At 46.3% G+C, this 144,179-nt stretch overlaps 7 protein-coding genes across 10 annotated transcripts in view; 5 read left to right on the forward strand and 2 right to left on the reverse strand.

Moving 5' to 3' along the window:
- The window catches only part of LOC119466459 (uncharacterized), a 50,406-nt gene extending 40,009 nt beyond the window's left edge, over positions 1–10,397 (forward strand). The window contains exon 5 of the mRNA XM_037726972.2: positions 9,861–10,397. Within this exon, the coding sequence (XP_037582900.2) occupies positions 9,861–9,969 (109 nt within the window). The 3' untranslated portion in view covers positions 9,970–10,397. The remainder of the gene's footprint in view (positions 1–9,860) is intronic.
- A 26,854-nt stretch (positions 10,398–37,251) lies between these two features.
- Positions 37,252–41,903, forward strand: LOC119466468 (uncharacterized). Its single transcript, XM_037726981.2, has 3 exons — positions 37,252–37,462; positions 39,759–40,033; positions 40,655–41,903. The coding sequence occupies exons 1-3, from the start codon at positions 37,252–37,254 to the stop codon at positions 40,847–40,849; spliced, it is 681 nt and encodes a 226-aa protein (XP_037582909.1). The 3' UTR covers positions 40,850–41,903.
- A 349-nt stretch (positions 41,904–42,252) lies between these two features.
- Positions 42,253–59,583, reverse strand: LOC119466467 (XK-related protein 6). Its single transcript, XM_037726980.2, has 5 exons — positions 58,666–59,583; positions 57,265–57,473; positions 55,388–55,676; positions 54,248–54,479; positions 42,253–51,688 (listed from the first exon to the last, which is right to left on the reverse strand). The coding sequence occupies exons 1-5, from the start codon at positions 59,079–59,081 to the stop codon at positions 51,443–51,445; spliced, it is 1,392 nt and encodes a 463-aa protein (XP_037582908.1). The 5' UTR covers positions 59,082–59,583; the 3' UTR covers positions 42,253–51,442.
- Positions 59,584–59,780: 197 nt separating this feature from the next.
- Positions 59,781–79,206, forward strand: LOC119431480 (XK-related protein 7). Its single transcript, XM_049657733.1, is given in 6 exon segments — positions 59,781–60,432; positions 62,889–63,057; positions 63,059–63,095; positions 64,851–65,136; positions 65,702–65,933; positions 73,561–79,206. Coding segments are annotated over 6 exon segments (1,380 nt in total). The 5' UTR covers positions 59,781–60,022; the 3' UTR covers positions 73,807–79,206.
- A 3,440-nt stretch (positions 79,207–82,646) lies between these two features.
- LOC119466472 (uncharacterized) lies at positions 82,647–83,518 on the forward strand. The gene has a single exon (XM_037726984.2). The coding sequence runs from the start codon at positions 82,848–82,850 to the stop codon at positions 83,412–83,414; it is 567 nt and encodes a 188-aa protein (XP_037582912.1). The 5' UTR covers positions 82,647–82,847; the 3' UTR covers positions 83,415–83,518.
- Positions 83,519–84,287: 769 nt separating this feature from the next.
- On the reverse strand, positions 84,288–90,274 carry LOC119466473 (uncharacterized). 4 transcript variants are annotated; one of them, XM_037726985.2, is made up of 8 exons: positions 89,923–90,264; positions 89,767–89,837; positions 87,510–87,537; positions 87,365–87,426; positions 86,556–86,583; positions 86,411–86,472; positions 85,600–85,627; positions 84,288–84,570 (listed from the first exon to the last, which is right to left on the reverse strand). In XM_037726985.2, the coding sequence occupies exons 1-8, from the start codon at positions 89,963–89,965 to the stop codon at positions 84,377–84,379; spliced, it is 516 nt and encodes a 171-aa protein (XP_037582913.1). In that variant the 5' UTR covers positions 89,966–90,264; the 3' UTR covers positions 84,288–84,376. The 4 variants fall into 4 exon arrangements, with proteins under 4 accessions (XP_037582913.1, XP_037582914.1, XP_049513691.1 ...); XM_037726986.2 differs by lacking the exons at positions 86,411–86,472; positions 86,556–86,583 and having other exon boundaries at positions 89,923–90,274; XM_049657734.1 differs by lacking the exons at positions 87,365–87,426; positions 87,510–87,537 and having other exon boundaries at positions 89,923–90,272.
- A 211-nt stretch (positions 90,275–90,485) lies between these two features.
- Positions 90,486–101,729, forward strand: LOC119466470 (39S ribosomal protein L46, mitochondrial-like). The gene is made up of 6 exons (XM_037726983.2): positions 90,486–90,631; positions 95,223–95,418; positions 98,049–98,170; positions 99,046–99,188; positions 99,940–100,071; positions 101,406–101,729. The coding sequence occupies exons 1-6, from the start codon at positions 90,535–90,537 to the stop codon at positions 101,688–101,690; spliced, it is 975 nt and encodes a 324-aa protein (XP_037582911.1). The 5' UTR covers positions 90,486–90,534; the 3' UTR covers positions 101,691–101,729.
- Positions 101,730–144,179: the final 42,450 nt, after the last annotated feature.

Genomic DNA, 144,179 nt, shown 5'->3' on the forward strand with positions numbered 1-144,179 from the left:
TACGCAATGCCTCACAACTTCAAGTGTACCAGAGAGCTGGAAGAACGCCAACATTATACTTATCCATAAGAAAAGAGACGTTAAAGAATTGAAGAATTACAGACCCATTAGCTTGCTTTCAGTATTGTATAATATATTCACCAAGATAATTTCCAATAGAATCAGGACAACACTTGACTTCAGCCAACCAAGAGAACAGGCTGGCTTCAGGAAGGGATATTCTACGATGGACCATATCCATGCCATCAATCAGGTAATCGAGAAATCTGCGGAATACAATCAACTTCTCTATATGGCTTTCATAGATTATGAAAAGGCATTCGATTCAGTAGAGATACCAGCAGTCATAGAGGCATTGCGTAATCAAGGAGTAGAGGAGGCATACGTGAATATCTTAGCAAATATATACAAGGATTCCACAGCTACCTTGGTTCTCCACAAGAAAAGTAGAAAGATACCTATCAAGAAAGGGGTCAGGCAAGGAGACAATCTCTCCAATGCTATTCACTGCATGCTTAGAAGAAGTATTCAAGCTCTTAGACTGAGAAGGATTAGGAGTGAGGATCGACGGCGAATATCTCAGCAACCTTCGGTTTGCAGATGACATTGTCCTATTGAGCGACAATGGAGAGGAATTACAATAAATGATTGAGGACCTTAATCGAGTAAGTGCAAGAATTGGGTTGAACATGAATATGCAGAAGAGAAAGATAATGTTCAATAGCCTGGCAAGGGAACAAGAATTCAGGATCGCCAGTCAGCCTCTAGAGTCTGTAAAGGAATATGTTTATCTAGGTGAATTACTCACAGGGGACCCTGATCATTGGAAAGAAATTTACAGAAGAATAAAATTGGGTTGGAGTGCATACGGCAGGCATTGCCAAATCCTGACTGGGGGCTTACCACTGTCGTTGAAAAGAAAAGTGTACAATCATTGCATTCTACCCGGTGCTAACATATGGGGTAGAAACTTGGAGGTTAACAAAGAAGCTCGAGAACAAGTTAAGGACCGCACAAAGAGCGATGGAACGAAAAATCTTAGGAGTAACATTAAGAGACAGGAAGAGAGCGGTGTGGATCAGAGAACAAACGGGGATAGCCGATATTCTAGTTGACATTAGGCGGAAGAAATGGAGCTGAGCAGGCCATGTAATGCGTAGGATGGATAACTGGTGGACCATTAGGGTTACAGAATGGATACCAAGAAAAGGGAAGCGCAGTCGAGGACGGCAGAAAGTCAGGTGGGATGATGAGGTTAGGAAATTCGCAGGCGCAAGTTGGAATGCACTAGCGCAAGACAGAGGTAATTGGAGATCGCAGGGAGAGGCCTTCGTCCTGCAGTGGACATAAATATAGGCTGCTGCTGATGATGACACTTGTTTTATCTAGGGACCATAAGAGTGCCTCGATGTGCGCGCCCCCGCAAACGCAACTTAACGACGCGCGCTACTCTGGTGCCATTTCGTAGCCATCGTCGCTATATTCCGCCTTGCGTGGCACTACGCGTTTCTTCTCACGCTTTCGCCATACCCTCCTCCGCTTTCTGCCTCATGGTTCCGCTGCACCCACCTCCGCTTTCATCCTCGAGCTATCTTCGCTCTCGTCGTCTTTCATCGCGACGCTGTGCTCCGCGTTCACTCTCAGCTTTCGGTGTGCTCATTCGCTCTATTACGCTGAGGGACAACGCCGACGCTCACCGCAGAAACGGGCGACCTCTAAAAAAATAATCAGAAAGCTCGTCTTCTCGCATAGCGTTCGCTGCAAGCCTTTCCCAGTAAAGATTACGGTTGCATAAGCTGCAGTTGCCGGGAAGTGGCAACTCTGTGACCGGACTATATAGTATAACGCCGCGCGTCGCAGCTCAGCCAGTCAGTGCGGTGATCGGTGTGATGGCTCAAACTATCGCGAAAGGAAAACACGCATTGTTGAGTTGTGCTCCAATTTCGCATTAGGGAGTACCGTAATCGTCGGTGAACTTTTCAAGCAACTTGAAAATATATCTATATGTACCTAAATGCCCTGTAATCGACACCTAGGACCTGGGCATCCATTTATTGCCCCCCCCCCCCCCCCCCAAAGAAAAATATCATGTCAGTACTCTTTAATGAAACAATAATTTATTAATTTTCTTTATTCCACATAGCTTTAAAGGCCCCAAGGCGTTAAAGAAAGGAGTGAATGGGGTAAAATAAGAGAAAAAAATTCGCAGTTTCGCCCGACAGGCGAAGCATCGATTGCGCTAGCAAATTAATAGAGAGTTATACGAAGGAAGGATAGTAGTTTAATGGGCCGTATAAAGTTGTAAACGTTCGCTTACTAATTAACTAAATAGGCAAGCACGGTGTCACGCGCGCACAGGTAAACATGACCACGTCTCGCTCGATGAGCGCGGAAACTCGCTGTGAAAACGCCGGAGTGAAAAGCGCGCCAGCAGCAGCAGGCAAATTGACCTTCGCGCTGTCTCTCGTATCGCTTCAACGCGAACGTCGAAAGCACAGCGCATAGGAAGCTACCAGCACTCGGCGCATGCACTTTTATCCATCGCAGATCGCTTTGAGAGGCCCGCGCGGGCGCGCACATCGCCCACATCGCAGATCGCTTTTAAGATACGGGCGCGGCCGAGCTGTGAGCAGCAGCCGACGGAGCAGAACGCACTGTAAAACAAAGGAGTCTTCGCAGTAGAAGGGCGGGAAGGGGAAGTTTATTGCTCGAAGAACCGTAATAACGCGTCCATACTGGCCGTTCGAGTCAGTCCAGAAGCGCCAGATCACGAGCGAGCCGCTCGCGCCGAGCGCGCTAGTAGCCGTCCGTCGTCCTCTTCCTCTAATATTTAACACACTCCGGGGCCTGAGGTGGCGAGTTCTAAAGGGTACAATTTCTGCACAGGTCGGATCATCTGTGAGCCACTGGGTATTTTAACTTTACACGCACGGACGTTGCCATCTTTACTTCGGATGCAGTCACTTACTACCCCAGTCTTCCAGAACATTCTGGGAGCCTTGTCTTCGTGAATAATCACAACATCACCTTTACTGATGCTATAAGCTTTTGATGCTTTCCTCAAGTGAACGCTTCGAAGTGTCAGTAGATATTCACGAAGCCATCGCTTCCACAGTTGTTCCATTATTAGCTGCCTGTGGACCCACAAACTGAGCAGCTCAGTCTTTCTTTCTCCCGTTCATCCGACGTTTTAGGATTAGACAAGAGACGGCTGCCTAACAAAAAATGAGACGGGGTTAGAATGTCTGGCTCTTTAGGAGAAGAGTAAATGAAAGTTGTGGGTCTGGAATTCACAACGGCTTCTGTTTCAGTCAGCAAAGTGCTTAGTTGTTGTAGGTCAACAGACGCCCTTCCCAATGACTTGCGAAGGCACATCTTTACAATCCTAACTAACCACTCCCAAAAACCACCCCACCAAAAAGCTCTCTCTGCAATAAATTTCCAAGTTATGCCGTGGGTAGAACAATACTGGCTGACTTCCTCTTTCCTCAACAACTGGTGCATGGAAGCTAGCTCACGTGCAGCTTTATTAAATGTAGTAGCGTTGTATTAGTATACTATTCGCGGTGTTCCACGTCTTGCACAAAATCTTTGGAAGGCCATGAGGAAAGCATTTGTAGTAAGTCCAACCGCATGCTCAAGGTGAATTGCTCTAACTGCTGCACACGTGAATAGCACTATGTACACTTTAACGCCACTGCAATCTTTCACAAAAACTGGCCCTGCAAAGTCAACTCTCGTAACCTCAAAAGGGGCGAGAATTGCACACAGGATCACTGGGAAGAGGGGCTGCCGGTGCGCTCGCAGCCTTGAGTCGGAAACGAGCACAAATCACACATTTTCGGAGCACTCTCTTCACTGCTTGTCGCACTCTGGGCACCCAGAACCGGGCGCGAAGTTCATTTAATGTGTCACCGACACCGCCGTGGAGCACACTTTTGTGAGCTTGCAAAATGACGAGTCGCGTGACCGGGTGGTTGCACGGCAGCAGCACAGGCGTCTTTTCGTTGTATGTGACATCGGCGTTCTGAAGGCGAGTTCTAATCCTCATGACGCCCTTTTCGTCGATAAAGGGATGCAGGTCTCTTATGGGCGACGTCTTGTCGAGGTCTTGTCCCACTTCAAGTTGGGCTCTCTCTTTGGCATAGGTATCTGTCTGCATTTGCTTGAACCAGATGTTCTCAGCTTCTTGAACTTCAGTAGCTGTAAGTGATCCTTCTGTTTGCGACGTTGGCGATCTACAGTTGTCCACGAAGCGTTTTACCTATGCTGTCACTTTTACCATTCGTAACCAAGAACTAAATCGCTCGGCACTGAAAAGTGGTTCTCTTATCACGCTCACCAGTACAGGAACGTTTGTTTGTAACTCGGAAGAAACTTGTTCGTCTTCCGGTCCGAATCTTGAGCGTCAGATGTCGTTGGCCAACTATTTGCCGCACGTAGAAGCCAGTTAGGTCCTTTCCACCACAGCTGGCTATTTCGAAGGTTTGTGAGCGAAAGCCCACGCGTCAGCAGATCAGCCGGGTTTTGTGTTCCCGGACAGTGATGCCACTGGTCTGGATCTGTTACTTGACGTATCTCGTTAACTCTGTTATAAACAAATTGCTTCCACTTGGTTGCCGTGCTTTGTATCCAACAAAGCGCTACAGTTGAGTCCGTCCACAGGTGCTCTTCTATTTTCCATTGCCTCGACTCTAGAGCCTCCCACAAGAACTTTAGGACTCTAGAAGCCAGAACCGCTGCTATCAATTCCAAACGTGGTAACGTGATCCGTTTGATTGGAGCTACTCTACACTTCGAAAGTAGAAGCTGAACATAAACGTTACCGCATTGATCTTCCATTCTCAGATAAGCTACGGCACCGTAAGCAATAGAACTGGCATCAGCAAATACATGAAGCAGGGAGCTTGCAGGCTTGTCCAATAATAACTTCAGCTCACACCTGGGAAGTGAAAACACCGGAGAGCATTTCAGCTCATCGGACCAAGTTCCCCATTGATGTCTAAGTTGCTCACGCATAACTTCTTCCCACGCTGTGCCGTGCTCCCACAATCTCTGAAAGAGGACTTTCATCCTAACGACGAACGGTGATAGCCACCATAATAGACCGAAAATCCGTGCGGTCGTCTGAAGGACACATCTCTTGGTGTCGTTCTTTTTTTCCAAAATCTGCAACAGAGATTCCATGTTTAGAATAAGCTTGTCAGCAGCTGTGTCCCATAGCAAACCAAGAACTTTCGTAGGAGCCATTGCTGAGACAGAGTCCAATCTATCAGTGATGTACTTTCTTAGCTCATCATCATTGGTGGACCATTTTTGCAGCTTCATGCCCGCTTTGCTCCGGATGAGATTTGCTTCTTTATAAAGAGGGAAAGCTTCTTTTGAAGAAGGAACTCCTGTGACAAGATCATCAACGTATAAATTCTCGGCAAGTTGCATGGCAAGTGATCTCAGCGCAGGATCGACGTGCTTGAAATGATACTGGAGCGTCGTCGTTAAGAGGAATGGACTTGCTGTAGTTACAAATGGCACTCGTGTTATCCTATACTCCACTATTTTCTCCACATGTTCACTTGACATTGGCGTGCGGTCAAACCATGAAAACCGCAAGGCGTCGCGATCAGGCTCTTTAATGCCGATTTGAAGAAACGCCTTTTGTACATCTGCAGTAATTCCAACCTTGTGTAGCCTGAAATTCACAAGCATTTTAACCATGTTGTTGGTGATCTTTGGTCCTTTTTCTTATAATCCGTTCAGAGACGCTGCTCCATGTGTGTGTGACGAGACATCGAAGACCACCCTCAGCCGTGTCGTCGAGGATGATTCCCTGATAACAGCATGGTGCGGCATGAAGTAACATCTCTCTGCCGCGTCTTTTCCGTTGACTCTTTCCGCGTGATCATCCAGTTCATACTGCCTGACTGCCTTGTCGTACTGCTGAAGAAGCTCCTCGTTACTACCAAATCGCCGCAATAAACCGTGTAGGCGTCGAACCGCAACACTTCGGTTGTCTGCTAGGTATGTGTTGACGGATTTCCACGGTAGCGCTACTTCGTACCTCCCGTTCTTGAATGCTATGTTCTCCGTGAATTGCCGGACCACTTCATTTCCATGCTCGTCGTGGGTAGAAGGGTCAGAAATGCCTATGCTGTCTAGATCCCAGAAGTGCTGTAAGGTTTCAGACACTGTCAGTCTCTGTGCAACTCGTGCGAAGGACACAAACGTGCGCGCGGACTTCTTTAAAGATGCGACCGTCGCATGGTACAGGCCCTTGAAATGTCCAGCCAAGCTTGGTGTTGATAGAAGCAAGTCCTGTCACTTCGTCGTGCGACCAAACATCGTTTAGCATGAGCTTCCACATTTGGTAGGCTCCAATGAGCTAGCTCAGTATGCCAACTTCTGTTTTTAGGCCAGGAAGCGATACACAGTCAGCAATAAACTTCTTTTCATTAGCCAGCTTCTGCACAAATGACTGTGACTGTGGAGGTTAAGCAAGTGATCACAGATAAAGGGAACCTCCTAAAGCCTCGATTTCGTGTTTGGAGCTGTCATATTGGCTCATCAAAGTCACCTTAACCAAGTTGAGCTGCTCTTTTGGCGCACCGCTCGAACCACCGAACGCTTTCACTTCAACATCTACCTTCTTCAGTGTTGGCAGGCTTAGTTTTCTGGATATATCTTCTCTGATAAACGTTCTCTGGCTCCCGTTGTCCAGGACCCCTCTTATATAGCAAGAATTGCAGTCACTTAGAGCCCATACTCGGAACGTCTGCAGTAATACGTCATTTTCAAATAAATTGCTTGTAGGTGCCTGTGCGGCAGCATGCAAGCTCAGGGTTTGTCGTTCACTCGGTTTCTTCTTGCTAGCGTAGTTGGGGTCACAAACAGCTGTTGCGTGCTTGCCTTTACAGGTAGCGCAACGGGTATTGCGTCGGCAATCTTTCGAGCGGTGGCCTGATATCGTGCACTTGAAACATCTGCCCGACTTGGCCAAAAGGCTCTTCTTCTCCTGCAGGCTTATTGTAGAAGTGCACGTTTCCGTAACGTGGGTGGGTGAAAGGCAGAAAAAACAAGTACCGTTCGTCTTGCTGGATTCGTTGTGTAACACGGAGGCGGTAGGCGTGGCACAGGTCTTCCTGTCACGCCTTCCGTCGTGCGTGTCGCGAACGCAGGAATCCTGGTGACCACTTTTTTCACGGGCTTCGACCTCCAGTCGGAGAAAATCCAATAGCTGGCGCAGCTCCGTCTCTGACGACTGGATCTCATCGGGCTTTTGTAGTAAGCTCTGTCGCTTGTAGTGTTCCACCACGATGTCATTGGGGATCGCTTTCGTTAGAATCTCGACGAGCATCGCAGCGTATGAAAGCTCCGATCGTCCAAGAGCCTTGAGACCTCTCACGTTAATATGTACGGTATCCAGGAGATTCCTCATAGCGGTCACGTCAGTAGAAAACCTCACTGGTCTCAGCATTCGAAGATTCTCCAAGTACTTCTGCTCGATGATCCTCACGTTGCCGAAGCGGTTGGTTAGAATTTCGATGGCATCTGCATATGATGCGTCCGTCACTTGAATTCCCTCGATCGCTTTGGCCGCTGGTCCAGCCAAAAGGGTTTTCAAGTAGTGAAAGCGGTCGATGTTCGTTAAACTGGCATTTTCGTGGACGGCATGCTTGAACATGTCCCAGAAGGGCTGCCACTGTTGCACTGTTCCATTGAAGTGAACCAAGTCGAGCTTCGGAAGTCGAGAAGCACCGACAACTGGTGTTGAGGTATCACCGAGGGCACGATGTCCCGAGATCGTACCTGAAGCTGAGACGTCGTTAGGTGTCGGTAGGCCTCGATCCGCGGTCGTTTGAGACTGAAGTTGTTCGATGTGGTGACAGAGAAGGGACAAGGTTGCTGCCGCGTTGTCTTCATAATCCACGACCGAGATGTAGTCTTCGGATGCTTGCTCGTCCGTGAGGTAACCCTCCAACTGTTCGTTGAGCACCCGTAGTCCGTCGTTGCAGTTCTTCAGTCTGTCATGCAGCTTTCGAAGCGCCGGAGCGCTAAACTGACTCGATTCCATGAGTTGGCTTGCCTCGTTTCGGAGACGCATGTGCAAAGCTCGTTGGGTCGCTCGCTTGCCCTTGATCCGCTCCATCTTCGTTGCCGGCGAAGTCCGTTCGTTGTCGGGTCGCTTGGATCACAGAGTCCTGGGTTTCTTGGCACCAAAAATTGTAAAACAAAGGAGTCTTCGCAGTAGAAGGGCGGGAAGGGGAACTTTATTGCTCGAAGAACCGTAATAACGCGTCCATACTGGCCGTTCGAGTCAGTCCAGAAGCGCCAGATCACTAGCGAGCCGCTCGCGCCGAGCGCGCTAGTCGCCGTCGTCGTCCTCTTCCTCTAATATTTAACACCAACTAAGTGGTTGTAGGACTTCAAAGGTTGTCACATGGCCAGCTTTTCACCTGCACCGCCAGTTCCGTTTGCTCATTGTTCCGGATGCAAATCCAAAACCCACACTCGCATGCATTTGCCTGTTTTCCAGTTCTTCCTTACTTAAATGGGCACTGTATAAATTGCATTGCAAGCGCTGTCTTGAATGTTCGAACATAGCAGGCAGATGAATTGCCACACGCAGATTCATTCCCGAGTCCTTAAACGTTTCACCGTCGAGTTATGCAAAGTTGAAAGACCAAGCCATCCATCCGTTCACTTGCGGGATTTTTTTTTTTATTTTTTTTTTATTTCTCACCTTTCTTCTATGCATCCAGAAGCATCCTCTGCTTCTCTTTAATACATCATCTCAGCTACCGCCCTTTGTTTGTGCTTATCTCGTCAGATGGCATGACTCTGCGTCTTGCCACTTTTCGTTTTGATTTTGTTTGTATGACTCTGCGTCTTGCCACTTTTCGTTTTGATTTTGTTTGTACTTTTGCTTGCAATACTTTTCACAAGACACTTCCTCGCGACGTCCTTCGCAGCGGGGCCACGGCGCGCGCCTTCATCAGACAGCTTTTTCACTACCGCACGCACGTCCCGGTTATATTTTCGCCAGTAAGCTGGTCGCCAACAGATCATCCATCCATCACGATGAAGCCGGGGCTCTTCATCCTCGACAGCTTTGCACCAAGTCAAAACCCAACAACTGTTTGCCGCAACCGTTGTGGACGAAACCGCGGCTGCTATCGACGCAATCATGGACGGCGACCTTGCAGTTCTGAACCCACGCGGCCGACGCACGCACCAAGTCAAAACGAAACTACCATTTGCTGCAACAGCTGCAGACAAAATCTCGTTCGCTATCGACGTGATTATTGATGACGACTACGCAGTTTTGAAGGCACGCGGCCAACGCAATGTTATGTGCGGCGGTAAACGCAAGAATAAAGGCTTTAAAGGCACAGGTAGACGCGGAAGTGTTTCGGTGTTGTTGTCATTCGCATACATTTTCCGCTGATGACTATGGCGATGCAAACTCCACTGCTTCGTTTCGGTTGGACGCTGGTGCCGTTTTTGCTCTATTGCGTTGCACATGTACGCCGCTCCACCAGCTTCGAGCGTTGTCCGCACTAACGAGAGTTTGATTGCATTAAATAATGCATAAACCTGCCGGGAAGATGAGTCTGATTTTCCGAATTAATGAGGATCGAATTGACGCGGCTTTACTGTAGTACTTTCCAGCCATTTCGGTATTGGCACTGCCCATGGAACAAAAATAAAATGGTTAATGAGCTTGTGTGCCACATGCATATGCACATACATAGCTGCAGCATTGCTCTAACATATCTTCTGCTTTTTGTGGCAACAATATTTTCATTGGAGAGGGACAATATTTTTGCTCTTGTCTTTTCGTTTCTTTTTTTCTTAACGGGCAGGCTTCGGGACCAACTCAAGCAGCAGTACGAACAAGAAAATAGGGACAAGACTGGTGACCAACAGTCGGCCGAGGGCTCACATGCGGGAGATTCACCTGACAATCTGTGACCAAGGCCACAATTCAAAAGCTCCATTGTCTCCTTCATAGGCATTCATTGTGGTCACAGTGCAAGATTACCCAGCTCTCCACAAATTGGCTCATTGTGATGCCAGAACAAATTATTTTATCTGCGTCTGATATGAGCATCATCATTGTGCTGTTTTTAAATGGTTAATTCAAATGCAGCTTGCTGGCTTGTTGTTCCCCTTGGTAGCAACGTGTAATGAGCCTGCTCAGCTCAAATTAACTCCTGTTGTGCTAGTGCTAGTAAAGTGTATTTCAGTTGTTGATATTATTTTGCTATTATTTTACTATTTTATTTCATTGTTACTTCTACTTGAATGTTTCTCTACTTGGCTCTCCAAAAATGAATTTTGCTTTGTTGTAATAAAGAAGGGCACAGTACAACTCCAATTGCCCTGAGCATGATACCTAACTACAGTGTTTCTCAGATATTCTCCACAATTACAGTGTGCGACAGACCTGCTTTGTGCAAACCAGCGCGCCTAAGGGGCAGTAAAGGCAAATAATAAAATCAAGCCTCGGTGCGACGACATGTCCAAAGCATAATTTTACCAAGAGCAGAGCTTTCGTAATCAAGAAGCATTAACAAAGGACACTGCCACTGGTGCTGTAACAGTATGTAAAAGTATAGTGCCAGCTCCTATGCTGTAACACATCCTGTTTATAATGACGTCGCCACGTTCATACCACAGGTGTTGCTGTCACTTTCCTGCTGTAGTTGAGTTCACTGCACTATAGTGGGAAAGCGGTGTGATTAGGGAAATGCTATTGTGTATTTTTCCAGTTAAATTAAGTTGTGGCATGCCTCATCTTAACCCCGGTCCTATTGTAGGATCTTTCTTTTTTTTTTTTAAGCAAAGTTTTCTATGGCTAGGCAAAACGAAATAGCGTCTGTCCTTTGCCTGTCCACAGAAAACTATCACCATCAGCATTGCGTCGTCTTTTTCCGCAGCTGACTCATTGGCGGCACCCCTGGAGTTGCGCTCATGCTAGGCACACACTCGTGCCACAGCTTCCGCATTCGTCGTCGTCTTCTTCCACAGCTGGCTCCGTTGCCGCTCATCATTCCAGCGTAGACTTTCACTTCTCTTCTATCGTCGTAATGAGGAGGCAGCGTTTACGGGGGTATGAGCCATTCGTTGTCTTACATGATGGACAGATTTAACTTTGAAGCAATTTAATTTCGAAGAATCGCAAGCGGCAATGGCTGGCGAATGCTGCTAACCACGCCGCCGTGCAAACTCGAGGCATCGAATGCAAGCGACAACGGCAGACTGCGGGCATACCGTCAGTGACGTCGTTCTTTTCGTCGCAGCCGAACGTGTGGGTAACCTCATAATTGAGAAATGCTTTAATGAATCGTCGGGATTAACCGAGTGATAAACACCGAGGCTGCACGTTTCAGCTTCGCTGGTTAACCATCTGTACGGAGTGCTTGTGCGGTCTTTTGTATGTGTATGCCTTTCTAGCCGGCTAACTTTGATGGCTAAGTACAGGCATCATAAAAAACAATAATAATCAAAATAAAATGTGTGCTTTCTAATTGTAGTTGCCCATAGCCCCCTTAGGACTACAACTACCAGCATTCTTTGCAGCAGTGGTGAAACAATGCCCTTCAGGAGCTGTATGCACAACTGTGCGCACGAAGACAGTGCAATGAAAGCAAAACCACTGATGAAAATTGTATTTAAAACTTGCCATGTGCATCATTAAGCACTTCTCATTGGCCATGTGTGTTGGATATAGGTACTTCCAAGTTTAGTAGACATGAAATAGTTTTTCCATATCTGAGGTTTTTGTACAGAGTTGTCGAATGGAGTTCACATTCTGCAAACTTGGCATAATTCTCATAAGGATTCGAAATTCTAAATTTGTCCTGCTGCTGTATTCTTTCTACGATTTGTGAAACTAAAGTGTTCAGAGGGAGGCGTCCGCCAGGGGCGTGGATTTGAAAACCGCCTATTGTAGCCAACCGCCAGCAATGAGAGAAGTTAGTAATGGATTTCAAGATAAAACACAATGGTAGTTTGACCAGTTAGATTTTTTGCACCGAAAAAGAAATTAACGAACTGGTGTTGCCTCCTTGCACAGCTTGCATTTGGCGCACTTTACGAGTGGCGCCCTCTGTGTCTGTGCGGGCCTCTTAACTCAGTCGGGAGCACCTATGGTAGTGCCTGACCTGCGACATCACCGCCGCTGCTCTGTAAAGAAACCGCGTTCATCGCGGGCAACTTGAATTGTGCAAGGATGCGCCGGCCTTTGGCTCGCGGATCGGCTGGAGAGAGCAATACATCGGCCAACGGAAGCCCCGGACTAAAGCACCCGGCCACCGTGACATGTCAGTAAGAATCACTACACCAATAAAGCTTTTCTCTCTCTCTCTCTCACGCTCTCTCCTTTCTGTCGTTTTTCTGTGCTAACTAATGCTACTAATTTATATAGTGGCATAAAGCAAACGCTTCGGTGTTTCCATAGGGGCAGTTTAGTAATAGAAATTCATTAAATACTTTCCTTTAAAGGGTCCCTGAAACGGTTCGGACAAATTGTGTTCCTTTGGGAGCGTGACATTTAAGTCGAGACGCGCCTGGGCGGCCAATTTAGATTCAGGCCCGTACGCGCGTTAACTGTTGAGCACGCAAACTAGTCGGGCGATTCGGAGAAAAAGTGTCGCTGCGATTATGCGAAAGGTTATTCGATCGCTGCTGTGGCCGTACTAGATCCGCCGTGCACGCATTTTATATCAGTATGCGAATCTACCTACCACGCTTGAAAAGAAATCGTTATAGTTATTGGAGTTAGTTCGTTACTTTATCTCCGCCCAGTTGAGATTGCATTGTCGACCGCCATGATTGCGACATGAGCTTGCCCTGTGCTTTTTTTTTTTTTTTTTCCGTCTCTGCGTGATAACCAACAGCTGTTTTGCGCATGCGTTGGAAATGTATATTTTTCACGTTATTCAGTCCGGCAGTAAACAAAGTAAACATTCGTAAGGAAACTCCTTGTGTAAGGCCGCTTCGGTATATTTAGGTTTCGAATTGCCAAGCCACGTGATTCCGCTTCCGCAACCTTACAGTTCGTTCGTGCGCAGTGGCAGCCAGCGCAAAACGTACAGCTGAACGGGTAGGCTTTTCTGTGGCTTTTATTGGCGACCGCACTGTGCTGATGGTGGAACCGCTTGCTGCTGGGAAAACAAATTTACCGCTTCGCTATGTCGGTGCCGGCTCTAGGTATTGATGTGTTCCGCCGCTGTTATGTATACAACTCGGCGCGCGTTTGGGCGTTCATTTATTTTCTGCCTCGCAAGTCTTTCTCGGAGAAGAGTCGCAGCTGCTTTGCCCACCCTCAACGCCCCCACAACGCGAGGTCGCTGCACTCGGTGCTTCAGGTATTGAGAAGTGTTGGGATTCCGAGAAGATGGAAGCTAGGATTAACCGGTCAGCTGTCGAGATAAGTGAGAAGCGATTGTTGGTGGGGGGAAAAAAATCAGGGAAGAGATTGATAGAACCGGAGTCATTACAAGCTTAGGTAATGTGACAATAGGTTTTAAATACGAAAGTTAAGACCGAGACCACATAGGCAAAAGTTAGCGATACATGTAGTAAAACCTCATAAAATCAAGCAGGCTTGGTGAATGTCTCCTCCCTGCTTCAAAGGGGATGCAAATAAGTCACCCAATTCCTGAAAGCACGCACATGTATAGAAATTATTTCTTTTATTACAATTGTTTTGTTTTTTTTTTTTTTTTTGTCAGCGACGCATATTTCATGCGTCTGACGTCAAATATAGTACATTAATCACTGGTGAGGAATTGAAAACTCACTAATTAACGACTTATTATATATGGCACATACTGCAGTTAGTGGAATTAAACCAGTCACTGCTCAAGACATGACCGCCTGTTATAAATGGTTTTCATGACGTCATCATGGCCGTCATCGTGGGGCGCTAGCGTGTGTCGAGAAGCTGGGTAAGCGAGGAACGTGACCCGACAACAGGTGTGTCTTGCGCCGAATGACAAAGCGATATCAGTAATGATCCGGTAAAAAAAAAATGCTCATCGCGTTAAGAAAGTAAAGCAATAGCCGTCTGATGAGGTGCACTGAACGTCATCGCGGCCGCCATGTTTGGGTATCCCGAGATTTAGCGGTCACTGTGTACAATCGTACCTCACAGTCGGAGACGTCATTCCGCTAATTGCGACCATGCATGTGGCGTGGCGTTCGACGTAATAGTTTCCCACAAAGCCTTCTTTTCTTCTTCTTCTTCTTCTTCTTACTATGGTGGAAGGAAACGAGTTAGGAAGGAGTGTCACGGGATAAAACTGAAGCCAGAAAATGTCGGCCCAGCACGTGATCAAGTCACGCTACGTTTTAGTGTCTTTCGCGCTCAGGGCACGCAGTTACAGCCACGTGTGGCGCTCTGCAGCAAGTTGCATATAAAAGACCGTAAATGTACACGTGGCAATTAACGACTATAAAAGAACTCCCAGGTTCACAAATCCATTAACTCTGCTGAACCAGAAAGATTATGGATCGCAGTTCGGTAAACTGCATCTGTTAGAACAATATGCATGTAAAGCGGACAAATTTGATACGCGAGTGTACAGCTCGCAATTATCGACAATCCGCATGACGAGAGTCGGATGATGACGATGTAAAGATTACGACGGCATCATGACCATGATATGACGTGAATTCGGGGCCATTACTGTATGACGACGATGTGATGAGGACGGCTGCATGAACACGATTGACGATATCATAACTACGGTGGCGTATTGACGACTGCAAGCTTTAAAATAAATTTTTTAATCTTTTTTTTTTTCATTGAAAACCGGCATGTAGTACCTGCAACCATAATGCCACGAAAGCTCTATTATGTGCCCCTACAAGCTTCCCCCCTCCCAAAGAAACAAGGTAGGGCTCAAAAATCACTATTCGCACACCCCTAGTTATCATGTTTGCTACGCATTTCTCTACGACCCCTGAAGAAAGAACAAATCATACGACTTAGGACGTATGAGGCACATGTGAGCCGATTCTGAGGAAAGATCGTTACTCCGCATTGCCTGTTCGCAGTGAAAAAAATAAACGCCAGGGTCATGCCGCGCTTCTTCCTGGAAGTAAATGGAACAGCGTTGCCTGCTAAAAATACGTTGTGAACGGAGCGACGACTCCTCGGGTTGACCAGTGAACGGTACTTTTTTTTTCTCTCTCTCTCCCTCTCCTTTTTACAGCCGCTTTCTACAGAAAAGAAAGTCCACGCTGTCGTGTTTACACGTTGTATAAATTATTATCTGGGTTGCCATGACAGTGTCAAGAAACTCGCTCGGGACCGGCCTTTGCATTCTCCATTTTTGTGCACGTCTTCTTTTACCTCTTCGACCGCTTTCTATATGTATAGTCATTAGCCCCATCTACATGCCCCCCCCCCCCCCCCCCTCCCCGCCATCACACGAGCACATAAACGCACTCGCTCACCTTCGTCGCATTTGTCACGGAGCTACAAAAAAGCACCGGGAAAAAAAAAAAGGTCGATCAATACAGGCTCCGGTGCGGCATAAAATGCCGATTATGACGCGTGTACATGTTTCCCTATCTGTTGTCGATCACGACGCTGCCAGATACTGTCATATCGGCTCGCGATGTATCCGCGAGCTGGGTATTTCACACTACCCGTGGCCGATATTTTATATAGAGACACTAGAGGCAAATGTTGAATCGAACACTAATAGAACGGCGCTCCACGAGTTGTCCAATGTGTTATTTTTAACAAAAGCGGAAGCACATTTTTTTTTTTTTTTTTTTTTGTAAGCGATGAAATCAGGTACGTCGAATGTTCGATGCCGCGCCACAGTGAAAATATATATGGTAGTAGTTTTCGTTGCGTAGCATGTTGCAATCATATTTAGTAGGATTGTGGTCCACGACTCATGTAAAAAAATGTCGGTGACATTGCATCTCAACGTGAGGTAAAATAGTTTAGCCAATGTTTGTTGCCCCCTGCCCCTAGAATACGCTAACCAACGCTCTATACACATGCTGTTTGCTAAAGTCACAATGGATGGATACTAGATGGATATTATGAGCGTCTCCTTCGAAACGGGTTGGTGGCGGATGCCACCAAGCTCGTCACTTTTATCTCTTTTCTACCAAGCTCGTCACTTTTATCTCTTTTCTGCGCCCATTTTTTTCAGTCTTTATGACCCGCGGTTTGTGTTAACAAATCATTGATCCTGACGCAGATGAATTATATTGCGATAGCAATTATATGGACACTCCTGGCGCATTTCTGCCGTCTACGTCGCCGTGATGGCCCGTATAAAGTCCGAGCACGATAACATCATCACCGCGCGTCGTATGCTGTATGTGCCAGCGATAGCTTGCGAGGGTGAGCCGACGATCGTGGCTCAATCTCGCGCGCGCAGGGAGGAAAGCGGGGAGGAAGCGCGTGCCGTCTTCCGTCGCGCGCGAGTCACCGGGGGGAGGGCAGGGCGTTCTACTCCGGCTGCTGCTGTGTACGGCGCGGCCGTGCGGGCGCCGGTTCTTGAAATCGATCTGCGATGTGGGCAAAGTGCGCGGTCACGCGGGCCTTATCTTCAAAGCGATCTGCTATGTGGACAAAGTGCGCCGAGTGTTGGTAGCTTCGTATGCGTTGTGCTTTCGACGCTTAGTTCGCGTTGAAGCTAGAGGCAGCAAAAAAGTAAATAACCTCACTGCTGGTGCCGCGCTCCCTCACTCCAGCGTTTTCACGGCGAGTTTCCGCGGTCATCGAGTGAGATGTGTTCATGTTCACCTGTGCGCGTGTGACACCGTGCAATTGGTAATCTAGTTAGTAAGCGAATTTTCGCAAGATTATACGGCCGATAAAAATACTATCCTTAGTTCGTATAGCTGTCTACGAATTTGCTATCGCAATCGATGCTTCACCTTTCGGGTGAAACTGTGACTTTCTTCTGAGATATTTATGTTCCCTGCTTTTGTGCCACCAATGTAGTCGATCGTCTTTTGCTATTCTCCACGGCCGATTTATTAGGCTTTCCTTCACTGTCCCTGAAATCCATTTCCTTGGGCAGGGTCATTGACCCTGTATGGATACTCCGACGCGCTAATGAAATACGCCCTGTGGTTCCCGCTCTATCTTCACACGCTGCGCAAGTATCCTTGGCGTCGGCAAATTTTCTTCTGTAACACCTTATTCTTAGACATCCTAATATGTATTCAAAGAGTATCAGTGAGCCGCCATTTTAATTATCGTAAAACCTTTCTTTTCTGATTTAGTTATTCGCTGTTCAGTATTACAGCGAAGCTTTCTATGTCTCACTTATTCGTCCGTGAGCGCCGAAAACACACTGCAAGAAAGCCAACTTACTCAATGGAACTATCTACGCACACAATCGAACAACGGTGCACGACATACGTATCGTAGAACACTACAGTTTACATTCGCAGTTGTACCGATAAGAACAATGGGAACTCCAACGCCACGCTACGGAGACGAACTGTATATATCTGCATTGCATTACGCGCGTCACGCAATGCATTCCCGGCCGTCACCATGGGTAGGCTGCGGGTGCAGCGCACGGCAGAAGAGGCTGCCGTACGCGAACATAAGCGCGAGTGCGTTCGTGCCCGTAAGGCCGTTCCCGTGTATCGGCAATGGCAGGGCCTCTGACCGTCTACCACAGCGATCACAAGGGAATACTGTGCAATAGAGACGTCCGTGAAAGTGTGAGTGTGTGCATGTAACCAACGGCTATACATGATGTAAAATAAAGGCTACGCAACTTAACGAAATGTGTCTTCATTCAACGTCAACGTTCAGGAAATACAATCCTGAACAAGCAATCAAATCACATATGCATCGCATCGGGTCGCTCAGCGTTTCTAGTGTTCATTGCGTGGTCGTTGGCTTTGGACTTTGACTTTGTTTCAGTTTGCGTGGCCGAAAGCGTCGCGTTAAACCATCTTTCTTTAAGAAAGGGGCTTTGATTTTATTTCCTTCGTGTCTTCCAGTATAATCTTTACGCCTCTCCGTAAATATATGTTCTTCTGTTCGTTGCGTGGTCGTTGGCTATGGACTTTCACTTTGTTTCAGTTTGCATGGCCGAAAGCTTCGCGTTAAACCATCTTTCTTTAAGAAAGGAGCTTTGATTTTATTTGCTTCGTGTCTTCCAGTATAATCTTTACGCCTCTCCGTAAATGTCTGTGTGCCAGAAGCTTAATTTTGTTTTTGACTATCCGCGAACAAAACAGTGCCATAACTGCGTATACATCAAACCTGAAAGACCTTGTACTACTTCTACACTATCTTGTTTATACGATGCATTATATCCTAATTTACTTGAGTCTAGCCTCCTTTTCATGCCTATTATGTTCATCATAAAGAGCAGAGGTGATAAGCGGAAACCCTGGCTCAAAATATACAGTGTGTTTCAGCGAACACTTTCAAAATTTATTAAAGGTTGCCTGTGGCAGATAGCCGAATTCTAGTTAATGAGCTGGTCTACTCGAAGAGGCGGACAGTACTTGAACGAAAAATTGAAATGCATAATGGACTAATCAACAAAAAATCACTAATTAAGTTTTTAACTAATTACCTGATGGCCCATATTGCAATTTACAAATTGTAGCTGTGGAGTTCGCAAGGCGGATCCACTTGGAATTAATTCTCAGGATGGCACCAGTTTCGAGATATTAATTCCTGATCTTTACGGAGAATTGCATTGAATTATGGGGTTTTACGTGCCAAAACCACGATCTGATTATAAAGCACGCCGTAGTGGGGGACTCCGGAAATTTGGACCACCTGGGGTTCTTTAACGTGCACCTAAATCTAAGTACACGGGTGTTTTCGCATTTCGCCCCCATCGAAATGCGGCCGCCGTGGCCGGGATTCGATCCCGCGACCTCGTGCTCAGCAGCCCAACACCATAGCCACTGAGCAACCACGGCGGGTACGGAGAATTGCATTGGCGTTCCTGTTAATTTTGAGCTTCAGTGCATAAAGCGACGTTTTGTTAAGTAACTAACTGGAACGCCAATGCACTTCTCCGCAAAGTTCGGGAATTAATATCTCGAAACAGGTGTCATCCCGAGAATTCGTTCCAAGTGGCCTTGCGAACTCCACGGCTACAATTTGCAAATTGCAATATGAGCCATCAGATAATTAGTTAAAAACTGAATTAGTGAATTTTTATTAATTATTCGATTATGCATTTCAATTTCTTGTGCAAGTAATGTCCGCCTCTTCGAGTAGACCAGCCCATGAACTAGAATTGTGCTATCTGCCACAAGCAACCTTTAAGAATTTTTGAAAGTGTTCGCTGAAACACCCTGCATATATATATATATATATATATATATATATATATATATATATATATAATGTAAACCGTCTCATTGCTAGTTAGCCATTCTCATGCTAGCTACAGGTTTATTATTCTCGAACATTTCTTTTAGTATATTGCTCTAGGTTTTCTTCCCCTAGTACTTTGCTCCCAAGGATGTAAAGGTTTTTAACATTGTCATCATCATCATCAGCCTATTTTTAGGTCCACTGAAGGACGAAGGTCTCCATTGTCCTATGCACCTTTAATATTGACCGCGTGTACATTTTTTTTTTTTTTTCGCTGACCGCTCTTCATCGTCTAACCGCTGTTACAAAGTTATCGCTCGACGCAAAACGCGCCTTTCTGTATCGCATCTTTCTAGAATGTTGCCGCCGCTTCTGTAGTGAAAGAATCCTTGTCTTATCAGATTGCGTGCGCGAAGCGAAGAATGGTGATGCACATTCTAGAACTTGCGCGAGCACGAGCGATTAGCTTTTTAATTAATTATTTCATGGCACATCTTTCCATCTACGAATTATAGCCGCTGAGTTCGCAAGAAGTATCCACTTGGAACGAATTCTCAGGACTGAACCAGTTTCGAGATATTAATTTTCAACGTGTCCGAGTAAATGCATGGGCGTTCCAGTTAAATTCTGGGGGGAAACCGCTCTTTTATGCATTGAAGCACAAAGTTAACTGGAACGCCCGTGCGTTTCGTCGGACGCTTTGCAACGCCAAAGTGATCAGCGTCATCATGTGATTACGTCATCACATGACGTCTTCAGGGGACATCATCACTTGACGATGACGTCATCGCATGACGTAACGCTTGACGTGTAGGTGTCATCACGCGACCTTTGGTGTTATGATGTCATCACGCGATGTTTGAGGGTTTGACGGAATCATGTTTCGTCATCATGTTAAACGTGACGTCACCACTTGGTCACGTGGATTTTGGTACCGTCGGATGTTAACGCCGGATTTTTCGCTTCATGGGCCGTATAATTCTTTCGTATTCATAAAGAATACCCACCTCCCGCCCTCAGCAGTTGTAGTGCCGGCTTTCCATAGCTTTGTTGCATATCCACTTTCGCAAGGTCGAGATGGCGAGTCATGTTTTTTTTTTTTTTTTTTTTTTCAAATCTGATCGCCATACATTCCGCCACAGCTTACCGTCCGCATTACTCTTCTTAACATTGTTCCTGTTTCGTTCCATGTTTGCATGTTTCTCTTTTTTTATGTATTTGTGCTGCTCCTTTGTTCAATTCTGCAGTTCTTTGTTTATTTTCTGTCAGCATCTACTCATATTATTAAGAATTGTATAATGATGTTTCTTGCTTATGTTACCTTTGTTCCTGTGTTTATTTATTTGTTCGGTCAATTCGGTTCCTCGTATACTCTTATTTCGTTTTGTAACCCCCTTATTCAATACACCTCCCGGAGGCCTGTAAGGTCTAATAAATAAATAAATAAATAAATAAATAAATAAATAAATAAATAAATAAATAAATAAATAAATAAATAAATAAATAAATAAACGAAGTGTAAGTTTTGGGCGCATGAGCTCACGTGTGTTTTCTTTTTCATCAGTGGTGTCCCTGTAAGAGTACATATTTTCGAAAGATATACACGTAGGGTTCATCGTTGATTATAGTCCATTATTTTTTATTCTTCATACCTTTATCGCTGGTTATTCGTCTCTTTCTTTTCTCTTTTGGTGGTGGTATTTTTTGTAAAAGCTTGCCTGATCTTCTTTTACGGTTACAATTTCTCTTCCTTTTACGTGAGTGGCTTACCGAGTGCTTTCAGAGTTCATTCGTGTGAGATCGAGATTTGTTTTTTCAGCAATTTTAGGCATTATCTTTTGCAATGCATCACTCAGCTGTAACAAAAAAAAATTAACTGTTTCTAATGTTTATTTCGATCGCAACTAATTTCAACATGTAGTGACAACAGATACAGTTTGTACCCGTTACTTGTCTAAATGAGTTTCAGTTCTGCACTTTACACACACACACACACACACACACACACACACACACACACACACATATATATATATATATATATATATATATATATATATATATATATTATTTGACGAAGGCTGGTCCACCAGCCGAAACGTTAGCAAAATATACTGTGCAAATACAACTTACGTCGTCCTCTCTTTTCTTCATTCTATATATATATATATATATATATATATATATATATATATATATATATATATATATATATATATAGCCTACTTATGCGATATTACGAAACTCTCTGGAATAACCCACGGCCTCCATTTCCAAACTGCTCGGTGCATTGACGTTTCGAGGTTTAAAATCACATTTCCCGAAACTTGAGCCTTACCCAGGCCCGAGATGGCATTTAGAAAGCGAAAGCGCCAGGCACGGTTCCTACGAACGCCGAAAGATGGCGGTCGCGCCGAACTGCAGGCTCAAACGCCGGGGTTGCCCCTTATAACGAAGCGTGCGAGGTTCTTCGATTGCGACGCGTTCATCGCCGGGGTGACCGCGCGGCGTTATAAAAGAGGCAGGCCATTACTCGCGCTTTCTCTCGATTCATCTTCCTTTTCCTGCTCCTCACGTGTAGACGTCTTTCTTTCTTCCGTGGCTAGGAGTTCAAACTCGGCGCTCGCCGCGCCGGACAGCGGGTCGACAAAAAAAAAAAAAAGGGCGCGTATTATTGAGTGGGCGTGCGGAGCGGCAATCCACTCTCGGCTGCGCAGTTTCCAAACCCCGCGCGTCGGCGTCGGCTGTTCGCGCACAAAGGAGGCGCTTGACTGAGCGGTCAGCCACGGGCGCGGACCCGGGGCGCGCGCATTGTTTCTCGTGCGTGCCGGACCGCGCGCTTGCGCGCTCGCCGGACTTGGGACGTTTTTATCCCGCTCTGTGTGGAAACGCCACCTTGCTTCTCCTCAATACATCGCACACACGTCACGGCTGTTTTTACGGCTGCTGACCACATCGAGAGGAGTTGCGCCGACGAGTTCTTTTACGTAACCGGAAAGAAGGTGAGTTGGATAATTCTTACGAACTATATCTTTTTTGGGTGTTATTTTAGCTGCAAGAAAATTAATAGATAATACTTTCCCCCCGTGTGTTTGTAGTTACGCGAAAAGTTTTAAGTAATGATGTTTGACGTATACTTGGCCGGCGGACATCGCAAAAAATAAGGAGACACTGAAAGAAGATCACACGCATACTTTGTAATTGAATGATGTATTCCCGAGCCTGTCGAGTAAGCACTGGGGAAAATACGAAAATGAAATGCCAGATGTTAGACTGCTCGTGCGATATTATAGCTGTTGACGGGCTAGTGTGTTGTTGGACTCTTTACTCAGTTTTCCAGCACAAAATGAAGTTGGAACACAAACAGAAAGGATACCGCAGACGCTGTTAGTGTCTATCGCTAACGTTCGTGCTCTTTATGTCTCCTCTTTGCGCCCCCAATTATTTAGTTGTATTTTTGCGTTGAAAAAACGAATCAAGCCTCTAGCTCCGAAATGGTAAACGTACCACCAAGCAAGACGAATAAGTGGCACCGGGGGCTGCTTGATTTTCTGTTGTCAGTGACAACCGTAAGAAACTAATGTCATGTGGAATGTTGGGCGGTCTTGCAAATATTGGAATAGGAGATTAAGGGGCCACAACTGCATTATCGGCGGGACTGCTATATCCGGTAATCTTTGCGCTTAATTGCCACGAGTGTATGACTACGCTTTTTTTTAGCTTTCATGAATGTACGTTTGTTCACAAGCATTCGGATTAGCTGACAAGAGATATTAGAAGTTTTGAAGTAGAACGGTGCAAGGCTGATTGTGTCGGTAGCCCCTTAGTGAGTCTCTCTCAAAAAGGAATTGAGTATTTTTACCGCTATAGCTGTGTTGCACTTCGCGATAACATAGCCTTTGTCATATCCTTTGTATCTTCGAAAATAAATGTTGAAAGTCAGCGCTGTATACATATGTGCGTTTGTTTATCGCATTGTCTTGTTATCGTGCGCGGCAGGTTACTGATTTCACTAAACTCTGTTCGGCACTTGCTAAAACTAAACGTGGGCCCCGCGACTTCGATTACAAAATTAGTCACAGTGTTCTTTTATTATGTTTTTTTTTTTTTCACGAAACTTGTAGCCTCAGAGGCTGTTAGCGCTGGATCCGCATAAGAAAGCTTCAGAATCTACAGTGTGCTAATAGTAGAATACCTATTACTGGCGCAAAACATTTTCTGATCTATATTGCGACCTTTACAAAAAGCGTTCCGTTGCAGCCATATTTCAAAATAAAATACCACTTCTAAAAATCTGCTTGCAGACTCGTTCATAAATATTCCGTACAATGAGAACGCTGTGCCGTGATAATTGTGATAAATCATTCCCTTCGATGTCTCCCTTCTATCTTTTTTTTTTTTCTATACAGCCGTTATTGAACAACAAGACCTGTCCTACGTGATCCATATTTAAACAAACGTCTGTCTAACGGGATCATTCGTAATGGCTAGGTCAAACATTAGTGCTGATCGCTCGTGCCAAGACCGGAACATGCGTAATTACATGCTTTCTCGTGGTATGTGCTCACGATGGATGAACTCAACTGGCGCTCGACGATTACGGTTTCGATCGACAATGTCAGTTGGCTGCGTTCACGAGGGAATTCAATATCCGGGAGTTGTTGTCGCACTGGGAACCCCAGGCGCTACTACATATTTACTCAAGTCGCTTAATACAACATGCTTTTTCTAGCGACTTCGCCGTTGGACGAAGTAGTCGTTTCGCCAAGTTATCGGGTTGTCTTCGAGATGCGCTTTTGGTGGGTGATGATTTCTGGTTTTGACAAGGATTCAAGAGAAAGCCGCCGCTGTAGTTACTTATTTCTTCTTTTTATGTTTTTTTAGTTCTTTATTTTTACTCGTCGGGGCTATGGTACTGTGGTGTTGCACAGCTGACCTCGAGATCGAGGGTTCAAGCCCGGTCTCGGTGGCCGAAATTTTGATGGGAGCGAAATGAAAAAACAAAAAAACTCTCGTGCACGTTAACCAACCCCAGATGGTGAAAATTAACACGGGGTTCCCCACTATGACGTGCTTCATGATAATATCGTTGTATTGCGACGTAATTTATTCTTACTATGCCTAATTTTCATGTTTTGGTGAGCAACTCATTAAATGTAACCCCTGGACTGTGCGGGGTTGCATCCATTTATACAAGTTTTCGTTTGTTACTATGCTTTATTAAAGTAGGCCACCTCTAATAATGAAAAGCTATTCATTAAATGTAACCGTTCATTAAATGTAACCCCTGCACTATGCGGGGCTGCATCCATTTATACTAGTTTTCGTTTGTTACTATGCTTTATTAAAGTAGGCCACCTCTAATAATGAAAATAATAAAAAGACTACTTAAAGGATGATTGTCTCACGTAAGTAGGCAGCAAGCTAACCCGTCTATGTTAATTTGTAGCAGTTGCTTTCGTGCGTTGAGTAGTACTTTCTTTTTGTTCTATGGCGTCCTGCTGCGCAAGAAGTCGTGGATTCGAACCCGTGTTAGGACATCCCGGAAACTTTTGAGCCACCCCACGTCAACTTTTTCTTTCGTTCTTTTTTTTAATGCGTTGGGGTTATCCAGGGGTGTGAAAGTGGAAAAAAAGTGTAAATGTGTGAAGTGTGGGAAACCAATGACGTGATAGAGGTGTGTATATGTATATAGATATATTTTGCATTGAAACTGCCCTAACGATCAGAGTTCCACTCTCGACACTGTTGGCAGAAATACACTTGAAGAAATATATATATATATATATATATATATATATATATATATATATCTTTTCATCCACTTTCATTTCCCCCTCTCCATTATTTTCTACATATAATTTTCAACCACAGCTAATTTCCCCTATGCTCGGAAAATTCTTCACCTATATCTGTGGTATTCGAAACAAAGCTGGTTGGTTTGGCGTTGAATGACCCTGAGGGATTCTCACGGGAACTTTATAACACTGCACTTTACTGCACTTAATAGGGTGCAAAATATGAAAATATTCGCTATTAGAATGCTGTGTTTCTCAGATATTCCTAATAGATTCCATTAGGAAATTTCATTATTAGAACACACCTAAAATATTACAAGTAAAGCATACTGCATGAAAGGAATATTGGTAGTGCAAAGATAAACTTTATGTGCAGTTAATTGATTAGCTTTTGTAAGAAAAGGAGAATTGACGACTTTAAAATCGTCTCAATTTCTCGTGCGCTTGGTCCCGTCTATGATGATAGCAACTATGGCACGTACCCGCTTAAGTGGAGAGGCGAAGGATAGGGTGGCAAATGGGCAGGTGAGACAAGAGCGTGCTTTAATATAATGAGAAAAAGAAAATGTAAAAAAAAGAAAGATGCCAAAATGCAAGAATAGCACGTATTTGAGCAGCCGTACTAATTGCAAGAAAATTATAAAGACATACTAAATATTGTGAAATAAAAACGACTGCTGGAATAAGGCACTCGCTAAATCCTTTCCATTTCTCTTTGTCGTCCTTTATAGTTCACGTTCGCGTGTTCCTAGCTTTATTTTCTTTTCTCAATTTATTGATCATTTCACTGAACTTGATTCTGCAGTTTACTTATTAACGCGATCATTGCTCTCTTGTGCATTATTGTATGCTTTTTTTTTTTTTTTTTTTTTTTTAGTGTCTGACTGCTCAGTCGTTTTTTTTTTTTTTTTTTCCGTGTTCCAGTGTCGTTTCAGTGTTATTCCTGTCTTTCCTTTTGCATTTTTAAAGCGAAGCTTTATATGGCTAGGCGAAACGAAAAAGCGTCTGTCTGTCGCCCGTGTACAGAAAACTATCATCACCAGCATTGGCTCGAGCGTCGTCGTCTTCTTCCGCAGCTGGCTCGTTGGTGCCCCTCGAGTTTCGCTCGTGCTCGTGCTCGGCACGCGCTCGTGCCACTGCTCCCACGTTCGTCGTCGTCGTCTTCTGCCACAGCTGTCGCCGTTGCCGCTCATCATTCCAACGTTCACTTCTCTTCTGTCGTCGTAATGAAGACGCCGCGTTTACGGGGGTACGAGCCATTGCTTAATGGGGTATGAGCCATTCATTGTCTTACGTGACGGACCGATTTAATTTTGAAGCAATTTAATTTCGAAGAATCGCAAGCGGCAATGGGGCGGGCGACTGCTGCTCACCACGTCGCCGAGCGAACTGGAGACATCGAGCGCAAGCGACAACGGCGGACTGCGGGCATACCGTCAGTGACGTCGTTCTCTCCGTTGCAGCCGAGCGTGTGTGCAACCACTTAAGACGTAAATACTTTAATGAATCTTTAATGAATCGTCGGGATTAATCCAGTGATAAACAACGGGACCGCACGTTTCAGCTTCGCTAAGCATCTGCACGGAGTGCTTGGGCAGTGATTTTTTTTTTTCTCCTATCAGAATATTTTTCTTATATGCTTACTCCTGCCGCTCGATTCCCTACCTATCCGCCTTAACGGGTACGCGCCATAGATGAGGATCAGTAGCAGCTACTGCCCGACTACTGGCCAATCCCCGTGAGTGGGTATGTGCCAAAGATTAAGGTAATCATCAGCAGTAGCAGTATCAGCAGCGAACTACATTCACCGACTCAAATCGCGGACACCTAAAGGACTGATCGAGATTCACGGCTCGAGTCAGGCTACCATGTGAGGGGTTCTTTTAGCGCCCATAACAACTCCCAAAGTGCCCGCGACCTCGCCGGTCCCGAAGAACTTATGCCGTAACAACGAGCGTCACTACGAGTGCCATGCGGTAGGCTCCAGAGAACGATCGAGGCCTCGGTCACAGAAAGCTCGGGTTTCTGGTGTCTATACTCCTTCAAGATCAACTCTGTGGCGATCCAAGATCATCGCGCTCTTCGCAAAACCTTGCTTCGAGATATTTTCGTTGTCACATGACATGCTGCGACGAAGCGAGCTGCTGTCCTCGCTGAAGTAGCGCGCAATAGTCGCCGGATCCAGACGACCCCGTTAGGCTTAGCGAGCACCCGACAACCTGGGATCGTCAGACGACCGCGAGGAGTTGCGTGAAGACCTGCGCTGGTGGTGCCGTGACGTTGTTTATAGCACCGGTTTTATCTTCACTGCCTCGCACGTCCTCGAAACTCCTTATACACCCTCGTAATCCGAAAAGAAGGCGTCGATCCGTACACCCGAGACAGTGCAAATATAACTTGTCGTGACCAAACGTTGTGAATCCCAGACGCGCATCATGATTTTCAGTCAGGAAGTGAGCCGCTACAGTGTCACCCACCTCCTGCCGACCAGCGACAGTGAACTCTTGATGGAAGGCCGAGATGGCGGCCACTCGCACGCTGCTGGTAACGCCGGCGATCACGCCTCGCAGCAGCGGCAAGGCCCACCCCGTTTCGAGAAGAGACTGTCGGCGCTCACCACTCCTCTGTTCTACGTCACTGTGGCCGTGTTCGCCGTGTGCGGGATCGTTTTCGCCCTCTACGTGTTGTACGTTCGATCCAAAGGAATGAGCCTTTATGTGAACAACTGACGCTCGCGAAACGCTGCAGCCTTGCCCGCGCGCTGCCGTGAAGGACCTGCGGTTGTAGTCGGTGTTGAGAGATCACGTAATGCATTATTACGACGATTTTCATTCTTTTTCGGTGTTCCTTGAGAAAGACGCGTATATCCCGCAACAACGTTCGGGTATCTGCGCGACCAAAGGTTAGCCACGACTGTTTCTGGTGACCAAGTTTTGTGAGGCTGCGTGCAGAAAAGAGTTTAATTGTACGTGTACTTATAGCATATATTGCAGCCTTAGAATGACAAGAGAGGTTTAAGAATGCCGTGCGATGAGCTCCACGTTTCTGCACCAAGATGTGTGTCACTGTTCGAATTTTTGTCTGCGCTGATGTAAGGATTGTGATGTAAGGTTGTGAGGATTAGATTCAGAATCACATCTACACTGCTGTAGATGTGACATTGACACATGATCTCACCCATTGGTGAAGAGTGCTCTGGTCATTCATAGTACATTCATAGCAATTCATAGCAGTCATTCATAGCATGCCCGAGCAAGGTGGTGTTTTTTTTTTTTTTTTTTTTTTTTCCATTGAACATATGTCAATGCGTTTTGAGACGGGCCTGGCCAAGAGACAATGCTAAAGCGTGAGTGGACAGATCGTAATACCAGTGCACTAAATCGGGCCTTCGAAGGGTTTTAATGTCATAGCATCGTATCAAAACGGGCTTTGGTGATGAAGGGAGACATGTCCCCGGCGAGAATATCTGGCGGGGTTAGAGCAATACAGCGCATCGGTGTGACGTACCGAGACACGTGACAGATCGAGAGGGTTTATGTGGTTGCGCGGGCGTGCGGCTGGTTCTTTCAACGCAGTTTGTTGTTGGCGCACGCTGCTTTGTAAGCTAGAAATCACTATGCTGAAGCAACCAACATCCAGTGGCACACACTGTTTCAATTTTAAAGCAACCTGTTTATTCAAGGAACTCCATAATTTCGCGTTCACATCCATTTGCAGCGTACATAGAAGAGACGCGTGTGCTGTTTTCTTTCTGTCTTTCATCTTAGATGAACTCAGGTGAACTTTGCGAAAAACACAGGTATATGTTAATGTTAAATTGCACATTCATGTGTTGCTACAGTTTTTCACGAAGCTCCAACAGGCAGTAATGTAAATGTTTTGAAAATTCGAGGTAGTCTCCTTCATTATCGTTGTGGTTGTTGCTGGTTGTTGTGGTTGGTTGTTTCTTCGTTTGTTCTGTCGTTCGCGCGTCCGTTTGTTTCTTTGTTTTGTTTGTTTAAGCGCGGCACTTTTGAATCTAAACACCGCACTGAAATGTACCCGTGACACGGTCGCAGTATTTATCTTTCCTAATAGCACGTTTGGGAAACGGCACGGAAACGTTTGTTGTCAGCGGTAAGTGGAACTTGCACGTCGCGTTCTGCAATCGACATGAGTAGCGTATACGGTCGGCCATTCGTGGCAGGCAACGGGATATACATCCTTTTATGGCGATCGAATCGCGCTCAAATTTTGTGCTGCCGACCGTGGGGTATTGGAAGGGAAACATATTCACTCAAAAACCGCACGCTTTGCTGATCGAAAACGAACGTACGCAGCCTGTGAAGCCAGGAATTGCCAGTGACCTGGATATATATAAATAACTCCCACGGCACACAAAGGGAACGAGTGTTCTGTTTTTCTTTTTTTTTCTCTTTTCGCCACTATGTTACTTTCATTGCCATTGGTCGCTACTTTTTATTTCTTTTTTCTGATTTCGGACAGCGCAATGGTACAAGGAATAGTTTTCATTTCCCTGACGTCACATCTGGTGTATATACCACAATTTCTTTTCTCCCATGTTTCCCAGTCTCGAAACGCGGCATGTAGCGTGATTTCAAATAATTTCATACCGGGCTCCCTTTCCGTGTCACCGCCAGCCGTTCAATTGCGGGTCGCGATAAAGGGTACCGCGCCGGCGTGCTATTTATAGTCGCGCTGCTCATAAAAAAGGCGATACATTGCCACTGGACACGAACAGCGGTTCCGCTATATATAACCGACCGTGTTCCACTATGAGCACGGACTCCGGTTGAGAAAGGAGGCCGCGAGTGGCCGTTTGCTTTTGTTCAAACGAAGTCGCGGAATCGTGGCGTCGTCGAAGGCTGTGTCACGATCGCTTGCGTCCCACTTCGTCGGGGGAGGGGGGGGGGGGGGGGGGGGCTTATTTATAGCGACCCCACTGGCGGTGGAGCACGGCGATACGTCACTGTAGTCGATGACGTCTTCGTCGTAGTGATTACGTCACAGCTATAGCGGCGACCCGCAGCTCGGGTCATGTCGATGACCTGAAAATCGCGAGTTGGGTCGAGGTTGTTTTTTGCGAGACCGCCAGTGTTGATATGAAATCGCTATTGTAGTCGGCCCCCAACTCCATAGAGCGAACTTGAACGTGGGAGCGGGCTGTGATTTATTTATTTATTTATTTATTATTTATTATTATTTATTTATTTATTTATTTATTTATTATTATTTATTTATTTATTTATTTATTTATTTATTTATTGAGTGAGTGAGTGAGTGAGTGAGTGCTAACGCTGTCAGCCCGGCCAGGCAAAACATCATTATGATTCGGCGCTACTAAGTATGCCTTAGAACCCGGCCACATGGCGCACTTTCGATCGTGATTGATCCCGATCAGATTGATCGGGATCGAACTTGCCCGTGTGACACTGGTATCATTGCTGCCCAAGTTCTGATTACTCAGCAAGGTATATGCTGTGCGATACAATATAGCTCGTTATTGTATGCGTTAATGTGTGCTATGTACCACTCGATGGAGCAGTGTAGCAGGATGTGCTATACATGAGTCTGTCATGGCGTGGTTTGAAATGCCACAGCTCGTTTCTGCGTGTGATATGGCCATTATGGTATGGTATGGTATGGTATGATATGGTATGGTATGGTATGGTATGGTATGGTATGGTAGAATTTGGTACGGTACTGTACCTACAGCAAAAGCTACCAGGTGACACACACTGCGCATTGGCGTGGCTTTTTATCCCTTTTCCTCAGTGACGTCACAGAGCATGTGCACACGAGTGCTTGGTCAGATCCGAGATAACCGATAACACTACATGCTCTGCACGGTGCAGTACAGACTGCGTGCCAACATTTGGAACATCAACACAAGGCCGCACGCTAGCTTGGTTATCTATCGATCATCCCGCAAGGTCTAGTACGCCGTTGCTACTGGCAATGACGGAATATTGAATCGCAAAATAGTGGTGTTCTTTTCGCCACACTTCAGGAATGCATCCCAAGTTGCGAAGCAACTCAGTTTCGTATCACCTGCTCTGTGCACCACCTCTATGATTTTAGCACGCGCTAAAGATGGAAGGCGCAACCTACAATTTCCGCGCTCCCAGAGTGCCCCACCCCTTCCTTCCTATTGTGCGGAGAACAAAGCTTGCTATAAAAATATCGCGCACCTGGATTAGGCGGCGTTAGAGCCCCACACTTCGGAGCACGAACCTCGAGGTTGCCGCACCCAAGGACTGACCGCTCAAAAAACGTGATCCGGGTCATCGCTGTTTCGTCGCTTATCTTCGTGACCCCCTCGCCAACGTTTTTTTGAAAGACGTGTCTCTGTACATCGCGCTATACGCCTGCACTGTTTCTTCCCGCCCCTCCCTTCTTTCCTGTTCCGTAGTGACCTGGTTCTCGTGCACGAGAGACGTGCATGCCGGATAGTGCATGCATAGTTCTAGGTCATCTAGAAACCTGTAGAAACTTACCTGTAGAAAATGGTGTTATCGCGACGCCAGGTACGAGAACGGATACGCCGCGCACGCGCAGAGGTCTCCAAGAAATATTCGATTGTTGGTTTGCCTAGTTCGCTGCTAGAACAGCGGTGGAGTTAACTCACGGCAATCGGCCACCACTATAGAATGAACGCCATGCTACATTAGACGCGGGAACGTGTGCTATTACACACACGGGCTAACGTTAAAGAAACGCTCGACTCACTGTGGAGCTTCCATAGCGAGCTATAACTTAGCCTGGTTTCTTTTCTCCCTTCCTCAAAAAGGCCTCGAGCCATAATTTCTATCTATCTATCTATCTATCTATCTATCTATCTATCTATCTATCTATCTATCTATCTATCTATCTATCTATCTATCTATCTATCTATCTAAATTCAATATAGCTTCCTTTACTCGCTAGACCGTGTCGCAGCGGTACTGTGAGCGCGAATGGCTTCAGATAAGGATACCTAGAATTGCTGTATCACTTATTGTCGGTGCCGTGACGAAACGCTGGGGTGCGATCCGGTGACGAATGCTTCTTTCCGTTTGTTGTTCTCAGGAGACCCGCTGTACGCCTGAAACTGTAGTTGTGGGAGATACCCGAGCTTTTAGACGGGTGTTTCGAAACATGCCTTTAATTAAGACACACTGCCGCCGTAGCTTCTCGGCTCACCTAACTCTGGTGCAAAATATGTGTTGGCCCCGGCGCGCGCGCGCGCCACCCAGATAACGCGGCCGGTCCGATAACCCCGCGGTACTCTCTCTCTCTCTCTCTCTTCTCGCGCTGTCCGATTGGACCGGTTGCGCGCGACAACGGTGCCGCCTCGTGTGCAGATAGGAAAGTTAATTACTCTCGAGGGGCGTATACCGCTGTCGCCCTGGGCGCAGCCGTGCGGTTCGCGCCGCAGCTCCGTTTTGTATTGCTCAGAGCGCGTCGTATCGACGCCAAAGATCCCGCGGTCGCGAGAAGCCGTGCGGAAAGAGACGTACGTGAGTCCCAGGTCGTGTGTGGCAATAGTAAAGAATGACCCTGGACCAATTTCGCCAGACGGGTTAGGTCTAACGGTCATTTCCTTCGCGTCAGCTATGTGCAGTGCCGTGTGAGAGGGAGATGCAGTTAACGGCGCGATCTTTCAGAGGAGGAAAGGCAGCCTAGGAGACGCTAGAATACTGAAACGCCTTCCGAAAGCGTTCAGAACCGAGTTTCCACGTGTGTCCACCTTTATCTAAAAAAAAAAGACCTGCTTATCTGTCGCCATAAACTCTCTCATTCGGGTCGCGGAAAAGTTGATGACGAAAGAAAGCGTGAGAGAGCAATCAAATAAAGCCTCTCCCTGTATTTTTTTTTTTTTCACAACACCCAGGTTGTACCAGTGGGTTCGCTATTTCCCAACGACCTGGGCTATTTCGCGCCTTGCAGTGGCGCTGGCAATAGGTTACGTGGTTACGTGGGTTACAAGGTGTTCATTACGTTAATGTGCACTATACACTAAATAATTATAGAAAGGTGATTACGGTGCGCTAATATGCCGTATATCTTATCAGAATTAAGGTGTGTTGCGTACTAGTGCAATTCTGTGGCCTCATAACTGTGAGTAAGCTACAGCGGTCTAAGCAGCATTTACGCACGACTAATAGACCAACACTCTACACTTAATTAGTAAGGTTGCCTGGTGACTTTCAAGGTGTAATCTAGCCCCATCTCCTGCGTACTCACCCTACTGTCACCAACTACTGCGCATCAACTGCATTCCAAACGAGTGTAAAGCTGGTTGGGCTTTTTGGGGATGCATAATTAGAAGTGCGACGCATAAATGTGAGGACGGACACGAGCGTAACACGCACAACCGCATGTTCACCTTGTCATTCTTCGTCCCGTTCTTTGTTCTTTTTTTTTTTTTTTTTCGTCATCTGGCCGAGCAACTCCGAGTGTTTTCAGCTTCTGGCATTGACACGACACAAAAGTCGTCATGTCTAGGGTCCGCGCTGCGCTAGTTTCAGGCGGAGCTAAAAACGGCAACGGAACTCTGCGCTCTACGAGTTAATGTTTCTTACGAGCTACATTTACCAGAGTATGTTTCCTGTAAAAGACATCGCGTGTTGCGTGCTTCTCCTGCTCAACACACCGCTTGCGGTGAAGCACTCTTGCCGGTGTTGATTCTTGACGGGATGTGTGCGTGCGTATTTCCACCCCTTCCCCTCCATTACATTGTCGGCGCCAGTCTTGACGCGCCCAAGTTTGTGTGCTTCCCCTGCGTGACATTGCCGTTGCAGTGAAGCACCCTTGCCGGTGTCGGCGTGTGTATGTTTGTGTGCTTCACCTACACGACACTAAGCATGCAGTGAAGCACCCTTGCCAGTGTCAGTGCTCACATGATGGAATTTTATTTTAAGCGAATGGGTCTCTCTGCATGAGAGGTAAGTGGGAGGTAAGGCACCAAGGCATACTGTAGGGAAGCTATCCCAAGAAACAAAGGACCTAATAAAGAAACGACAAAACATGAAAGTGTCCAACGCAAGAGATCAGATAGAATTCGCTGAACTGTCAAAACTGATCAACAAAAAGAAAGTAAGGGATATTCGAAATTATAACGTAGGGAAGATTGAGGAAGCCGTAAAATATGGACGCAGCATGAAATCAGTAAGAAGAAAGCTTGGCATAGGACAAGGCAAGATGTATGCACTGAAAGATAAGCATGGTAATATCATCAGCAATTTAGATGGCATAGTAAAAGCAGCGGAAGAATTCTATACTGACCTGTACAGCTCCCAAAACAGCCAAGCTACTTTCATTCGAAATAGTGATGAACCGTATACAGAAGCTCCTTCTATAACTAGCGATGAAGTTAGAAGGGCCTTGAAAGACATGACCAGGGGAAAGGCGGCTGGAGAAGATAGAATAACAGTAGATTTAATCAAAGATGGAGGAGATATCATGCTTGAAAAGCTTGCGGCCCTTTATACGCAATGCCTCACAACTTCAAGTGTACCAGAGAGCTGGAAGAACGCCAACATTATACTTATCCATAAGAAGGGAGACGTTAAAGAATTGAAGAATTACAGACCCATTAGCTTGCTTTCAGTATTATATAAGATATTCACCAAGATAATTTCCAATAGAATCAGGGCAACACTTGACTTCAGCCAACCAAGAGAACAGGCTGGCTTCAGGAAGGGATATTCAACGATGGATCATATCCACGTCATCAATCAGGTAATCGAGAAATCTGCGGAGTACAATCAACCTCTCTACATGGCTTTCATAGATTATGAAAAGGCATTTGATTCAGTAGAGATACCTGCAGTCATAGAGGCATTGCGTAATCAAGGGGTACAGGAGGCATACGTGAATATCTTAGCAAATATCTACAAGGATGCCACAGCTACCTTGGTTCTCCACAAGAAAAGTAGAAAGTTACCTATCAAGAAAGGGGTCAGGCAGGGAGACACAATCTCCCCAATGCTATTCACTGCATGCTTAGAAGTATTCAAGCTCTTAGACTGGGAAGGCTTTGGAATGAGGATCGATGGTGAATATCTCAGCAACCTTCGGTTTGCAGATGACATTGTCCTATTCAGCAGCAATGGAGACGAATTACAACAAATGATTGAGGACCTTAATCGAGAAAGTGTAAGAATTGGGTTGAAGATGAATATGCAGAAGACAAAGATAATGTTCAATAGCCTGGCAAGGGAACAAGAATTCAGGATCGCCAGTCAGCCTCTAGAGTCTGTAAAGGAGTACGTTTATCTAGGTCAATTACTCACAGGGAACCCTGATCACGAGAAAGAAATTTACAGAAGAATAAAATTGGGTTGGAATGCATACGGCAGGCATTGCCAAATCCTGACAGGGAGCTTACCACTGTCGTTGAAAAGAAAAGTGTACAATCATTGCATTCTACCGGTGCTAACATATGGGGCAGAAACTTGGAGGTTAACAAAGAAGCTCGAGAACAAGTTAAGGACCGCACAAAGAGCGATGGAACGAAAAATCTTAGGACTAACGTTGAGAGACAGGAAGAGAGCGGTGTGGATCAGAGAACAAACGGGGATAGCCGATATTCTAGTTAAGATTAAGCGGAAGAAATGGAGCTGGGCAGGCCATGTAATGCGTAGGATGGATAACCGGTGGACCATTAGGGTTACAGAATGGATACCCAGAGAAGGGAAGCGCAGTCGAGGTCGGCAGAAAACCAGATGGGATGATGAAGTTAGGAAATTTGCAGGCGCAAGTTGGAATCAGCTAGCGCATGACAGGGGTAATTGGAGATCACAGGGAGAGGCCTTCATCCTGCAGTGGACATAAATACAGGCTGACGATGATGACGAGATGAACTAAAGCGAGTCATTGCTTTTTTTATGTAGTCATTTTTCAGCACTCGACGAAACAGTGGCGAAGATTGTCGCAGTCCATTTCCGGTGCCGTTTTTGTAAACCGATGGCGTTACGACAGACAGAAAAAGAAGAAAATGAATGGCTGCTGACAGCGGCATGTCGACCGGGTGTCTGTTGTGGTCCGCGTCGCGGTCAATGACATTTACCTGAGGGAGAGGAGGAGAAGGGAGCGGCAAGTTCTTAAGCGTTCGATATACCGACTGGCATTCTGCACGGCTTCCGCGTTTCCTCGTTGCCGCTCCACAACAGCGGCAACGCCGAACGGAGACACGGAAGCGGAAGTATTCCGGAAGTTTGTTACAGTATGCACTGAAACACAACGGTGTGTTGACTGGCTGTGTTCCCTCCATCTCTTCCTCTCCTTCCTTTTTTTTTTTTCCCGTGTCTAACGTGATGAACTTCAGTGAATCACACAGGTGTGCGGTCATTCATCCCATTCGGGTAGACGTGGAGAGGGAACTTTCGACTCAGAATCGATCGTTGCCTCCTCCTTCGTCTCTCTTTTTTTAACCTTCCACGCGCGTGTTTTCGCCTCTTGTAAACTCTCCCAAGCACTGGGGAGAAGGGGATGAAACGGCTGCCCATAGAGCCACGCCTTCTTGCTAAACGCAGACGATTTTGTCGTGTCGTCTGCTCCGTGTCGTCTGCTGTGTTGTGCCGTGCCGCTGTTCGTTTCGAGTTCTTCGAAAGCGAAGCACTGCACATATGTTGCGCTATGGCCGCTTTGCACGCGTTGTGTGATCTGCGACAGACGGAAATTTAGTTCCGCCGGCTCTTTGTGAGGATATTACGGCGTAAGTTTTCACAAGTTCGTTAAGTTCGTTCTAGAACGGATGTTTCGTGTACCGCACACTTGCAAAAGTACCCAATATCACGAGTTACGCACGTGGCCGTTTTATAGCTGGTGTTTCGCTGAGTGTAGTCGGTGAGAGCTAGCAGGCTCTCTGTATTTTATCTAACTCTGTGTTAACCGATGGCCAGTCATTCCATAGCTGTACTGACTGGCTGACTTGGGAGATGAAGGTTACGGTTAAAATGGTGTAATTAGACGAGTAACTTAACTAAATAGTTATAGACTGACCGGATGGTGATTGACGGAAGGAGACATAGATGCATCGGTAGATCAACAACCGGACCGATTGGCGGTTTATTCGTGAGAACACCGAGATCGACTTCACTGATCGATTGTCCTTCCGTCCCAGGTATGACTCCGCTAGAGACAGCGGCGATCCACGTAACGCCCGGAAGCCTAAGACCGAGCCCCATCATATTTTACAACGAGCCGCACGGCAACGGAATGACCACCTACCACAATCAGCACGGTCATGGGCCCGGAGCCGGAGGCTTACATCCGTCCGCAGAAGTCCACGGAGCTCATCCGACCAGTCATTTTCTTGGGAGTCAAATAGTTGTAGGTAAGTAATGTAGTTCCCTCCAAGAGAAGGGAAGCGCAGTCGAGGACGGCAGAAAACTAGGTGGGGTGATGAATGATAGGAAATTAGCAGGCGCAAGTTGAAATCAGCTAGCGCAAGACAGGAGTAATTGGAGATCACTGGGAGAGGCCTTCGTCCAGCAGTGGACATAAATATATAGGCTGATGATGATGATGAAAGTAGTTTCCGGGGAGGAGGGGGGGGGGGGGGGGGGCTGTTATTGGCAAGGGGCGAGATGGGCAGCGAGGATAACTCGCAGCTGTAAATGTATGCTAATGACTATGTCGGTGGATTACCGCCTTGAAGCTCTCTCGGAGTTTGTTTAAATAAATGCCTTATTTAAGCCGTGGAAATGACGACTGAACTCAATTTTCTTCAATTTTATGCCTAAAACTTGCAGCGTGTTATAAATGCGTGGCGTCACGCAATTCGGTCCTTGCGAAAACAAAGTTTACAAATGTCGCCAGGCAAAGTTTTTTTTTTTTTTTCTAAAATTGCAGCATAGTCCCTTCTTTAATGCGCAACCATTTGTATAATCGTGGGTTGGACGTCGCAGTGATTTGTGACGTCCAGCTTCGAAATTATAACAAGTGCTCTGACCTCGTTCGTTTCCTGTAATAAATTCCTCATTGCCCATTATCGTAGAAAATGACGATAGAAAGCCTTTTTTTTTTACTTCTGCGCCGATGAGTTTCCTTGTTTCTTTGAATGCAGGGTAATATTTTCGCCACTAAACCGGAAACCCTAGGCCGGATGTTTCGGTCACCTCAAAGAGATATCGCCGCTAGCGTTTCACTTTCGCGCCGTCTCGGACATACAAAGGCTGGTTAGTTTGTTTGTTCGCTTTTGTGTGTGTGTGTGTGTGTGTGTGTGTGTGTGTGTGTGTGTGTGTGTGTGTGCGTGCGTGCGTGCGTGCGTGCGTGCGTGCGTGCGTGCGTGTGTGCGTGCGTGCGTGTGTGTGTGTGTGTGTGTGTGTGTGTGTGTGTGTGTGTGTGTGTGTGTGTGTGTGTGTGTGTGTGTGTGTGTGTGTGTGTGTGTGTGTGTGTGTGTGTGTGTGTGTGTGTGTGTGTGTGTCGCCACCGAGGCGAGCCTCGATAGAGCGTGGCGTTGATGGTTTGTCGCTTTTGCAGCCAAACGCACTCCTCGTCTCTAGAGACCCTCTAAACCTCCACGTGCGAGCCCGCATGGACCGTCCGCGGGACAGCACGGCGACGGCGCGAATGTGCCTCGCCGCGCTGTCCCGCGTACGTTCGAAAATTTTTAAAACTTTTCTGTGGCAGATAGCGCAATTCTAGTCCATGAGCTGGTCTACTCGAAAAGACGGAGACTACTTCCACGAAAAATTGGAACGCATAATCGACTAATAAACAAAAATTCACAGTTAAGTTTTTAACTCATATCGCAATTTACAAATTCTAGCCGTGGAGGTCGCAAGGCGGATCCACTTGGAACGAATTCTCAGGATGACACCAGTTTCGAGATATTAATTCCCAAACGCCGCGGAGGAATGCATTGGCGTTCCAGTTACTTTCGTGCTTCAATGCATAAAAGCTACATTTTGTTAAGAAAGTAAGTGGAACGAACGACAGTTCATTTTTACAGAAGTTTGACGGTGCATATCTCGTGAATGGTGTCATCCACACAATTCTTTTCAAGTGGATATGCCTTGCAATCTCACCGCTAGTATTTGTAAATGGCAATATGTGCCACAAGGTAATTAATTAAAACTTAATCAGTTAATTTTTGTTAATTAGTCGATTATGCATTTCAAATTTTTGTGCGAGTAATGTCCGCCTCTTCGAGTAGACCAGCTCATGGACTAGAATTGTGCCATCTGCCACAGGCCATTGTAAAAAAAAAAGTATTTGCTGAGACACCCTGTAACTGCTGTCGCAATCAAATGCTGAGGGTTTCCCTCAAGCCCATTGTACCTTGCAAGGCGTCATCATCATCATCATCATCATCAGCCTATATTTATGTCCACTGCAGGACGAAGGCCTCTCCCGGCGATCTCCAATTACCCTTGTCTTACGCTAACTGATTCCAACTTGCGCCTGCAAATTTCCTAACTTCATCACCCCACCCCTAGTTTTCTGCCGTCCTCGACTGCGCTTCCCTTCTCTTGGCACCCATTCTGTAGCTCTAATGGTCCACCGGTTATCCATCCTACGCATTACATGGCCTGTCTAGCTCCATTTTTTTCTCTTAATGTCAACTACAATATCGGCTATTGCAAGGCGTACTCACTCTCTTTCTTCTCGCCGTATCGGCCTTGCAGGCGTCAGCCCCTCGGCTAACGGCTCCGGCCGCGTGACCGCCGGCAGCGCCACCAGCGGCGTCGGCAAGAAGCACGGCAAGAAGCACGGAGGCAAGCGCCTCTCGAACCGCATCATCGAGGCAAGCCTGTGCGTGTTTCTGAGCCTGTGCGTCTCCCTGGCGGGCCTCTTCTTGGGCCTCCTTTACCAGCCGCTGCTTCTCATCGTGTTCGCTTGTGGGCTTGTGGCGCTGCTAGCCTACCTCTGCTACGGTTTCGTCCACTACAAGCGTTCCTGGGTCAGTATGTAGTCCACCGCGGTGCGAGTTGGAAACAGTTGTTCAGTTTGTTCAGACAGCTTCTGAAAAGTATGTTCAGATAGAACATACTTTCCTTATTCTTTTGTTTTCATGCCTTGTCATGCGCTATCAACAAAAGCCAATTACATTCATTACTGGCTGCGAGCGAGCGTGTCGACTTCCGTACTACTACTACTAATAATAAAATAATAATTTTTCATTCAGCCGTCCCCTTTTTTTGTGCCCTTAGAATCAGGCTTCGCCTTGTGCATCCAAGCGCAAGGAGGTGCCCGCTTTACAGGAGTAGCATGGAAATTCGTGGGTGCGCGTCCTACTTGCCGTTGTGCTTGTACAATTGTATCGGACCTTGTGACCTACCGTGCTGTTATTAATACACTCATTTCGTTCTTCACTCGAGAAAGAAACTTGTGCTCGCACGTTTGTTCATTTAAAGTTCACAGCGAATGTTTACATGAAACACTTCCCTCGCACACGACTATCAGACTCTGTTAACTCGTTCGCGTTTGCGGTTAACGTCTAAAACACAGTTCGCTAGCGCAGTTAGTTCCACGTGGTTGTTTTTTCGCTCATTCATTCCGACGAAACACCATATCGTTGCAGCGGAGACGCAACTCGGGTCTGGCGTCCTACTGGGCGGGACACCGCAAGATCTCGGTGGTCTCCGTCGACCGCATGCCCACCATCAACGAGGTGCTCATCGAGGACAACGTCTCCATCACCAAGGGTCTCCCCGAGGAGACCTGGAGCGGCAAGACGTTCGTCGTGCAGAACGGGACCGCGTCTCCCGAAAGCTGAAAGCAGAGAGCGGCAGTGCGACTGGGCCCGTCATCGAATCCGTGCTGATGGGTTCACGTGTGACTTCGCGCCGAACGCCATGATGGCTGTTTCTGCGCGGCGCGATAAAATCGGGTCGCGTTCCCATGACAACAGGCGCTTTAGCAAATGACACGTATAATATCAGAGAGAGGTGGTGCACGGCTTTCGTAAACACCTGTCGCGAAGTTGTACAAAAAAAACCATGGCTCAAAAACGGTACGCCTACTGGCCCAGCTCATTGGGTCTTACAGATCTTTGCACCACCTGCTGGCAAAAAAAAAAGTCAATTAAGCCGTGCTTACGCGTGACGCTTGAAGATCTAGTCATTTCCTGCTGATATGGGGAGTACGTGTCTGCTATATACAGGAAATTTGCCGCAGTAGGAGAATGCAACTTGAAATGGGGTTTCGATGCTTGCACAGTTGCCAAGTGTGGGTGGTATGTGGCGATCCAACATACGACTGTAAGAACGTGTTTGATGTTTCGAACTAGTTGATAACAGTGTTTCGAAACATCCATAAAACCTAGACTTGCTCACTTTAATGTAGGAATATGGAACCTTAAGGCACAGGCCGCAGCTTAAAACTGAATGCCTAGCACCTGCTGTCATTTTACCAGGGAGATAAGACAATGAGAGGTGTGGACATCTTGGGTATAAACTCTTGATTTTTTTTTAGAGTTTGAAGTGTCTGCATGTTAAATAAGATCAAATGTGTCACAATTGTTTTTTTCTATGTGAGCAAACGTGATAATCAGAGAAAGCTATGCTATCATAAGTAGCCAGGTGTGTTGGCTTATTCTTTCTTATACGTAATAAAACACAAGCCATCATTCATTAAACAGGTTTATTAATTTCTCGGCACACAATACACATTATTCAAAATAACGCACATAAAAGTATCGCGACACAGTATAAGATACACAACAATCTTAGCACGGCAAGTGTAAAGATAGTAGGAACCCATGATGATAGGAAAACAGGAAACAAAAAAGTTCAGTTCAGTTGCAAATGTATGATCAAAATGCTGAAGAAGCACAGGATTCCATTCACACAAATGTTCATGATTCGTGAGAGATGTTAAAGTTGGCATGAAGATATTGAGTTCAACTCAAATACCAACCATACCCTGATGGTTCGCTGACCAATGTCACTGTCGACATGCTGACCCTTCTATGTAACACTCATTAACAGGCGTTCCCAATTAAAAAAAAGGGGGTGGGGAGTGTCAAGGAGAATGCTAAAATGTGTGTGACGCTAAGAATTAAAGAAGCAAATGGATCTATGATCAGTCTTCTACCACTGAATTTTGATTCATTGGGTAGTTAGTTAGTGCCCCCCCCCCCCCTTGAGTTTAATTTACAGAATGACTTGATGTTCTCCGCAGTCTTGCCTTCTCTCTTTAATTAAATCCAGCAGGAAACCACTGACATGTCTAGTTGGACATGCACTTTAAAACTATGCAGCTAAACAAAGCACCGTACTTCTCAATAACAAAAAGACACTGCCACTTCACTCTCAAGCAAGTACCCTGACTGGAATGTTGTGCATTATGACTACATGAGCGTGTGCCAGTGTATACCAGTGCTTCATGAACTGCCTCCGAAATGCAGAGATACGTCATACGCCGCTCGGATCAAACTTTTGCTCCAACACAGCAGCCAAACGCACCTTTCAAAACCCACAATCAACAGCTGTACGAACATAGTGAATTGTCATTCACGGCGTGTTTTATGGAGTTCACAGATGGGCGATATATGACTATGCACACTATTGAGACAAACCTGAGCACAACAGTGACCAATGTATCTGTCTGTAAAACAGCTCTGCTTCACCAAATGGAATGTAGTGGAATCACAGATGACGTAATAAAAGAAGCAAGCCTTGAAAAGACTGTCTCTTAGCTCAGATGGGTCTCTCTCAAAGCACTGCTTTGAATATACAAAACTCAGTGTTTACGAAGTAAATAATGAGCTTTGCGATCAGGCTATATTGAGCCACAAACTGTCAGCATGCTTAAATGACAAGAGCTAAATATGAGCAAAGGTTTGTTGCATTGGCACAAAACATGCAACAAGGTAGACCAATAGAGAGGCAAAGAATTGGCGTGTAAGCCAATGAAGAGCTATTTGCTGACTAAAAGAATGTTATGCTCCATGTGTAACTACCACAAACTCACAATGCAAATCACATACTTCAGTAACATCATCAATATATATGTATCATGCCTACACAATATTCTGAAAAAAAAAAAAAAGGATGGGCATTTGTTGTAAGCAAACTGTGTCTGCTCTTTGCTTTTAATTTGCAAAAAAAAAAAAAAGAAGGCATCAATTGTTCACATATGACTAGAAGAACGAAGTTTATTAGAGGACTTACTGTGCTAAATGACTGGCGTGGTTAAAAGCCAATAAATATTCGACAAAGAGAACAAGACGCAAAGGTTCAGTAAGATGTGAGATACCCTCCACACCGTGTCGCTTAACCCCTTAAGTGCCAAAAGTGAGCCTTACTCGTCCCGATAATTTTTCACAGCGACTGCCAGGACTAGTCCTGAGTCAATATCACAATCCATTACAGATCTTTTAATGTAGGCAATGAGGCAAGTTCTTGCATCTTATTCTGATACCATTTTCGAACTACCTCTTTTGCCTCTAAGAGGGAAACAGGTGAAATATCCTGGCAATTGTCAGAACCAACACAATAGCACTGCTATTGGATAACCTAACCGTCTAGCCTTTGGACGGCTTGGTGCTGGATAACAGAAAACCAGTGGCTTTTGATAACAGGGCACTGATAAGACTTCTGAGATGGAGGTCTTGTATTTTCAATTTTTCACAGGAAATGTTGCTCACAAGTACCGGCATGATGTATGCATTTTGAATCTACAACAAATTTTATACTCAGATTTGCAATAAGGAAAAGTGTCATTTTCAAAACATTTAATGTCCCTAATCTCTGAGTGGCACTTAAAGGGGTTGAAAAATTAAATTGAAACTGTTTTTCAAAAATTTGTCAGAACCTACGAATTGGTTCTGTATGAGGCATAAGCTACTACTGCAAGAGCCAGAAGACTCATGGAGAAATAAATATTCGGGTGGAGAAACTTCTCCAACTGGCACCAACACAAATAGGCAGCCAGATAACATCACATGAACAAGAGAACTAGGAAGTGATCGTAGAGGAAGAACAGTGGCGAAGGGATATTCGGTGGAGAAGAATGACAGTTTGCAGCGATGGGCTCAGTTGCCATGGAAACCATGTAAACAGGAAGATTTAGCCCAGGGTGCCAAGGTGCACCAGGTTACAAACTGCCTGTAGCTTCCACAACATGATGAAACTGCGTCTGAGATGGTAAGCAACCAACTCGCTCACTACGGAGTGTTAAGCAGAGTCCTCTGGTGCATCCTTTAATTGTAAACATTCCAAATGTGCTTCGCGTCCACGTAACAGCAAGTAACTAAGCCTACCAGTACTGTATGTTATGCAGCACCATCTGGTGTCCACGTCCTAAGTGCCCTGCGCATAACCCTAATGAGCAACCAACTAACCCACCAGTATGTATGTGGTAACCAGAACCTTCTGGAGTGTTGTTTTTCGTGTGTCATCGTCCCAAATGTGCTGCAGCCTATACATAATGAAATACCCTGTCCCCTCGGAACTACACATGCAGCAGATCACAGGACCACGAAAGATACATGTTTAATTCTGGGTTTGAATGCACGGAGATGGCTTGAACCCTAAAACTAGCACACTCTCCGTCGGTATTACCCACTACACCACCAACTTCTTTCCAACCTTGCTTGAATTTTAAGCTAACTACTTAACCATTGCTAACTACCTCTTTATATCATGTAACACTTGAGCAAAACGAGATTCTCGCAGATGAATTTTAGCAATGACTGAGCACTGACGCAGCCACATTTCTTAACGTAATGCGAGAAAGGTATGCAAGAAGAAACTTCTTTTCGCATCTGCCAGAATGACAAGCGAGATGCAACCCTGGTTATAAAATAAAGGGGGAGTCTTTAATTCAACTGAACTCTGTTGTTCAATCTCGATATCTGTCCCTTTGACAGCTGTCACTACAATCTCGTTTTGCAGCTCTGTGAACAAGGAAGCCAGGTGGCTCCACAACAACTTAAGCACTTTTTGTGACACTGTCATGGCAAACCAAGTTTGGCACGCTCTAAACAATAATGGATCCTCACACTTAGGCGGTAAACACCCGAACAACGCTTTAGACACAATCACCTAGCATGTTAACTCTTGTGCACAAAGTGTGAGCCAGCTATGCATTAGCCAAACATTCTTAACCTAGCCGAGCAGCAACACTGATCGACAAATTTGTACACTATGCACAAACAGTAGCAAACCCTGAAGATACATTGTTAATTAGCTAAAGCTAAATGTGGCTGTGGTTATGAGCTACTGCTGTGTAAAGTGTTCTCTTCTATCATCTTTTATTGTAGCAACATCTCGCACTCATAACAGCATACGTATCACCTAAACAATAAAATCTAATTACCTACTTTAGCATGACTTTGTCCTGTAGAATTTGTTGGCAGTGACTGAGAGTAGGATGCCAAGAAATAGGCCTTGACCCTTTCAAGTTCATTAGCTTGATTCTGACAAAAGATAAGAAACATGCAATAAAACACATCCCCCATGCTATCCCAGATTCAGCAGCAAACAGAATCTCTGATGGATCTTGAGAATCAGTGCATGAAGGTGAAATTGATAATCCATCAGGGACAGTCAAAGGGTCTACGGGTGAAACACATTAAAAGGAACATCAGTACAGGATTACAACATGTGATGAAAATAGCACGCCACATGTTTTACGTACAAATGGTAACGCTTCATAACGGCACTGAGACATACTTTTTGTCGCAAAAATTTCCTGGCCAGAGCGTCCATGGCCAAGAATGGTCGTAAAGTCGTGTGGCAGTGCTGCAACTCCTGGTATGGGGCTGATCTAATGTTATTGGGACTTTTTACTGAGACTCTTGTAAGAATCTCGGGAAACTGCAAACCCATGGCCTGATACTCATCACCTCCATCTGAAATGCTAAACCCATACCATGCCTTCATCTCTTACAACTTTGGCAGCTGCATGCCTTACATGTGGGTCCGATCGGGGCCGTCATGTGACCATGGTGCATTACGGTAATTGGTTGAGCCACCAAGAGAGAGGCAAGATAAATGCTGACACTACATGCTCAATATCCTCCTGCGATGGCAAAAAGTGCAAAAGGAACTTAGGCACTAAAGTGGATTACCCACTTAACGCTGCTGGTAATCATCACTTATCTCCATCACGGCCTAAAGCAGCAACTATGTTGAACATATCCTCAGCAAGGTGTCAGTGCACTTATTTTACACTATGTGATGACTGCACAGTTATCTTTACCGAAATTAGCTCGATGTAAGTTACAGATTAAAGTGAATACCCCATGGTACGCACTTCAGTTGTCATCGCAGTGTGACTGCTGCGCGGCATGAATAGACGCAGTGTCAATGGACGATGCCACACCACAGATATTATTCTATATGGTTGCCACCGTATGCTGGGTCATGTTTAGTTTAGCTGTGAGCAACTAAGCCCGGAAAACTTTGCGACAAATAGTACACAGAAATGGGCGTTATGCGTACAACTAGAGCGTTCGTTACGCTAACTTACAGTAACATGAAGTAATTGATCAATGACAAGCAGCATGCCATGAAAGGAATACAGTATGTCCCAATTGACAGGGAACAATCAACAGACCCTGCCACTCACACATATTTGCACCAGGACATGCTAGCGCAAAATCTGTGACGGCAGCTTACAAGAGGTAAGCTAACCATCACATGTCCATAGAAATGGCATCAGAAGGCAATGACAAGCTGAAAAGTGACACATAAGGTTTGAAAACATGGCACATGCAAAAGTGACATGTGCTGTCTAGGATAAAAATGTTAGAACATGGTCAAGAAAAGGAAAAAGGAAAACAGCCTTGGAGATGCATCTGGTGTACGACAGTGAAGAAGAATAGACAGCCCATTCCTGCAATGCCTGTCTCGGATTATTAAAAATAGGGTACCCAAGGCAATATTATAACTTTGACTGACCAAGCTTCACTAGCATCTGTGCTATAATCACCGATACAATTATTATGCAGTGAAATGCATTGCTGGTAATCAACATTTCGTAGATTGCTTGCTCATGGCAAAAATTTTTGTTGTTGCTGTTTCTGGTACTCGCCTGTTTGGCGATTGCTGCAGTATTTCATACAGAGTATTGTGGTCACTGTTAGCTTGTTGCTGTTTGTGTAAAGGCAACTTTGGTCATGTTTTACGATGCGCTACTGTTCTTCTATTATACAGCAGTGCTTGTTATGAAACCTTTTTTGATGATACTGCTGCAAGGACCCTGAGTAGGGCCTGCAGTATACTGTAAATAAATAAGGAGGTACCTAACTAAAGGAAACCTAACTGTAAAAGCAATGCACAGTGCAGTACATTTTAAGTAGGTTTTATTTTCTATTTTTGTTTTTTATACTAGAGCTAGGCACAAAATCTCTAGCAAAACATTATGCATTTAGTACTGGCTGATTGCAGCTACAACATGGCCCTAAAGTTGTTATTAAAAGGTAACCAGTGAAATATTATTTAATAATTACATTGACAATTATCAAGTAAATTCTGATATCTGCCAGCTTGGTCAGCAAAAAAACTGTATAATCTCAAATCCCCTATCTTTGTTAATCAGAGACAGTCATCACATAGGCATACAACATTCATCTGTTATGGGCAGCCCATGGTGGAACGGTCAAATACTGTCAGATTTCTGAGACAATTAAAGTCTCCACGCATTAGAATCCATGATTAGAATCCTTGCGTTTCTCCCCAACAAAGCATATTTTGTGTTTACTGCTGATCTGCTGACACTCAAATTTTGCTCCAGAATTTCACTTTGTAGCCTACATGGAGCGTTTAGTGCCAACACTTGTCTGGTTCTTCCGACAAAAAAAGAAAAAGAAAAACAACCGATTTGTGCAAATGTTACTGTTTACAGAGCCACTCACAGTGAATAGCTGTTTCGGCCCCGATCCTGTTATGTTACTGAATATGTTCGCTACACACAGATATCGTCACAAGACATTTTAGATTTACTTTGTTATACTTGAAAATTCATTACACTCAGACTGCACTTCTGTCAAACAAGCATTCTTATTATGCATCCATAACCCCATTGGCTCCTTTTCATGATCTTGCACGAAGGAGCCAATGAGGCTACTGGATTTCAATGGCCTTAGATTCCAATGATCACTGAAAATCGGTGAGTGACCGGGCTATAAGGAACACAGGGAAAACCTGATAACCACGCAGCGAACACTGAACTGTTAGTCACTTTAAAAAGCCACAGCTCTCTGTGCATCTATCCAATGGCAAAAAGAAGTCTTTGAGAAAAGCAGATTGCTGCTGACATCTTCTGTAAGGCTAAACAAAACAATGAGTGCCAGTAGCAGTGGCAATCTGGCTTGGCCAGCAGATAGCACCAACAATCTACTGATGGTCAGGTGTGAAAAGTTCTTTTTTTTGCTGGTCAAACAAGACAGGTGCCCAAACCAAATGATGTAGGCTACGAGATAAGATTGTGGAACAAACATATTTGAGTGCCGACACATCAGTAGCAGATGCACAATATATACTTAGCACCTCCGGGATAAAAGCACAGATTGCTATATCAAGCGTGACAAACACCGCCAAGGTTTGACAACCAGGCACCACAAAGGTTTTGTTTGTCAACAAGACACACTCGAAACACGGACAATAACACACAATGCACTGACCTCTTGTACACAGTTCAAGTTTTAGGACGATACCATTATGTGAAAGGTAGCTGCCTATTTAGGAGCACAACCATATGCAAAAATGGCCTCTTAGCTCTTGATCTACACTCTGAGCAAGTGAAGGCTAAGAACCTAGTTACCATAACTTAATCTAACATGACCAGGCTAAAAGCTTAATTCCAGGAGGCATAAAGAAAAAGAGTACACACAGTACAAATGACCTTGTTCTAGTCAGCTCGCTCACAAAATATTTCGAGCAGCCTTACAAAATTGTGACATTCTTGCTATGGTGACATATCAATGAAAAGAGCACATTTTGTTTCAAATAGAAAATGAATAACATGACACGCCTCTGTCTGACGAGTGCTTGGTTGATCAACGGGACATTGTGAGCACCAAATGAAACCACTCATAACTTTCCTGCAGTTTCTAAGTCAACTTTTCAGGCCCAACTAGGATGCAGCGATCTTGAAAGACAGAGTTCACAGGTCGTCACCCAGCAATCACGGATAATGGCCGCAAAGATTACACAGGTTAGATTTGCTGGACACTTCTTGGAATCAGGTTAACCTGTGCGATTCCCCAACTTCAAAGGAACACCATACTTATGCACAGATTTCCACAAAATCAGTATCGGTGCATTCTGCGAGGCCTTTAATTTGTACAGATCCTTAAAATGCGGATCTGCAAGCTCTTTCTGCTTCCTGTGACAACAGACGTAACGAAGGTTATGAACAAGTGCTCTCTCTAACCACACTTGCCATGTTCTGGAAATGCATCCTCGACTTCTCAAGCTTCTTTAAAAAACCTAGCCACTTCAATGAAACCAGTCATTTCAACTTCAAATACAAAATTTACACTCATAACTTACTTGAATGGTGTCATTCGAACAAATATGGAGCTGGATGCATGACTTCGGCAAAGACTGGCAAAAATCTGTACTGCGTGATACACATAAAAAACTTTGAAGAATTGGCAAGTACTATACAGCGTGGCTGATGCAGTTGGAATCACACACACTAAACCCATGCAAACTTCTGCTGGCTGTGACCATAAGTCAAAGTACGATACGCAGTATTGAGCACCACAAAAGCTTTCCAAATATATGCCAAATGGCAGGATGAATGTGTGTGTGAGTAGGAAATGTCAGAATGATGTTCACCTTAGCCTCATTCAGCCGTCACAGCTAGTGGTAACTAGTATTTATGCTTTACTATATATTTGACCCTGCTGGCCTTGTAGGCCATATACAGCCTGGTACCCTTCCAGAGTCACAACATTACGGTTGCATACTGAAAGCTTGGCCACTTTCTTGGAAGTACAGCACGTACCAGCATCACTCACGCTTACACAGGGCTGAACTAGGATAGCCGATATCCAACTGGAGAGAAAGAATCCCGCCTACTTAAACACTTTCCACCTGGGAACTAACCCTGTCACTCATATCACAAGTACTAACGCAAACAGATAAGTTCATAATAGTTAAATAAGGTGTTCTCAATGCGAATTCTTTTTTTTAAGGAGTTTGGTTCAGCTCATCCTAGGTCATGACTTGGAAGCAAATGAGTGGCTACGAGAAATAGTCTAGAAAACCAAATTCAACTATGGTTTCTAAGAAAATATCATCGCACATACTAATACTACTAACAGCCTAGCAAAACTTTTTCATAGCCTAGTGTACAATAGTGAGCAAGACATACTTGTAACAGAAAGTAGCGCAAGAAATCGACATAAATCACCTGAGAGGGCATCCCCCCATGTGATTTGTGCCTATTTTTCAGGGGTACTGTCCGTTACAAGTACCAACAGCCTGTTGTTAAAATACACAGAATCATTTTCCAACAAATGAGCCCCATTTCTGCCCTATTAGGATGGCTTCGGACACCACGAGTGGCACGTCAGGTGCAGAAGCCTGGTCCCCCCCCCCCATAACAGTACTGATCAATTACTTCCCTGTAAGCCAACAAACCAACATAACCTTCTGACTTTCAGCATGCACATGACCAAAGTTCCTCATAACCTAACTGGTCATGCAGTTCTCAAGTTGTGCGCAGTGCTTCTAAAGTTTCCGAACTACCTGCAATAACCCTACAACTTCATAGTTGAGCACAGTTCTAAGCTTCTTCATGATGGTGTAGCCAATCTGACACAATCTTCATTGTACCACTTTCAGTCGCTGAAATAACGCATAAAGCTGGCTTGAAGTTTGAGTCATGCTTGCAAGACAACCGCGCAACATGTATACTAACTTGAGAGTCGTGTAATGACGACAGAGGCATTTCAGACGTCATTCCCCTTCTGTGCTAGCAACTTTGAAGCCTCACTTTTCTCAGCTCAATGTCCAGTCCTTAGTTATATGCACAGCATAAATTATCAGCGACCGATCGATTCATAGACCATTACCAACTGCAGCCACGCCAGCCTCCTTCAAAAGTGCAGCCAATAATCTCGTTGGCAAACGTCAACACATCCTGCTCTAGGGAGCTGCGTGCTTTCGCAACTTCTCTTCTGTTTCGTGAGGCTTTCTTTGACCTGCGTCTCGCATGACAGGGAAGCCAACAACCTCTGCTCCGCAGTCCACATCACACTGTGTGCACTCGCGATTTCAGAGCACGTCTGCAAAGTTCGTTCCCACTTGACTGGACTCACAAACTCTTGAATCGTGTGGCGAGTATGCAGGCATTACAGAGTCGTCGCCTCCTCCGGAGGAGGACTTGGCCGTGTGTCAGACGGCCGTCACTTTGAAGCCCGGAACGGAGCACGGCGAGTCGCCGCTCTCGTAGAAGGACGTCTCCGACGACTCCCCGTTGGGAGCGACGTCGGCGAGAAGGACACGGGGGGCGACCTGTGCTCCGCACTGGGCGTGTCCACCGGCGAGTCCTCCAACCCGTCAGACGTGTAACCGCAGCGGGTGTTCACGTCTCGCATCTCGGGCTGCACAATGCTGGAAGCGTTCGGGTGCAGCAGAAGGTAGTAAATGACCTGCAATGAAGGAAGGCCGAGAGATCAAAGTGATTAGGATTACTGCTAGGATCAGTGCATGTTCTGTGTTCTTTTGCTTGTCCCTGTTGTGAATGGTGCTGTTGAAGATGGAAGGTTCAAGGAACAGGGAACACGATGACACAGCAGTTGAGACGTACTGCCACCGAGCAAGAGGCTGTTTAGTTCAACTATAATCTCCCGTATTTTTACAATGCGGGGCCCACTCTCCTGCAATGAATGGGAGCTTGTGGTCCACTGTAGTGGTGCCATGTTCCCAGACATTTGATGAAACCAGTCACTGCTAGAGCGTAGACAACTTTCGCCATGTACTGCTGTCACTCTGTGTCCAATGTACTTTGCTTCTGCGTGACATGTGGTGATGAAATAGTGTTAGTGCGATATTAACCGTGCCCCATAAACGGTGACTAAATACTAGGAAAGAGGTGAGATGCTAGTTGAAAAACGAATTCTTTCTTTTCGAAAATTACCCATTTTTTTTTTTTTTCCTTGTTTTGGCAAGTTCAGTTTCTCTACCTTTATGACAATAAGAATCAAAGCTGAATTTAATTAAACTGAAACGGGCTAAAATCACATTTAAGGAGCACGAGGTGGCTGTTAAAAGCCCTAATGAAAGCTATCGGTCGAAATGGCGAGCGTCCAGCGGCCGACACAGTGCGGCCGCTCGCAATTGCGGATCGCGTGAGGAGTTCAGCCATGCCGCATTTTCGGAATGTAACCACGGTTGCCCGAACCGCCGCGGAGCAAGAAATAATTTTAAACAAGCATGTCTTTACCGTGTTTTCCAAGTGCTGCATCTGGGTTTTAGACAGTCAAATGCGTTTTTCTTAAAATACAATTTTTGAGAATTTCTCAAGTTTGCCCATATTGTTTTTGGTACTTCCGATGCTTGGATCTGGATGAAATTTTACCCATATTTTCTTTAAGATGTGTGCAGTGCCGTTATCTCCTTTAAACTTCAATATCACATATATTTAAGACAAATTTCAAGCAACACCTACTGGGGTCTGAACATTTTAGACCTTCCCAGGTTCTAATTTTTTTCCTTTTATTAGCAGATTTTATATGCACTCCCGAGTTAGTTTTTAGAATTCTACAGTTGATGTGGAGGAATATTAGCCATGAATGGTCATAATTATGAAAGTTTAGTGACAGAAAAAGTAGGGGCAGAAAGGCCTACATTTTACACATTTTCATGGTACAGAATGAGCACTGTGGAACTCACTATAAAACTGATTATATATTTGAAATCACCATAAAAAAGTACGTAAACAACCGGAGGTTAATTGCTATAGGTTATATATCGAAAAAAAAAAATGTCTTCGACTAGCATCTCTTAGAGACTCCCTGTTTTAGCATCATTAGGCAGTCATTGAACATAATATACAGGAGGCTAATGTGAAAAGGCATGAATGCTTCTGCACTGTGCAAAGATATCTAAGCATGTGAGAAAGCTATACCTATGGATCAGCTGACCTGTGCAGCTGTTCCAATAGCATTAGAGGTACATAGAGAACAGGCTAATTTCAAAGATGCACTGTGCATACTGATATGGAAACACGATGGATTGCTGGAATGTTCAGCAACAATCCTTGCGCTTGCCCCTCTCAATTCTGTAGTATGTGCTTTATATTGACACTATAGAGAAGTAATTATGTTAAGCAAGACTGATTGCAAACAAGTTGGTACTGCTGGAAGCAGAGGCTTGGTATGACAGAAAGGCCATGAAAATGCGATAGGGCAGCAGTAGGAAAGGTAGCACCACCTTGAATTACCAACGCCGACTTCCCGCAATGTCGTTTTGATGCCGTCTAATCAAGCTAGTACTAGCTGTTTATCAATGAAGGATAATTACACTGCATTAGAGATTAACAAAGAAGACTCAACATAGCAAGATCTCTATGCTTCCTGTGCACAAAGGGAAAAGATATGTTAAGATGTCGTGACTTCTGTCACATTAATGTTATTGACAGCGTGGTTTGTGCACAAGATTAAGAAAAGGAAAAAAGTCTGGCCTTCTCTTTCGACTTAATGAAATAGGGCTGACAGAGTAATCTACCGGTCTAATGCAACTGTTTGTTCTTATTTAGCGGCCCTTTGGGAACAGCTCCCTTTTGTACAACACCTCCTCCCCCAACTGAAGCTCAACTTTTTTTTACTAGTGCAAACATGAAACTAGTAGGCATAATAACAATGAACAACAACATGTGAATACTAAGGCCCAAAATGATTTTACCACAACATTTGTGAATTATACAAGTTCTTGGCTACAACAAAATGGATCAAAACCTACCTGACTAAACTTGTTTATAGCTTGCAAGAAAAAGAATGAGGACATGCAAGTGTCAGTTCAAGCAAAAACAGGATAACCGCTTGTCCCGTACCTCCTCTTCTATGACAATTTTCATGTATTGTGGTGCAAGAACATCCATGCCACTGTAGTGCATCAACTAGCCCAGCATGAAACCTTTTCTGGCTATGCTCCGCATGAATACAGAGCTGTGCAAATAAGACGACGATGAAGAAGCAGACAGGGCTTACCAGGAAGACCACGCCCATGCAGAAACTGCAGAAGCTGCCCAGGATCGCAACCGTCTCGTACCAGTGGCTGCCCTGCTTGTAGTGGTACCACAGTCCGAGCAGCAGGGCGTTCTCGCCAAAGGTGAAGGCATAAAAGAAGGCATAACGGAACCGGCGGTTGCCAGGTGCCAGGTCGACAAAGCAGAAGATGTACACGGCTGCCAGCACCGCCTTGAAACACAGCTTGTCACTCCTGATGGCGGTGTCAACAGAGAGAGAATAATAAAAAAAAGAAGGTTCACAAGTCACTGCCATACCCTGCAAATGACGTGGTTTGTGGTACTAGTTATATACTCGGCCCATATGGCCGCCGGCACTTTTTGCACCACCCGTGGGAGCTGGGGACACTGAGCTGATGCATTGTGGGATACAATAAAAGCGATGACCTTTGTGACGCGTTGTGACTGCGTTTAGACCTCCCAGCAATCAACAAGAGCTCACCAGTGGTGCAAAAAGCACCAGCAACCATTCCATGTGGTCCTACTATCACGTTTTAGTCACTGTACATACGAGCATAAGTGGTTGCAAGCAAGAGTGTGCAGCCTTGGCTAAGGATGAATGCAAGCACCTATGGCAGCTACTTGCCCCACAATAAGCAAGGGCTTCCACTGTTTGTATTACACGATTTAGCACTGTTTGGTTACCTGTCTAGCATGAGCATTTTTTTAAGATTCTGGGTTCAGACGGAATCCCTGATGTAATTGCCTTATCACTGACAGGTCAGTTGCTAAGTATGGTTACATGTGCTTCTGCATATAAATGCACGACACCACGAACTCTACGCTTTGTGAGGTGCATCCAAGCGTACTATTGTGAACAAATTAAATACCAATCGAAAAGTGCAAGACACATTCCTTTACAAATAGTAATAACTAAAGAGCGCGACTCCGTTCTGCTACTATCAGGTTAACAAAGAAGGGGTAATCCCTAAGCTAAGTGTACAGGCCATAATCACGCTGCACAACATCCCACAAACTGGCAGAAGCGAAAAGGGGAAAAAAAAATATTTGTTGAACCTGGCCCTAACTTCCTTGCTTTCCACTTGTTTACGAGAGTACAAGGCTGTGGTGTCTGCAAGCTGTGAAAATCCCGGCTGCTCACCTGCTGTCGTACTGGCCTATGCGCACAAACTTGATGAGCCAGGCATACATGAGCAGCCAGCGAACACCGCAGACGATGAAGAGCGCCCAGTGGAACACCGACGAGAACAGGGTGAGCGCCGTCATCCGGGGCATGAGCACCATCAAACGCCAGCAGTAGCAGACTAGGGTGCCCAGCCAGGAGACGTTGGGCGAGTCCTCCAGCGAGAAGCGCAGCGTCCGTACGTAAGCCACCAGCGACCAGGCCACCGATGCCGTGCCAACCGCCACTGACACCACCTGTGCCAGCACTAAGAAGCACAAGAAGTGGTTACCAATGAGCACACCAGTGATGGCCAGACAGATGTGCCTGATGATCCGTCAAGAAAGGAATTGCTCTGCTGACAAGTCGCACCAAATACAGGGATCACACAAATCCTGGGAACGCAAGGAATTCTTTCCCTTACAGCCTCCAGCTGATAATAGGTACGTTTGTAACTAATGATCCTGACGTGACACCTTTGCATAAACATTGCACACAACACACTATGCATCTACAGTGACCACACCAATCTGCAAACACAAGACAGTGTAGATATTGTCACGAGCGGTGATCCTATGGTCGGTGCTTGGACGATCACGACGACGACGGCATGGCTTTCTGGTGGGCACGCGCTCTCCTGAACCATTGCTGTAGCGTTGTGCGCCTTACCTTGTAAATATATCCATTGTATATATAATCTCCCCGTAACATCTTTGGTAGAGGTGCGGGGTAAGCTCGCTACAACACTGGGAACTGGATCTTCGCAGCGGACGACGCGTTGCTGCCACCACAATGACCGACCAAGCCACCCAGTGTGAGCAAGACCTTTCACCGGACATTCTCTTGCACCTTCGTGATCCCAGGGACATTCAACTGCACAAGCGGCGTGGACGTCGATGAATGGCTGGAAATGTATGAGAGCGTCAGCCGCACTAACAAGTGGGACCCGACGATAATGCTTGCGAATGTCATCTTCTATTTGCGGGGCACTGCACGACTCTGGTTCGAGACGCATGAGGCAGATCTGACAGGTTGGGACATCTGTAAGCAGAAATTACGCAATCTATTTGGGAGACCTATCGGACGACAACTAGCGGCCAAGCAGGAACTCGCAATTCGTGCTCAAACGTCCACAGAGCCATACATCTCGTATATTCAGAACGTGTTGTCTCTGTGCCACAAGGTCGACAAGGACATGCCTGAAGCGGACAAAGTGGGACACGTACTGAAAGGCATAGCCGATGACGCATTCAATCTGCTACTGTGTAAGAACTGCTCTACAGTGGAGTCGGTCATAGCTGAATGTCGTCGTTTTGAGCAGGCCAAAAGTCAACGTATTACTCACCGCTTCGACCGACTTCCCAATACGGCTGCCACGTCCTCATGCGAAGGTTTAGCCACACTTCGGCAAGTGCAAGCTCCAGAAAACGTCACAAATAGACCACAAAACACCAGTGCAACCAAGCTTTCAGGTAAATGAAAAAAAAGATGTAGTTTTCAAAAGTGGAGCCTTTGGCGTGTGTTCTAGGGGGTAACTGGGCTTCGTCAAGTATACAGTCCTGGACTGTCCGCACAGAGTCCATGACTGTTGCTCGGACAGAAAGGCACGTCACAGTCACGTGACCTAACTGCAGGAGAGTGTTCGAGGTTTCACCAGAAGTCACTCCACTGGCATTGGGATTAGCATGGTCTCCAAGATGGTGCAATCTCGGAGGCTGCAGTATTAGTCTTAGGCAAGTACAGCGCCAGGTTTCTTTCTAGTAATCTTTGCAGGAAACTGTATGCTGCTAAGTGGGTCCGGTCTCAAACATGACACTGACTGCGCCAACAGTGGCAGCAGAAGCGTCGACACTCACCTAGTGACCGCGAAGAAGGATCTGGAGTGGTTGTGAGAATGTAGACTTGCAGCATCAGCTGCGGCACCGACTCGAGGAAGGACTCGACAAGACGCAGAATGGAGGCGTCGTTGTCCTCCCACAACATAAGCTGGTAGTAGATGCGACGGTCTGTCTTTGTGCGTGACTTGTTCTGGCTCTTGTTGCCGAAGATCAATGCACTCAGGTACCTGCAATTCGACAAAGAAATGAGGCGATTTTTTAACATTTTGAAAAGGTCGAATAGGAATGAACTAGTTGCCCTCAGCGTTCTGTAACCAGCAGCTAAACATAGAGCATTGCAATGGTGACCAAGTTTAACAAGTGGTACACTTGACGTGCCCCTTGAGCGGACACTAATGATAAACACTAAATCAGTTTACACTGGCAGATAACAATCTAGAAATCTAAAAAAATTTCTGCATTTTCCTAAAAGAACGACGTTGCCTATTTGCGTAAAAGGTGAAGACCAAAAGCACGTAGCACAGTGCCCACGACATTATTGTGATGACACGGAATTTGTGGCACTTTTGTGTAAATAAGGACATTTCTTGCAAGGAGAGCAATGAAAGTATTTTAGTTTATTTGTTAATTCAAGGTAACCCTTCTCAATTTCCCTATCGTTAGCAAGTCTCATCCTGACACAACCAACATCATGTGCATTGATGAAGCTGGTGAGAGAATTTGGTGTCGCCACTCATATTTCACTTTTGTATCCTATGCCCATGCTCACAGTAAGACGACATGTATAGTTTTATGGGTACAATCAACCAATCTAGCCTAACAAGTCACCATTATTTGTGGAACTAAAAATTGACCAAGTGAGTTACTGAAGGTTTCCCCTACAGTGCACCTTTAAAAGGTGGTTGTCTATTTTGCATATCTTGCACAAGAATAGAGAAATGTATGAGAGAAACTACCGATGCAATGCAATGCTGTGATTGCAGTTCTGCATAAAAGCACAGCTGTCGTTACACTATACTAGTGCGAATGCCTCACGCACGCGTTCCCTATAACCGCAACAGCATGCCCGACCGCTGATACACTCAGCCTGTCGAATTCTGTTACATACGTTTCACTTTTCTTAAAGGCTAATACGACTTTTGCAGCAGCTGTATTGTAGTACATGTCTGTACGTTCGTGTAGGCGCTGAATCAGGCACTGGCTGAACTTCTCACATGGACAAAGTTGTTTACAGTTCACTGCACTGCAGGGACCAGGAGATACCTTCTACCCGTCCACTCTAAACAATGAGCAGATTAGATATTGCAGGACGTAGAAATCGCGCGTGGTCAAACATCGAGAGAACGGCGTGCAAAAGGACCGTACGAACAAAACGCACGTGCGCGTTCTGACAGGACGCGCATGTCGCAGGGTCGTCACCTGTACACGATGGCGAGCTGGAAGACATGAAGCACGACGGCCAGCCACGTCCGCTGCCTGTACTGGTCGTACTCGGGGTGGCGCGTCTGGATGAGGCACCACTTGAGGCTGATCCATGTGACGATCCACGACGGCACGAGAATGAACACGAGCGTCAGCGCGAAGTAGACCAACTTGCCGTGCTGCAGATACTTGTAAGCGACCCAGGCGTCGACGAAGACGTCGCCGATCGCGGTCAGCATGGAGAACACGAGCACCGCCTTGTCCCAGCGCGAGAAGGACAGCGACTCGGACACCGCGTCCACTTCGACGATGTCGTCCATCGTCCTGAAGCCGTCCATTCGGATCGTTGACGCCGCGGCCGGTGGCGAGTACGCACCGCCGTTCGGCGGGCTCGGCGTCGTCGCGGCCAGCATAGCGACGCGCCGGTCCGGTTGGTCGGGGCGGCCACTCCCGATCAAAGAATTGGGCGGCGTGCGGACGCGAGCGAACGGGTTTGTTTACCTCGCAGACGCCACGATCTTGCGACGCGCGTCGTCGTCGGCCAGCCAGCGGTCATCTCCTCGCCGAGGAAGTGCAAGGTGAGTGTACTTCCGGTGACAACCTTTTGCTCCAGTTCCTCTTCCCCTTGAACGCCGGCTGCTGATGTCAGAAGTTGCGCTCGCCAAGGCCAGGGATGATAGCGTGAAACGAAAAACGCGTTCTGTTGGATTCCAGAAGCTTGTCCTAGCAGCAGTCGTCCGTGGAATGCCCGTGTCGTATTCTCGGCTCTTTCGAGTCGTTATCGGCGGGGCTCGCGCTCGGCCGACGCGTATCTGCGGTAGCCGGAAAGAGATGCGGAACGCGGAGAAAACGAAACAGAAACTGCAGTGAAGAAAAGCATGCATCAAAAACTTGACGCCCTTGTCGCAGCTCGCTCCGCATTCCGTCGTTCGTGGCAGCTCAAAGCGTTGGAACCGCGTAGCTAGCTATCAGTCAACTGTCGCTGAGGCGTGAACAGAACAAAAGGGCTCTTCGCGCAACGGGCGAGGATCGACGGGCGTTATAAAAAGCAGGTGGAGAGAGGAGAGCCCAGCCTGGCTGCTGCTGGGCTTGTTGCGGATCCCTGGGGGGTACGTCACAAGTGCTCCGGTCAAACGTCACGCTCAGCCGAGGACGAAAAGGATGTGTGCTGTGCGGTGTGCAGTGTCGCGTTTTGTTGGATGACCTGCTGAGCGCTGAGGCTTTGCCACTGGGTCACTATGTGCGGTCTGGTGCTTCGCGCTTGTTGTGAGCTGCAGCATTAAAAGATTGAGTGGTATCGCATATCGTCGCCGGCTCTAAATGGCAACCGCTGAACCTCGGAGCGGCGACAGTGATGTCAGCTTCAGAAAAGACGGACGTTTCGACTGGCTCTCGTGCCAATGGATCGGCGGGCTCGAATTGCAAATGCGAGCCCGCGGCCGTGATCGTCAAACCGTCGGTGCGGACGGCGTTCAAGCAGCGGAAGTACACGATTCTCGACGGCCTGTGCGTGCTTTGCTCGGTGGGCAGCTTTCTGTTCGACACCGGCTCGGACATCTGGGTCGCTTACCGACACTACAAGGACGGCAGTTACTGGTACTTTGGGTTGACAGTCGCCTTCATCATGGTGCCCGCAACGATCATGATGGGCTTTAGCTTTAGGTGGTATTTGCTAGATCTCAAGCAGCACCAGAAGCACCCGTCCAAGCTTCAGTGGTTCGTGAGGACTGCCTTTCACTTGCTACAGCTGGGACAAGTCGTCAGGTGAGTGAATCCTTCGGTTCTAAGGAAAAACATTTTTTTGTTGCGCTGGATGTCCATCGATCAGAAACGCTTGTGTTTGGTGAATGTGCCGGGTGAAGGCCTTATATATAGGGGGTGGAAATATTTCGTAAACGGAAAAACAATAGAAGGTACTATTTATAGGTTGTTTCACTGCGCGAAGAGTGTGAAAAACCACGTCCTTGCATAATGCAGGAAGCGCCATGATAGACCTTATCAGTGAGACCTTGTGACCGCCGCGTTCGAAAGCATACCTTTATATTTGTGCTCGTTTATTGAAGTGTTACCATCAGGTAATCATTCGGTGTGATGGCCATCATCCCGAAGGCCATCGCCTATGACTCTCACACACGATAAGGAATGTATGGATAGGTTCATATGCATGTACAGTACAGTCTGTTTCACACTTAGGGGAAAACTCGGAGCGCCTTGCAATACGCTCCGAGTTTTCTCCTAAGTGTGAAACGGACTGTACATACATAGGCTGTCATGAGAGAGAACTGGTTAGTGTTATCACTGCATGTTGCCACAATTATTAATTGAACAATATACTTACTGTGTTAATTGTTATGCTGTAATTACATTAGCTATGTTGTTGTACTGCTGGTTTTGAAGTGCTTTTTTTGCTAGCAATTAAGTGTTGTTCAAATGCTGCACTAGATCTGTATGCATTGAAATTAGTGCAAAGTTTTCAGACTTTTTTTTTCATGAAAATCGTTAACACATAATTGCAATTTAATACTGGTGTCACATGACCACTTTTGATCGTGATCAAGTCCGATCCGGATAAAAATTGCTGACTGCGATTGGCTCCCTCATGAAGCTTGCGCGAAGGAGCCATTCACGACCGAGAAATTCGATCTGGATCGGGCTTCATCGTGATCAAAAGTGCACTGTGTGACACCAGTATAACGTGCACAATGCATTTCTTGCTTTAATGTGAGCAGTTTATGTCGTCGATTTATCAACTGATGCCTGCTCTACCACTCCCTGCTAATTTCACTCTTTCACTTGGCATGCTGTCTTTGGTGTTGTGTTGCTAAGCCCAAGGGCACGGGATCAAATCCCAGCTGCGGCCACCACATTTTTATGAGAGCGAAATTCAAAAACGCCTGTGCATTGGGTGCACATTAAAGAAGCCCAGCTGGTCAAAATTAATCCAGAGCCCCCCCCACTACAGTGTGCCTCATAATCAGATTTTGGTTTTGGTACATGAAACCCTAGAATTTAACTTATTTGCCCTCTTTCACGCTGCATTTGAGTGCTTTGCCACCGATGTTTCCTTTTTTCTTATGTCACAGAACTGTTTCCTCCTCATTTGGTCGACTCTCTTGCTATTCCTATGTTCAATTACAATATATATGAAGCAACGAGACATCCTGATTTAGGAGGAATGTTTAGTGCTTCTGCAGTTGTACCGCCACTGATACGTTTTGTCCGAATTTAGTGCCTCCCACTGACGCCAAGCTCGGAAGCTGCTTGTACTAGTAGCAGTCACCTATGGAAGTGCTTGTAGTATTTTCAACTTTTTCAGGTCGTTACCGGCGGCGCTCGCGCTCGACTGGCACTTATCTACGATAGCAGCAGCAGCAGCAGCAATACAGGCTTTCTATCACAGTCAAAATAAGTCGCAGGTTCAAGTTCCCAACCATTTCTATATGCTTCGGCCACTGCCTTTAGTGTCATAATAAATGGAGAAAAAGGTGGTGTTACAAGTATCGCATGACATACATGGGTGCACCAAATGCAAAACATTTAAATCAAGATAGAGAAGACATTTTCAAGACACCTCTTCTCATACAAGGTGCTGCATGCAGAGACACTACCCTCATTTCTTCTATGCTTGCACTTCTGGCCCATGCCAGTAACCAAACTCGTTTTTATGCTAAATCAGTCTGTATGTGTGGCCGTGCTGCAAGGGTGGGACGTCACTTCGATGAACAACCTGATTTGTGTGTTTTGAAACTGTCATTGCGGCAGTTATGTGATTATACCGTTCGAGCAAATAGTTGGTGTACGTATGTGCAAGTTGGTTAGGTGTTTATATTTTTGAGAAATCCCGTATACGTTGGGTTTCCTTTATAACTTCGTGTCACTCCCAGATGGATGACATTTTTTCCCTTTCATAAAAACTTGCTCCAATTCACTGAGAGCATATATGTTTGCTGTGGACACAATGTTCACTGCAAACATAATGTTCAATGAAAACCGGGGAAAGATCCTGCTGCACGGTTAGTATTGTCAGCACTGAAGTGCCGGCACTCTCAGGGAGAGGCCCTGGTGCGCAAGGCCTCTCTCTGGATCGGCCAGTGCTGAGAACATAAATGAACCATGCAGTACCCACAAACTTTTCTAGGGACAACTGATATTTTTTTGCTTTGCTTAGTGCAACTACATTGTGGTTGACAACATGGAGAAACATGATATGGTGAATGCAGGTATGTGGACGCTCTCATCTATGGCCTTAAGAGCGCCCGCAGCAAGTCGGAGCAGCGCGAGTTCTACAGACGGAGTGCGGAGGAAGACGTCGACGCCAGCATGCTGCGGCTCTTTGAGTGCTTTATGGAGGCCACGCCGCAGCTGATTCTGCAGATCTGCATCCTTGCCTAGGGACTACCCGCATCGGGAGGAAGACTTTTGGACAAGTCAGTTAGTCCCCAAAGATAGTTGTACTTTGTTTGGAAACATGCCAAGGTGGAGGGAAGAATAGTTATTGGATCATAGCACAGCTGCTTCTTTAAAAGAACAGGTGTCTTTCTGCGGTACATGAGAAGGGGCTTTCAGTCCAGTGCACCTGTGGCTTTCACTGTATGCCGGGCCCGCCACATCAGCTGTTGCCGGTCGCGCAGGTCTGAGCTAAACAGCACAGCCCCCACTGCTCAGTTGTTGGGTTTGAAATTTGCAGGGCTGCCTGTCTGTATATGTTGAAGCACAGCCAAGTAGTATGGTAGAAGGAGGCATAGTCACCATATGGGGGGGGGGGGGGCATTTGTAGGAGTGTAGGGTGGTGTGTATCGTGTGTAGGGGGTAGGCTCAAATGGAGGTATGTGTTGGTTTGTAGTTGTCGTCGTGCCACTGTCCCCTCACGTGAGAGACTCCACGGAAAACAGCAGCACTGCGAGGTTGTTTCTACAGGGCTTCTTAAAGGAAGCTTATGAAGGAACTGTGTTTATTTCGCAGCCCGTTAACCTATATTGAAGTGTGCTAATACTTCTGGTGCTAAACACTACTGTAACAGTACAAGTCAGCACCCATGCTCTAGGTTCAGCACAAATTTAGATCTCTTTTCCTTTAGCCACGAATCCATGCACACACTCGCTGCTTCATTTTTCACTAGTTTTTTGTCTGTTACACTTGCAGGGGACCCTGATCATGAGAAAGAAATTTACAGAAGAATAAAATTGGGTTGGAGTGCATACGACAGGCATCGCCAAATCCTGACTGGGAGCTTACCACTGTCGTTAAAAAAAAAAGTGCACAATCATTGCATTCTGCCGGTGCTAACATATGGGGCGGAAACTTGGAGGTTAACAAAGAAGCTTGAGAACAACTTAAGGACCGCACAAAGAGTGATGGAACGAAAAATGTTAGGCCTAACGTTGAGAGACGGGAAGAGAGCGGTGTGGATCAGAGAACAAACGGGGATAGCCGATATTTTAGTTGACATTAAGCGGAAAAAATGGAGCTGGGCAGGCCACATAATGCGTAGGTTGGCTAACCGGTGGACCATTAGAGTTACAGAATGGATACCAAGAGAAGGGAAGCGCAGTCGAGGACAGCAGAAAACTAGGTGGGGTGATGAAGTCAGGAAATTTGCAGGTGCAAGTTGGAATCAGCTAGCGCAGGACAGGGGTAATCGGAGATCACAGGGAGAGGCCTTCGTCCTGCAGTGGACATAAAATATAGGCTGATGATGACACTGGTATAACCACTGTGATATGCTTACAGGAACACTGAGAGTTGCCCTGTGAGCTTATTGACGCAGATTTTTGTACAGGATAGGACAGACAACACAAAACTATGGGCATAGCACTTTTGCCTGTTGTGTTGCATTGTCGTCTGTCCTATGCAGGCACTAAAAATCCAAGTGTTATGTATTATGTATGTATGTATTTATCAACTGTTTATGCGTGCAAGTGTAATGTACTAATTAGCCCGAACCAACGTTTTGCTTGTTGGCACAGTCACGATTATATTCCAGTTTAGTGAAAATGACTATCAAGAATAGGAGCACACATACATTGTTCTTCATTTATGCCCTTTCCTTGCATCCATGTCTTATTTGTACGGTGCTTGAAAGCGATTGGGGCATACGTGAGCACAGCCTGAAGTAATTACCTTGCAGCTCCCCATGCTAGATGCCTCGTGGCCCTCACACACAGTTATCTTCTCTCCATTAGTGGTGGCACAGAATGTGTCCATCGTGACATCCCTGGTGTCGGTGGCCTGGTCCCTGGCCTCATACAACAAGTCACTGCGGCTAGTCATTGAAGACAAGGCCAACATGCGGTGGCGTGGCGCGGCCGTCTACTTCCTCTGGCGCCTCTTTGTCATTGTGCCTCGAGTGCTGGCCCTGGGGCTGTTTGCCTCTCTGTTCCCGCTCTACATGTTCCTCGTCTGTGGACTCCGCTGGCTGATCATGTCTGCCTGGATCATCTCCATGAAGACGCAGTTCTATGAGAACAGGTCAGGGCAGCTGGCATCTTGACCTGCCCTTTGTATTCTGTTTCCTTTAGGCATAAGATGATTACTCGAAATGTTCTAGATATTTTTCCTTGCCGAAACTACTGGGTTATTTGCACGAGGCGCTGAAGGCAAACCTTGAACCTGTCAACATTGTTAGATTATCTTTGTATAAGCCTCAAAGTGTTTGTTTCATGACAAGAAATAACTTGCTTAACTTCAGCTGAAGAAATAACTTCAGCTCGAACACAGTAGGTTCGAGCTGAAGGGGCCTCACAGTTCTTCCAGTGTTCCACTTGTGACAGGTGCGGCCTCTTTTGGAGGCATCTTGAACTACTGTGGAAATATTGGAGGCCCTGTTATGCCTAGTGCTGCTGCTTGCAGCAAAGTGGATGACTGAGCTAGTTAGTGGTTCATACCGGAGAATGCCAATCCTTTGTATATGCAGTAAAAAGATTCTGCTCAGAGTCAGCATCTGTTTACGGTAGCTGCCTGCAGTGGTAACCCTCATGGGCCGCGGTGTGGATTTTCCCCTTTCATCTAACGATGCTGCTGCTACTAATCGCAGGGTGGAGGAGCTGGTGTACAACCTGGTGCTCGGTGTGGTGTTCATCTTCTGCTACCTAAACCCAGTGGACACTCCAACTCGGTTTCGCATGTCTGCCTTCTACGTGGGCACCTTCCTCGAGAACAGCGTCCTGCTCGGTGTGTTCTACGTATACAGTCCACCAGACATCTGGTACAAGGTTCCTGCAGTGCTCGGTGGAACCCTCTGCTTTTTTCTTGGCATCACCTTCATGGTAAGTGTGTGTGTGTGGGGTTTTGGTGGGGAAGAAGGGAGATGTGCTTAGAATAATCTTATAAGTGAAACTACAAATGTAAGTTACAGTTCTCAGGTAGCAAATACAGTAGAACCTCGTTGATACAATCCCATTTAATACGATTTCCCGGTGCCAGTATTCGCAATCAGGAACACAAAAAATGGCCCAATACAGTTACACACTTTTTTTTTTACCGGTTAATGTGTTCTCGGAAAACACAATCTGGTGCCACCAACGTTCAGTATGTCGCCAAGCTGCTATGGTATGATACGTTTTTCTGGCTTCTAGATCCCATGTAAACAAGAAAAGGCACGAGGCACCACAGTGCTCGCCTACCCGTGTCACACGAAAATGCCAGCACGCACTCAGTTTCCTCTCTGGTGCCAGCAAATATCCTCACGGGTCGTCGCTTGTCGCATTCACAGGATGTCATCACCAACCCTATTGACAAGCATCTTCACCTGTCTGTGCCGCAGTGTGCCTGGCATAGTGCCATTGGAAGCGTACAGCAGGCGGTGCAAACTAAGCATTATTTTTCGCTCGTATTCATGCGTCTCCCAGCTGCTCGATTTCATTTCAGTTTCCCGCCGCCGTCTTAAAACACTTCGCAACGAGAAAACGACAATGCGCGTCTCGCGCCACTCAGGCCTCACCAGCTCGACGCACGTCTTATCGCCGTCCTGTGCTCCAATTATCGGCGCAATGTTTCGCATTATGTAGATCTCAACTACAGTTGCGCGTGCCACACTTTTTAGTGACCTCAGATCGTATGTTTTCCCAGTTAGTGCATTTTTTTCTCGCCTTTTTTACCAGAACGTATGAATGGGGTTCCCCTGTAGTTCACTTCTACTAAAAGCAAAAGCTTAGCATGCAACTAAAGAAGTAAACATGAAATACAGGAGGTGATACTACTTTTGATTTCCCAAAGTTCTGTGCAGCATCAAATGTATTGTAGCGTTAACTAGCTGAGGCTAGCTAGCTCTTGACTGTTGAAGAGGGGAGAGGAGATAATATATATGCAAGCACATTGCATGTTTACATGCAGTGTAGTAATTTATATTAAGAAAGGCACAATTTTGATTGCATTTAAATAGGAAGTAGATTCACCAATGTATCTTCTCGTTGAAAGCCATGTAGACCCGAAATGGTGCGTTGCTAAAACTTTTGACATCAAACAATGACTGCGTCAGATATGGATTTTTTTTGTACAGAAAACTGAAGTAAATTTCAGGCTTCATTTAAGATTCCTTTTGCTTAAAGGGTCCCTCAAACGGTTGGGACAAATTTTGTGTACGCATAGGGTACAGCTACAGTAAAACATTCGCACCACAATTTGTGTGCAGTGTCTCATATTAAGAGAGCTACGGATGATTACAAGTTACCCTCCTCTGTAGCGATGCTTTTTCTCCTCAACTCGCTCGCCAAGCGATCGGGGCTAAGCTCCGCCTTCACTGGTTCCGCGTCATGTTGGGACGTTGTGTCTTCTACTTTCGGTTGTCTTGGAGGCAGCGCCCAGAGTCTCTACAACCTCTCCACCAGCCGCCTGGCAGTCGATCCCAAGGGATGGCTTCAAAGTAGCGTGCGTTCAAAGCATTCTGTCGTAGCTCCGAGCGTTTCCGGTATTCCGGTAACCACATTCGAGCTGGGCATTTTGACGGATGGGTGGAGGCGTAAACTAAAGCCCCTCCACACTACTATTGCTGTGATGAAGGAGCTTTAGCACAGACATACGTGAGCGGCCTGATCGGTCTGCATGGTCCAGCCACCTGGTGGTGCAGAGCTTAACCAGCCAAACAGATAGCCAATATTGCTGTAACCAAGTGCAAAACATTTTAAATATCTAGAAAAACAACGTGTTCACGATTACGCTAATGCCAAAAATTTACACCAACAGCAAAGTAGAATACACTTGATTACTTCTATATTAGTTCTGTGTTTGGTTGAGCTCTGTGCCACCAGGTGGCTGCACCGTCCAGGCCATTCACGTTTGCGCCTCTGCTCATACCGTAAAACGCCCAGGCATAGTCAGCTTGAGCTTGCGTTCACCCAAATACCGGACACGCGAAACACTATTGTGGTACTATATAGTAATCCTTCGGTGTGAAGTGACAGCCGCAGACGCGTAGATGCTGGCGCCAATCAGATACCGACAACCAGCGCTGCAGCCACTTAGCTCGCATGTTTGCCTTGCAGAGGAACATGATGTAGCAGCTTGACATGTCGCCGATCGCTACATTTGCAGCCCACAGCGCAAGAGCGAACCATGGTGCTCGCGAAGAGACAGATCGAGACCAACACAGACCGCGCAGCTCGTGTCAACACGGAGCATGTTGTAATACAGGCAGACGACACTTGCTTTGCTGTGTGCCGGAAGTGCTTTCAAGAGTGCATTGATACATTGTCCTTGTGCATTCTCTTCCTGTTACTTTCGTTTTGTAGGAACAAATTAACTAACATTTCAGTTATTACGAACAACATTTGTTCACCATAATGTTGGAAAAATTATTGATGGCGTGCCCTGGGCAGCCAATCAGATAGCTCGCCCTACTGACGTCACATGGTCAAATTGTGTCACCTGGTCAAATTGCGTCACCTGGTCTGGAACGGCTCAAAACTGAGCCAATTGGCGTGCTACGACCGGTAGCAATGTGCCTTTTTAAAACCTTATAATAAATTACATGCTTTACACGGAGCACTCAGGTGCGTCAATTAATGACCATAAGGACCTATCCTTATGACTCAGTACGTTTGTACAAATCATCAAAATCGTTTCGGGGTCCCTTTAAAGGGACACTAAAGGCAAATGTTATGTCCTCGTGGACTGTTAAAATACTATTCCAAAACCCATGCAGCACTTGTTTCTTGTCAAGAAAATACTTACCGTATTTTCCGGGCTATAAGTTGCACCTTTGCAGTATAATTTGCACCCTCCTTAAAACGACAGTCTTTCAGAAAAAAAATTTATATAAGTCGCACCGGTGTATAAGTCGCACCGGTGTATGAGACGCACCTGTTCGTTCGGCAAGCGATTTAAAAAATTAGTGACGTTTCACTCCGTGACCGCGGGTCACGTGCAAGTGTATGAGGGCCGTTCCTATATAATTGCGATAGCAACGATATGGGCACTCCAGGCTCATTTCTGCAGTCATGGTCGCCGTGATGTTTCGTATAAAGTCCAAGGGCGAGGACATTGTCCCCGCGCTCCGTACACTATATGTGCAAGTGAAAGCGTGGGATGGTGAGCCGAATCGCGCTCAAGGGAGGAAAGCGGGAAGGCAGCGCGGGAGGGAGGGTGGCTTGTACTGTTGCAACTGTGTAGTATGCGCAGCGGCACATGCCATATCTTGAAAGTCATTTGCAGATGCGACTGCGGGGTTGGTTGACTCACGGTTGGCCTGCCACCGCATGCGTTGCTGTTTCGTCCTCGCACGGTGCTCGGGAACTCGATCACGAGAGGAACCCGGTGCCTTGATAGCTCGCACAGAACTCGTAGCAATTAAGTGGCAGAGGAGGTGTCACCTTCTACTCGCTTGGGAGGCGGAGAGTTGCGTACATGCGCTACTCTCAATGGAGGAGAGACGACTGGCAGCACAGCGGACAAGGATTTAATATGTACAAGGACGATAAAAGCACGCGGCACACTAAACTAAAATTATAATTCAACAAAAGTCTTCACTCAAACTCAAACAACAAACTCAGATTAACTACAAACTACTTAAACAGAATTATCTCAGTTTCAGAGCCTAGCTCCGCCACAGTGCCATGATCGTCAGAGTCTGGCCACCCTGAAAGTCAGTTAGGCCGATCGCACAATTGCAGATGTGCGACTAACCGGAGATTTCAACCTGCCAAATATCGGGGTTCTTCGTATCCAATTCAGAGTGCAGAAAGTGTTATGACTGATATAGCTTTTACCTTTGACGTTCACTTGATTCAAGGCCTGCCACTCATGTAAAGCATGACCACAAAGCAGTTGTCCTGACGTTGAAAAGTGCTTTAGTCAATCGAACCAATAAGGTTCAATATTTTCCAAATTTTTTGACTGTATAATAGATGTGCTGTTTCGTCCTCGCACCTCTGGCTTTTTTTCAAAGGCCTCATTCTTGGTGTGGGCGCTCGTGAAGAAGTCCGAGCGCCGTAACCCATGGATTACGCGGGAGACGTTACAGATGAGGCGGAAACTTAAGCTCGATAAAGGACGGCGAAGAACTGAAAGCCGATATTGATAACTTGTCCGAAAAACTCCACGAAAAGATTGTCAACGATAAAGAGTATTATCACAGCACATTACTACCAGACTTTATCAGATCATCTCCCGAGAAATTCTGGAGGGTTGTGACGCCGGCCTCTTCATCTTCCGACACCTTTTTTATAAACGGTGAAAGTGTGCGGGATGAGAAAACAGTGTGCTCTGCTTTCAATAACCATTTTAAGAGTGCTTTCACAAGTGATGACGGCTGTTTGCCATGCTTTTCTGCTGAGCTGCCTTCCCTTCCCGAAATTGTTGTTTCAGAACAGGGCATTCTAAATTTATTGTTAAAGCTTGACATTAAAAAATCTCCAGGGCCAGATGATATTCCGAACTGTTTTCTAAAGCGTTATGCTGAATGGTGTGCCAAATACCTGTACATTCTATTTGCGAGGTCAATCAACGAAGGATCATTACCGGAAGACTGGAAAATTGCTAGAATAAAACCTTTACATAAGTCAGGGGATAAATCTTGCATCAAAAATTACAGACCGATTTCATTAACTTCAACATCTTGTAAGCTCTTAGAACATATAATTCATAAACATATAACTGGTTTTCTAGACGAACATAACGTTTTTACAAACATGCAGCATGGTTTTAGAAGTGGCCTTTCGACGACTACTCAACTAGTTGAAATCATACATGACTTTGCTAGCACTGTAAACAATGGGAAACAAACAGACGCGATATTCATGGATTTCAGCAAGGCGTTTGATAGGGTGTCTCATGTTAAATTGCTTCATAAGCTAGGAGCTGTGTTTAAAAATGATAAAATATTAGCATGGATTAAAGCCTACCTTACAAACCGCCATCAGTTTGTTACTGTAAATAAAACAACCTCTGATATTGCTGCTGTCAATTCTGGCGTCCCACAGGGATCCGTTCTTGGCCCCCTTTTCTTTTTGATATATATAAATGATATTGTCACTAACCTCTCTGTTAAAATCAGGCTTTATGCTGACGACTGCGTTCTGTACAATGAAATAACAACGGAAGAAGACCAACTCAGGTTAAACAGGGACTTTAATAAGGTAGTTCAGTGGTGTAAACAATGGCAAATGTGCATTAATTTCGAAAAAACAGTATATATGCGGATAACTTTAAAAAAGAAGCCACTGCTATATCGCTATGGCACAGACAACGCTTTTTTGTCAGAGGTAACGCAATATAAGTATCTTGGCTTGTACATAACAAAGGATCTTTCCTGGTCAAAGCACCTTGACACAGTAATAGCAAACTGTCGCCGCAAATTGTTTTTTCTAAGACGCGTATTAAAATCCTCCACGCCAGCAGTACGTCTATTGGCATACAAAACACTCGTCCGCCCCGTTTTAGAATATGCTGTAGTTATATGGGACCCGTTCACTAAAAGCGATATTGAAAAGCTAGAAAGCTTCCAGAAAAAAGCAGTCCGATTCATCTACAATACATATGGGCGTAGTTCTGTGACTAACCTTTTATCTCGGAGCGGCTTGCCTTCTATAAGTGCTAGAAATCGTGTATGTCGTTTAAAATTCTTTTACCAAATAATAAATGGTCAATACAACATCGACACGTCTCACATTATCGCCTATACAACAGGTTATGCTACAAGACAGCGACACTCACTATCTGTAACTCCATTTACAACACGTGTAAACTGCTTCAAGTATTCATTTTTTCCTAGAACAATAGTAGATTGGAATAAGCTGGCCGATAAAACTGTAACACAGGACTCATTATCACTTTTCGAAACTTATCTTTAATAAAAATCATTTTGTAGTTGCTGAAATTGTTAGTGATAGCACTGTTTCACTGTTTGATTAGAAAATCGCTGAAGTAACGTTTCTCTTTCCGTCTTTTTTTTTTTCCCTTTTATCTGTTCGCTTGTGTGAAGCGCTTGTTTTTGCGCTTGTTCTGGCCTAACTGCGTCACAATCAGGGAAATGCGGATTCTTATGTCGGTTTGAAGTTCTTGTAGAGTCCACGTCGATCTCATCCGAAGCTTTGTGGGTGCCGTAGTTGCCGACGCTTCGCGGTTCTGTCGACCTGGCCGAGAACGTGGCTGGTGCCACGGTAGCCGCCGCTGACGTGTCATTCGCCGGGTTAGGCCTCGCGTCTTGTTCGTTCGGGTTGTCGCTGATGCCGTAAATTGCCGACGACTCGCGGTTCCGTTGACCTGGCCGAGTGCGTGGCTGGAGCTCCGGTAGCCGCCGCTAACGTGTCACTTGCCTAATGAAGTGTTCTTCGGCCTCCGACGATCTGCGTGGCGGCCCGTTAGCACGGTGATTATCGGTTGAACAGGCTTGGCCGAGGAAGAGGGACTCTCGAGAAGAAGACCAGAACCACCGTGAGCAGCAGCGGCCAGTCCCAGGAGCTTCGCCCGGACGTCTCCGAGGGCTACAGCTACGCCTGGGCCTTGCCAGCCTCATGACTTCGTGGCCGGGTCCTCCGCTCTCCCGTCGTCAGAGCATGGCTGACGAGGCGACCTTCCAGCTCAAGAACCCCGTCGATAATAATGTTCCGTTGCTTCTCGCTCGCGGATTACGCCTCGGTTCAGCAGTGCCTCGAGCGCTCGCGCCGTTCGGAACGCTCCGCGAGCTTCGTCGTTCGTCTTTTCTCGCCACGGGCGGCCTCTTACATGTGACAGGAGGTCAACCTAGTGTGCTTCGCGTGGCCATAGCTTCCAATCCGATTTTGCATGGATTTTCCCTGGAGAAAAAAAAAAAAGAAAGAAGTACATAAGTTGCACCATTCTATAAGACGCACCGACGAAAAATTAAGGAAAAAACTTTGACTTATAACCGGAAAATATGGTAGTTTAAGAGAGAATCCCATCTGAAGGGTCCGCATACCTTTAGTGCAATTCAAATCGCCCACCGCTGGAGTGGGGACATTGCATACGCCATCATCGCCCTTTGATGTAGTAGAACGGTGAGTAGAACGGCACCCAACAAATGGCGCTATGGTTCTTTGTACAATACACAACCACGTGGCCATGGAGAAACCCAGCCAAGACGGACCATTGGATTCGCCACAGCAGCTGCTCTTGGTCAAGTGGTGTGGACCGTTTGGGCATTCCGCAGCATCACATGGATGTGGAATTCTCTGCTACTTGCAGTTTGTGCGAGTTTAGGCATCAGAATTTCAGCTTTCATTCTTCTTTATTTGCGAGTAGTATTGAAAGTTCTGCTATTCCTAATCACAAAGCACAGTGTGAAATTCAAGAAAAGATGCTAAATTCTTTTCAGTAATACTGGGGAGTCAGTATGACTTCATAAGCAAGGGTCAGGTGTTGAACATGTAGAGTTTTGGATACCCTCATAAGGCCTAGATTCACTTCGCAAGTGTATCTACATAGTGCTTGTTATCGCAGGTGATCTACTATCTTCTCCTCCACCCTACGGCCAGCATTCCACTGGTGCTGCGTCGTAACCAGTGTCTTCCGTTGCCACGGGCGCAGATCCACGAGGAGATACTCAAGGCCAACTCACTTGAGAACGACATGGCCAGCCACCTCGAATCTCTCACCACACAGTCTCCGCCCAGTGAAGACGACTGCAGCTGTTCCTGCAGAACAGACAGTAGCGCACATGACAGCCACAATAAGGTTGACATTTAACCAAGAGTGCCAATTAGGTCAGGGCCATTGGTGGAAAGTTTGCGTTGCAGTGACGGAATAGTCACTGATAAGGTGGCTTTTCTGTAAAGCTTAGTTGCCTAGTGGCTCAGCATATGGAGAGATTTTCACAAAATTTCACGCAATAGAATTGACTTGTCCGCCTTCAATACTTGACTACACAATGCTTGACTTGTCTGCTTTTTCGAAATGGAACTGCCACATAGCCCCACATGGAAGGAGTTGGATAACACCAGCAAGTACAAAACAAGCCAACTTGCGACTGGCTGTGTCTTGACATGGCTGAGCCAGAGTGGTTGCCTCATTCACAGAAACGTGGCTTTTTTCGCCTCCTAAAGTATTCCCATAACACATATCTGTACAATGTTCAGCACAATTTCCTGAATGTAATGCACCTTTTTTTCTCTGTTTTATATTTAGAAACAAAGAGCACGCAATTTTTTTTCCCCTACAAATTTCACTTTTCACATTGGCTTTTGCTCCACCATCATACGATTAGGCTTTGCAGAGAAACCACCTTGCCAGTGACTTGCATCACTAAAACGTAAACATGGTAACGTCAAAAAAGAAGTTTGGCTGCAGTGTGCGTGACAGTAATGAGACGGACCTGTTATCAACAGTCACTGCAACGACCTCAGCAATGTATGACGCAGTCACCGATGACAATGACCGTCAATTTAGTAGCGGGTGCATTGAATGGTTCCACTAGTCACCATGCAGCAAACACTTTTGGGGGCGGCCTTGTGCCACTATGTTTACGTTCAATTCACTGATGGAAGCAGCTGAGTATATCCGTGCCACTGTAGTTCCTTGCTGCTGTTGCTTGGGCCAGAGTTTCAGGCCGCATGCAGTGTTTGACGACGACGGTGTTCGAGATGAAGGATGGTTGCCGCGTGTCTTTCTCTTAAGACCCCCTTGTACAGCCTGTCGTGTTGTGGGTCAGCACCTATAGCCTGCCGAGTTTTTAATAACATAGCTCGAGCGTCGACCGCATGGGATGTCAGTGCCTCATGACGGTGAGAAGCGGCGAGATTGGCAATATTGCATGCATGCACACAAAGCACTCTCCAGTGTAAGCGTCGTCTGCTACGTTATTCGCTTCATGAGTGTACTTGCCCTATTTTTGTTATTTGCGAGGCCCTGTCATTCACAGACAATGCCTCATATGTGCCAATAACTTCCCTTTCTTGTATTTTTTTTTTAGTTCCATGGCACATGCATGGGTCCAGCAATATGAAAGAAATATGGAAAGCACATTGCAGATGTCACATCATAGCCATGGAAGTGCTGTTCTTCACACCGGATCTTTTGTAAACAAGACTGCGCAGATAACCCTGGCAAGGTGTGTGTCCTTCTGAAGCGATAAGGGTAGCAGAGGATGCTTGCACTAAAGTGTGCTTTGCATGTATGCACCTACTATCACCGCTCTCAACACATCTTGCTGGTATAAGCCGCCGAAATGCTGCATGGTCGAAGGTATTATTAAAGATCCGGGAGGCTGTACTGCTGGATTTGCTGCCACTTCGAACGCTGCTAGTTTTAACAGTTAGAAGCATTAGTTGCACTCAGATAACTCGTGATTGTGCCTCAGCTTTCTTATTGCACTGCACTCACTTGCCACTTAGTTTATATTTAGTGAATTTCGGTGCATTCAAAACTCAGTGCAATGAACCACAACTTGCACAAACTGCAAATGCATGATAAAACCACTTTTTTTTATTATTTATTTATTTCCTGATCCGAATTCAATTGAGCACTGTGTGCCCTTTTCTGCATTTTAGCAAGGGGATCTTGTTTTGCAGTTTCGATTTAATGACGTCTGTGCTAATCACTTGCACGTGCAGGCACTCACAAAAGTTTACGGGACAAGGGATTTGTGAGAAAACTGAATTCCCGTGTTGCCTGGGCCCATAGCCTTAAATTTAAAGTTTCAGCGTGTGTCCTTGTGACCTGAACAGTGATTCATTAAACTAGGCGTGCCATGCTTTAACAGAGCGGAGATTCAAATGTATCGTGGAATCCGTGTCCCGTTAACTTTTGTGGCCAACTGTACCTAAAGCTTTTGTGAAAGAGAGAGGGAGAAACGTGGTGGAAAGGCAGGGAGGTTAACCTGCCTTTTGTGAAGAGTACAAAGGCACCATTGGGCAGGGAATTCATCATTTGTGCACATTCTTATGCACACAAATATTGACAGTGTGGTAATTTTTCGCTGCTGAGACACGGAGACCTCGACCTAGTGAAATTTGCAAACACTATTAACAAAGTTCTTCACTGTGAGTATAATTTTGTTGTAGTATTGAGGTTCGGGTCATGTACTCGTTATGAGGTGCTTTATGTTGAGGCTGTAAGTAATTGTTGAGCATTGCTAGTAGTATGTGCCCACACCTAATCCTCGAGATTGCCTCGTCGTGAAGTGAGAGCGTCCGTTCATTTTTTAAACTTCGTAGAGAATTAGAAAATTTTGATGAGAGCCAGTAACCTCTGATGATGGGAGCTACTTGTGGTTTTGAGTTTGTTGGCAGCTCCTAACTAAAGAACGGGCGATGGTTTGTGTGTTTATAGCTTGGTAAAAGCAGTCTTTATGGGTATTCATGGATCATGTGTAACAAGCTACACTACATTCAGGTTCAATAGTGCAATGCTTGTATTGCAACTAGTACTTCAAAGTATAAAGCACTAAAAAATGTCACCTAATGGGAGTACGAGTGAAAGTAAAGGTACTTGAGAGTCGATGCATTTACAGAAATGAAAGCTAGCTTATTTTCAGATGTCATGCTCTAACGATTTTGCAATTGGGGATACGTTTTTCATATTTCATGGTGATGTCAATGACACATCACATTATACATGTGATGTGACATTACATGACAGAAGGAATTTTTTTTCACTGCCTGCTTGAGAAGGCTTCGATGCCCAAATGAAGTTCTTGCAGAGTGTGGCTTTGAAGGCAGCTGTCACAGTGAATTTTGTTGTAAAACAAAAGGAAGCGGTCTTGTTCGCGTCGCAGTAATGATTAGAGAGTTTTAGCATACCACCATTGCTGCCACTTCATGCACCTGCCAGATCTACATTTGTTAGCTAAGATGCAGCCAGCGTGAGCGAGATGCAGCTTAGCAAGTGCGTGCAAAGTTGGCATGCAGCGAGACAGTAGCAGTAATGGTAGATCAGTAGCGGCGTGCTAAAAATCTCTATTCAAAGGTCACGGATGCCCATAGTTAACTCATCTTGCACATTATTTTTTCCTTCCCCAAATTGTTGAAAGAACTCCCAACACTGCACATTACATCTGTGCAAATACGCTTGACCCTCAATATAATGGACACAGATATAATGAATTTTTTTCTATGTCGAAGTAAATCAAACTTTTCTTGTTGATAGCATTATGTTCAATGAATACTGAACATAACGAGTATTTTCATGTCAGGATGTGACTTTGTTATAACGATGTTTGACAGTAATTACTTAGCTGACACTGGATGCCAGCTGAAGGGTGACTTCCAATGCATTGTGGTAATTAGGTGAAGTTGGGTTTTAAGCAATTTTGGGAGTCCGTTGCCCAGAACTGGCCATCTAGTCATCCTCTATGGCCCTGAGTTTGCTAAGCTTTAAAATCTGCTTAATTTGTTTTGGGTGTCTCTTGTATCTTTTTTTCTTCTTCTTTCCACGATATATATTTTAACTTTTTTGCTCCGAGTCTTGAGCTTAAAGTGTTTTGGGTGGTTACGTTATGTAAGTTTTGTTTTGCTACTCATTGCTTAGTTGAACAAACATTCTTGAACACTTTAGAATACATTTTAAGGCTTGGATTTATATATCAGAGGAGTGTTTCTTGTCAGAGCATTTACATAAGTGGAATTGATTCCACAGAAGTGGCTTTCTTTAACACATTGTTGAACACAGACAACGGTCTTCTGATAACAGTGGCGAGGACCATGTGGGTGGAAGTAGCTTTCTTATCGTCGTTTTGATAGCAGTAAATCCACCCTTAATGACTCTTGCCACGAATTTTTCATTTTTTTAATGTGCGTGTGTGTGTGTGTGGAATAATCGGAGTGCTAAGAGACATACGTATAGTCCAAGCCGTGATAACAAGAGAACGCCCGGTTGCAATCTATCTTGGAAAAGTCGCCAAGTTATTTCTCTGTTGACTAATAAACCAAACAATACTTTGTTTAACTGAACACGAAAGGAAGAAATGCCACTGTAGGTTCTCTTTGAGCTGAAGATAAAGGAACATTGGAAGTTTGTTCATGGTGCCAGAAGTTCATCCTATGTTGAATCAATGGAAGACTAAAAGGTCCTGAACAGCTGAGCCTGCTGAACATACTGTGTAACAGAGGTCATCCCAAAGGGTGATTATTAATGTGCCATTGAACACTGTGCTATACAGTAGTAATACCAGTAACAGTTTGTTTGGCTTGTGTGTGATGACAATGTGCCAATAACTGTGTCATTTGCATATTGTGTTTGCATCAACACATGCCTCTGTATTCAAGGGTGATTGTTAATGTTTCAATGCCTGAAGTGTCTCGACATTGCCAAACTATGCATAAGATTGAGGAGCAGAGCGTTGAAACTCACAAAAATGGGTTGCCCAGATTTTCTAGTTGACTAGTGCCACTGCGTACAAGTGTTGTTCTTGCGTAATTGTTTCTCTATATTTAGGTTTGTCTAAGGGCACTCTGTGTAATTTGTTATAGCTGGTAGTAGTGTTAGGAGAGGTGTAGAAATAATAGTAATTTGTCTACAAAAGCAGTGCTGATATACTTAATGCTTCACTGTAGTACTACTTAGCCAAGATAGTTAAATGCACATTTGTTTTGGCCAACTTGCACGGTATCGAATTAGCTTATCTTTTCAGTCGTCTTTCACAGCTGCATGAACAACTCAGTGATAGGTTATTAAGAACCGATCATTTTTTGTTGCGTTATGATGAATGTGCTGAAAGATCTCCATTTAGACACAAACCGAACTGCCAACAAGTGTTGCCAAAGCAAAACAGTGCAATATTGTATTTGTACAGGTAGCTATTCACTTTGGCAATTTTAATAATACAAAGTGCACAGTTTTCCAAGAAGTCACACAATCTCCGTGAAACAAATAAAACAAACATGCCACATGTGGTCTCACCCCTGATGCAGGCCTACTTATCGTAGGATGCAATTGTTCCTGCAATATGTATCTATATCTGTGATAACTGAGAGCAATTCCAACTGTTAAAAAAACTTAGAGCAAGTGTTTATTTGTTAAATTTAAAAGACATTTGTTTACCTAGTTTTTAGAGGTTTTTTTGTGTCTGTTGTGTTTGTTGCCTTGTTATAACCTTGGCATTTATCTGACACACAAGGTACAGAGATTTAATAAATAGCTTTTGTTAAACTTGCTTTTGTTGTCTTATGAATTACACATGTGAGGAGTTCTCGAAAACACGACTCAGTTCTCATTACGACAGCGTATGCTTATGTGTGCCTTTTTTTTCGTATTCTGGTGAACCTCCATGGTATATGACTAAATACTAGCTGCGCAAATGAAAACAAATGCTCAAATGCATCATTGTATTGTCGAGTGCCCTCATGCTCATTTGAGCATTATGAATATGTCCTGACCGTGGCTGAAACATCAGTTTGCGTTCATCTGAATTTGTGTTTTTGACAAGCATTTCGCAAACATCCATCCAGTGGTACAGTGCCGTCCTGCTTAAGCCTTTTCTGTTTTTTTTTTTTTTTTTCCCCACATTGTTGTTTTAGGTGCTAATATATCCTCGTGCAACTCCTCGTACATTATAATGCACTTTACCTTCAATTCTTGTCAATGTTAACTGCGAAGCGACTGCGCAATATATTCATCCCAGTTATAAAGCCGGATGCGTGTGGAAGTGCATGGATATGGTTAAAGCATATCCTTGCTGCTAGCTTTCGTGAAAATTGACACCACTGGGATTTAGACCGTTGTGTCACTGTCAGACGAAGAAAAGCAATCGTGAAGTGTGTTTTGAATGCAGTGAGTTGACATGAAAATCTAAGAAGCAGCATCAACATGCCACAGCAGTGTTACACCATCTTTTCTGTGTTTAGGCCCAGGAAATTGATTTTCACATCCAGGAATGTGAGGGGACAGTTATTTTCTCTACGTACGTGGAGATGCTGCATTCAACTCCTAATACGGGTACTTAAAAAAAAAAAAAAAAGATTCCTTCATGCCTGTAACACACAAGTCAGTAATAATAACTGACTTAAAAAGCAGTTATGTCCTCGTGTTTTCTTCAGTTGTGAGGAAGATATGGTTTAGAAGATTTGCATCTCCACTGCGGGAGCCAATGTTTCGAAAAAAAGAAAAAAAGGTTTCGGTTACCCGGATGAAGTCGAGCCCATTTAATGAAATGTTGGCTTGAGGCTGAGGCTTTGCTCGTTTGCTCATTGATCACTATAAAGTGTGCATCATGAATGGCCATTTTTTATCTACTAAAAATCACACACATATCCAAACACAATGTTGGAATCTAAATGACGCGAACCTTGTTTGAGTTAGTCAGGGGGCAGCATTGACACGAGCACAGCCTTGTCGCCTGTCGCTTTTAGATGTCTACATCACAAGGACAAAGACAGTGTATGATGCTCATCGAGAGAAGAATGTATATGAGAGGCGTATGCGAAGAGAACTATAACACATATTTAGATACATTTAAGGCTCCAAACCCCTTGCATAACAGTGGGCACACACCTAGTGCCGAAGTTGTCTACTAAGCCAGAGAGCAGCCAGCAGCAAGTTGTCTACTCAGGCCCATACCGAGTGGCCCAAGTCATCTGTGTATTTTATTTAGCAAGGAAACAACAATGAATGCTAAATCTGGGGAATAGGCAAGAAAAGCAATTTGCTGTAGAAACATTCACTCGAGGTTTCCTTTGGATGCTTTCATGTCCCAAAATTGGACACAGGTGCGGAATTTGGACATGCTGGGGATCAACTCCCTACATCCGCAAGGCATACTTTGGATTGTCGCAATGTAGTTTAATTTAGTGTGGTTGATGTCAAAGCTTGTGGCAGGGACATTTGTTTTCGTAATTTCTTAAATAAAAAGATGGTGGCTTAATTGCTTCAAAAGGCACGCTTGCGTCAGTTGCAATCAAAATTGTAGAAGCAGCACTGGGCATACTGCAGGCTACTTAATTTTCGCTCCCGAGACCCGCAAATGGAAAGTTTGTCCAACGTATTAGACAGCGGGCTCCTGGACACTACAGCTATGCAAGCAGCTTTCACCCAATGAAAAGCCACTCTTCAGCTTGTACTAGGACCTGTGGCGCAAAGTAGCAAGTATGGTCAAACCACATAAAGCCAACAGACAATGAAGCCAAGGAAAGCATCGGGTCAGTATGGTCAAAGCCATATATGTGAGAACACTTCATTTGTAGGACATCTTAATCATGCCCCTGTATCCGTATACCATTTTTGGGACAAATAGGACATTCGCCGGACGTCAAGTTTCGGATATACTACCATGGATGTCCCTAGGACATCGCCCACATATGGCCCAAGATTATCCCACTTGGACCTTTTTCGGTATGCACATGAATATTTGTCCTCCAATCGGGGCTTTTTCTTTGAGTTTCCTTGTAACAAAATTATGTTTTTTGGCTTGTTCGAATTACAAACCGAAGCTATTATGTCGCAACCTCGTGTGTACGTGGTTGTGTATACGTCGGAAGGCCTAGAAGAATAAGGAATATGCTACACTTCCGCGCACATGCGTGTAATCTATGCACACTACTAATAGCTGCTCTTGTTGCATGGGCATCTGCATGAACCTGTTGCATCTGTCACACATGTGCTGCGAATGTAATAAGTATATACATTAATTATAGCAAACACTGCAAAAGGCCCTGGCATATGTCCGTAAAAGGTACTCGGCATGTCACGATGATGTCACTCGCGGACATGTCCTTCCGTGTCCTACGTACACGGAAAGTAAGGCCAAACGATCATGTGAGGGACGTCTGCAGGACGTATTCACCACATCTCTAGGATATCCATGTCCTGGCAATGAATGTCTACAGGATATCCATTGGATGTCATTGTTGTCATTGGGATTGTTTCCTACCCCCAGGAGTTGTCAAACTATTGGCATTTAGTGCAACTGCGTTCTGCGACGACTTTCAAAGTATTACACAGATCAAGACGTATTTACACGAGCATTTTTCTCATGCGCTAAACACGCTCTAAGCTTTTTTTAGCTGTAATAGCGCAAATACAAAACAGAAATGCATTTAGCGCTGAGTATCCTTTGCAAGAAAAGAAAGACCTCCAGGGGCCTCTAATACTAGTACCAGACCTCAGTGCCGTGCAGAAAACCAAAGGTTCGAAAAGAAATTTTTTTTTATAAACATTCGCACTTTTTTGGCTCTCAAATTAGCATTGCATACGCTCACCAGGAATAGGCAACAGAAGTAGTCTCTGGAGGATATTCAGAAGAGCTAAAGGTTATTTACAACAAGTGTGTTAGTAATTTATGGCTCAGAAGGCAGAGGTGAGCTTGTAACCCTTCCTCCGTACTCTAACTACATTGTACAAGTATTCTAGTACACTGTACTCTAACGCCGTACGTTAAAAAGCATTTGTGTGGTGTGAGCGCATGTATGCGTGCGCAAGCGCGTGTCACCGAAACCGAAACTAATTTTTAATAAAAGTATGTAAGGAAGCTGCGTATTTCAAGGAGATAAGAAAGATGATTCTTTTATTTTATGCTTAGCTTTTGTAAGAAGGCTACGTAGACTTTGATGACGAAGATAACAGGTGAGAGAGGCCACGAAAGAGGCAGAGGAAAATCGGCCATCAGCAGTCGATCCGAAATCCGACTTTATCCGAGAAACATGGCGTCTCCCATGTGGTGAACGTGCTTGAGCCTCGATAACCTCGTCAAGAGCGGTCAGTGTAATTATTTCCAAGCTCTCGTCTCTAGCACAACGTGCAAGTCTGTTCGATACCTGACGCAGTCGAGATCCGGTGAGAAGACAGCCGCGTTTTTCGCCATGCCTCGCATCAAGTACGTTGGCTACCCGTCCCCGTACCTCGGCAAGCACTTGCTCTGGCTGCTCGGCAACCTCAAGAACTTCGGCGTCGGCCGCGTCGTGACGCGAACCGGGTTCGAGCGCTACCCGGAGCCGTCGTACTACGTGATCACGAAGGTCGTGCCGTACATGGACGACGCCAACCAGTACGGCGACGTCTGGGCCGAAACCGTGTACCGGGGCCGCCGATTCGGGGTCGTCCAGCTCGAGTCGCCCCAGGTGCCCGACTACAAGTTGGTGCCCAAGAGCGAAGAGGACCGACTCCTGTCGCTACCGGTCGCGGACCACGTGCCCAAAGTCCTGCCCCGCTACCTCAAGATGCCGCCGTTGATGCGTATAGTCGCCGAGCGAGACCTTAAGGCTAAGGGCATCGACGAGGACGCGGAGCTCAAGTTGCGGGCCGTCTACACCAGCTCCGACATGATGACCTATCGCATCGCGGAGGAAGGGGAAACGCCGGACGTCGAACACACCGACATGAGGGATTACATCGCCGAAAAGTTTCGACAGGGCATCAAGGAAATTTAGGACCTCATCTCCCCCCTCTTCATCCGGTGCCGTGTTTTTGAAGGGAACACCATGTGGCGCCCCTGTATATAAACGCGTAGATATATGTTGAAATTACAAATCCTGAATGAAACATTGTGTGCGTACGTTCTCATTCAAGTGTTTAGAGAAGCACTTTACGAAAGCTGCCTAGGCAGTGGTGCTAATATTCTACAGGACGTGGTTGCTAAACTACGGTGGTTAACCACACAGTCTTTTCAAACGAATAAGGTAACTAGTCGGGCTATCAGTAAGATCTTTACAGTGCCTGCGCCTTAGAGCACATTTTGTGTTGTGCAAAGGCATAGCAAGCACTGACTTCGAATAGCACATCAGCGGAATGTGCCTCTGAAACATTCATATTTTGTGCGTCGTGCTACATGTACAGATAAACTAGCAGGGAGAGTTGTGTTGAGCCTGAAATTATACATGGTAAAAGAAGAAAGCACTGTCAGTGGTGCTCAGTAGTTGTGGATAATAGGATAATGACATTAGCCGGATGTCTCAGAGAGATTGCATAAGGGAAAATCTAGACACGTATGTGATATTTATATTAATTATTAACTCGAAAATAAGCTGTCCAATATTGCTGTAAATATAAGAGATCGGTATGAACAGCCTGCTGGTTCAAGTATTTTGAAGTTTCGTTTGTGTAAAAGTTTTATTTCTTTGGAGGGAAGAAGCTGGGAAATGGGTCGGGCTCTTTATAACCAGAACGGGAATATACTTACATTCACGTAAATCACGCAACGTAGTTGGCTTTGCAACGAGGCAGTATTTTGCTGATATTGCCACAGTGCTCGCACGAGTGGCCACAAGTCGACAGCATTCGAGCAACATCACTGGACACCATGGTGATTAAGTAGGACGTCATTTATTACAACAGATCAATACTACTTGTAAATACTACCGACATCTGTACATATATTACAAGTGACAATAGGTCACGAAAGTAGCGCGGCCACCAGCGCCGATATGAGCAGGGTCAGCCAGAAGTTAACCTTGAGAAGCGGGCTGCTACTGTCCTGCTGGTGGCTGTCATGCGCGTGGCTGTCGTCATGCGCCGGCGATTGCGCTTGCGTAGGCGCTGCTGTAGGCTGGCGTGCAGTGTTATGCTCCCTGTTTGGTGCATTCAGTCCTGTTGGGCGTAAAAATGCATAAAAAAATAATAAACCGCCGTGTTTAAAGAAGTACTGACATGACATATTATACCTGCCAACTTTATCCCCAACATCAACAATCACAAAAATCCCAGACACGATACCCGAAGGTGGGACGGAGGGGAAGAACAGCACACTTTTTTTTTTTTTTTCATGTTTGTCCTGAGACACACTTCTTGTGGGAAACGTGAGCACATTTTAAACAATGATTTACCTTTAGACCTCTGGGTGGAGCATCTGGGCGGAGGGAGGAAAGGTTAAAAAAAAAAAAGTTGCTCTGTGTCATGATAATTTCGATGACAGCAACAGGCCAGGCATTTCGAGACGATTTTGGTATGAAAGTAAGATATCTTATGTTTCTTTAACCTTCACACTTGCTAAGCGTGCAAGATGTGTGTGGTAGTTTCTACAACTCCAGAAAAATAGGGCAGTGCTCGTTTAAAGGGACACTAACGAGAAAAATAAGAGCTGAGCTGCATTAGTAAATTAGTACCCTTCTACAGTACCAAAAAGGCCACTCTTGCCATGAGATGAGGTTTGATAAACAAGAATCAACATGAATAACAAAAGACTGGCGGGGATGCCAGCTTGGAATTTCATGCACCGTCTTGTATTCTGATGGTGTCTGCTCAGTCCCAGTTAATTTGTTCATCGCTGAAGTCTGACTACATTGCATCAGTCTTCCCTGGAAGTCTTCAAGGAGCCAAAAGCTAAACTTTGGTACAAAATTTTATTTGCTGCTATGTTACTGATAGCTATGACCTTCGCAGAGAGCCTCAATGTGAGCTTACTCCAAGTCAAGCCATCAATAAATCCAGTCCGAGTGTTTCTCAACTAGGAGAGAGACAGCCACTCTGCTGTCACCAATGTTGTATATGTCGCTGCCTAGCAATTTTGTAATTGATCTGATATTGGAGAGCCATGCTAACATCAGCGTAGACATTCAAACAACAGCATTTCACAGGCAGTAATAAATAGCTGTAGTTCAGAGCGGGATTTAGACATACCTTGCTCGCCATCTGCCAGCTCACGTTTCTGAAACACAAATGATCAATTCATTAGAACTTTACACGCAACGCACATTGAACATCCTAGTCTGCTCCCGATCGATCTACTGCTGCCGAACACTAAGATTTTAATTACTCTGAGCAAAACGGCACGCTAAAGTGCGTGCATGAAACGGGGGACAAACTTCAAAGGTGAAAAAAAAAAGCCTGCAGCTGCTGGCTTTAGGAATGAGCCCCACGTACACGTCGCATGCTTCTGTGTAGGAGTGAAATTATACAAATTTTATCCCGGCTATCCGCCAATATTATAAACGTCACATGTCAGTGATTCATGCGAACTATTTTTGTTATTTGCTCGGTATACGTTGATACCTTTGCTGTTTAGCAGACGCTCTCATGCGTGCAACGTTTACGCAGGAGTGTTGCATGTGATCAGACAGCACGATCAAGGGCGTTCGTAATAAGGCTGCATTATCGGTTCGTATCTCTGCAACAGTAGGAGGTGTGCCAGTTGCTGCTAAACGACGGGCACATACTGCGCTACGAAGTGCTGCAACACCCGGCATGTGATACACCCATATGTCCTGGCTTGCGCTTCTAAAAGCACTCTTCTTTTTCGTCTTGGCAACAACGCAACGTTTTTCATGGCCACACGTAGATCCAGTAATGGAAGATTTCGCATTCCCAGGGACCCACGAGACTCTTTTCTACACACACCGTTACGGGCATGTCCTACCTACTTACAGACACAAGCGATCAAAACCAATTCAAAACGGTGCCGAATCAACACGATCAATCAACAAATACGAACCTCTTCGACGCACCCACCGGAAGAGCAGTCTGTAGGATCCTGTCGCCGCTCCGAGAGCCATGCTAAAATCAGCGTAGACATTTAAACGACAGCATTTCACAGGCAGTAATAAACAGCTGTAGTTCAGAGCGATATATATACATACCCTTCTCGCCAGCTGACAGCTCATGTTTCTGAAACACAAATTATCAATTCATTAGAACTTTACACACAATGCACATTGAACATCCTAGCCTGCTCCCGATCGATCTACTGCTGCCGAACACGAGGATATTACTCTGAGCAAAACGGCATGCTCAAGTATGTGCATGAAGCCGACTACAAACGTCAAAGGTGAAAGAAAAAAAAGATACCTGCAGCTGCTGGCTTTAGGAATGTGCCCCACGTACACATCACATGCTACTGTCTAGGAGTGAAATCATACGAATTCAATCCCAGCTATCCGTCAATTTTATGAACATCACATGTGTCAGTGATTCATGCGAACTACTATTTTTGTTAGTTGCTCGGTATATGTTAATACCTTTATTGTTTAGCAGACGCTCTTATGAGCGCAACATTTACACAGAGGTGTTACACGTTATCAGATGGCACGATCAAGGGCGCTCATAAAAATACTGCGTTATCGGTTGGTATCTCTGTGACAGTAGGAGGTGCACTGGTTGCCGCTATGGTTGCCGCTAAACAACGGGCCCGTACTGCACTACGAAGTGGAGCAACACTCGTGTGCACCCATATGTCTTGGCTTGCGTTTCTAAAGCACTCTTCTTTTTCGTCTTGGCAACAAAGCGACATTTTTCATGGCCACGCGTAGATCGAGTAACGGAAGATTTCACATTCCCAAGGACACGACTGACTTGTTTCCACCCACACCGTTATACGGGCAAGTCGTACGTAATTTACAGACACGAGCGATCAAAAGCAAATCAACGCGATCAATCAACAAATACGAACCTTTTCGGCGCACCCGCCGGAAGAGCAGTCTGTTGGATCCTCTCGCCGCTCCGAGAGCCATGCTAAAATCAGTGTAGGCATTCAAACAACAGCTTTTCACGGGCAGTAATAAACAGCTGTAGTTCAGAAAGAGATATATACATACCCTTCTCGCCAGCTGACAGCTCACGTTTCTGAAACACAAAGGATCAATTCATTAGAACTTTACATGCAACGCACATTGAACATCCTAGCCTGCTGCCGAACATGAGGATATTACTCTGCGCGAAACGGCACGCTCAAGTGCGTGCATCAAACAGACAACAAACGTCGAAGGTGAAAGAAAAAAGTGATGTTTCACTTCGTGAATGCAGGTTACACTACTAAAATTGAAAAGTTTGCACCCTTCGGCGCTTATCTTGTCCCACAACAATAATCGGCATCTGCCTTGCTTACATTTCCATTCTTGAAATTCTGCGCTCACTACTTTCCTGTCAAGAATGCGTGTCACGCTGATGACGTGCATGTCGTTCATGGTGTGGAAGTACCAGGCATGCAGCGTTAAAAGAGAAGAAAGGCGAGCAAGGCAGATGATTATTGTTGTGGGACGAGATAAGCCCCAAAGTGTGCAAACACTTTTAAGAGTGTACGCACAAGCGTATGGGTGCTATTCCCCTTTTGTGCATTGCACACAGCATGTTTTAAAGATGCTTTAATTGTGCGTGTGTCATTTTTTATTCAAGGCTTATTTTTTTGTTGTGAATGTTTTATGCCCGATTTTCAATTTCTATAAAGTGTAAAGTGCCATTAGTAAATACGGTAAGGCACTGTAAGGAAATGCAGTTTCTTATTTCAAGCATTTTGGTAATGTACTGTTCACACTATTCATCGTCTTCCTGTTCTGGAGTCTCCTGGGCACGCCAAGCCGGTGCCTTTTGCCAGACTTGTTCAGCTCGTGTCCGGCGCTTGGGAACAACTTCGGTATGGGTCGACTTGCGATCGGCCTGCCGCCGCTAGAGTCGCTGCTCTGTCCTTCTCATTCAGCGCTTGGCCTCTCGATCACGAGACGAACCTGGTACGTCCATAGCGCATGCAGAACCCGAGCAACTGCCGGAGGAGGTCATCCTGGCCAACCCAGCGCACCTCCTGCCTACCCTTCTACTCTGCGACGTTTCACCTCCTTTCTCCTTCCCCGCTTCGCTTAAACGCCACCTCGACTTTCCTCTAGGTGGCGTTGCTTTGCCGCGAGCTCCAATGCTGTTATCATTAAGTAAGTCCTCAAGCGATCACTGATGTTCTGTGGTGGAGAGCCGTAAAACAATCGCGAACGGTGCTGGGTGTGGTATAGCTCTTGACTATGTGGTTATGGATTGTTTTTCCTTTTTCTTTCTTTTGACTAGGACACTAATGTATTGAGTCCACCCGTTACAAAGGGTTCATTAGCCACAAATCATCATCATCATCCATGGAGGCAAAATAGGCTATAAGCGGGTATACATAACCAAACGGAGGTTATCCGATTGGTGGCGAAAATCAAGATAAGAGTGAAATTTCACTCTCTACTAAGTACAAAAGATATGACTAGTCACGGCTAGGTGGCGTGAGCTACCGCCCGATTTAAAGCGTTCAGCCTTATTCATCCGTCCATCCTCAGCACGCTCCTACGTAATTCGGCGCGCGATTCTCTTCACCTCCGGGAGCCTTCCTCTGGCGCACGCTTCCAGAAGGCTATGCACACACATAATCTCGCCGATTTCACAGACGGCCGGGTCATGTACGCTTGCGCATAGAAAAAAAAAAAATGCCCGCAGCTGCTGGCTTTAAGAATGTGCCCCGCGTACACGTACGTCACATGCTACTGTCTAGGCGTGAAATTGTATGCATTCAATTCCAGCTATCCGTCAATTTCATGAACGTCACACCTGTCGGTGATTCATGCGAACGATTTTTGTTAGTTGCTCAGTGAAACCTCTGCTGTTTACCAGACGCTCTCATGAGCGCATAGTTTATACAGGGGTGTTACACGTTATTAGACGGCGCGATCAAGGGCGCTCGTAATAAGATTGCGTTATCGGCTAGTATCTCCGCGACAGTAGGAGGTGCGCCGGTTGCCGCTAAACAACGGACACGTACTGCGCTACGTGCGATACGAAGTGCAGCAACAACCGGCCGCAGCTGATACACCCACATGTCTTAGCTTGCGCTTCTAAAAGCACTCATCTTTTTCGTTTTGGCAACAAGGCAACGTTTTTCACGGACACACGTAGATCGAGTAACGGAAAATTTCACATTCCCCAAGGACACGACTGACTCGCTTCTGCACACATCGTTATACAGGCATGTTGTACGTAATTACGAACACAAGCGATCAAATGCAATTTAAAACGGTGCCGAATCAACACGATCAATCAACAAATACGAACCTCTTCGGCACACCCCATGGAAGAGCAGCCCGTCCGATCTCGTCGCCGCTCCGAGTCTGCCAAGCAAACCGCTATGAACCAGAAAATATAAAAATCACGATTGCGTTACTCCGAAAGGTTTAATAGCTAGAAGGTTTCAACGAGGGTATAACGTACCGGCTAGGACGAGAACAGACAGAGCGATCGTCGTGGGATTCATCGCATCCGCGCGCCAATCGATGAGTCAAACACGCAAGTCGGGCTAGCTCCGGTAAGCTCCCGCTGCGTGAAACACCAGCAGCGCAGCAACGTAGATCGGCGCTCTTAATTGACGTGAAGAATTCATTTCGACGGAGATCATTGCGATCTCGAGCAGTCCGTCGAGGTCGAAAGAACGTCGCAGATAGGCCGATGCATCTCCACACTCGCTCACAGCCTCGCTTCACACTCCAAACAGAAAGCGCCCATAGAAGCGACCATGGAAGCGACGCCCAAGCCCAAGGAAAACGAAAATAAGGAAAATTCCTACCGGTGAAACGAAAGTAGACACAGTTACGCCACTCACGCCACTCAGCGTCGAACGGTGCGAACAGCAGTCATTTGTCACCCGTTTTGCCAACACAGAATGTATCAGACCAACGCTGATCAGACGCTTTAGTCCTGTAATACTGCATTCCTGTAATACTTTATTCTTGTGATACTAAATTGTTTATTTATTTTTAAAATTTAGTTATTGTAGTGCATATTCTAGCCAGCACAATTCGAAGCCAAAGCTGCTTCGCGAAAAACATGGCGCTGCCTAGCGTGAGGCTCGTTGCCCGAGCGCCGGGCACATTATTTAGGAACACGCTTTGCCTTCTGAAGACAGCGTACAGAAACGAATTAGGTAAGTAGTGAAAGAGCGTACTCGGGTACCATCCATCTAGCGAAGCTATCAAATGGCCTGTTTCTTCTATGCTGTTATCATTAAGTACGTCCTCAAGCGATCACTGATGTTCTACAAAACGAAAGTCTCCTGTTATGATGCGTAGACGCAGGAAGAAAAATATTTTACGCCGCTTCGCAGTCATCGTATTTTTGTAGATGTCCATGGACCAGGTCGAAATATAAACTCCCTTTTGTCCGGGTGAGCTCCTTCGATTTTCCTGAGAGCGTGCACATCCATAATTACGCCATGCAATGAGCTTATTAAAATATATATCTCTCTGAAGTGGCAGGCTCAGCAGCCGCATTGAAGAAGAGCTGACGCAAGAGCATGCGTACTTTTATGCTAGAAAAAAAAAAGTAAGATCGCATCAGTTGGAGCCAGCGCGACTGCTTTCCTTGTCCAATGATATCTTAAAGGTTAACAGAAATAAAAGACACGCAGATCCAACGCATTGTTGGAATCTAAATGACGCGAAGCTTGTTTGAGTTGGCGAGGTAGCAGCGCTAGCGGGTGACTCGAGCACAACCTCGTCGCCTGTAACTGCTCCCTCTCCATGTCATGAGGCTGGGGGCGCCTGTCCTTCTGACGCGTACCCCCAGCCCAGCCAATCAGAACTTCAGCAGCAGAAGAAATGGACATACAAAATACCCGCCTGGTCGAGGGAAGAATGTTGATCGAGATATTAGTACACTCTAGAGATATGCATGATCACATGTAAGTACGGCACATGTCTAACAAAAAAATTACTAAGAAATCCGCCAGTAACCATCTCACGATGAATGTGGGTGTTAATGCGGTTGCCACCACCGAAACGCATCATTTATGAGGCATGCATGCCTCGGGGTTGCCGTCTCGCGCTTCGATGGATGGATGGATGGATGAGGCTGAACCCTTTAAATCGGGCGGTGGCATACGCCACCCAGCCATGACTATTAACATATTTTGTACTTTGTGGTGGGTGAAATTTCACCCCTGCCTTGATTTTATCCACCAATCAGATAACCTCCGTTTGGTTATTTCTACCCGCTTAAAGTCTATTTTGCCTTCACTGTCCCTAAACCCCAATGCTTTGAAAAAATCAGCCCCGTTGCTTTGCACTGTAGGGTTAAGGCCTTTACAGAAAAGTATGAGGTATTCAGCCGTTTCCTCTTCTTCTCCACATGCACAGCACAACGTGTCTATACCTTGGTACTTGACTCGGTACATCTTAGTCCGCAATACTCCCGTCCTGGCTTCAAACAACAAAGAGCTTCCCCTAGAATTATCATAGATATTTTCTTTGGCAATTTCTTGCTTAAAAGTTCTGTATGTTCCCACTGCTGATTTCGTCTGCATCCCTGTTTTCCACAGACCCCTCTCTGTTTCTTTAACCTTTTTCTTAACCGTTGTTTCCTGGTTTGCACCCCTCCTGCAGTCCAAATATTTGATTGACAATTTTCTGGTCCGCTTCCTCCATTTTGTGTCAACATTCCTCATGTACAAATAACTGAAAACTCTCCTTGCCCACCGCTTTTCTGCCATTTCTCTCAATCGCTCCTCAAATTCTATCTTGCTGCTGGCTTCCCTGCCCTCGAATGACGTCCATCCCATGTCACCCTGTACCCCCTGATTTGGTGTATTTCCGTGTGCTCCCAGAGCCAGTCTACCTACCCCTCGCTGCTTAACTTCCAACCTTGCTCGAACCTCTGATCTCATGCACAGGACCGCATTGCCGAAAGTCAAACTAGGGACCATCACCCCTTTCCAAATCCCTCTCACCACTTCGTACCTATTGTAATTCCACAGTGCCCTATTTTTCATCACAGCTGCATTTCTGCTACCTTTAGCCGTTACATATTTTTCATGTTCCTCAGCCCCATTGTTTATCCACACTCCAAGATATTTGTACTTATCCACCACCTCCAGCGTAACCTCCTGTATCCTATGCTCGCTGCCCTGATTATCATTAAAAATCATGACTGCCGATTTTTCTTTACTAAACTTCAAACCTAAGCTATCTCCCTCTTTATCACAGATGTCCATTAATCTCTGCAAGTCTTCCTTGCTGTCAGCCATAAGAACAATGTCATCCGTGTACGTCAGTCCTGGTAATGACTGTTTAATCCATTCTCCTTGCTTGAAATAGGAAAGGTTGAAGCCAAGTCCGCTCCTCTCTAATTTTTTTCTCTAATCCTTGTAAATACAGCATGAACAACATGTTACAACATGAACAACATTGTGCTGCAGCGTACTCAGCTTCTTGCTGAGTACGCTGCGCCATCTGGAGATGCCGCCGCGAAATCCGCTCGCGGCGGCTGTGTGAATATATATTCAGACAAGATTATCTAAATATATATGTTGTGGGTTCGATTACGCCCAGCACCGGGGAAATTTAGAGGAATTTTTTTTTTTTTTGTCGTTAAACCGCGGCACATAACCATTGGCATTTACCTAGTGACTCAAGCTGGCGTCGAAGAGGTTCATTAAGGAGCGGCATATAACCGGTGACCCAAGTTGACGTCAAAGCGATTTATTGAAGAGCAGTGGCATTTACCTAGGGACCCAAGTGGGTCGGACATCTTGTTGTAAAACTCTGTTCCATCAGCACAGCAGCCCAATGCTGTACCCATTAGACCATAGACTACCCAGTGACCCAAGTTTGCGGGAAAGTGGTTAGAGATCCAGGCAGAAAGATAGTTCCCTTAAAGTGCTTGAATTCCCCAATGAATGCTGATCGCATTAATGCATTTAGGGCTTTTGTACACTTCTGTCATAGTAGTACATACTCGTTGTAGGGGAATAACCAAGAATGGGCCCGTACGCAGTGACCCTAGTTTTATGCACTGCAAGACGGCAAGCAGCCGGCACCCACAAAGTGATGGAAAGAGTAAAAAAGAAACAGAAAGCTTTGCTTTAAATGTGCTAGCTGATAGCTATAATGTCGCCTATTGTTCCACATGGGTGCCGTATTCATCAATAAAGCTTGTCGCCATGTTCACGTGCAACCTACAAATCGGCTCTGATACACAAATTTCCAGTAACATTTATAAATTGTGAATTGTGAATCAAAACTTACAGAGAAGGGTAGAAAGTTGGGCTTGGTGGAAATGAATGGCTGTGGGTACAGTGCAAAGTAGATGAAGCAGACATGCACATACAGCACTGACTCTCAACAGTGTTTATATATACACACACATAATCACTCCAGATTATATATGCTGCGTGCCATTTTTCAAATACATTTTATGGAGAACATATATATAATCTTGTGTGATTATGTGTGTATGTATTGCTGAGAGTCAGCATAACTTTGTTGAGAGTCAGCACTTTGCATATCTACTTCTCTCCATCCTGTCTACTTCACTCTGTACCTGCAGTTGCAGGGAAAAGAAGGCATTCTATTTCGCACTACATGTTATGACTTCTTGATGCCCCATGTAAACTGACAAACATGCATCTTCGCTTTAGTGATGCATTCTCCATGCAGAATCAATCTTATAACCTCCTTGATGCCGTGCACTGTTGGGTGCTAAAAACTTAATTTTTTAAGTTGTTTGTGACAATTAAGGCTGGCTCTGCACTTGCACAGCCATTGTGCATTGTGTTTTAGCAGACAACCTTTTGTCTTCGATTAGCATAAGTATGCTCACCATGGCCCTAAATATAACAAAATAGTCACAGCTTACAACAGCTCCATGTACACAGTTGAAGGACACACTGTAGGTCATCCTTGCACACAGACAGTAGCAGCTCACAATACTGTTGCTTAACAGCTTGCCGTATTTGCTATCCTTCATCGTTACACTCTTCTGGCCATATTCGCTTTCTTTGCTCAAATTATGCAAGGCCTTGTCCTTAACATTAGGAAAGCTCTAAGGAGCGAGCGAATTCATGCAACCAACTACTAATAAGAATCAGCTGTACAGCTGCCATCGGACTTAACTAAACATTCAAGACACATTCCTAGCGACTTATTTCTAACTAACGCAGGTATTAAGGAGCAAATACCAAAGGCGTTGAAAGGAAGATGCATGAAAGGGACACTGAAGAGAAACACTAAGTCAGTTTAGACTGATAAAGTCTTGTTTAAAACTCTGTTATTGTTGATTTCACTGTTATAGGTTCATTATTAGAAGAGAAAATGAAGGTCAAAATTTTATTTTTTTGAATTTCACACAAACTCTTTACTTCACACTGAAATTCACTTCTGCAACTCAACAAGATTTTCTGTTTAATCTCCCTTTAAGCTAGCAGTTTTAAGCCGCACCAAAACAGGAATCTTTACTTATCAACATGCAGCACCAATACAGAAATCGCCAGTATCATCTGCAGGAGAAACTAATAAGCACTTAAGAAATGTTTGGGTTAAGTATGACAAAGGTGGTATCTACCAATACAAGTATGAGCGATGCACTGAATGAAGTTACCTTCACATTACAAATGAAGTGTAAGGTTATTAACAACGATGACTCGACGTGAGTACTCCTACTTACGTTTAAATGCTCAAACAGGGCTTAGCGTTGTTCATTCGTTTTGAGAACCTAACTAGCAGTGAACATTTTCTTTGCAGCACTAACTCGGTCCTGTTCGTCGGCATCGGTAAAAGCTTCCTCGTCTGGTTGGGACTTGGTCGGTGCAGTTGCCCTCGAGCGTAAGCCTGTCATCATGCCGGAGCTGAATGCTCTCGAGAAGAAGTACCTCGAAGTTCTACGCTCCATTGAGGTGGAGGGAAGCCTACTCAGTGACCATGAACTGCAGCTTCTCGAGTGTGTAACTATTTCTGCCTACTGCATGCAACTGTGTAGTAATATGCAGATTGATTCTAATATGCTTTAACTGCCAAGAGATGTCATACAGTGGTGTCCCGTTTTTCATCTTTTGTTGGGTACTTTAAGGGACACTTTAAGAGGGAACTTTAGCTCGGGCCGAGCATGAGCGGCCAGATAGCAGTTTCACAAGTGCACTCCGCTGCCATCTACCCCACATAACATCAGGCTATGCCCTTCCATATCACCCTGTCAAACCACCGTGGGTGATGATTCAACCTTCGGTATGCGTGCATGTCCCCGGCATACTACAGAAATCATTGGTTCCCGTTAGCGGACTACAACAACTTGCTCTGGCATACATCTGGTCAGAATACCAGAGCTATGTTCATGTTTACACAGACGGATCCGCGTCACCAAAGGCATCGGCAGCAGCTGTGGTGATACCAGCCCAGCAGATGACTGGAGGTTTCATTGTAGATCATAATTCAACATCAACCGCTGCAGAGCTTGTGGCTATTCGGGAAGCGATTTGCCACATCTGCGGGGAAAGGCCTCAAGAGTGGTGCATTTTCACGGACTCAAAACCCACGCTGCAAATTTTGGGATGCTTCCTGCGCCACACCGCATATCAGGTTCTGGCACTGCAGATCACTGAGCTACTTTCACGCGCTCAAGAAAAACACCACCGCATAGTGTTCCAATGGATCCCGGGACACTGTGGGTTCAATGGTAATGAGATGGCCGATGCTGAAGCAAGGCGCGCCCTCAGCAATGGCCTGAGAACTGTAGTGCCGTTCTTTAGACCGGACATCACATGCCTCCTGTCGAAATTAATGAGGAGTACGATGAAAACATACTGGGCCCAGCCAGACGCTCGTCACGTCCGCCTTAAAAGGCTGGATCCCGATATGCAATTTCCTGTTCTGTGTGGAATTCCACGCCCTCATACATGCCTGATACACAGACTGTGATTAGGCGTCACTTTCACGTGCAAATACTTGCACATCATTGGACGGACAGACTCCCCAGACTGTTCAGTGTGTGGTGTTATAGCGACTATAGACCATGTGCTCGTGGTGTGCCACTGTCGAGATAGACCACTGTCGGAGGACCTCTTGCTAGGCGCATGGCCACAGAGTCTTCACGTTTCTTAGGCAGTGTTTCTTAGGCCTGGCCTTACGCTTGTGATAACATTTATGCAATGTCTCCTTTCACCTCGTTCCTCCCATTATCATTCCCCATTGTGACCCTCTTTCTTCCCCTCTTCCCCTTCCCTTACGTAGAGTAGCAGGCCAGATGCTCCATTTTCCGGCCGACCTCTCCACATTTTCAAATCATTAAACTACTTCTTTAGCTCCTGGGCTCCTATCGAAATACATGGCAACAAAGAAATCGTGTTGCTTGGCAACCATTGTACCGATTTTGATAGGGTTTGCTGTGTTTTAAGAGAAAAAGAAAATCTATAGTCGGTGACAACCTAGGAATTCAATACAAACTCCACCCACAAAAATTCAGTGTACCTTGCAAATTGTTTTTGAGTTGGGAAGCCTACATCGTCATCATCATCAGCCTATATTTATGTCCACTGCAGGAGGAAGGCCTCTCCCTGAGATCTCCAATTACCCCTGTCTTGCACTAGCTGATTCCAACTTGCGCCTCCAAATTTCCTAACTTCATCACCCCACCTAGCTTTCTGCCATCCTCGACTGCGCTTCCCTTCTCTTGGTACCCATAAAGCCTACATAAAACCCTTTAATTCTTAGGTTGTCCCAGAATATAGTGACTGTAAAAAGCAGATTTTTTATTTAGGAATTTTTTTTCCCAAATGTTGTGAGAAATAACAGAATTGAAAACAGACAGCTAAAGTACCAAGAACTCCATAGCCCAGCAATAAATAATATCACAACTTTGCAAACTGTACTTATTGAGACATCTAAAGTGGACAAAATTGATGTATTATAAAACACTCTGAAATATAGCACTAATTTGTGAGTAGCACTTCTGGAAAACCTGTGTAAAATTTGTAACGAGTTCACATAAGCTGTAAGTAAATTGTTATATCATATTTGTCTGCGTTAGGTGCTTTAATGGATGCAGTTTATAGAACTGTGATGACTGCGTTTGGTGTGGAGTTACAAATTTAGAAACTTCATGCTTAAATCTTTTTTCACCGTACCCAATTTTGCACATTTTTATAAACAATTCCAGGCCTGAAATGAGAATTCTGCTTCCTAGGATCACTAAAATTTAACTTTCTCTCTCAAATGCAACGAGTTGCATTCCATGTTGTCCAACGGTAGTCTAATAAAAGCATTTCTGCATTTTGCATGTATTTAGAAGCGTTATGAAATATCGCACCCAAACATCTTTGTTTACCCAAAGCATTACACCTTGCTTGCATTCTATAGTACACTCTGCGAATTGCTTGTGCCTGAAGAACCTAGATTTCTTTATTGCTGGAACTAGAATGCGATGGCACCATGCATTCGTGGCGAAGGGTGTTCAAAACATCTTAATCACAGTGGCAGTATGGAAGGCATTTAGTTTGTTTTATTCCGCTGAAAAAATTCTTTGACTTTTTGGTCCCACAGGACCTGACATTTCTTGTCTTCCTCTTTTTCATTCAGGGACAAAAAGAAAAGGGAGGACCCAGAGGAAGGAGTTGCCATCAAAGTCCAAACAGCGCAGGACATTGAAGAAGAGTGGACGAAGAAGGCCAAAGAGTTCAAACCTGCCTCGCGGTTGACAGGTAAGGTTACACTTTAAACATGCCATGAACAATCCTTTACGCTGTGTCATATAATTTCTCAAAAGGTCTGTGAACGTGAATGCAGTGATCTGAGTCGGACTACATGAAATTGCACACTAACTCAATTGGCATTTAACGGCTTACAGCTATATCCAGTGCTTTGATATAGGATTGACTTTCATTGCACAACATAGGCACATATAGGACCCATTAAATTTTTAAAGGGCTTATACCAAACTTTACCTGCCACATTAAGCTGACAAAAATGAATGTATTGCTTAATTTGTGCAAGACATGCAGTCGTTAAGCCCTGGCAACTCGACGCAGTTCATGGTATGTAATTTTTGCTACTGGAATGCTGCAAGCTCAGTGGTTCCTTGGACTCGCTTCTCTTCTCAGTAGCTGAAAAATTAATTTGAACCATAACTCATGCAGATGAGGTCACTGGAAACTTAAGCTTTTACATGACTCCTGTGGTAACCATGCCTTTCCCACTGATAGCACTCCACTGAGGCACCTTGAAATTTTCAGCACAATAGGTACCATAAGGGGCACTCTGTAGTTGTAGCGATGGGTGTGCACAGCAGCTCCCAGTAGTGATGGGCTGCTGAACTCCAAACTTCAAAGTAGCACGAAGCCATCCCTCTCATTTATCCCACTTCTCAGCAACTTCACTGGCTCAATTTAGCTGCATACTGACTAACTGCAACGTTGCCAGGTGTCTGCTAGTTCCGCAGAATACCAGATGTTGTGAGGCATAACAGTGGGAAACTTGGTAGGGGTGAGGAGGTCATTGCCCCTTCCATGTGCATGCACCTCTGGTTGTGTCAATGGTTGGTTGATCGCACAGTGACCAGGGCAGGTTTCCTTTTCAGAGGCTGATTCGAAGGGGGACACGCGGACCACCCAGCGCTGCCTCGACCAGGCGCTTCTGCTCGTTGTGAATCAGCAGTTGGGCAAGGGCCATCGCTGGATCCTGCCACAGGCACTCCATGCCAATGGTGAAACAATGCGACAGGTAATAAGCTTGGCTTGTAGAAGAAGTCCTCGCTGGACTTGTTGATATGTAATTGTTACATAGAGATTAAGCGGTAACAGTTGCATGAACAAGAAGACGATTGTTTTCGTCTGTACTTCTTGCAGGTGTCTGCATGTACATCGGGCTTGTACACATTATTTAATAAATCTAACCGACTACAATTAGTTGCTTCATTCAAAAATGTATAATTGATTACAGTGACCCAATACTGTCCCCAAAAGTAATTGAACAATTACTAAAAAGTAATTGATTACTTTTACGTTGCATTTGTACAAGCATTTATTACTATTGCACAAATACAGTAAATAGAACGAACTCACTTGGCTTCTTTCTTCACTTGGCTGCTTTCAAAATTTTTAACCGGCATCTTCCCTCATTTTCCTTGTGAGGACATCAACAGCGATGCTGAATCTTGTTCGATGTGAGCACTAGAGGGGAGAGTGGTGTTGCAATGTACGTACACCAGTTGAGGAAATAGCAAGCAGAGGTTGGGAACTATCCAACATCAAAAAAAAAAAAAAAAAAGCAGCCTAAGCTTACTGAACCTAGCGTTCTGACGTAGTGGCACTTCTGCTGCGCAGAAATGCAAAACCACAGTGAGGTGTATAATGTAATGCCGACACATGCACACACATGCACACACCCGTACGTGTGTTTATGAAGACTCTCTACGCTCAGAATCTGAGTAGTGTCAATCTGAGAACGTGTAAACTCTTTCTTCTTTACACAGACTGCTGAACGAGCGCTGACCGAAGTCTGTGGGCCAGCTTTGGAGGCTTTCTTCCTTGGCAATGCGCCTGCAGGGTGCTACAGTTACAATTATCCGCCTGAATTCCAAAAGAATGGCATCCAGGGGGCCAAGGCAAGTTGAATGCAGTCACCCTGCCTTCAATACACCTAGATTGGAGCACGTGAAAGCATAGAAGTAAATCTTGATTGCTTTCCCTCGCGCCAATGTTTCAGCTATGATGTGAGGCATATTCAAGTTGTCAAGAATTGTGAGAAACTAACTTTTCAACTTTTCATGAACATCTAAGTGCGTGGCTAATGGAAGAAGTTTTTTTCTTAAGGTGTGAATAAGCTCAGTATTGATAAGAAAGCTTATATGACTGAATAAGGCCCGACAGTAAAATGAAACACACTAGCTCTTTCAAAACGTGGAACTCTTTGTATGGTCAATACTCATAGACCAACCGTCTGTCTTGTGCCAGTTTACATGATTATTGCTGTTCTGGAATTCGTTAGCGTATCCACTGAGCAGGTTTTTCAATGATTTTGCACTAATATCACTTGCCATTCAGACGTGCGGATAGAAGGACTAGCGCCACATATTATAACTGAATGCATTCAGACATATGTTCAAGGTGAAATAAACCTTGAAGATATGCCTTGAACAACCTTGAACAAGTGTGCCACCTCACAAATGAACGAGAGAATCAGTAGTTCTGCAGGTCCCGGTATTATTATGTGTGGATATTCAAAATTCTGTAGGCAAGCTACTGTACATAATATCGTAGGCACAATGGCCTCTTGACTGTGGGCGAAATTGATGAGATGCCACATTCTTTGTGGAATTATGTTATAAAGTGAAGCTTTCATGCTTCCTTACTTCAAGCATTGTAGGTGACCTAACTTCTCATGACTTTCATGAATTACTATCAATTTACAAAAGAATTGACCCTGCAAACAGTTTGAGTTGTCATGCAAATAGAGTTTGTTATTCTTCCTGTATCTTGTAATTTATTGCCTATGAACAATTAACGAATTTCAGAACCAAATGAAATGATGAGAAATGAAGCTTTAAAAATGCATAATTTACAGTATTCACTATTACTACTTTACTAAGTATTATGACTGTTTTCATTCGTTGTATATGACTCTGATACTAAGTCACATCATCTTCTTGTGAGTGTGCAAACTGCTTCAGCTTGGAGTTGGCCAGTCACTCACTTTAGAGCTTTGGTTTATGGGTGTTTCCTAATAACCCATAAATCAACCTAATAACCCATAATTTTATCTGCTTTTACATATTATTCTACTTTGTATTATTTAAACAAAAATCTGTGCTTTCTACAATTTTAAATTAATGTGAGTCAGCTTTAATTTATGTAACTGAGATAGTTGTTTTGCATTTTGGCATTTATGTTTAGAGATGGCTCGTGGTCAGTTGTATTTGTGTAATTTTCCCCACACTAGGTATTCTTCTTCAAGGCACAGCTCAAGAATGGTGCTTTGTCTGTCAGCGACTTGAAGAAGCTAACGAAGGCAGATGACTTTGCCTGGCTTACATACAAAGAGCTCAGTTCTAAGATGCTCCCGAGGTACTGTAAGGCGGTGCAGTCCTTCCTAATGGTCCCCGAAGAAACACCATACCAACACCTGCTTGATAGAGCCTTGTCTTCGATCACGTGGCAAAAATCCAGCATCACACCAGAAATATCGTGTGAAAGTAAATATGCCGCAGAGGCTGTAAAAAGCTAAGGAACATGTTTTACAATAAAGTTGAAGTTAATGTAGCTATTTGGTAGTCAAGCGTTGTCATTGTTTTGCTATTTACAGTTGTGTGGGCGTAGGCGTTTAGCTGTGCAGAATATCTCACCATCGAAAGCACAACATTCAGTAAGTATACTCTGTTCCATACATCGCAGGCAACGCTCCGAAGGGTAGAGAGACTTCTCCCACTGCTGTTATTTGTGACCGAAAATTGTGCGCAACACATGAAAGAAAGTGTAGGTACACATAATTTAATTTGATGTAAGCATGTAAAATTAAGTCTCCTACTTCTATAGCAAAATATGTTGTTACAAATGCAGTAATCGTCTGAATGTTCAGGCTAGCTAGGGCCAACGAAAATGTCCGAAAAAATTAATACATGCCTTTCACTGCCCCCAAGAGCTAAAATCACCACAGGTACGTCTGAAATAGCTCTGAGGGTGCGACTACACTTATTAGGCATTTCGGTGCTTGTACTTCAACAGGGGAGAGCACATGCAGGGTTGTATAATTAACGAACGCATACTGTGTCCCATGACAGTTTGCCCCTTTCCACTCTTCGTATCCTTCACCGTAATACAGTCAAACCTCGATTTAACGAAATTTTCAATGTAACGAACTATTTTTATTACCCATCTTAGTTCTGTTGAATTAACGAAACCTTGATATAACGAAATTCTCAATATAACAAAGATTTTCGATGCAAGTACAACTTCGTTATATCGAGGTTTGACGGTACATTGCGTACGCTGCATCACAGTAAATTGCATTAGCTTCTCCACATAACACCGCAAAGCTGACTTTTGGGAACCGGCATTATGGGGAACCGTACTTTCCGCGCTTCGAAGCCATCGGCGAGGATGACGAAGGTGGAGTCGGTGCCTTTACTGACATCGGTGAGTTCTTTCAACAACAAGCATGGCTCTGAACAGCAGGAAGCTTGGTAGCGAAAGTTGAAGCAGCTAGGCTTAGTGTTGCCACGGTGCTACAGCTGCCACCGGATGGCTGCAGCGGATGCCAGCAGCCAGGGCTGGTTTGAGGCCACGAGATAATCAATATGGCGGCAGTGGTGGCTTTGATTAAGGACGTTTTGGACCTGCAGTCATAGCAAAAAGTCAGAAAAATAGGATGGTGAAGGGTTTCTGTGGCCGAAATTTCAGACGTTCTTATACGTCGGCTCTATGGGCTACGTGGCAGTGCCACGAAGGCGTCCGAATTATTGAGCAGGTCCAGAAAGTCGGGTGTCCGAAAAATTGGTCCTTGACTCTAACAGACCTACTTCCAGCCGAATTGGCGGAGTGACACATTCGTGCGACCAATAGCCACAGTGCACCGCTTGCGCTCGTGACCAAAAATAGTATTTTGCATACTGGAAGGACAAATGTGCACAAACAATACATCATTTAACGTAACCTTACGATCACAAGTTCTATTTGTAATATATGAAGTAGCTGTAGGAGGCATTGCAGGGAGGGGCATTCTGTAAGAGTCCACCTAGTAGATCGTCATTTCGGCCACCACTGATTGGCTGGCGCTGTACCAGGGAGAAGGAGACAGGCATCCTTAGCCAGTCTCCTTCTTGCTAAAACAGTTTCAGCTAATCGGCCGAAATTGACAGTCCACTAGGTGGACACTTACAGAATACCCCTGTGCCCCACCTCCACATTCAGATCAAAGACAACTCTTCTATAACTGTGCACTAATTTCGTACCTCTGGCAGAGTTTCCTGCTAAGTGTTCCTCACAGTATGTTTACATTACCTTTTAATGTGACCAAGCTTAAAATGCACTCAAAGTACTCAAAGTACAGCGTAGCTTTAGATGGAAAGCAAAACGCTGGATGCACCAGGTAAAACGACAGGTAGCGGTCATGTGGTATCGCAAAGCACTTGCCAGTCCAGGGTACTGGTTGGAGATTGCAATGATCCTGTCACTGAAAACTAGCCGCAGCGGACAGATCAGGCCTTCCACTCTTCATTCTGCTCCACATTCAGCAAGTAGTAAGCTGGTCCTCTGCAAACACAGCAACATCGCTTTCCTCTTATCCCAGTCAATGCCTAATAGATTCTGCTTTAGGCGGCATGCTCATGGAATTTATGCTTGCTGATCAGTGGTGAGCGGTACCTAAGCTTTTCCTTTCCATGATGTATCCAGCCTCCTGCTTCATAGTCCAAAGCTGTGCTGCCCTTGGCAAGCATTTCGAGCTGGTCACATGAAAAGATGACGTAATTAGTTAATTGTTGCACACTCGTAGAATTAAGGCTTCATACCGTAACTGCATCAACAGCTACCCATTAAATAAAAAAAGGAACAAGACAAAATCTTTCTGTTAGTTCACATTTAAAGTGTTCTTGTACCCTCAAAACTAAGGTTCCTTTCATTCTGTTTTTCCTGCCTTTATGCCACCAACCTTCTTTGACAACTAGTCTACGCCACCGGTTCATTGAGTTACAGACGAAAATAATATTTGTAACTGGAGTTGTATTTGTGCAAATATTGTGTTTCTGTTACACCTTGCAGTAACCTAAAACAAGATGCCTTATTCCTGGACTGCCTCCTGATTTATTACTCTGAATTATGCTAACTTTTCTTCTCAATGTGATGTAAAACATATCATAATAGCATATAGCTTGGTCATGTTTAGTTCCTTCTTTCTGTGATGTTAACAGTCACCTGTAATATTGCATTAGTATCTGATCTGCCAAAGGCATTATTTTCGTGTATTACTGCCATTGTTCACTTTTCCTTTTTTGATCATTTACAAACTACATAACTTACCAGGCTTGTACTTGAAGACAGCACTGTATGTATTGAAGGATATATCTTTTTTATTAGTATCATAACATCAGTGTTGTGTTTTCAACATTTCAAGGAGCATCAACAAGAAAGTCTTACGACCGTCTGTTTTGCAGAAAAGCTTTGTTACATTTAATCTGAAAACAAAAGTGGTAGCCTTGACAACAAACTATTTGGAATCGTTAAGCAGCACTTTTATAACTGAATTGTACAGCTAATAAATGTGAAACAGCAGAAGGCAGCAGCTCACTGCAAACACTTACTCAGACTACCGTACTTAGAACATTATAGAAAACAAGGGGGGAATCTGAGATCTTTGTTCGGAACAGAATGTGTTTGGTCGCTTTCAACGTCACGAAGTGTGTGGTCTGCTACATTTGTGCGAACGGGAGGGAAAGAGCAGCCAATCGGCAAGTGTTGAACTCCCCGGAAGTTTACGTGCCTCGTTTGTCGTCTACTTGGGGACAATATACTACAAAACGAAACGCTTCTCGCCTTCTAATGAATAAAATTTTGATATAAAAAATGTATTTTTTCTTCTCAAGCTTAAACACATTCTCAAATAGCAATACGTATGACTACTAAAATTTATTACTACTAGTTTCTCTGCATGGTTGCTAGGTGGTGTCGCGCACAGCGAAAAAAAAAAAAAGACGGCAACAGTGGCACGCTTTTCAGGAGGCAGCATTAACATGCCGTTGCACCACAACATCCGACTGGGCCCTTGGGTCTTGGCACGTGAGAAGGACCTGTTCAACGCACTGTTTTTTTTTTTTTTTTTTTTTTTGTGGGGATGTGCGACTCTCACGCGTCTCCTGATGTTGTTTTCCCCGCATGACTCTTGTCTCCTGTAATCCGGCTTCGCCGCATGGATTTACGGCGGTGTGGTTGCGGCGTATTGCGAGAGATGGCGCGAGTGTTGCGCTGCTAGGGCCACCCAGCGGCGGGGTTACTTGGGCGCAAAAGAAGAAAGCGCTTCCTCTTCGGGTTGGGGTCGGTGAGCAATGCGGACGTTCCGCGTGTGCGCCGATCCACGCTTCACGGGACCGTCCCGAGAAGGCTTAGGCGCAGGACACCGGTATGGACGAACACGGATCGTTCGAACTCGCCACCGTTCGCGTGACCGTACACTTGAACGACTAGGCGATGGTGTCATAGCATGGGGCGAACGTATTCGCTCGCTATCCTGTCGCGGTGAGTCGGACTTCCTTGATTTGTTGCGCTCCCATGTGAATGTTCTATGAGTAGTAATTCGGCTAGCATGCATTATGAAAAGGTGCAATAAATGCCCTTTTGATTGTTTGCACTACTGTGTTGTCATTCCTTTGTCCCAAGAGCACGTGTGAGACCCCACAGTTTCGAGAAACGAAAGCAATGCCGGAATTCGCTTTCTGCCATCTCTTCAAATGCATTTCACACCTTCAACCGCTCTCCTTTCTCTCGAGCAACGCCAACGCAAAAACCGCAGCTCCCATCGCAACCGCCATTTTCTTGAATTAGACTATGGATTGGATCCGAGCGTGCCATTCCGTAGCCGCAGCCGCTGTTTGGATCCAATCCAATCCACCAGACGTGCCACGTGAAGTCGGTCTCGTAGTGAGCGCATGACCGCTCGTTGCACACCTCTCGTCGCGGTCAGCTCCTAGCAGACGACGTATTCGGTTGGAAAATGATTGTCAGGAGCGTGTCGTCATATTGACGTCACCCAAAACGTGGCCGTGCCCCGCGGCTAGTGACGTCGGCACAGCCTAGGCCAATCACGTGAGGCAAAACTGAACGTGCGTTCCGAACAACCATCTTCGATCGCGCCCCAGTTAGCATTATTTTCACCATCTTGTAATTAGCTGCAGTGACAGCCACAACTAAATATTACTTCATGATGCATAAAGTCATAATGCTATATCATTTGTTTTTTTTCTGCCAATAGGCTTGACCAAAGCATATAGCATCATGTTTACATCAGAAGTTCTGACTATTTTGTTCTTTGGTTTACTTAGTCACTCAGAACGTACTGCCATAATGTACTCCCTTACTTTCTGCTCCACTGAAACAGGGAAAGTGTATTAGGGCTGCCTAAATTGCAGCCCTTAGCACCCTGAAGGCATGTTATAGACATTTCACCAGCAAGCTACCCATTCACACCAGAGCTACTTTCCAGGTAATCCATTAATTAATCAGCGGCAGTTCTCGCAAACCCTTCTAGCTCGGTGATGTGAGTTTTAATTTGGCGCACACTTTGCCAGCTAAGTGCCACAAAATGACAAGGCCCCCCACGCTGCCCCCTATTGGCGCTTAGTGAAACCGGTAGTCGTCTACGTAGCAGACACATCCGCTGGGAATTGGAAACAGGTCGATGAGTGGTTTCTGTCCCGGATCGTAAGGATTCACCGCGATGAGCGGGTAAAGCATCTCGCGCTGCTTGCACGAAGACTTGTAGCACGGCACCATGTAGTCGCAAGGCTTGTTCCGGTACCTGCGAGCCAGCAAAACCCAAAAAGTGATGACGTTGCCATTGCATCACGGAACCAAGCCGACGGTGCGTCACCACATTTAAAGGCCAACTGCAACAAAATTTTGGGCCACTTGGAAAGTCCAGCTTAGTATTGTGTATGGTATACGCAGACCAGCCTACGTGTGAAATATTGCGTTTGAAATACGAGTGGATGTGTTCCGACAAGCTCGCAAAACTAGACGCTTGCGATACCGAAATTGACAGAAAAAAGAAAAGAAAAAAAAAAAAAAACGATAGAACGCCGTCATTACCGCCGCCGGAAGTGACGCATGATTCAGACCGCGCGGCTCCTCGGCATGAGCTTCGAGATTATACGTTGCCCGCGGCTGCTGGCAGTGCGCTGACGAATCTCGGCGGCGATGTGCTGGGACTCGCGTCATATTTACTATAGCCACCAGGTGCACGCGTCGTCTGCCTAGGTATGTTTAAAGACTGCTAATAAGAAAATGGCACTGTTACCAGCCCTGTAACTTTGCCAAGACTGCTTCAGTAGTATATACTGCTAACTTATAACCTATTTAGCCGACATTGCCTTGCAGTTGGTCTTCAAGGAGCTCTCAAAAGCCATTCCATGTGAGCACGGGCCTGTTGGGCATTGCTTAAAATGATCAGTATGAGCGGTATTAGTAAATTACCCTTCCACAATACTAATAAAGCCACCCTGGCCGTGAGAAGAGGCTCAGTGAGCCAGAAAAAGACGCAAAAATGAAAAACGGGTGCCGACGGAGCGTTGAAGTTCCCGCACCAGTTTGTAGTGACGTCATGGGTTCTGCTAGCTCCTTCTCGGGCCTAGTTAATTTTTTATCGCTAAACATGGACTACAGTATAGACCACTTATAAGTTACCGTTTATAGTGCAGAACTGGCTACAACGTGGCCTTTTCCGATTCCCGTTTACCGTCTCATAGAACTCCATGTATACGCATACCGCTTACAGTGCAGCCGCGTGTGACGAAATACCGGTTATAATGCGGCTTCCGCGGGAAAATCTCGCAGACAAAGGCGGCAGCGAGCACGCTTCTCAAAAAGGTGCGTGCTCCCGGCCGGCGTATGCATCATTCAATGTAATCAAACTCTCGTTATTTCGGACTTATTTGGCCGCACATCGGTTAATTCGGACTACTTTCGGCGCTCGTTGAGCGAGGAGCGCAACAAATGTGCGACGCAAAAGAGCAAGAACGGCGCTAGCGTCCAACCGAAACGAAGCGGCGGAGCCCTCATCGCCACAGCCATCAGTTGAAATCGTACGTGAATCACAGCAACGCCGGAACGCTTCGAGCCTATTTGTGTCTTTAAAGCCTGTATTCTTGCGTTTACCGCCGCGCATAACACTGCGTTGGCCGCGGGCTTTACTGCGTAGTCGGCATCCACGATCGCGTCGATAGCGGCCGTGGTTTTCTCCGCAGCGGTTGCGGCGAACAGTAGTTTCGTTTTTACTCGATACACGCGTCGCCCGCGTGCCTAAAAAACTGTGTTGTCGCCATCGATGATTGCATAGATAGCGATCGACCGCGGTTTCGACTGCAGTTGTTGCAGCGAATGGTAGTTAATTTGTCCAGACTCGGTGCGTGCGTCGGGCGCGTGCCTTCAGCAGCGCAACTTGTCTCCGTTCATAATCGCGTCGATAGCGGTCACGGTTTTTTCCGCAGCGGTTGCAGCAGTTGTTTCGTTTTGACTCGGTGCAAAGCTGTCGAGCTTGAAGAGCACCGGCTGCATCGCGATTATGTTTTCGCCAGAACGTAATCGCGATGTGCGCGCGATAGTACAAAGCGTGTCTACATGCTTGGTCTACATGTTTTGCATACGTGCAGGGCTTGAAAATCGTTGTTTTGGTTTAGTGCGGTATCGCTTATAGTGCAGATATTCGTGACTCCGGCGACTTACGTTATAAGCGGTCTACACTGTACATTGTAGTCTGAAAAAGCCGAGGATTGAACTTGGTAAGTTTCGGGAGTTTCTACTGTGCTACAACGGCCCTGGAATATATATTTAAAAAAAAAATACTTTGAAATGCATGACTTGACACGGACGCGCCGGCACTTGGATTTCGGCGCGAACTTCAAATTTTTGAAACTTCGAACTTCACCTGACAAGGTGAAAGTTTCAGGTACTCGTGTCTGGACAGAGACAAGGAAACACCTTCCCTTGCTCTGTATGAATATATTGTAGGTTGATCTTAATTATCCTTTCTAATAATCAACCTGTTACCGTGAAGTTTATATTCCTTTGCCAGAAGAAGTATGACTACTAATGAACAAAATTAAGCCCGAAATCGCCACTTCGAATTTCGCCGCCAAACCGCCCCGCACATGACGTCTGCGTGACGTCACGGACTGCCCGGTACTTTCTCGTATTTGGGTGATTTTTATGTGCTAAAATTAGCGAGAGAAAGAAAGTTGCCAAGCTGCGTACTTTTTTTCTGAATGCATTTAACTGTTTGTAACTAGGTGTGGGCGAATATTCGAAGTTTTGAATATCAATCGAATAGCACGCGCTGACTATTCTTATTCGTATTTGAATAAAAAGTAGCAGTTTCGCCAGAAAGGCGAACCATTGATTGCGATAGCAAATTAGTAGACAGCTATACGAAGCAAGGATAGTAGCTTTATCGGTCGTATAAACTTGTAAACATAGGCATACTAACTGAATTGACAAGCATGGTGTCACGCGCGCTCAAGCAAACGAACACATCTCTCTTAATGACCGCACGTACTCGCTGTCAAAACAATGGAGTGAGCAAGCGCGGCAGCAGCAGCGAGCGAATCGACCTTCGCCTACGTTCACACTTGGGAAGCGGCAAGCGGGCGGAAAGGCCAAAGCGGCCGGAAAATTTTTTCCGCGCCTGTCAAAGTTGTTCACATTTGTTTTGCTACCGCCGCGGCCGCCGCTGCCGTTTTCGTCCAGATCCATCTCGTCTGCGTACGTTTGTCGGCGTGGTGGCGCTCATTATCGCAATATTTCGAGCGGTATGTTCATTCTTTGACCCAGGTACCGTCATCAAACGTGATCATTTTACGCAACTTCGCGTGTCATCTGCGACCTTCGGTAAGTTCCTCCTTGGCGTTCTGTAATTCTCCTTACACGGGTGCGGTGGCACTGAGTCACAGGTTGGTGCCTAGGCGAGATATTTCTTTAATAGCTTTTATTTACAAGTTGTAATAACATTTCATCATTTCGTATTGTCGGCGCCTCCAGCACACCAAAGGAGCAACGGGAACACCACAGCTAAAACCCGGGCTGGCCCTTGTGTTGGGGCTCGCCAAAGCCTGCGCGTCCTACGTGAGACCTACACTCCCAGTCTATCGTCGCGACGAGAAAAGCACCCCGCGACTTCTGCAACATACTGTACACGTGCGAGGAGAATTATGGAGCGCAACGAGGAATCTGCCTAACTATTGTCTGCCGTGGAAGTGGAAGAAGAAATGGCTTTTATACTTCTACCTACTTGTTTTCTAGAAATGGACAATGAATAAACGGAAGACGCGGACACCTCGGAAACGGCGCTGGTGGGTTCGCCTGGCTTTGCAAAAGCGCGAGAAGTTGGGTCACGCCAAGGCTTCGTTGCCGCGCCTCCGGTCGCGCGACGTTGAACACTATCGCGAGTATTGCTGACAGTACGTTTTAGTACCACTCTTGTCGTAGAGCAAGGGCTGGTTCTTGATCGCGTCGATCAGCATTACAGCAAACACTTTTGGTGCCAGGTTTAATTTTACGACCGGTTGCTTACATGCTAGTGTAGCTTCCAGTGAAGCAGAACGACTTCCCGCCGCGTTTCCGCTTCACCATGGCGAAAAAATCGGCCCGAGACCGATTTGGCTCGCAGCCTGTTTTTCTGCCTGTTTTGCCGCCTAGGCGGGCGGGTTTTTGCAAGATTTTGCGGCTTCCGACAGCTTCGAGACCAAGTGTGAACGTAGCCTTCGTGCTGGATCTCGCATCATACGAACTAAGCTGCGAAAACAGCGCATGGTGGACTCGGTCCCCGTACGCTGTGTGAAAGCACATATAGCTTTCAAGACAGTGGCGCACCGACGGGGGGTGATTCGGGGGTTGTAACCCCCCCCCCCCCCTGAGGCCGACTTGACTCCCCCTTTTGTTTAACCCCTTTTCTTTCCTTACGCATTTGAGTACTGCAACTAAGATGTAAGACGCGCAATCGTCTGCGCACTCGCAAAAAGCGCATTTTTTCGACAATTTCCCGGGAAGAAATCGAAATTAGCGCTGTTTAGATGGTATTGGCAAACTGTCAACCCCCCCCTGGCAGAGATCCTGGGTGCGCTGCTGTTTCAAGATATCGGGGCCAGGGCGGGCGCACGTGGCCGCGCCTTACGCAGCTGCCGCCGGAGTAGAACGTCCCTCCCCCTCCCTCCCTCCGCTCCGCCCGGAGCCTTGCGCGCGACAGAAGACGGCGCTCTTTCTCCCCGCTTTCCTGCCTTGCATGCGCGAGATTGAGCTGCTATCGCCGGCTCACCCTCGCATGCTTTCACTCGCACATACAGCATACGCACTTGGACTTTGTACGGAACCTCACGGCGACGCCGACGGCAGAAGTGCGCCCGGAGTGTCCATATCGCAATAAAAGGAACTATTCGGTATTTTCGAATAATCTCAAACTAACCAAATATTTCTTGGTAACGGGCAGCACCAACGACGAGGACAGAGAAAGAACCACATAGGATGAGTGCTATTTCGCAAATATTTTGCAACAACCCGCTGTAAAAGTCTGCAGTAAATGTTCTGCACCTGCCAAATAAAGTATCGCAAATTATCACAATTAGATGACAAATTTTCGAAGAAATACTGGAACAAAATAGGTAATGCAAACTTTGCTTTCCGTTTCGGAGAGGAAGCTCAGTTACAACATCTTGTGATTTTTGCTTTTAATGCGTAAGCATACTTTGGCAAGTACCCCAGCAAAATCTGTCTGTCACGCGAAAAGTGTAATGCCTTGTATCTGCACAAATATGCTTAATTTCCGAAGACATTTAATCATAATAGAGTAAATGTGCATGATTGGTAGCTTTAGAAGTGTTAAGGAACAATTGAAAGAAAAGAAATATCAGAGAGAATAACCATTTGATCAGATTTATGCATACACCTAGGGATACATAGGGCTCTATAGAAAATTCATGGGGAAGCCTATAAGTAGGGGTGTGCCAACTTGAAATTTGGGGTGGGCCAACTGAAATATTGGGATGGGCCAACTTGAACTAAGGGGGTGGGACAACTTAAATTTGGGGGCGGGCCAGCTTGAAATATAGGGGTGGGCCAACTTAAATATGGGGTGGGGCAGCTTGAAATATGGAGGGGCCTGACATTTGGGAGTGGGTCAACTTGAAATTTAGGGGTAGGTCAACTGAAATTTGAGGGTGGCTCAACTTGAAATTCAGGGATGGCCCAACTGTAAAAAGGGGGTGGATCAACTTTAAATTTATGGGTTACCCAACTGAAAATTGGAGGTGGCCAACTTGAAATTTGTGGGTGGGTCAACCTAAATTTGAGGGTGGACTAACTGAAATTAGGGGGTATGCTTACGCATACTTAGACAACTCCAGTGGAGTTTCTACATAATTTTTGTCTGTAGCTTAGTATTTTTTGCAGTGTAGGCATGTAGCAGTTTTATCTTTTACGTTACCATCAGTGTTGTTTTCCTTGCAACAGCTCCATTTATTGCGATAGCAATTACATGGACACTCTAGGCAAATTTCTGCCGTCGTCGTCGCCGTGAGGTTCCGTATAAAGTCCAAGGGCAATAACACCATCGCCACGCGCCCTACGCTGTATGTGCGAGTGAAAGCCTGCGAGGGGAGCCGACGATCACGGCTCAGTATCGCCCGCGCGAAAGGGAGGAAACCGGGCAGGAAGTGCACCGTCTTTCGCGGCGCGCGAGGCACCGGGGGGGAGGGGGGGGCCGGCGGCGTTCTGCGCCTGCTGCAACTGAGTATGTGGCGGCTGCGCGCGGTCGCGCGGCCGTACCTTCAGAGCGATCTGCGTTGGGGGCACAGTCTAGGTGCGTCGGCGGCTCGTAACTTTGTGCGTGCTGTGCGTTCTCGGCGCTCAGTTTGCGTTAAGCGATAAACAGCGCCGAGTTCACTTCGCTCGCCGTTGCCGCGTTTCCTCACGCCAGCGTTTTGACAGCGAGTGTCCGCGGTCATCGAGTGTCATGTGCGCGTGTTTGCTGTGCGCGCTGACACTATACTATATATATGCTTGTTAATTCAGTTAGCAAGCGAATGTTTACAAGTCAATCCGGCCGATAAAGTACTATCCTTGCTACGTATGGCTCTCTGCTAATTTGCTATCGCCATCGATCCTTCGCCTTTCGGCCAAAACTGCGACTTTTTTACGTGTGCCTAAGGTATACAAGTCCTTAAGCAGCTTTTTAATTTCTTTTTCCACTATTTGTGATTTTTTTTCGGCAGCCATTGATTTAAAGTTTCTGGAAAGCTATTCACACAGCACCCGTTCAATCTTGCAAAGCTTGCTTTGCAACCAGGCTTTAAAGATGTTGCGAGGCTTTTCATGCAGATTTTTCTTAATGACAATTAGTGATCTTTTGTGTAAGACTAATCTTTGATCCTTGATGGTTGACTTATTTTCTTTTGCACTAGTGAGTACAGGTGTGATACCTAACTGTGTCGAAATAAATCCTCCTGCTGCACATATATGCATCTGCGCTTGACTATTCGATACTTGCTACTCGTATTCGATTCACATTCGAGTTGATTCGCACTCCTCTATTTATAACTGATAACTAATTAAATAGCTCCTTGTTGACGCTATCAAAATCCATGACATCACGGATAGCTGATGCGGTAGTTGCCAACTGTCGTCGCCACGCTACCCATATTTCGTTTCTGCGTACTTTCTGGCTTAACCAGCTGTCTTCGTCGGTAAGAGCGACCTTTGTGGTTATTAATGACTAGAATATATACTGATCTAGTGTTATTGCGATAGCAATTAAATGGACACTCCAAGCGGATTTTTGGCGTCGCCGTCGCCGTGAGGTTCCGTATGAAGGCCGACGGCGATGGAATCGTCGCCGCGCGCCGTATGCTGTATGTGCGAGTGAAATTTAAGCGCGCGAGGGACGTGCGCTTTCACGGGGAGCGAACGCACGGCGGAGAGCAAACGCGCTGTCGCGCGAAAGGCCGCGGGAGGGAGGGAGGGGAGGCGACGTTTAGCTGCGGCACCAAATGCGTATTTATATAAAAACGTTGTGAGGCGAGAAGGTGGTAAAGACTTCCGACGCTGCTCGACGAGTGTCCCGTTCGGATCTCGTCGAAAACCTCCGAGCCGCCCCCAGAGGCACTGGCAACAGTCACCCGCGTTCGGTGCGAACGCGGGTGACTGTTGCGTGTGACGTTTTGCACCGAACGCGGGCAAAACGTCGACGGCGTCGACAACAGCTCTGCGCGTTGCTGGTGCTGCTACATGTCCAAGTTTATACAGCTGATAAAACTACTATCTTTACTCCGTATAGCTCTCTACTAATTTGCTATCGCAATTGATGCTTCGCCTTTCGGGTGAAACTGAAGCATTTTAAAGACGATAGTCTTTCTTGGGGAACTTAAACGCTGAAAATTTGGTCTGTCTGTCTGTCTGTCTGTCTGTCTGTTTGTCTGTCTGTCTGTCACCCGATTCAGCCACCCGGCCAAAGTTGGACCACTTGCTTACCGCCCACACTACTTAAACTGTACGGCTGTTCATACTTGTGAACGTTATCGATCACAAAGTAAATATTACGCATATCTGAGGCGCAACATCACTAGGCAAGTATTAGGAGGTGTGTTCCTTTAATAGAAAATACATAGATACGTAACTCTAAAGACCCTAGTTTCTTAAGCTGCGCTGAAAATGCCATGCTATGCGCGCCGACGAACGACGTTCCCCGACTGCGCGCCGACGAGTGCCCTCTGCCATGGAGGAAGGAAACCCTCTGCACAAGCTCATATTTCCCGATGTATTGCCAGATGGCGTCTATGTCTCACGCAGCGCCTCCTCAATTTTATCAATGCCAGCCAGATGCGGCCGATTCAACATAAAGGAAGCGCTGTCTGAGGCAGGGCAAAACATAAATGGCCGCTTGGTGAAATAATGCGGTAAAATGAAATCTGTTCAAACAAACCTCCATTGCATTTATCATGCCAGGACGGAAATGGTACGAGAACAGAATCACGGGTGGCCGCGGATCAGACCAGCACTCATGTAGTACGGCCGGCAGAAGACTATCGTCTTTCGACGACATTTGCAGCGAAGCACGCAGATACGCGGCAATTTTTTTTTATTTGTCATTTCTATTTAGTATCGCTTTGAACGTCTGTAGCAGCTTTAAAACGAGAACCCATCTTTGTGGCTTAGCGACTATGGCGTTGCGCAGCTAAGCACGAGGTCGCGGGATCAAATCCCGACCACGGCGGCCGCATTTCGACAGGGCTGAAATGCAAGAACGCTCCTGTAACGTGCATTAGATGCACGTTAAAGAATCCTAGGTGGTCAATATTAATGCAGACTCGCTCACTAAGGCGTTTCTCATAATTAGATCGTGGTATTGGTACGTTAAAACCCCAGCATTTCTTAACGAGAACTAAGCTTGTTAGTACAGGGGAACCTGCAGGCCTCCCAAGGCACGCCGGGAATTACGCCGCCCCAGCGCCGCCTCTCCACGTGTCTGAGACTAGATGCAGCACAGCGACTAAAAAAAAAGTTCATTGCATATGGCTAATGGATGCCGAGGGAGAATGCTAAAAAGACCAGTGGGACTAGGATTGACTAGACGACGCAGAGATTGGATGTTTCCCGTAACAGTTCACCCCTCACGTATTGAGTAGCCCGTCCATCTCCTCAAGCGCTTCAAAGTACTGTTAAAATGTCATCAGTCCATCAATAGATTGGCGTCGCTACAAAAGCTCAGAAATAGGTGGAGGACACAAAAGATCTCCTCCTCAAAAATCGAGTGTCCATGCAGATTGCCTTAGGACATCCATCCTATGCCATTGTATGGCGCTGTGCGGCGGCCGCATTTCGACGCGATTGAAATGCAAGAACGCTTGCCTATGCTATGGAGTATAACTCCTTGTAGAGATCGCGTGCGAAGCTTCCATAGTTAGCTTCCTTCCCCTTCCCCACTTCCCCAAATAGGCCTAGAATCATCGTTGAAATATATTGCTCTCTTATTAGATTTAGGCGCACGTTAAATAACTTCAGATGGTTAAAATTAATCTGGAATCCCCTCACTACAGCGTGCCTCATGATCAGATCGTGGGTATAGCACCTAAAAACCCTGAATTTATTATTTTTAACCTTCATTTACTCCTTCACAAATACTACTCTTGTAGCTTCCCTATCACGATCGTCGCCATCCTTTTTACATCATCATTTTTGTTGTTCTGCAATTCGTTGCGCAGCCCGACGTAGCAGCATAGCAGACGACCAAACAAGCCGGAGTGAGTGCCAGAACGTCGTGATGTCCTGCTACCACATGACCACCCTCTGTGTCATGACGGCATGACACACTTCCTAGGAAACGAAACCGAAACTTTTCGACAAAAAAAATCTGCTATAAATTATTTATCGTACTCTGAGGCTTGCTTATAATACTTTTTCTAAGGTTTCGAAGTCTGTAGGATCGTCATTTAACGCCAAAAATGAAAAGTCGGGCATGCGTCAAAGTGTCAGTGCTGCTTTAACGTGATGCTCCGCACCGTTTTCTGTATTCGCGCATTCGCGCGTGTACCTCTCCCTCTGAGATCGCGGGCGCGCAAACTCGGAGGCCATGTGTCTACGTACGTACTTCCACTAGCGAAAAAAAAAGAAATATAAAAATGAACATGCGCCGACCAAGGTGAAAAAATGTCGACTATTATCTATATCTACATCTACAAACTGGCGTTTCGACCCCCACACGGGAGCCATGTTCACAACTGTGAACAAGGCTCTCGTGTGGGGGCCGGAACATCTGTTTTTTAAAGATTTTTTTCTCCTTGGTCGCTGCCTTCCCCCCCCCCCCCCCCTTTTTTTTTTTTTTCGCTATGACTCTACCCGACCAGACGAGATTTCGACAGACACTCGACTTCACGTACTTGCACTTCTCGACTCGCGTGACCTGTGGGAAGCGCTCGGTGTTGACGACGGTCATCCAGAGGCCCTTCCAGTTCTTGGCCCACCCGATGCGCAGGTACACGGCCTCGGAACGGCACACGAAGCTGCCGTGCTGCTTCTCGGCGGTGAATGCCAGCGTGTAGTTCTCCACCCACTGGACCTCGTGCGGAGGCGTCTTGTAGAGCGTGTGGTACAGGTCGTACATCTGGTTGTAGTACCGGTCCACGATCGCTTGAACTTTCTCGCTACGACAGCACAGCAAGAATCTTGGGATTAACACATACGCAGCACAGGCGCACAACATTAAGAGAATACTATCGAGGCTGTTTTGTTTTACAGCGCAGCTGTATACCTCTACCAGCCAAGGAAATTTTCGTGTCGTCGTAAGCAAAAAACGACAGGCTAAAAATTGAGTACAAACAGCATATCTCCTTTGAAATCAGGCATACAGCATACAGCTCAGCACTCGTTTTCAAAAGAAAAACCACAAAAGAAACATCAAAACCACATGATGGATGATAAGGCGCGTGTGAACAATGGGAACACCCTCCGACGCGTTGCGGAGGGTGTTCTTGGTTCTTGGTTTGCAACTGCTTCGAAAGGGGTTGACGTCATTCAAAACCTTCGTGAAACCAGTGTCTCTGTTTCACTCTTTGTAGAGCCACTTGTGTGAAACCAAGTGAAGTCGCAATGGGTAATCGTTGTGGGTGTCGTTTACAGCGTTCCTTCTCCCGCGTGCGTTTCCCGGTAAAGATTACTGTTGCGTAAGCTACTCCGAGTGGAAAAGCACCCAACAGCATAGAAATCAAGTAGTGACGTCACCACGGTCTAGCAACTCATTCAGTTCATTCCAGGCTACCATGGGTAGACCACGGAAAGTAAAGACGCCAGAAGAACAGCGTGAATATAATGTCGTTCTGAAGTAATAAAGGGTGTGGTTAAGTACATTTCACTTGTCTCTGGTTTCACTCTTTGTAGAGCCACTGTGCAAATTCAATTGACGTCACAATGGGTAATCGTTGTGGGTGTCGTTTACAACTTAGCTGCCCAAACACCTTCACAGCGTGGATTGGAGCCACAGTTTTTAAAACCTTGTTTTATTGTCTTGTAGGGGTTATGTAAAATGAGGCATCTTCGCATTTATACGTCTTTGATAAAAGTGCTTGGACTTTCTCTTGAGGCAGGCCTAATACCTTGCACTTCGCAGGCACATTTCGCGAGAAAGTAAATTAATGCTCCAGAAGTTTTCATTTGCCCGCTGGACCTACTTCAAAAGGAAACCTACCTTTTTATGTAATAAATCGCATCTTTCCACTTTCCCTCTCGATATCCTCTGCTACTGTTCAGTTATCACTTGTGACTCAGCACTAGGTACTTAGGTTCACTATCTAATGTCCTGTAATATCTCAAGATGCATTCACTATGTGATATATCAGAAAGACAGAAAAGTTAATTGAATGATTGAAGCCTTACCCTGCTGCTTACTGCTTCAGATGGTGATGGTTGATACGAAAAAGGCTCTCAGTGCAAGCAGCATTGAAATCACCCTCGGACAAGCAAGGAGTGCAAATCAGTTATGCGAAATTACTGCCAATTTTTAACTAGAAAACGCGTTTTCAAATAATTTCACACTATATACTGCTTTCATTTCAGAGCATTTTTTTATACCTTGGAGAAATTACACAACGGCGTATACTAATCTCCGTTCGTCATCTTATTCACTCAGTTTCACGTCTTGCAGGGCCCATTAGCGCCTAATCCAAAATCCCGGATGTTACGTTTTTTCGGTCATAACGACTGCCCGTACACCTACCAATGCTGTATTTCCTCACACACTCACATGGGGTAGTCGTGGTTGAACACACACAGGTCCAGGTCCCTCGCGCACGAAGGCCTTCCGTGCACGAACCCCGACGGGATGATGGACGCCGCTGGCACGAGCGACGTCTTCCCCTTGGGGAAGCGCCTGTCCCCAGAGAACGGAGGTTCCTTGTGGTAAAGGACTACCACGCCGCCTGCGCCGCTCGAGCCGTGGTGGTGCGGGAAACTCGGAGCCCAGAACCGTAGCGGCAGTCCAGAGCAGGCCCAGGCAAAGGACGGCGGTTGCTGTCGGCAACAGCTTCGCCTGTGTAGACAATAGGTCCCGTTGTCGGTTGTTAAAGATTCGGGGAACAAAAGCATTTACATTTAGGGAACAAGTACACACGCTGGATGGTCATTTTGACCTACGAGCTACAAAAGTGTTTTGACATACTGCAAGAAAATCTTAGAAAGACAATAGGCAGAGGAAACAGTGGGCCTCTTCGATTATCCGGCCCTGGCAGTCCCGGACTGCCACAGTCGGTGCTTTCAGCCAATGAGAGTTGCGTATGAAGCGTCTCGGACAGTCCTGGACAGTCCGTCCGGAACGATAAATCAAAGAGGCCGATGTGTGCGCACAGTTACAACAGTGCAGGGGTTTCTACAAATTTTCCTCAAGCTGTCGCGTCTTGCTTCTACCGAGGGTGTGTCATGTGCTTTAATAATAACCGAAATTATTCTTTGATTAGAGAGCACTCAGACGCTTAGTGAATTAAACGACGTGATGTGGTTTCATGAGAATGTGGTCCTTATAAAGTTATGAGCAGTACACCTCTTCCAGTATGGTTGCGCACCGTTGCGATTAATCTAAGAACCGCGTTTCGGTTATATCTGGATCAAATGACAAGTTCCATAGGCTGTCCGATATTCAAAGCACCTAATCGTAACGTTTCTTCTGCGCCAAGATTCGAAACTAGCCACCAACACCGCGCCGACCAAGATGAAGAGCCAATTAAATGTCAGTGGGGTCTGTGGTTTCACAGGTCCCTGTATTGTGAACGGCGTGGATCAGCGGTATCTGCAACACACGTACGGGCTTGTCTATGTACCACGTCAATCGACCCCACATTATTTTATATACGTCGCACAAGACACGTCACCTGCAGCCAGCATGGCCAATCGGCACCGATTCGTACATGATCCAGGAAGGACGGAGAAGGCGCGAGGTGCCAGACGAGCAGGAGACGAGCTCAGGACATTGGCTTAAAATACGTCCACTAATGCAAAATAGCGAGAAATTTGACTTCCCCCCCCCCTCCGCTTTTTCTGAGAGAATCCTGATTCTTTCACACTCTTTCGCTTCAATAAAATGGCTTCAAATCAGCGCCTTGTGTGTCTCCAGTTTGCATCCAGACTCTAGCGGTCTTCCCATTCTTCCTCAGTGAACAACACAACCTCCTGCTTGACTGGAAACCGAACCAGCAGTCTTGTTCTCGACACATCCACGTTCTTAACGAGCGTTGGCACATTTCACTTCCAGAGACAAGGTAGGGTGCGAAGAGCAATCCGTTCCGTGGCCGGCCCGGCTCTCACCGTGCCTATCCGTGGCAGAATCCCGAGTCTCTGCCGAGTGTCCATGTTGACCAGCTTGTGCCTCGACGCGTTCGCGCGGATATCTCTCTCGACGTGTTCTGCGTGGACGCGCGGTCCGGCACCGGTGTTTTAAGGCGGCCCGCGCTACAAAAGGGGCACCGGGCCGGAACGGGGCCAAGGGAGAGCGGCCACCGCCGCGCGGTACGCATTGTTTCTGCGGTCGCCGGGATGCCACCAGCACCGCTAATTGCGCGCCTCGCGTCCCGCCGGTGTGGAAGGGGCGTACGTCCCCGGTGAAAGCGAACGCGACGACTCCATGCTTGTCCGATGAGGCGCTGTGCGTGGCGGAAGGCGGGGGAGCGCGTTTGGAGTTGACCATTCCAGGTGGTTCGTTTCGCGGGCCGCCTTTTCGGACTTGGCGTTCGAGGCGCCATCTGGGATTGGCGATGGCGTGCTCGCACCGCGCGTGCTCCTCTCGGAAATGCGCTTCCGTTCTAAAAATGAATTTAGGCTGTCTCTAGATTGTCTATAGACATCTCATTCACCGTTTTTCCCCGTTGTAGTCTACAAAATGTCTGTAGACAAATGTCGGTAACAATTGTATTTTATTCGGTCGATTGCGGGGCATATAGACCTTTGCGCGGGTTATTTACGGGACCTCTCCGAACATAAGTACAAATAATTTAAACGGCTTGCAATTCCACAGTCTGTCGAATGATAACATACATACAATTCACTGAAAAAAAAAAACATCTGTAGAGTATCTGTACACTAAATAAGTTTTTAGCCAGGCTTCTGCGGTGTACATTGAAACAAATCTGTAAGCGAATTTTTTTTCTTTTTTCAGACGCAAGAGAGTATCACAGGGAGATGAAATTTCAAAAAAAAGAGCTGGCTGACAACTGCCATTAGGAGGGGTACAGCGATTGCCTGATTTATAGTAAACGAAAGGCACTAGAAAAAGGGTAGTGAAGAATGGTTCTAAAAAAAAATGCAGTATAGAAGCAGGCAAACGAACTGAGAAAAATTGGGACGGCAGATATTGCGGCCTATAGCCATGTTGTTCTAACAACAACGTAAACGTTACTAGTTCCAGCCGTGATAAAACCTAGTAACTATTATCTCAAATCGCGGAATGTAGCAGGGAGGTTCCCGCAGTGGTGGCTCACTAACTGCTGCATTTCGATACTGAGCAAGAAGTCGGGGGATCTAATCCTTGCCGCGGGTCGACAAGGTGACAACGGAAGTGGAATGAAACAATAATTGAGTCTGAATTCATGTAGTGTTAACGCGTTAATGGACCGGAAGTGATTGATATAAATTGATGCGCGCGGAGCTTTTACTACGGTGCCACGATAGAGCACAGCGGAGCTTTTATCTCGACGGTCTATCGCGCTCAGCAGGAGCCTCAACGCGAAAGCGCGTGGCGAATCAGTCGCGCGTCGATCGTGGCTCGTAGTGTGTGCGATAGTACCTTCCACCCGACGCCGCAGTGTTCAACTTTTCGCGGTTCTCAGCTAACGTCGATTCTGATGACAAATACAAATGCCCCCCCCCCCCCCCCCCCCAACCAATCCCCTTTATCTTTTCTTAGTTAAAATGGGCTGATACATCTCTCCGTGTTCTGCAACGATTCCTCTCTTTGCTACAGCTGCTACAAGTATTAACTTCACTTGTATAGTCGCCGAGCGTTTTGTCAAATACTGGATAATGAAGTGCGCGTTGACATTGTTGTCTGAGTAGACTGGAGTTAGCATCGTAAATCCTTTTGCTATGACAGTGTTCAGAAATTTCCATTTTGATAGTGGATAAGGCCAAGGCGGGAAACCAGAGCACAGAAAACGGATCTTGCACTCCTTCATGGATTATCTCCAAGAAGCACAGCTGCGCATGTAGCCTTTAACTTCACCCCATAGAACCCCGTCCCACTTTCCTTCCTCACCAGATGGTAACTACCAAAAGGTCGTACACGTGTATAACAAATAAAACATTTTTACCACCAACACCACACGTCGTTCGTGAACCAAGGACCGAAAAAAAAAGACCTATCTGCGGCACGCTTGAAAAGAAGCCGTACAAGTTTGCAGCTACCTGAGTGGCGGACAGTTAAGCTTCATCATAAGGTGATTAGTTAAGAGGCTTGCAGCTGCTGTATATTTAACGTTGATTGGGTGCGCAAGGATCTGCCGAATGACATGTTGCAATCTGTCACTCGCTTAGAGGCACAGTAAAATGAAATTTCCTTCTGACTCGTGGGTTCTCCCGACCGTACTACAGTAGGTCGTGCTCCCGACCATCTGACTGTAGTTACAGTGTCGCCCACTAGGTGGGTCTTCGTCCGTAAGTCCCGTCGGGCTCACGCAGCAGCATAGTAGATGCGGCGCTTTTATGGCCTGCCGTGTGTGCTGGGAGTCGCCACACTGAAGTCGACCACTGGGAACGCTGTAACGTCGCTGTCGGAACACAGACCGTCGTGTGGCGTAACGCCGGTTGACGCGCGGCTTTTCCCCCTTTCTTTATCGGCGCTGCCTTCGCGACCTTCCTGCGCCTCATCGCGACGTCCGCGCTTTTTGTCTCCGAGAACATTGCACGGGGGAGTCCGCGGCGGACGTCTTAGTGAAAGGACTTAACGCATGCGACGCCGGGGTCTTGCCCAGCTACTTGTAAGCGAAAGCACTACACCCCCCCCCTTGCGGGCGGCCGTTGATTGTATCGGGCCATGTAACGAGCATGGAGCGATGGTCATCCCGATTTCATTCCTAGTTGTTCGCACCCCGGTTATTCGTCGACTTTGTTACGAAGCAAGGGGATCTTGATTAGTGTTCGAAATTGCTTTGAAAGGTTAGAGCAGTATGTCTCGTGCTGTTCCAGTTCTTAGTTATTTACCAAACCCGGCTGCGAAACAGAGACATATGTGGGGGGGATCCCAGAGTGTTGAAAGCAGACCTTGACCCAGGCTCTGGGGCTCGTTCCGTATGCAGGGTCGGGTACGTGGGCGTGCGAAGCGCACCCGCGGATGCTTGTGCGTACAGCGAACGTGCTTCGGCTTTCTCTTGTGCGCATGCGTCTTTCGACATTTGCAAGACGGTAGGGGACGTCCTCTGGCTCTGTGCGCGTCCCTCGGAGGAAATGTACAGGCCGTCCCTCCTGTAGGTTTCGCGTGCTATTGCGGCATTAGTTTGAGGTCAGGAAGACATATGCCGAAGTGAGTCGAACACGAGTACTTTCCTCCTTTCTGAGGGACGCCACAGACATTTTTTCAAAGTTACCTATGACCTTTTGGATGGATATAGCGCAAGTACTTGGATAGCGCACACTGCTTCACTGGGAACTGATGATATTCATTTGAAGATTCCCTCGTAAGCGCGTTTTACCAACTCTCTTGCGCTTGAACATTCATTACGAATTACCGGAGTTGGCTGCCTTGTAGAACTCCGTCGTCACCAACAAATTTCATTTACAGACCCAGTTCGCGTTGATAAAAAAAAAAAAATGAAACTGGTGTGTCATTTCAGTGAGGAAAGTGCTGCTCCAATTTCTCCAAACTTCTCCAAAAGAGAAATGCTGCTACATGCTGCTTCCAGACTGTCATTTTTGTTAGTAACTCCTCCGAATCTGCTCCGAAACGGTGCTGGGAATTCGAATCTCGTACTGATTACCAACTGCTGCTTTGGCAGCTGTGATGCGCGACTGATTACTTTTACATTGTGATGCTCAGCTTTATCGGTATTGATCTCATTCCTGCCTCAAGAACTGGCATTTTAAATATATATCTCATTTAGCTGTATTTTTGAACTTGACATGCTGCAGAATATTTTGGTGAAATGTGAAAGTGACTGAGATTATTTCGATCTTATACCGATCTATCAAGTGCTAAAGACTTTGGCAACAGTTATGTGATTGTGGTTACTTTTATAATGTGGTGCTCAGCGTTACCGGTTCGATCTCATTTCTGCCACAAGTACTGATATTTTAAATATATAGCTCATATTACTGCGCGTTCGATAACCATCTATCTTCTTAATTGTTTGTTTCTTACTTTGCTTTGATTATTGTATGTGTAGCATGTTTCGTAATAAACATTAATATTTATGAGCCGCTTCAGTGATGCTTTTAACTCCAGGAGTCGTATGGCATACTTTTCCCATCTTCTCCAAATGCATCAATAGCTGCTCCAAAATAGCATTTATTCTGCTCCGAAAACACTTATAACTGCTCCAAAGCGGCATTTTTCCTGCTCCAAAGTCTGCTCCAAAAAAGTAACATGTCACTTCATTGCATTTGGTCAGGGCCTCCCAATGACGTTTGGTGGCCGCGAAGTTTTCAAAAAACGCACGACATACGTGGCGGTCGAAAGGAGGTTGAATATCCAAACGAGTTTCATCTTTTCTTGAACTTGATCGAAAGCAAAAAAGAAGTGGTTGGGTAGGTGATGGTCGTACCAACATCGAAGTGAGACTAAGATCACTGCATGTGGGCTATGTGCGGAATAAGTTTACGCGCGCACATTAGCAGCGGTGTGCATATATAACAACAGAAAAACGTCCGTGCGCGTGTATTCGGCAGTCAACACTGCAGAGAAAAAAAATGTCTGTTGTCTGTTAACTGCGGAGAGATGTGTTTCTAGACATATTCGAATAAGAGATTGTGCCTCGAGCTCATTCGCTCGTCAGAACTTGATTTTCGAAAATATTAGTTGCAGAGTAAGTGCTTATAGAGGAGAGGTGTCACATACTTGCCGATATTGCAGCCTTCCACTCTCGTCGTTACTCGCTAACTTCCGCTTTCACGGAGCGAGGCTGGAATTATTCCGTGGCATTTGTTCCTTGCACGCACGCACGCACGCAGTTCGTATACGCATCTCAATGGGCTTACGTACTGCACGCAACGCAGGACGTACGCCACACAATGCATAATTGGCGTACACTTAATGAGCAAGAACAGTACAGCGAATATCGCTACCGTTTTGCACGTGTACTGGGAGGGGGAGGGGGGGGGAGGTATTCTGCAAGAGTCCACCTAGTGAACTGTCCGTTACGGCTGTCGCCGACTGGCTCCAGCTACACGAGCGAGAAGGAAACTGGATAGCCCCCCTCTGCTGTCGCTGTCTTGTTCATGCTCATCAAGTCCAGGAGTCTTATATAATACCAACCTATTTCACACGCTGCGATTTGTCTGCGATTCAAGCCACGGCGCACGTGGAAACCGTTCCCACGCGGCGGAATTCGGACTTGAGCAGCGTCCGACCACTGTAAGTGCAAGAGCACAATGTGAAGCACGTGCTGACATGTCAGCAGTAGCAGCAGCACGTGTGCCGGCATGCTCAAAGCTGAAACCTGTGAAGTGTATACACCTCTCGCGCCAGAAGCGCGACATCGTCGGAACGTCTCGCATCTTAAAACCGCGAGGACATCCCGAAGCCGTCGTCTTGCGATGAGAACGCTAAAGGGACGCTCACCAGGTCCGGGCATATTGCAGACAGGCACGCGTGGCGAGTAGGTCACGCGCTGACGATCCTGTCTGCGGAATAAGCAAGCCGCCGTACGGCATCAAAACGGCTTAAATTTCTAACGAAACACGGTGCTTTACAGCCTCCGGAGTATAAACGAAATTTCTAACCGGGCCTGTTGAGGGGCCCTATAACATTGCAAGGAAATGTTGACAAAAGTCGCACAGAAAGAGAGACATGCTTGTACACCGAGACACTAAAAATATAAATCACTGTATAGCAGTCAGCAGTCGCTACTCGAAGTCAACTTTAAAGGAACGCTGATGGGTAATAACTCGACCTAGGTTAACAGATTACGATAAAACTGTGCTGCTCCGCGATCCAAGATATAGAGACAGACCTGACGTTAAAATGGAAGAAACTTATGACAACGCCACCGCAAAATCCCCGCAACCACGTGTCGTCATATGATTTATAGCGGCGCCTGCTCAGCGATAATTGTTAACGAATGAAAAAAGAAACGATTACGTTGCCTCAAAATGTATAAGGAATTAAGAACCCCATATTGTACTTTTGGGAAATTTCTCAGGCCAATATACTCGGACGCAGGCGTGAAGTCATCGGTGGCCCAGTTGGGGCGCGAAATTCGAGAATAGAAATATTCGCCTTCATTTTCCCTACTATTAACCATTCCACCCCCCCCCCCCCTGCAAAATCAATGAGAATAAGGCTTCGAACGAACGAATTGTTCGTCAGCCTACGACGATTTAATCTGTTTTTAGTGTTCATTTAACTATTATGGGAATTGAAAGGTTACTGATTCAACAGAGGGAATGGTTGTCAAGGGTCCACGAAAATTAAACACTATATAAAAAAAGAAACAGTCACTATTAGCACCTGTTCTCCTTCTCGAAAATTAACACAAAAGAGAAGGGGTCGGTCCCGTTCGGGAATACGGGAGTAAAACATATTTTACAAACGAACAGCACATGCATGGCGTTTATATTTCACATATTAAAGCAAACGCATTCAAATATTCAACGCATTGAAGCCTCTTCAGGCAAGCCCATACAGACATTCTGCAATCCTAGCAAAATGGGTCTCATAAACCTGCACGCATTCATTATTATACAACGAGGAAAAGAAAACTGAAAATTGTGGCGGTCCCCGATTCACGAGAAGAAGGCGCACTTATTCGTCAGATTCATGGCGGCGTTGTCCGGGCATCGGAAGGCATTTGCGAAAGCCGCCATTTCGGAGACCGCCTTGTTGCAGCTGACACGCAAGGCGGGGTACGCGTTCTTAAGTCCGCAAATGGTGACGCAGGCCGCGACGAAGAAGAGCTGGTCCTCGCTGAATGCGTGATGGACCTTCAGCGAGCGGTCGTATTCGTTCACGGCCGCCTCGTACGCCGCATGGGCCGCTTCCATGGCGACAATCTCCGGGAAGAAGTCGTCATAGGCGTCCGACTTGGGCCCGAGGCACGATGCCTTCTTCGCCAATGCAGCCTTCGTGCCAGTGGGCAGCCACGAATCTGTGATTCTCCCTTCGGGGTCCACCTGAAATGTACAAGAAAGAGTGGCAATTCACGAAACGAATTCTGCGGAGACCCGCAAGGTGGAGTGGTGTCACAAAAGAGCGCGTAATTCAAGCGCGCGTCGAGTGTCGCGCAAGCCAGCGAAAGAACACGCCGGCCCCGCGGCAACTTCAACAGAGGGGGAAAGCGCATACGCCTCAAGCGACGACGCTAACAACGGCGCCGAAGCGTCTGGAAGAGACTCGACAGAGCGACGTTAACCGGAGAGAGTGAGAGAGCACACGCGCGCGCCGAGACACCTTCTCACCCGGCGAGCCGAGAGAGATAACTACAGCGTGAGCGTGCGTGAACAGCATGAGTCATCACCCCCCCCCCCCCCCCCCCCCCCTCGACGACGCGGCGGTGGTCGAAGGTACCAGAAAAGACTCGAAGTTTCCCAAGCTTTGGCCGTGCTACGGAATCACAACTCCGATCGAATGTTCGAGAAGGACCGTCGACGGCTATATAAACGCCGTGCGAGCATTGTCAGTTCGGAGTCCAGTGAGGAATTCAGGAGTTGAGTCCGCACCGTGAAGTGATGTAACGTGAAGACCAAGCGTCTGCGGAAGAAGGGGATTCCCCGGCAAGCTAGTCGACGAGTTCATCGAGCGTCTGCATTTCCGGAAGAAGTTCCTTCTTCGAGTTTTTCCCCCAAGTTACGCCGAGATCGTCTGACTCCAAGACCAACCAGCACGGTGAATACGATTGGACACTTAGTGTTCCTTTTTATTTTGTGTTTTACGTGTTGGACTCTCAGTGCTTGTCGTTATTTTCTTGTGTTTGTTAGTACCCATCTGATTTGTATTGTGTTGTGTCTAGCCTAAGTGTGCAAGTGTGTGTGTAACTGCCTTATGTGAAGAATGTATTTTGTTGTGTTTTGACAACTCTGGGCTCTGACTCGGTCTTTGGACAGCAACCGGCGTTCGCTGGCGCACCAGAGGGCCCACTCTTAATTGTCCTTGCTTTCGTGGGATTATTTTCGGAAGCTGATAAGTCGGCTTTGGATTTTGATCCGGCGTCTGCGCCTCGTTCACCGGGGTCTGTGACAAGTGGCATTCGCACCTATTAAACATTATATAGTGTGAATCTAGAAGCCATCTTCAGCCGCGAAGCTTGCATTCCAAGATATCATAGCGTGTTATCCTGGACGTATTGTCAAATTCTGCAATGGCGGCGTTTTGAGCCAGTCAGAACGGCTGTAGCAGCCCTGAGCCAATCGGAACTGATAAGATTGCGAACTTGACAATACGGTATAGTTTTACTATGTCCAGTACACCTCTCATAGTTCAGTTTAAGAGCAACAGCAGAGGTGCACAAACAGGAGGCGACGCAAAGAAAGACGCGACAGCTTTTCCGTGCGTCTCAGCTATTGCGCTGAAATCCTACTTTGAATCACGTGTTCTGGACATTATCTAATTTCGCAATGTTGGCATCTTGAGCCAATCAGAGACGGCGTAACCCTTCTGCGAGCCAATCGGAGCTTACAAAATGGCGAGTTCGACAATACGGCGGATATTTGATGTTTGTCCAGAACAGCAGCCTGACTCGCCATCTTGTAAACCCTACTGTTTTTTTTTTTTTGCTGCAAATGTTATACCTACGATATGCAGATGATATATTGTCCTATTGAGAAATGCTAGTGATGACCTGCAACAAATTATTCAGAACCTTAGCCTAGAAAGTGTAAGTGTAGGGTTAAAGATTATTATGCAGAAGAAAAATGTCGCAGTTTCGCCCGAAAGGCGAAGCATCGATTGCGATAGCAAATTAGTAGACAGCTATACGAAGTTTATCGGCCGTATAAACTTGCAAACATTCGCTTACTTACTAAATTAACAAGCATGGTGTCGCGCGCGCACAAGCAAACATGAACACATCTAACTCGATGACCGCGGAAACTCTCTGTGAGAACGCTGGAGTGAGGAAGCGCGGCGGCAGCAGCGAGCGAACTGACCGTCGTGCCGCCTTTGGCTACAACGCTTACTAAACGGCGAAAACACAGCGCAGGGCGGACTCTGTCCCCGTCGCAGATCGCTTTAAAGATAAGGCACGCGCGGCCGCGCCATACGCAGCAGCCGCCGGAGTTGAACGCCCCCTCTTCTCCCCCAGTGCCTTGCGCGCGGCGGTAGACGCAACGGTTCCTTCCCGCTTTTCTCCAATGCGCAGCGCAGGGATTGAGCCGCCATCGTCGACTCACCTCGCACGCTTTCACTCGCACATACACCATACGGCGCACGGCGACGATGTTATAGCCCTTGGACTTCATAAGAAACATCGCGGCGACGGCGGCGGCAGAAATGCACCTGGAGTGTCCTTATAATTGCTATTGCAATAAAACGTAATGCTCAATAGCCTGGCAAGAAAACAAGAATTCATGATTGGCAGTCCGCCTATAGAATCTGTGCAAGAGTACGTTCATCTAGGTCATTTGCTAACAGTTCATAAGAAGGAAATCTACAGAAGAATAAAAAATGGTTGGAGCGCATAATAATTATAGGGTTTTACGTGCCAAAACCACCATCTGATTAGGAGGCACGCCGTAGTGGGGGTCACTGCGGGGACTCCCAATTGATTCGGACCACCTGGGGTTACTTAACGTGCACCTAAATCTAAGTACACGTGTGTTTTCTGCATTTCGCCCCCATCGAAATGCGGCCGCCGTTGCCGGGATATGGCAGACATTATACCAAGTCATGACTGGAAGCTTACCGCTATCCCTGAAAAGAAAAGTGTACAATCATTGCATTCCTCCAGTATTAACATATGGGGCAGAAACTTGGAGGTCAACAAGTGAGCTCGAGAACAAGGTAAGGACCGCGCAACGAGCGATGGCGCGAAACATGATAGGCGTGATGTTAAGAGACAGGAAGAGAGCGATGTCGAGTAGAGAGCAAACGGGGGTAGCCGATATTGACATTAGGATGGGAAAATGGAGCTGGGAAGCCATGTAATGCGTAGAGCATATAACCGGTGGTCTATTAGAGTTACAGGATGCATGGTGCCAAGGGAAGGCGAGCGCAAGGAATTAGGCCGTGTGATGAAACTGGGAAATTTGCAGGTCTAATGCGTTGTCAGCTATAGCGCAAGATAGGGGTAAATGGATATCTCTGGGAGAGGTCTTCGTCCTGCAGCTGCCATAAAAATAGGTTGATTATTACGATAATGACGTTATACAGTCCCAGATGTAAGCAAATTGGCAGTTCGAGATGCTGTGTTTCACTGACCACACATTCGAAGAACAAACGAATGGGCGTTTCAATAGCCGTGCACGGTAATACCACAGTCTCGGTAATACCACAAAATAATGAACGAGCTCCTAATATACGGGTGTACGTATACGCTTTCCCTTGAGCTAAATCTCTCTAGCATTGATGTACCTGGATTCCTACGATGTCGAAGCTTCTGACTAACTGGAGGGCGTAGAAGAAGCCGAGAGCGCCGTAATCCATGGCCTTGGTGCCCTTCGCGTAGTACCAGGGACGCGACAGTGTCACGAGTGCCACGCGAACGGCGTTGAGGAAGTGGTCGTACCGGACGAACGGTACCAAGAAGTTTCGAGGGTGCTCAGCGACTTCCGCGTGGCCGCTCCGAGTGACCAGTTTGCGCCAGTTCCTGGCCGCGTTGATCCAGTCCTCAGCGAAAGAGCTCGCGTTCGAGAACCAGCCTGCGTGGAGCTTCGACTGCCCGTCGCCGGTCAGGAGGCTTTCGCTCGGCCAGAGGGTCACCGAGACGTTTCGGACTTTGTCGCCTAGAGCCTGTCCGAAGCCAGGGTCGGCCCAGGTCACGTTCTCGAGCAGAGAGGCTATGGTCTGCGTGATTTTGTTCAGCGAGGCGTCGATATTGTCTCGACTTTCCCGCGGGAAGTCGGCGGCGACGAGCAGCGAGACGACGATCCATCGGTATGCCGCTTCCACTTCGGTCACGCAGAACGAGAGTCGGCGTCTGCGTGCCATCGCCTGGCTGCCGAACTTATGCGTCAAGAAGTCCCGATCGGCGATCGAGGAGAAGACCTGAACGAACGTCCAGGATAGATGCCACAGTACAGCGGCGTCGTTGTAGCGGAAGAAGACGTTGTTCACCGCTTCCAAGAGAGTCTTGTCGGCGAAGATGAGGTTATCCGATAGAAGGAACGGGCGGCGACTCGACGCCTCCAACGCCTTTCTCCACCGATCCGCGCTGACGTTGACAGTGTACGCTCCAATGCGCCGAAGATCAATCTGGAACGGCGCCGCGAGCCTCGCTTTGACCACGCGGCTCAACTCTTCGTAGATGTTGCGGTGTATTCGCACGATCTGGTCTACCTCGGCTGGAGGCCGCTGCGGCTGGCGCGGTGCAAACTCCTGGTACAGGCCGTTCCAGACCGCGGTGTGTGCCGCCGAAGCCCCGACTTCTCGTTCGATGGAAAACCACTCCCAGTAGAGACAGGCAGGTCTCAAGACAACGTTCGCCGTTCCGTCGCCGTACGGCAACACGGTGACGTCGAACCACGGACCCATGCGCCAGTTGATCGAAAGGTCCAGAACCACTTCCAGAGGGTCCACTCCGGCCGACGGCGCTTCGGGCCAAGGCACTCTGAGCTCGCGCATGAATTCCTTCAGCTGCTCGACGCCTTGGCGCGACTCGGCTTTCGAAATGTCGGCCATGCACTTCAGGAAGACGTCGAGAACGTAGCCGGCATTGTCCAGGTACGGAATTGCTCTTCTCAGTTTATTCTCGAAGTCTTTCGCCCATTGCTTCAAACCGTACCCCAGCACCCCAGTGATCTGCTTTCTGCCCTCAACGTCGACCCACTTGGAACAGACGTAGCCGTCGAAATCGTGGCACTGGGTCCACGCTCGTGTTCAGCCAGCGCTGGAGTATGTCCGCCTGGATTCCGCAGTCCTCGGTGCGGCAGAACAGGCTGTCCAGTACGCTCGCCTCGCGCACCGGTTTTGAGAGGAGCGCGTAGGCCAGTATGCAGAAGATGACGGTAATGGCGACGCCCGCCAAGGCCGAGACTGCGGCGGACCGGTAAGACTTCTCGATGGGGTACGAGAGTAAAGATGGCTCCTGCGGGATAAGCGAGAAGAAACCATGCATGCGCACCTGCGAAATTACGAAGCACGTTCGGGGCAGCCAGGCGTAACTGAAATGACATGGTAGCAGTTACCCCAACAGAATTAAACCTGCAGGAATGATCAAAACAGGCGACGGCACAGGCATACAAACACTTCTTACTTTCTAACCTTTAGTGGATATTGTGTTTAACGGGAAAAAAGTTAAAAAGTAGGCAATGAGATTTCCGACTTTTCATTTTTTGTGTTAAATGGACCTCGAAACCTTACAATGAATACCAACAAGCTCCGGGGCGCCCTGAATATTTTAACTGTAATACTAGCTTTTCTAGAAACCAGTTTCGGTTTCGTTTCTCAAGAGGTGCATGCGTCATGACTTCACGACGCAGGTGGCGGTCACGTGGAAGCACAACATTGTGACGTTTTGGCGCTTGCTCCAAATCTCTGCGTCGTTCTCTTATATGGTGTTATGTGGGGTCACGCAATGAGTAGCGCGCGCATCTTTCTCAAGCCCGGCCTTGGCTGCGCGTGGTGGGCCCAATGAGGTTTAAAAAAAATGCTGGAGTGGAGCTGCCGTCTCAAAAGTGAAGCCGGACCACCGCCATCTTACCATAGGCAAGCAATAACGTTAGGAAATAGCGGGGAATATACGAAGCACTTTCTTCCCACTCCGTGCTGTTTTAAGGTGGATAATTTAGCCGTGCAGATATCGTTGGACGTCTTCCTTTCTGTCACCCACTGGTTTCAGAAGAAAGCCTTAATTTATTTTCAAATTTTATGGCACATCATGATAATAATACAACGTCAAAGGTAATATTTTAAGCGAAAGGTTCGAGCTTTTAATTTCAAATTAGCCTAGCATTAGCAATAACTGACCAAAAGGACGTGAGCTGCTAGCAGATTTCAGCTGTCACAGCCCTCTTTCAGAGTAGAAGTACGTATAGGCAAACTGTGGCTTCACCTGTGCTGGTAACAAACTGCGCGGGCTGCCACTCCAGATATTTTTTAAAACCTCCTTGGGTGGCCCGCATGCCATATATTGAGGTCATCTGCTGTGGCTGCCAGGGCGAAGGGCGACCATACAAGGGCGAGCCGAGAAAGCTGGCGGCTCCATGCGCGCTGTCTTCCCACGACGCCTATAATGCTGTGGGTCACGTGATACGAGTTTTGGACACATGGCACAGTTTCAATGGTGTAGCGAGCGGCAGCACAGACAGAACGCTCGCTTTGGGACAAACGCGCTCCCCGCTGCCGGCGCTCCTCATCCCTCCATAGCTCTGTGAGAGCGAGTGCTCGCGGTCATCGAGTGAAGCCTGTTCATGTTTGTCGTTGGGCACATGACACCACGCTTGTTTAGTTACCAGGATAGCTAGCTTGATGGGCTAGTCGGTAAAACATCTTAAGCCGACCGAGTGAAGAAACAACAGGACACAGGAACGAGTGTTTCTTCACTCGGTACATGTCTGTGTGCGCTGTTACCCATTCAAGTTGTTTAGTTAGTACGCAAATGTTTACTGCAATTTATACCGCCCACAAAACTGCAAACCTTACTCCGCGTAGTTGCGTAATAATTTGCTATCGCTATTGTGATTCGCCTTTCGAGGGAAACTCAGATTGTCTTCTTCTTAGAAGCACGAAATACGGGGTGTATACTTACCGGTGTTGCTGCTGCAGTAGACCCGACAACCTGACCCCTGGCGATCAGAGGTAAAGAACACGAACGAGGATTTCCGGGCTCCGCGCTACCCGGTTGATAACCCGGTGTCCGGACGCCAGGTGCGGCAGGCCACTGCAGTGTACAGCGACGGTTGTCAGGGCTGGACGGTCTTGTGGTCGCTTTCGTAAGCGGGAAATGCTTATAAGTGAAGAAAAAAAAAGAGAACATGTACGTGTTGCCTATCCCGCAAGTTGTTGCGCAAATCATATCTTACAGCGGTGTAGCTGGCATTATGTGCTTCAAGCTCACAATTTGTCCAATAACTATTGTTCGACGAAATGTTTGGTTAGCACCCACCGGACTGTAGGTATGAATCAACAAAAATAAATGACACACTTTCCGAGGAAAGAAAATATAGTCCTGGTCCAGAAATCGAACCCGGCAACCACGGCGATGTTTCGCGATCTTTCGCGATAACAATGACACTGAGACAACACGTTTTTCGCCGCTCGCCAGCATTAACACTTGCACGCGAAAGGTTGCACGCATGTAAATGATTAATTCTCTGTCGGGCGATGTTTTGTTTTTCACGAAGGTTCCGGGTGCATGCACGATGCGCGTGGACTTCGCTACAGAACTGTGAAAGAAAATTGCTTCGCTATATATCGGTAAAAAAAAATGGATGGCATTCACTGGAACTAGGATAGAGATAACGAAAGTAGTGTTCGTTATATCGAGAATTTCGCTAAATGGTTGTACGAATCCACTAGTTGATGCAAAAGAGAACAACATCGAGTAAATTAGCAAAACAAAATACATGAAATCCACATATTAAAAAAAATAATAAGGTATCTACTGCCGACTACGCAAATGTCAGGAGGTTGTAGTGTTCATACAAGGGGAAAAACGAGGATGTTGAACGACGCAGCTCTTTATCGATTGAATGTTCCTTTCACTTTGATGAAATGTGTGTGATGTCTACAATAGTTTACCACGTAGATTTTGCATTGCCGAAAGGAGTTTGAACCGGCTTAATACAAAAATAATGTCAGCCGTTCGCCGTAGGTAAATTCAGTGGCGATTTAGCGGCAAATACTAGAGGAATGCGTTAGAATTACGTCGCCCCTCCTTGAGGTCCCGGATCCATGATTTAAACCGCGTTCACCACATTGCAAGTGTTCAGGAGCTCACCCGACAGGCGGCCTGCCTCTTCGAGAAGCCAAGGGCAATTGACAGTGGTCCGCAGCAGACCACCGTCAGTTGCAATATATATATATTGTTTGGTTGCGCGGCCCAGTCAGACGTCATAGCGACGTTTTTTGCCTTGCATTCCCTGGTACAGAAATTTCTTGTCTATTGTGTATTGCTGTCGACAGATGTCATAATTTGGAACATTAACAATGTTCCAAATGAAATTATATATATTCATGTACACACACACACCCACACCACATACATACATACATACATACATACATACATACATACATACATACATACATACATACATACATACATACATACATACATACATACATACATACATACATACATACATACATACATACATACATACATACATACATACATACATACATACATACATACACCTCTATCACGTACGTGGCTTCCCACATTTCAGACACATGCACTTTTTTCCATTTTGACACTCCTAATGCTAAAGCACTTAAAAAAGAGGGAGGAGAATATCACCGAGTCACCGGTTCCAGGGCGTCATTTCGTCATGTGGAAGGCGAGGATCTTAGTTTGAAGCTCATCCTACAGCCCGTAAAGCGCCTAAACACTTGACATAGCTATCTGCGGCATCGCCTGTGATATACCTGATACGACGCGCTGCACGCTCAGCTTCAGCTAGCGCACTGTACCTCAGCTCCCCGTCGTCACGGCGATTTTAGCGGTGGCTTTCACGAAGCATAAATGCAAGAAATGCGAGCAGACATGTGCATTCGCTATCTTCAGGTGCGCACCAAGCTAAGTGCTTACGTATAGATCTGAGAAAAAAAAGTAGTACGACGATTAGGCACCGCCCCGAGCAAGAGCGCGGGTACACGGAGGAGTGTTAGATATATAAGGCGCGTCTGTGTAGCTCTCTGCAAATGCGTTTGTGGCGCAATGGGTTAAACGCTCGGCGATCTATCGTCACGGACCGAGAGGTCGTGGGTTCGATTTCCAAATTTTGCATGTTTGTGGAACTTTTTCTTCTCGTTTCTTTCTTTGTATTATGTTCTATGACGTATTTCCGTGACGGAAATACGTCACGGGTACACGGATACATACACGGATACATGACGTATTTCCGTGACGGAAATACGTCAGTGAAGTCTTGGTGGACCCCGGCATAAAACACTTTCGTGTTAAAAAAAATGTAGTACCGACGATTGCGATTTGAGCGCAACTGTTCAGGTGTTTTGAATTCGCGATATATTGTGGCAAATCATTTGATTCTCAAGGACAGGGTCCTCTCGGTGGTGGCGCGGAACCTCTGCTCGGGTATAGCTCGTTTAGCAGCAGCGGCAGATGTAGCATTTCCACCGGTTACGTCGCTCATTGCTCAGAAAGGAAGCGTGAACACGGGAACGCGTGGCTCGCGCGGAGCGCATTCTCTAGCGGCGGCGGCGCAGGCGAAGTAGCGCATGCGCAGTGGGTCCAAAGCCCACACCAGCACTTTGTTTCCATATATGGTGTCGGTGCACGCGCTTGCCGCATGCCTCCTCACCTGCTCCTCACCCTTTCGCCAAACTCTTCCTCTGCTTTCCTCCTTATATGCTTCCACTGCACCCTCCTCCTCCGCTTTCCGCCTCGCGCTCTCTTCGCTATCGCCGTCTTTCATCCCCCGCTGCGCTCCGCGTTCACTCTTTCATCCTTCGCTGTACTCGTTCGCTCGTTTACGCCGAGGGACGCCGACGCTGACGCTCAACGCAGCTTACTCGCGTTCCTCCTAGGGGCAAGGCGGCTGTTCGTCCTCGCCAAGGCGCCAGCGGCGTTCTCCTCACGGGCAGATCCTGGTCCCGATCCTGGTCCGCTCGCCGTAAGGTGCGTCCCGGCGGCGATGTCCGCCCCGGTGGAAACGGCGTCTGAGGTGACGAGATCTGCCGCTTGCCAGCGGTCTCCGGCGGGGCAGTGGCAGAGGAGTGAGTTCCTGCGCTGCGAGAGCGACCGGAACCTCTACAACGCGGAATGCAGTTAGAAATGAAATTATTAAGGGACCGTCTGAATAAAAGAGACACTAAAGAGATATGCAGTTAAGCTATATAACAGGAGATTATACTCGGAGCGTCGAGCGAGCAAGAGGTAAGTAGAGGCTTTGCTTCGTTTAACTTTGCCATCTTAGGCTTAGCTTCCCACGTACGAACAAGCCGACGTCCTCACCCAGCGCTGGTGGTCCGCGAAGATGACGGAAGAGGGACGGTCGAAGACGGTGACTGCTCTGCTGTCGGGCCGGTGGACCTTGACGGAATGTCTGCCGACGTCAACGCCGTGGCCGAAGTCGGTGCCGGTGAGGCATTTCTAGCCTCGCTTCTGAGCACCATCTTCGACAACGGCTCCACAGACGGTTTAGGAAGGGCGCTCTTTCCCTTTCCGGCTATAGAGGAGCGAGAAACTGAGCTTTGGTAACTGCTCAAAAATTTTACGAGACATTGACATGTAAGCTGCGTTTTCCCGTAAAAAGATGTCGCAATTTAGGCCCAAGAGCGAAGCAATGACAGTGATAACAAAGCTTTAAAACAATACTATATGCGAAGTAACGCTCGTGGTTTTATGGGTATAGCATAAATTGCAGTAAACATTCGCTTACTAACACGCCTCGTGTCACGCACCTCAGGCCATGTGAACGGAGTTTATTAGATGACCGCGATGACGGCAAGCATGCTCGCGGTCACAACGCTCGCGTGATGAGGAGCTCTCGTGCTTGTGAACGTTCCATGCCACCGTTCCCTTTACCGTTTACCGAAACTCAGCAGCGATAAGAGGGACTTAACCAGAACACGAGACTTCAGCTCCAATAGTGGGTGCGCAGGAATGCCGCCCGCGTCGAGGCACCAGCCTTCTCGGGATGGAGGAAATTGGGGGGACTAGGAGGGAGCGCCACCCAGCGCCCAGCACACCACCGTGTAACGGTAGGTTTTATAGTGTCTTCCACCGCCGAAAAGACAACGTGTGCGAAAGCAGCGTGCGGCTCCTGCACTCGCTCGTTGCAATATGAAGATGATAGTATACACGTTGTTGTAAACGACCGAAGTCGCAACAAACATTTAAAAAAAATGGTTAACTCGGCGGTAATGCAGTTCCAGTCAACGTGAAAGCTGGGAAATTGCGGAGCAGTGATTCGCCAGTGTTTCCATTGTGTTTTCCTTGTCTTGTTTTATTCTGTGTTTATCTTGTGTTTAGCAATCCATCATCCGTTTTGACACTTGTGCTAAGTAAGGCATAACTGGTGGGAAACCGCCACGCACCTGGAGCCAAACCACCACGCACATGGAGAGGCTTTGTTGATGATAGTTAGAAACGATTTTAACGAATTTCTGTTAATCAGTGCGCTTAATGCTTGTTTATTCCTGTCCTTTAAATTATTCTGAATCATGTTAGTTTATTTTGAACGGGTTTGGATCAATTCCGCACTTGGTTTGACCCTGTTTTGAGCATTTGTTTTTAAGCGTGATCACACGACTGACGCCGACAGCCCGGGCCCCTAAAGTGCTTCGCACTTAAAAATGATTTGTCATCCCGGTCCTGCGAAAGTGGATGTCCAGCGAAGCTGTGGAAAACCGCCACTACAACTGCTGAGGGGGGTATTCTTTCAATACGAAATCATTATATGGCCCATGAAGCGAAACATCCGGCGTTAACATCCGATGGCACCAAAACCCATGTGACGAAGTGGCGACTTCTCGTCTGACGTGATGACAAAACGTGATTACGTCATCACCTCAAACGTCGTGCGAAGACGTCATTGCACCAAAGGTTGCGTGATGACATCATTACGTCAAACGGTACATTACATGATAACAGCATCGTCACGTCACGATATTACCTGATGACGTCATGTGATGAAGTTATCACGTCAAACGTGACGTCACGCGATGCCGTCATCGTCAAGTGATCATATCACTTGATGACCTCATGTGATGCATATTGGAGAAGCAGCACACTGTACACTTCCTAGCTACTTAGCGCGGTCTCCGGGTTCGGCCCACGATGACGTAACGTTCTTACGTAAACACGTCAAACGTCACGTGGTGACGTGATCACACCAAAGGTCGCGTGATGACATCATCACGTCAAACGTTACACGCTAACGGCATCGTCGCGTGAAGATATCGCCTGGTGACGTCATCACCTCAAACGTGACGTCACGTGATGACGTCTTCGTCAAGTGATGAATTAATTAAATTATTGGGTTTTACGTGCCAAAACCACGATCTGATTATGAGGCACCCCGTAGTGGGGGACTCCGGAAATTTGAACCACCTGGGGTTCTTTAACGTGCACCTAAATCTAAGTACACGGGTGTTTTCGCATTTCGCCCCCAAGTGATGATGTCACCTGATGATGCCATGTGATGCCTCTTGGAGAAGCAGGACACTGCACGCTTCCCGCTTCTTCGCACTGTCTCTGGGATCGACCCTCATTTTTGTGTGAGCAAAGCACGCGGACACAAAAAATCCCGACCAACTAGAGGCTAACACCTTCGCTGTAAAAAAAGAAAAAGAAAAAAAAATGAGGGCAGCTTGCACTTGTGGTGCAAGGCTGAAGAAACAGCGTAGCTGGGGTCGACCAAGGTTTACGAAGTTTTGCCTAGTTTTTGCTTTGTATTACTATGTTATGCCTAGATTTTACCGAGTTTTGTTATTTATTGCGATGTTATGCTAAGATTTTACCGAGTTTTCGCTATGTAATGCTATGTTATGCCAAGATTTTTGCAAACCTTCATCTCTCCGGGGTCGTTTTCGGCGGGAAACGCTTCGCGCAACCCTTGTACGGCCACATTGCGCTTCTCAAAGTCTCGAACCGAGTTAGAGTAGACAGGTTGACGTCAAACCACAGTCGATCGCAGATGCGGCCGCCGTGACCAAACTCGACGTTCAAGAACTTTCGCTGAAATCGGCCTTTCGCGCCACCCAGGGACTTAATTGTAGGTTTGACGCTGAGAGTTACGCATGACAAGGCAGCCAGGATCACTTTCTCGGCGCTTGCGATCACTGATCATACAAGAGCGTTCCCTGCAAAGGGCGAGGTACTCGGGATCTTCCGCTATTCGCTGTCGCTTTGACGAAGATTCACCAGCACGCTATTCCGGGTTTGATCGCAGCCGCCGCATTCGTTCACGAGCAGCGGTGCGACGGGCTTCCCGTCGAGCATCCTTTTCCTCGGGGGGTTACGTACTTATTCGGCCGACGCATGTTTTTAGGCGGCGCAAACGATGTGCAATGTGCCGCCGTCGCGGCGTCACGGGGCTTTATACGAAGGCCGCGAACGAAGCGGTGCGCAGTGACGTCATGGTTTTTTTTTTCTCCGCCTACACGGCTGTGAAAGCTTGGCGATGTATAGCGATGTACGGGAAGCGGCGGTGCAGCGTAGGCGCGGGCGGGCGCAGGCATGCCAGGTGGTTGCTAGGCAACGCATAATGACGTCAGAGCTAGGCGCACCGCGAGCCAGGCGGAGCTGTGCCAAGTGGTTTCTAGGCAACGCAATGACGTCATAGCTCGGCGGAGTTTCTGCGAAAGATTTGTAGCCGAACCTCGAGCTAAACAGCTACGCTGTTAAAAAATTGTGCATAGAGCGGTTGGTAAAGCACTTCCCGAACAGAGTGCACATCGATTGAAACCTACCGAGAACCGAGCACACTCGGCTGAGTGTGCAGGGCTATGTGCTGGTGCGACTTTCGGAGGCACAGCAGGAGAGAGGGAGCAGGGGACGGCTTCGCGGAGAGTTGGCTTGCAAAGGCTGGCTGCGTGACGTACGTCATACTCGCTGCCATAGTTTTCTTTCCTTCAACCACGCTTTTCGACTCGCCCTCGCATCCGCAGCAAATCACGTGACCTTGCAACTTCTGGCATACGCGGACGTGCGGCGCATGAGCCGTCACACGACAGCACGACGGCAACGGCGCGAGTGCGCCTCGAGGAGTGTTGCCATAATTTTTTATTGCGATAGCAATTATATGGACACTTCAACCGGATTTCTGCCGTCGCCGTCGTCGTCGCCGTGAGGTTCCGTATAGATAAAATCTTCGCCGCGCGCCGTATGCCCGAGCGGAAGCGTGCGGGGACGCACGCCATCACGGAGAGCGAACGCACTCAATCTCCCACGCGCAAGCAAGGAAGCGGGAAGCCAGCGCCGGAGGGAGCGGCGGGGAGGGGCGCACTTCTCTGCCAACAATCGCGCTCGTCGCTCGCCCGCACCGTCTCATATCTCCACACGGCTCTAACCTTTATACGCCGTTCATTCGCTGCTCAGTTTCCGTTGAAGCGAAGACCGCACGTACATACCTTCGCCCGCTGCGGCGTCGGCGTATGCGCTTGCTGCCACCGTTTTGACAGTCGTTGTCTGCAGTCATTCAGTGTGATCTATTCATGTTTGTTTGTGCGCGCTCACACCACGCTTGTTCATTCAGTTAGTAATAGTCGGGCCACATTTTCTAATGCACGCTACACATGCGATGCTGCCCGGATCGGCAGTGCAGCGCTACAGGTGTGTCCTTTCGCACGCGCTGCCCACGGGAAGCGCTTCTGATCAACACCACCGTTTCACACGCGCCTTCTCGTGGCCATCGAGTCTCTCTTCATGTCGGTCTACTTACGCCGCAGCACACCTGCTTACTTAATCAGCTCATGTTTACTACAATTCATATTGCTACCAAAGCCGCTCACCTTACTTCGTATGACATTGCTGTGTTGCTATCGCATTCATTGCTTTGCCCTCAGGGCGAAACTGTGACATTTTTTTAAATCGTATCGCTAAAGTGAGACAAAAAAGTCGCTAAGCTTCCTCTAAATTTTGCTGCACTGTCGCTAAAATTGTTGCTAAAGCGTATGAGTAAATTTTAGGTAACGTAGGCGTTTTGGAACGATGTAATATATGTTAGCATGGCGTGAATCATTTACCCAAACGTCTCACGTTTGCCTAGGCTCTGTGTGAGTGAGGAATAAACAGTGAATTTATCAGCAGTGTGTAGTGGACGTTTACTGGCGACATTTGTATAATAACGGACAATGTAAGGTGAAATTCGGCATTTATATTACCAGATTGTGGGGTTCCATATGCAGTATACGATTCAAGAGAACACAAGTATTGTGAATTTCCTAACACGCAATGGCATTTGGTATCTATGGCATTCATCCATTTTTTTCCCCCCCTAGCAGGCGAATGTCAAGTTTCCCACCGTAAATCGCGCAGCTACACTTATACACACGAAGCAGCACTTACACGGTGATCTGGTCATTTTCCTGTCATGCCATGTAGAACTTAATGGTCGCTCATATTTTAAACGCGCCGTTTTAAACACATCAGCTGTCATGACAACCGTTCTCCGCATGTAGCCATGGTTCCAGTTTCTTTCATGCCGAAAGTGTTTAAAACTAATCCACCCTCGTCTTCCTTTGCTTCGTTCACTTCCGTTTAAACTTCTCCATCTCGCTGCAGCATCACTCTCAGGTTTATTAGTCTTGTATTAAACGTCCAAAAGCAGAACTAGCAAGGTATATATCGATCAGTCAATCAGTCAGTCAATAACGGTAGGATGGCGTTGCTAACTGCAGGGTATCCTAGAGACCTGTAGAGAATGGTTCTGCCTGAGCTCCACTTTTCACGCGAACCAGGCGCTGTGCGTTCAGCGAGTTGTAAACCATGGCTTTAAAGTTATACTGCAAATTTGACAACTTAAGAATTCCGTGCAAGCCGCACCCACAAAACCGCACTGCATTTGTTCGTGCCTCCGCGAACAAAAAGATATATTGCCCGAGGGACTCCGTGATCATTGAAAAAAAGTTCGTCTCGGTCGTGACGTCACGGAAATGAGCAAAGGTAATTGACTTACGCATCTAACACAAGTTATATTTGACTTCAACCGCAAGAAAATGTGCCCATTGGATGCTTGGGCACCACTCACGGCCGGCAAATCGGACTGATAACGCATAGGCGGAGCGCCACTCGGGGCACTGACGAAGCTCGGAAAGGTAATAAATGGGGATACAGTTTTCACATTGTATTGGCTTTGGACCGGGGTATATCCCGGTCCAAAGCTTATGTAACGCTTATTCCATCCTATACGGTTTTTTTTTTGTTTTTTTTTTTCGCTCTTCGTCAGTGGACCAAGCGGTGATCCGCCTACTTACGTTATCAGCCCGATCGGCCGGTCGTAAATGGCTACAGATGATAAGAAAGTAATACAATCGAGCAAAAGGAATCGCTGCATATATTATACCGGACCTGGCTTTTGAGCGAACGATTATCGAGGCGGACCGCCCTCCGCAGTCTCTCATACGCGAACGCCTAATCAAATTGAATTTTATTAATTATGACTTTTTTCGTTACGGAATCGCTCGTTCATACTGTAATTTGTTCAAGCTGCTTACACTTACTAGTAAAGTCAGGGGCAACTTTAGCAATGCGTCGTTATACCGTGTTACCATAACACCTGCGTCTATGTTTATGTCCCCTTACGCGAGAAATGAGCTGCAGCCATTAAACTTTTGAAGTTTCGAGCAGAGAAGAACGCAACATTGACTTACGAACGGAACGGTCTGCAAGGCCGCCTTCTGGGATTTCTGTGGGACCACTTTTTGCCTGGTCCGTGCCAACTCGCCTGGCCTGGCGTCTCGGTCCCGGCTTCGCTGGACTTTCCCGGGATCCCTGTCCAGGGTTCCTGCCGAAATGCTTCCGGCTTGCATGACGAGAACTTGGACGTCCCTTGGTACTGGCGG

This window comes from Dermacentor silvarum, chromosome 10, assembly GCF_013339745.2.
Source record: "Dermacentor silvarum isolate Dsil-2018 chromosome 10, BIME_Dsil_1.4, whole genome shotgun sequence".
Taxonomy (NCBI): domain Eukaryota; kingdom Metazoa; phylum Arthropoda; class Arachnida; order Ixodida; family Ixodidae; genus Dermacentor; species Dermacentor silvarum.

Coding starts and splice junctions, on each gene's coding strand:
- LOC119466467 (XM_037726980.2), bottom strand. CDS start 59,081: ATGCTGGCCGCGACGACGCCGAGCCCGCCGAACGGCGGTGCGTACTCG. Junction 57,474..58,665: donor CAGCTCGCCATCGTGTACAG/GTGACGACCCTG, acceptor GTCGAATTGCAG/GTACCTGAGTGCATTGATCT. Junction 51,689..54,247: donor GCATGGGCGTGGTCTTCCTG/GTAAGCCCTGTC, acceptor CCTTCATTGCAG/GTCATTTACTACCTTCTGCT.
- LOC119466468 (XM_037726981.2), top strand. CDS start 37,252: ATGACTCCGCTAGAGACAGCGGCGATCCACGTAACGCCCGGAAGCCTA. Junction 37,463..39,758: donor TGGGAGTCAAATAGTTGTAG/GTAAGTAATGTA, acceptor TCGGCCTTGCAG/GCGTCAGCCCCTCGGCTAAC. Junction 40,034..40,654: donor TCCACTACAAGCGTTCCTGG/GTCAGTATGTAG, acceptor ATATCGTTGCAG/CGGAGACGCAACTCGGGTCT.
- LOC119466473 (XM_037726985.2), bottom strand. CDS start 89,965: ATGAATCCCACGACGATCGCTCTGTCTGTTCTCGTCCTAGCCG. Junction 86,473..86,555: donor GCTGTCAGCTGGCGAGAAGG/GTATGTATATAT, acceptor CGCTGATTTTAG/CATGGCTCTCGGAGCGGCGA. Junction 84,571..85,599: donor GCTGGCAGATGGCGAGCAAG/GTATGTCTAAAT, acceptor TACGCCCAACAG/GACTGAATGCACCAAACAGG.
- LOC119466470 (XM_037726983.2), top strand. CDS start 90,535: ATGGCGCTGCCTAGCGTGAGGCTCGTTGCCCGAGCGCCGGGCACATTA. Junction 90,632..95,222: donor AGCGTACAGAAACGAATTAG/GTAAGTAGTGAA, acceptor TTTTCTTTGCAG/CACTAACTCGGTCCTGTTCG. Junction 95,419..98,048: donor CATGAACTGCAGCTTCTCGA/GTGTGTAACTAT, acceptor TTTTTCATTCAG/GGACAAAAAGAAAAGGGAGG.
- LOC119466472 (XM_037726984.2), top strand. CDS start 82,848: ATGCCTCGCATCAAGTACGTTGGCTACCCGTCCCCGTACCTCGGCAAG.